Source organism: Haliotis rubra, unplaced genomic scaffold (assembly GCF_003918875.1).
Source record: "Haliotis rubra isolate DU_JTF1 unplaced genomic scaffold, ASM391887v1 Scf26, whole genome shotgun sequence".
NCBI lineage: Eukaryota > Metazoa > Mollusca > Gastropoda > Lepetellida > Haliotidae > Haliotis > Haliotis rubra.
The window spans coordinates 2,486,912-2,627,821 of NW_025766669.1; the positions used below are offsets into that span (position 1 = coordinate 2,486,912).

A 140,910-nucleotide genomic window follows, 5' to 3' on the forward strand; every position below is an offset into this window, starting at 1 on the left:
GTCATCCAACAGATGGAGAGGCGTCATCCAACAGATGGAGAGGTGTCATCCAACAGATGGAGAGGCGTCATCCCACAGATGGAGAGGTGTCATCCAACAGATGGAGAGGCATCATCCCACAGATGGAGAGGCATCATCCAACAGATGGAGAGGCATCATCCCACAGATGGAGAGGCATCATCCAACAGATGGAGAGGCATCATCCAACAGATGGAGAGGCATCATCCAACAGATGGAGAGGCATCATCCAACAGATGGAGAGGCATCATCCCACAGATGGAGAGGCATCATCCCACAGATGGAGAGGCATCATCCAACAGATGGAGAGGCATCATCCAACAGATGGAGAGGCATCATCCAACAGATGGAGAGGCATCATCCCAGAGATGGAGAGGCATCATCCCACAGATGGAGAGGTGTCATCCCACAGATGGAGAGGCATCATCCCACAGATGGAGAGGTGTCATCCCACAGATGGAGAGGCATCATCCAACAGATGGAGAGGCATCATCCCACAGATGGAGAGGTGTCATCCAACAGATGGAAAGGTGTCATCCCCCATATAGAGAGGCATCATCCAACAGATGGAGAGGTGTCATCCCCCATGGAGAGGCATCATCCAACAGATGGAGAGGCATCATCCAACAGATGGAGAGGCATCATCCAACAGATGGAGAGGTGTCATCCCACAGATGGAGAGGTGTCATCCCACAGATGGAGAGGCATCATCCAACAGATGGAGAGGTGTCATCCCACAGATGGAGAGGTGTCATCCCACAGATGGAGAGGCATCATCCAACAGATGGAGAGGCATCATCCAACAGATGGAGAGGTGTCATCCCACAGATGGAGAGGAATGGTGTCATCCCACAGATGGAGAGGCACCATCCAACAGATGGAGAGGTGTCATCCCACAGATGGAGAGGCAACATCCAACAGATGGAGAGGTGTCATCCCACAGATGGAGAGGCATCATCCCACAGATGGAGAGGCGTCATCCCACAGATGGAGAGGCATCATCCCACAGATGGAGAGGCATCATCCAACAGATGGAGAGGTGTCATCCCACAGATGGAGAGGTGTAACAGATGGAGAGGTGTCATCCCACAGATGGAGAGGCATCATCCCACAGATGGAGAGGCATCATCCAACGGATGGAGAGGCATCATCCCACAGATGGAGAGACATCATCCAACAGATGGCGAGGCATCATCCCACAGATGGAGAGGCATCATCCAACAGATGGAGAGGTGTCATCCCACAGATGGAGAGGCATCATCCCACAGATGGCGAGGCATCATCCCACAGATGGAGAGGCGTCATCCCGATATGGAGAGGCATCATCCCACAGAAGTGGTGTCAAAAGTTGACAACAATAATATTAAGAAAAACCAAGTTCTATGGATAGTCAACTTTATTACAAGAGTTGATGTATCCAATGTATATATACTCACTATGCAGCAATGTATATATTCTCCTTATTTCAAATTGTTGTATCACTTGCTTGATTAGTACCTATGCCGAAACATCGCGCTCATTGCAATAAAGAAGTTGACTATCCATAGAACTTGGTTTTCCTTTATCTTTACAACTTCTAAAACACCTCTCAATAACAATAATATTCTTCAAAATGAAAAACAAAACTGAATTGGATCAGTACATTAAAAACATTGGTCCACCACAGAGCTGCCAAATTATAGAATATGAACAAACTTTAAATTGATATAGCCACACAAATTACAAACAAATTACATAATCCAATTAAAGTTTGGATCTGAATGATTAGAACCGGATTATTTTGGGACGGAACACAGTAAATCATGCTGACAGAAACAAACACTCACACGGAACCGAATGTCTCCGCCTGAAATCAAGCTCTGTCAGACATTCATCAATCAACAGAATTAGCAACACAAAATCCTTCCGACCACAAGGTGGCAACAAGCCATTGATCTTAGATAATCCAGAGTGAACTCTGATACAGGATACAACATGAAATCCATTTTATACTGTTTGGAAAGACTCATCCCAACAAAAGGTGTAAAGGTTTCATTAAAACTTTTATGGGTGAATATAATGATATCATTATTGTGTATATCTATAACACCATCATTAAGTGAAAGAAAGCTTCGATGCCGCAAACTTCCAAAATGATGGTATAGTCTCTGATCTTGATGAAAGTCTCTTGTCAGAAGTCTGGTGTTCCTTGAGTCTAGTGATGAGGGTCTATGTGGAAACTACAAGACACTACTGACATCAGGAGAAACCAGCCAGCCTTGAACTGTGACCACACATCTGCTTTGTGCTTCGGACTTACTGATCTAAATAATCTCTGCCACAGTCTATCTGACCCCCATCCTCAATCAAGGGTAATTAATCCAAATGGCTTGCATTTATCCATTGCTAAAACCAATCAGCTCTAATTAACAGTTGGCTTCCTTTGTTATATTAAGCTTCCTCCTTTAAATGTTACCTTAAGTATGTTGTTCTTATGTATTCATATATAAACTATCTGCATTCTAGCTTTCCTGTGTCCAAAATACACAATATGTCACAAAGGGCATGTTAAATCTCCAAATCATCATCATCATCATCATCATCATCTGTCTTTCATTTTACGTGATGACAGAATAAACATACACTGTACACAAGTTGTGTCCCTTATCATGAAGAAGTCAACACTCATAAATTATCTCCCTTTTCTTGTAAATGTTTCAACTTTTTTAGAATGGAAACAGAAAACAGTCCCACAGCACTCTAGCTCCCCTAGATATGTAGTCAACATTTCAGAACATCAACAAATACAGCCTACTAAGAAAGTTGCTGTCCTTGTTGCTATTCAAACACTTTCAGCATAAATACTGAGAAAAAGGTGTCATAGTGACTGATTTGGGATAGCATTTTTACGTGAAAACAAATTGAATTCCAAAGGCCAATGTAGTGAAGACACATATAACCTAACAGTAGTACTGGTTGAGCTGGGAAGCCAGTATACTAATCATGGACATGACACAAGCAGTCGGATTATCAGAATGACTAACAATGTTATTGCCAATACATATATAGAAATGGATGATAATGGACACAGGGATTTACCTTGAGTCCTGTATTTGAGGGTGCCTGGGACTCATGCTTATAATTTTCAGGGGTCCTGGACAACAAAATGGGGGTCCCATACACTTAAATATTATTACTAATACTGTTATTGTATTGTGTATCATGATCAATATTTTAATTGTTACGGTAATGAAATTGCAAGTGATACCATAACTAAGGTAGTAGCAAACTCAGTGATAACTTATTGTTACTTGATTGGAATTTTTACAAAAGTATTTGGACTTTTTTCTGCGTCCCTGTGAATGCGCTAATAAATTTTGTTGCGTCCATTGTCAATTTTTATGCGCATAGGACGCAGGAATTCGCGTCCTGTAAATCCCTGATGGACAGATGAAGACACAATGGAGCTGCTCTAGATATTGGGACATGTGGGCGTGATTACCGACAGAGCCCAGGAGATATTCGATTAAGGCAATGGTATGTCAGAATATAAATAACAGTAATTAATGACCGTGACACAGTGGCAGGGGCTTGCTGACAGGTCAATGTACATTGCAGAGGAGATGAGGATTAAGAACAGAGATGAGCTATGTAAATAATAGCAATTAAGTAATATGGCTTGGCTGCATAGTATTTTGGCCTTTGGAAATAAATGTGTATTTAGACAATGGGTATTGTAAAACAGTAACTATGGCTCTTTCAACCTCAGTATCATGCTGAAAGTATTGGAATAGCAATGTGGACAGTAGCAGTGTATCGAATAAGGCCAATCCGACTGCCCGAAACGGGCTAGATTTTTGACGGACGGCCTAAATTTACAGCTAGGCAGCCCGATGGTCTGGTAAAAACTTTCCATACATCTGAGTGAATTCACCATATTTGGTCTGGTTAAATCCATTTAGGGCTGGTAACATTTTGAAGTTACCAGCCCTGATGTCTGCCTGGTTTTTGGCTTATTTCATACACTGACGTACAGTAGGTTTTCAAGCTGGCTGTTTTTGTTGATACTCTACAAAGCTGACAACATATGTAGGTGGACCTGTGAAGATCCAGGTTAGAATTGGTCTTCAGTAGCCCATGCTTGTTGGAAATGGTGACTAATGGGATCGGGTGGTCAGGCTCAATGACTTGGTTGACACATGTCATCGAATCCCAATTGCATAGATCGATGCTTATGCTGTTGATCATTGGATTGTCTGGTCCTGACTCGATTATTTATGACCACTGTCAATATTGCTAAGTGTGGCATTAAACAACAAACAAACAAACAAACATGTAGGTGAGCTACAGTCAACATGAATTTCCTATGCAATTACCTCGAAAGCCCAATGTGTCCATAAACATTTGCAGAACTATTACAAATAGACTATGGTTGCAATGTTGGCAATTTTATGTATATTTGTTGTAATAACTGCTCAATATAGCAAAGCAAACAATAAAAACATATATTTTTTAATTTGTTAACAAGCAAAACACTATAGCAAGAAAAATGACTTTTGACTACATTTGAGGGTTCACCTCCATTTTCTTCTTTTCACTCTCTTTTAGGTGAAACATGACTTTTGTAAGAAATGGTGAATAGTAGCCTCTGTTAATTTTTATTCTGACAAAAGATAATCACTCTTTTGACACACAGCGATGTTAAACCTTTTGTCTATAATTCATTAGAAGTAGGGCTGACTATCGATATAGATCACAGAGATCAACAATTGTCAACTAAATATCGATTGATTATCGATCAATACCTTTGAGCAAAAATGAAGAAAAATCAGAAAGAAATCAGCATGTTTCACATCACTCTTGAATGGAGACATATTAAGGCATGCATGGATTACAAACAAAACACCGTCCTCAACATAATTTAGAAGCAGTGAGTGAGTGAGTTAATATTTAACGTCACATCGGCACAATTTAGAAGCAGACCATGAATAAGACCTAACTTTGTGCATTGTCTGAGCAAATTAAAACTATATTTCATCAAATTAATTCAGGCATGATATTACCGATGACACAATTTTCACATCAATAATCATAATGTATTTTTCCTATCGACAGTATTTCTGATTATGAATCTCTCTAGCCAGCCCTACTCAGAAACAGAACTATTCTGGAAACTGAAATTTCTTAACTGTAATTTTTCTACCTCACCATTGAATTTGGATGAATAATGAAAAAATAAAAATCTTACACATGGATGCCAATAAATAGTTAAGATTTATTCTAATACTTACACAGTACCATCATACGATGCTCCTTTCACTGATTGTTTTAGTTAACGAATAATTTTTTTATTTATTCAATCCCATAGTTACATATATACAAACATATTATTGTAACAAAGGTGAGTGAGTGAGTATGGTTTAGCGGCCCTGTTAGGAACACTCCAGCAATGTCGTGGAGTGGGATACCAGGAACGAGTCCCACAGACAGTACCCATGGGATAGAACCCGGCGTCGCGAGCCGAAGCCTTAGCCACTAGGCTTCTCTGCCACCACAATAACAAAAGCAATATACAAGTAGTGAGTTAGGTTTTATGCCGCACTCAGCAATATTCCAGCTATATGGCGCCTGTAATATGCAAGTAAGATAGGTTGACACATACCAGCTTCTAAAGGGTGGTTGAACAGTCAATGATTGAGAAATGGGATGAAAGGAAACCATTTTTTTTCAAAATTTTCCACATCATTGTTTCTTTTAGAAACGTTTTTTTCTGCAAGAAAGATGAATTCTAAGGTTTTCTGATAGTTATTTAATTTGGAAATTGTTTTTTTTTATATATTACATAAATAGATATGTCTCTTTGCAGAGAAAATTATATGATTTAGTATTTTGTTGGCTTGAGAAGTACCAAACTAGTTAATGAATAATTAACCTCTTCAGTGACTATATTTTCAAACATGAAACCCTAAGTAGGCCTCAAAGATCAATATTATACACTTTGTTTTCAAGACATGTTGGCATGTATGTAAATGATGACAAGGGATCTCTGCTTGTACATCAGTGTATACTATTTTACACTATTTTTAAATGTAAAACTTGTACTCAGGAAGTACAACTAAATTCCACATCACTTTCACAACCCTTTTACTCTTAGATTTTGTTTTTCTTGCATAGTATAGTTTTGGGGGTTTGGCTTTCTTTGTATATTTCTTGGACTTTTTCAACAACAAAAATTTCAAACCATTTTGAAAAAATTTAAGATCTGTTAATGACTTTTGATTATGTCTAGTGAAGATTAAGCTTTAATATCACTTAATTAAAGGGATAGTTTAAATTTTAAAGCAGGATGCCAGAACAGTTTGAATTAGTTTTCTGCCCACTGAGAAGAAGTAATTCTGAACATGTGAATCATAACAGTTTATATATTCATAAAAAATCTCTGCTAGAAGAGGAAGCCTTTGTACAATTCTGACTTTATCATTAGCATATCAATTGTCTCCCAGAAGAAGCATATGGTACAAGTCATTATAGAAAATGCATAAGTTATTCACAAGGTTTTATGCTATACAGTAATCCAGTATTCAAACATGTATAGCATGGACGTAGAAAAATTATATATTGCATTCTGAGCGACTCACAATAACGCAGGAACACCTACACCCTTCTCAGGGCTTTTTCCTTCAGGGGAAGAGAGAGAGAATAACATTCCAAATACAAAATTCTCCAGCAGATTAATGCGATAATGTAAATATTACATCTTACAGTACTTGACACTATTTCCTTACTTTACAGGACCCTCATATGGACCCTTGAAATTTGTATTTGTGGGAGCCCCTGGACCCATAGGTTTTAATGTAAGGTAAAACTGTGCACTAATGCTCGCCATTCCACAACATGAGTGATACAGTGAATTTTATAATCAGATATCAGGGCTCGATTTAGTGCTTTCTTACTTGCACTGGTGCAACCCAATATTACAAAGAGCAACCTGGTTATTAGTCTAACTTGCACCAGGTGCAAGTCAATTTTTGAGTGGCTAAACTTCTGAATAAAACATCTAAATAATTCAATAGCATATTTCTTACATTACATATTGCAATAAAAGCAGTGCAACTGGAATTTGGATGGTGCAACAAGGTTTTTATCTTAGGTTGCACCTGGTGCAAGTAGGTTAACATCTCTTAAATCTAGCCCTGGATATCTGAACATGTTTTATTACCTAATAAAAAACACTACCGTGTTATGAAGAGTATCAGCTGAGCAGGTAGCAATTTCCTTAATTACACCAAGACACTGAACGTTCTTTCCAAAAGAAGTTACCATATTTCCTCAAATAGGTGTGGGTCTCCAATACATGCCTCACATTTACCATGGGTCATTATGCTGTGTAAACAAATTGGAATCGGAGCCTCTGTTTGACAATGGGCCTGTACGTAATGTAATTTGTTGATTATTTAATGACAACTTCCTGCAAATGTACCCCTTTGTATGACTGTAGAACTGTGATTTCTCAATGTATGCATTGTGAGAGGCCACTGTGTCAACAATAAACAGAATAGGACAGGTGTCTCACGGAGGACATATGGTACTTTTGTTCTGTTTGTGTTTGTTTTCTTCTGTTTGCTTGCTTGTTGTTGAATGCCTCACTCTTTAATATTCTATCTATATGGCAGCATCATAAATAATCAAGTCTGGGCTTGACTTCAAGTGATCAATCAAGTGATCAACAGCATGAACATTGATCTACACAATTGGGATACGATGACAAATGTCAACCAAGACAGCAAGTCTGACAACCCGAACCTGTTATAGTCGCCTCTTGCTACAAGCATGGGTTACTGTCACAAGACAAATTCTAACCGGGATTTTTTACTGGTCGTGTGCATGTGTGCATACTTTCATGTGACATTATCAAGGTATATTATCTAACACATTGTGACAATTCTACATGTAGCTAGAATAATTCCTGTTAACTCATTGACTAAACCACCCAAGAACGCCGCAAGATGGTGGTTTGGACACTGAATAAACATCTACTAAGCTAAAAAATCCTGTGTACTAGTATGGGTTAAGCGTCAACATTTTACGATTACTTTATATATAGGCTACCATCAAATAAATCAGTTCAGACACATAGACCTACACATCAACATTTAAGGAATTATTCTTTCGACTCGTAGATTTAAGCACAACAACGTCTGTTCAATTTTGGAAAGTGTTTCCGACAAGGTTCTCACCACAGGAACGATTACACGCTAAACGACGTGTGATATATAAACATTGACACCGCGAGTCTCAACGCACAGGTAGGGCATAAAATAGTGCACAGCCGGTGTTCTCGTGTGACCTAGTTACTCTCGCGGTTGTTACGAATGTGACATTGCGACATTTAGTCAGTATAGTCTCTAATATCGATGTACATCAACAGTTACACTCTCAACTCACCATACATACTAGGGTCTACTGGGGTAAACAGACCAAACAAGCACATCCGCCATTGCAATCGATAGTCATAAATATTCATGTATCTGTCAATATATTCTTCGAGCAGCTCTGGCGAAGAATTGCGTTTCTATAACAACAGCGGAGAAACTTTAAACTCACGTGAATTCACTGTCGGTGATAACGATTTTTTTCAGTCTCATTAGCTGATGGGTTTTCAAAAATACTGTCTGTTTAGCAGGCAAGGTTTTACCTATTTTGAATATCAAAGACACATCCGCTGATGATCCGTCGGATAGTGGTTAAAGGGAGGTAACACGCTTGAGAAGTGCCCAATCGATACATTTCCCCAACCGGGAGAATATTGGCATGGATTCTACCAGCGTGATTTCCAAAGTAAAGTTATTTCGAGACATGAAACAAACTTAAATTTAAAAGCATATGTGAAGAGTGAAAGGAGCGTATTACTGTTTTCAACGTGCTGCTCAAAATTAATTGCCAGAGTTTTTAAAGTCTTTATGTCCGTAAGTCGGGAGAGTGAGACGCGATAAACATGAAAGTTGTGAATCCAACAGCGAGGGAAAAGTTTCCATGTGACTTCGCTTTACTGGACAGACTGATCAAGATAGCAGAGAAAAGTGTGCATCACGCAGCCCGAGTGAAAATCTCGTGGTGTTACCGTCTCATGGAGGAGTGAGTGAATACACTACCTCATCACAGTGAGTGAGTGAGTGAGTTGGGTTTTATGCCGCTTTTAGCAATATTCCAGCAATATCACGTCGGGGGACACCAGAAATGGGCTTCACATATTGTACCCATGTGGGGAATCGAACCCGGACCTTTGCCGTGACGAGTGAACGCTTTAACCACTGGGCATCCCCACCGCCCGTCATCAGATTGAGTGAGTACAATTCTCCATCAGAGTGAGTGATCACTATTCTCCATCAGAGTGATGGAGTGAGTGGTTGAGTGAGTGATCACTATTCTCCATCAGAGTGATGGAATGAGTGGTTGAGTGAGTCAGTATAATTCTCCATCAGAGTGATCGCGTGAGTGAGTGGGTGAGCGAGTGAGTAGAATACACTAGACGCCAAAAGAAACGTTACCCTCCTACATTTATGAATTACTGAAAAACTATAAAAGATATTTTAGAAGGTTTTAGTTTACAAGAAAGCTTAACAACACAGATTTCAGTCTTTTCAAACATTTTCTGCTGATTTGCATTAGTGAGAACAAGTAAAACGTTTCTTTGATATTGTGAAAAAATGTTTAGGAACTTCTACAATTATCTTTAGCATTTTTGCTTGCAAAGTAACATTTTTCCATTTCCATTTTACACATAGCAATAGCAATCCCAAAACGCAGCAATATTCAAACAGTATTTACATCCATTTCACATGCAGAATGATTCTATAGGGTATAAAGAGAGCCTAGAAGACATGATCTGATACACAAGTCCGAGAAATATGCCACGATTAACGGCTGAAGAGAGACAAAGAGCCACTGGGATGGTGCAGATGGGATCGACATACAAATGCTGTTGCCATCCCCCTCGGATGCCACTGTATCACGGATATAAGACTTCTTCAGGGCTTCAGACAGACTGGGATCACCGTAGACAGACCAAGAAGTGGACGTCCACGCATCACAGCTGAAGATAGGTACCTCCTTCATAAAGGAAGGAGGGTAACGTTTCTTTTGGCGTTTAGTGTATGTACCCCATCAGAGTGAGTGAGTGAGTGAGTGGCTGTTCCCTATATGAGTACAAATATATACACCCGTGAAGATCCGGGTTAGACTGACTGACTGACTGAGTTTGGTTTTACGCCGCTTTTAGCAATATTCCAGCAACATCACGGCGGGAGACACCAGAAATGGGCTTCACACATTGTGCCCATGTGGGGATTCGAACCCGGGTCTTCGGCGTGACGAGCCAACGCTTTAACCATTAGGCTACCCCACCGCCCCTCCGGGTTAGAACTGACCTTCACCAACCCATGCTTTTCGTAAGCGGCCACTATAACGGGTGGTTAGATTCGCTGACACATCGCATCCCAACTGCGTAGATCTATGCTCATGCTGTTGATCACTGGGTTGGCCGGTCCAGCTTCGATGATTTACAGACCACCGCCATATAGCTGAAATATTACTGAGTGCGGCCTTAAACAACAAACAAACAAAGAAGAAGTTGGCATCCATTAATTCTTGCCTGTATGTGCATCACTTCTTCATATACCTGGGGAGGTGGGGTAGCCTAGTGGTTAAAGCGTTAAGGCCCGGATTCGATTCCCCACATTGGTACAATGTGTGAAGCCCATTTCTGGTGTCCCCCGCCGTGATATTGCCTGAATATTGCTAAAAGCGGCCTAAAACTAAACTAACTCACTCACCCACTCTTAATATACCTACACCGATACACTTCTACACATACAAAATATAAATCCACACATGTAATTAATATCCAGTGTATAATCTGAACAATTAAAAAAACTTATATACATAAATTTAGCAATATAACGGATAGTTCGTTTTGGCTTGACAAGCCCCTGTCATCTTGAAAGCGTTTCACGTGTATTACCGAGGCGTATGAATTGAGTCATCAACATGACGTGCTGACCTGACCATCATGGTCGTCTTGCACATTCATTCCTAGACAACACAATATGAGACCATAGAGGGGGTGTGCACCTAAATCATTAAAGTACAAAGGTTAGGGACCGTTCATAATTTATGGCTAGGGGATGTGTGTGTGTGTGTGTGTATGTACAAAGAAAGTGACCTCCCCCTGCATGTCATGTACAAAGTCGATGACCCCACCTCCCCTTTCCATATTTTAAAAATATTTTTATGTACAAAATTGCTGACCCCCTACCTCCCCCCAAGAACAAAATGGGTGACTCCCCTTAAAATCACACACCCAACTTCCAGCCATAAATTATGAACGGTCCCTTAGGGGGGAATGCTCCTCTGAGAAATAAATTTCGAGGAACAAGGGGTGGTGTGTGTGTGTGTGGGGGGGGGGTCGCACCCCTATACACCCCCCTCTAGATCCGCCCCTGCAATGTATCTAGTCTAACGTTAGGCCGACGCTGTGACAAGGCACTAAAAGCCTGATAGTGTCGAAAATATCTTTTAAAACGTTGCTACATAACTTTTGTGTTACATATTTTCAACCAAGGTGAAAATATGTAATTTCTGAACCCCATAAGTTGGGGAGAATTTGATAGAAAAGGGTCGTCTCAAAAGTATTGTTTTCAGTATTACTGCTTGTGTCTTGCACAATGAATACTTGCCGCGACTGACACAAACATCATTATTGACTGTGATGTAAAAAATGTAAGGATGATACGACGAGTTACCTACCAAAGAACATGTCAATTACTTTGTTGAACAGCCGTTAATGTTTTCCATTCTCATGTTTTTGTACATTTGTACGTAATTATGATATGTTTATATGTATTTATTTGATACAATGTATTATGCTCACTCAGATGTAAGACACATTCCCTCACGGGCAATAAAAAATTATCTTAACCTCTCTAACAAAAACAAAAAATGTAATGCAGTTCCAGTACCAATCTCTCCCAGGTCTTCTATAATATATTATCAGTCCCTTTTCCATGTTGTTCTTACTTGTCGTACCCACATCAATTGGGTTACAACCCCCTATGATTAAGTAAGGCAACCATACAGTTTATACTCATAAACACTAACCTAGAAGGTAGGGCGGAGAAAGAGTCTTTTATATATTTAAATTCTCTTGGTAATGTCAGCTTCGTTGGCACTACTTTTCATTTGTTCGTTCGTTCTTTCATTCTATCATCCACATGCTCACATGGAATAACTCTGGGTTCTGACTCCGAATAAATAACTGCGACTTGATAAATATTCCACATCATCCAAAGGCGTTATGCATGTTTGTCATCAACTTGATTATGTTCGATAACTTTCAAATGTTTATGAGCCACTGTAACGTCACTTATAAACTGACTGGGGCGGTGGGGTAGCCTAGTGGTTAAAGCGTTCGCTCGTCACGCCGAAGACCCGGGTTCGATTCCCTACATGGGTACAATATGTGAAGCCCATTTCTGGTGTCCACCGCCGTGATATTGCTGGAATATTGCTAAAAGCGGCGTAAAACTAAACTCACTCACTCACTCACTATAAACTGACATCCTCGCGTCCGCGAGGTGACGTACTAAGTTCCTGACTTGCATTGACTGAGTTTAGTTTTACGCCGCTTTTAGCAATATTCCAGCAATATCATGGCGGGGGACACCAGAAATGGGTTTCACACATTATGCCCATGTGGGGAATCGAACCCGGGTCTTCGGCGTGACGAGCCAACGTTTTAACCACTAGGCAACCCCACCGCCCCAGTACAGACTTGAAATGTTGCCAATAAATTTTATTATGGGTAGTTAGGAGAATAAGAAATTGTCGTTTATCGTTCCTTCTGGAAAGTGAGTGAGTGATCGAGTTGGTTTTACGCCGCTTTTAGCAATATTTAAATACATGTATTCCAGCAGTATCACGGCGGGGGACACCATAAATGGGCCCTTCTGGAAAGCTAAGCGTTAGTAATTCGCAAACTACTCACTGACATTGGAAGGGAAAAACTGTTTTATGAAAACTGCAGGAAATGTCAACCCTGCAAAGAAACTTCACTTACGTAATGTAATCAATTTGTTACGACATGAACAATGACGACATATATTCTCACCAGTGAATCACTGCACATGGCGTCTTAAGGTTTCAAATAACCAATCACCATTGAGAATTATTAGATCCAAAACCCGGGAGGGGTATAATCATTATTTCACGCAATAATTCTACCCTTATGGGTAATAGTTATACATAATCGCAATATCGTAATCGTATGGATACCATTCTTGCTGAAGCAAATGATGTAACTGATGCTAAATTTTAGATATGAGAACTCCATGCAGGGGTTATCAGAGTAGGGAGCTTGTTTTGTTTTTTTCTGGGGTAAACTGGGTTCACTGTTGCTATGCGCCACAAGCCAGGAACTCAGTCTAATGCCTGGGGAGGTAACTCTAAATGACAAACATACACTTTTAGGTCATTTTCAGTCTCAGAATGGTTGCTGGTGCCTTCCCTTTGGTAAAACTCGGATCTCTTGTAATCAAACAGGCCAGCAAGCCTGTCGCTAACGCCATGAAGAGGAGAGCGAAAAGCAGTCCGTTTTTTAAGAAATATGTATGCATGCCACCAGCCCAGAGTACGTACTAAATGTGTTCACGATCATGACCTTAGCGGGTCCTGACAGCTATAGATTCTATCCTGTTGTGTCAGATTGTTGAGTAGGTTGTAGATCTGACCATATGACATGTATTATTAGTCGTAATAATATCCAGAATAAGGCCATATGATATAGTGGCGAGGTTTCCTTGGTCGATACCCCAAGACAACGCGTAATATATGACGCAACTCATCTGTTGTTTCAATCCGACACATGATTAGGGCTTCCAGCAGCAGCCGTAAATTTTATGAGTGTGAAACGGGCTTATCTTTGAATTACTTCTTAAAGCAAGTGAAACCAAATTATGTCATTGTATGATTGATGTACATTTTAAGTAGCCTTGGGGTGATGTAATAACAGGGTGTGTGTGGGCCTTGGAGTTGAAGTGTTTGCTTGTTATGGGCCTTTCACGAAGCAACCTTTGCTAAGGTTAACCTTAACTCTCATTCTTTAACATTGCACTACTGGTTAGCGACCAGTTATCACCGCGTACCAGCTATTGCCAACACCTGGCTGTAGTGCTTGCACAGACAGCTTGACTTGTACTTCCATAGTATTTCACACATTGACACTTCACAAAAGCGATAGGCTACGACAGTTAAAATCAAGCTGTCTGCTCAAGCGCTACAGCCAGGTGTTGGCGATAGCTGGTACGCGTCGATAACTGGTCGCTAGCCAGTAATGGTTACCTTATTGACTTACGATCATATTAGTGTTTTGTGAAAGGAGGCCCTGGGTTTGATTCCCTACATGAGCACAGTTTGTTGATCCCATTTCAGGTGTACCAAACCATGACATCACAAGAATAACTTAAAAATGATGTTAGGGACTGTTAATAATTTATGGCTTGGTGTGTGTGTGTGTGTGTGTGGTGTGGTGTGGGGGGTGATGTGGTGTGTGTGTGTGTGTTAATCAATTTTGTACACATGTACCAGTGTCAGCAATTTTGTACATATTGATATTAAAAATTATGCTTCAAAATTATTGGAAGGAGGGGGTAGTCATTGATATTGTACATGACGTGCAGGGTTGGTTGACTTACTTTGTACATAAATTTTAGGGCTGGTGGGGCATTCACATTGTTCATGCTTCTCCTTAAAAGTCATCATCCCCCACCCACCCCCTAGCCATGTATATATTATGAACGGTCCCTTACAATATTAATAAAGTAAGTGACATACTTGAACATCAAACCCAGGGTTCTCGATCATGCTATATCGCTTACTTCAGTGTCAACATCCTTTTCCATGCGTGGCTGTGACGGTGTCCATGGTGTCATGGCATCCATGGTGTTCGATAACCGGAAACTTCTCTAGCAGTCAAGATTGCAAGAGTATCAATGAAAAACAATAAATGTGTAGACAACTGTCTTTTACTTCTATCTTTGTTATTTCTATGTCTAAAAGACAAGTTTCTGTATTGCTTGTTGTTGCTGCCTGATTCCCTTATCACTGACCTTGTGACATTATATAATATATTCCAGAAAACCATTTACGAGAGATAAAGATACATTTTTAGATAATATAATGTATGAAGTACAAAATATGATGAGGTTATCATGCTTGTGTGTTTTGTGACAATAATTATCCTGTGGTAGGAATAAACATAGAGAGCAAACAGAAAGATTCTTACTAATGCAAGATATTAACCATTCCCGAAACAAACAAGAATGATAACATGTATCCATATCCAAATTGTCTTCAGTCAGGGTTCCACTAGTGTAAGATCAACCTCTAATCCACTTTGTCCTCTGTTGTCAGTTTACCACTGGTTTGAGGTCAACTTCCGCCTCAACCTCATGGGACTTGGTCGAGCCAAGCACGTGGACAAGCTAAGTGACGAGATGGCAACAGAGCTCGGTGCCGAGATGTTAGGAGAGTTCATCATCTTCTCCATCGCTGTGGGTACGTTGATGTATGAATACAACAGGTCTGCTACAAAGGAGGAGATCAAGGAGGAGAGAGAGAGACAAAAAACTTCTGTCATTAGAGAAAAAAATACAATATTTAGGTCTGGAAACAGAAATGCAAGGTACCAAGATACGTGAACTCGAGCGGACTGTTAGTGACCTGAACACAAGAAACCTCAGTCTTACAGCCAGAATATTTGGAACAGGGAAGACATAGCTGGAGCTGCTTGTTTTCATATATATTGTGTGAAGTACAGGAAATGTGAGAATTTGTCTGTAGTAATATAATTCTATTTGCCAGATCGGCGATGAGACCTGCTTGAAAAAGTTTGAATGAGAAGAAATTTCAAACCAGGCGTGTTTCGTAACAAACTTGTGCAATCTGAAAACAAAATTTGGTACCTTTTTACTATTTCAGCAAATTTTATATGACACTCTTTCTGAAGTTTAGAGCTATCTAAGTGAAGTATGTTAGGGAAATAGCATATTTACAATATCTCAATAATAATACAATGTTTGAAGATAATGTGGTAGTAGTACAAATAGTTTGTAGCAACTGCTTTTTCTTAAATAATCAAATTTGTATGAATACACTGTTGTGTGTATATGTAATGTTGTTGTGTTGTAGAAATGATTGAGATGTTTTACAGCAAATGATTGAAATGCTAGTGTGATATCAAGTACAGTCATGTTTGGACTGTAAACATGGCAGGGTTGTTGGAGAAGTTTCGGAATATGACAGTTCCTGTAAGTCTGTAAATGAGGACTGTGTCTCCACCATGGCAAGCCCCATCTTAAGTCAGAAGCAGCAGGATATAGACAATCAGTTGATGAACATGTTGCTGCTAACAAGCCCATCTTGTTGTATTTGTTTCAAATTTGAAACTTTACAAAAGTTTTCATATGAATAATGTGGCTGGAAATCTTGGAAATAAAACAAAAGGACTAATTTTCCATAGCCTCTGGTAGTGACAGTTGTAACCTGGAGTCCACATAGGCTGACGAAAGACTGTGCTTACAGTGATGGGTGATTGTAATAAGTGAATTTTAAAATATTGGTCACAAAATTCAAAACCAGATCAACACAGGACCAATGAGAATAAAAGAGTGGACCTTTTATTGTGTTAGTTGTTACTGAATTGTGTGTGTAGCAGCATCTTCTTTTGTCATTGGGGGGCAGTGGAGTAGCCTTGTGGTTAAGGCATTTGCTCATCGCACTGAAGACCCGGGTTTGATTCCCCACACGAACCCAATGTGTGAAGCTCATTTCTGCTGTACCCCACCCTGATATTGCTGGAAAATTGCTAAAAGCGGCATAAAACTAAATTCCCTCACTCTCTCTTTTGTCATAGATCAACCAAGAGATCCTGAGATTTTTGTTTCAGACAGGATATATGTTCAAAGGCCTATGCAGTGTGCAAAATTTATGGTGGTCCTTTGGTCCCTGGGTAGTAAAAATTCATTAGGACCACTAAATGATAAGTGGTCCTGGTTTCCAGTGAATTTTGTATACATAGTTAAGTAAATCTACAAATGTTATTTTGGACCAGTGAAGTTCAGACATGACCAGTAATGGTTGTCCACTCACTGGTCTAGTGGGAAATTTTGAAAGATTTCTTTCCCAGCCTAAGGTGACAGATAATTTTTCCAAGCAGGAACAATCTCCAAAACAGCATCCAGGGAATATGCAACCAATTCAAATGAAAGCTGAAAACCCTCATTTTTGACAGTGATTTTGCATCTGAGCAATTTATTGGAACAGTGCCATAAACACATTAACTTTATTATTATTATTAAAAAAGGAGGAGCCAAACAATTTTTCTATCCCCACTATCCATTATATCCTTAACATCAAGCTTGTCCAGTGTATTTAGTTTCAGCAGAGACCATATAATATTATATGGTCTCTGGTTTCAGTAAAATCCGAAAATAAACTATTTTGCCAGCTATTTTGGCCAACAACAGAGGTCATTTAGTATATGGTTTGGCAATTACAGTTGACATTTAAATATCTGCGTATTGGGAATCAAAACCCACACTGTCGTTTTGTACATTAAATTAAACAATGACATTAACAAACAAGGAATTTTCAGAGGGGAAACTGTTTCCAGAGAGAAAGTCTGAGAGAATTTAGAAGCATGGTTAATTGAAGGTAAAAACTCCACTAAAATGCAACACATCTTGAGCCCCACATCTAACTATACTTGCTACAAATGACATCACATTGTGAAACGTGAAGGCTAAATAAAGCGTAAGTAGGCGTTTCAGTATGGCTGTGATGGCCAACAGCCTTCGAAGTGGACATGTCGAGAAGTGGCAGTAGAGTTCAAGAGGGTGAAAGGGAAACGTATTCCAGTGAAGCCTAAGTATGTTCCATTTGCTGCCAGTGTTACATCTGGGATTCCAGTATTTTAAAATTTGGAAACAGTAAGGCGCCCAAATTTGAAGTGTCAAATTTGAGGTATGAATTGGACTACAAACGTCCCATCAACAAGTCGGTACAGAAATAGACAAGGCCAGGGAGGCCAAGGGAGACAAGTCCGCATTATAACACAAGACAAGTCCGCATTATAACACAAGACAAGTCCGCATTATAACACAACCTTAACGCATATGGTGTTGAGAAATCATTCTCAGGCGCAACTGGAATACTAGACTAAGAACATCTGCATTGGGGCTACACATGCTGGGGTCATTACCAATTAGAAGTCACATCATACAACCATCAGATAACGGTATAAGCGACAGGCATATTTATTGGCCCTGTCCTATCTCCATGCTGTCATCACCTCATGTGGGCCGGTCAAGTGCCCCTACTGCCTAACATTTTACTGTTGGGAAACTTGCAGCCCACACTGTCACTTGGACACTAGATGACCAAGGTGCAAGATCTGTCTGGAACACCAACAAAATCCATTTGTATAAAATGCGAAGAGGATATAGACAACCACCTTTTTTTAAACAAACTGTTCAATGGAAGTGAAAAGGGCAGCATCTGTCTTACGCTTGAAGATGTTCTGGGTACTTCTAGATACTAGATCATCCTCAGTAGATTTCACCTTGCATGCCTCAATCACATCACGAAGGTAAACAGATTTAATTCCGAGATGCTGTGCCTTTTGAATTTGGTTCTTCACGAGAAGGCGACTAACAGGGTCGGGTGGTCAGGCTTGCTGACTTGGTTGACACATGTCATCGTATCCCAATTGTGTAGATGCTCATGCTGTTGACCACTGGATTGTCTGGTCCAGACTCGACTTATTTACAGACCGCCGCCATATATTGAATATTGCTGAATGCGGTGTAAACCCAAACTCACTCACTCACTCATTCTTCATGAGTGCTAGGTCCCTGCCATATGTTTTACTGTTGAGCAATTAGATAAAAAGAGATACTCAAAACAAACCAGAGTTTCACACAATAATCCTATATCAGGAATAAGAACAATAACCCTTGTTTTAATTACAATTAAATCCTTAACCGCATTAACAATTGGGATGCTATGTGTGGACCCAAGTCAGACAATGAAACAATACTTTTTACAACATAACATTCAGGAGGAACCTTTCCCCAAGATTTTGCTTGATTTGTCTCTTAAAGACCAGAAACTGTGCACAAGGCCTCCACTATAGCTTCATGTCACCCAATGTGCTTGTTAATTAAGAGCTGACAGATGAAAATGTGAGGCAAGATTCCAGACCACTGGTGAGGATGTTGGTCCGGCCAGCCATGGCAGTTAGATATGTTTACTTTGTAATCCGACCCCCAAAGTGAGTTAGTTTTCTTGCAGATGTTAACAGACCCTGAACCTGAGGAAATCTAGACTTGCTTTATTTAGGGCTTTAGCACTGCAGAGAGGGCTTGGCAGTAGGGAAATTAATGTGGTTCAGGGACTGTGAGACAGACTACTGGAATACAGGAATCTGTCACTAAGCTAATCCCACGAGAAGTCTGTTCACGAGCATGGCGGGCCACCCCACCTTCCAGTGCTGTCCTGGGGCGGTGGGTGTAGCCTATTGGTTAAAACGTTCGCTCGTCACCGCAAAGACCCGGGTTCGATTCCCCACATGGGTACAATGTATGAAGCCCATTTCTGGTGTCCCCCGCCGCGAAATGCTGGAATATTGCTAAAAGCGGCGTAAAACCAAAACTCACTCACTCACTCCAGGGCTGTCCGCTAAACATCGCCAGAAGCATGTTGCGTTTGACGTAACCGTCACCATCGGTCTGGCATTATCTGCACACGCATCAATTAATCCACCTTTTTGGTACAAGCCCTGATGCAGCACCTCTTTGAAGTCCTCACAAACCTTAACAATCCTCACAATGTCATCCTATGTAAACCCACACCCAGATCTACAACCTCCAAACCTGAATCAGCGCCTTCTACATCGTCTTCCCCTTCATAGGAAAAGCTTCCAACATCATCACACTCTTCCTGTCTCATGAAGCCCACAATGACACCTCCAACACAAGCTCTACCTCCCGTAATCTACCCTTGTTTGGGCCAGCTGAAGAAACACCAAATCCCAAGAACCCAGAAGTGTTGTTTTCAAAATAGCAGTATGGGGCCAGCACATTTCAGAGGTGACGTAATATGACCTCGGAAATGTGCTGGCCCTACCCCGAGGGTGTTTGTATAGCAGAACAATGGAATCGGTAAATAACAACAGATGAGAGGGAGGTTCTCGCCCCTGATGACGTCAAAAACAAAATGGTGCAATTCCTGATGAAGAGGCACTTTCTAGTTTTCTTTGGTCTTCAGCAACCCATGATGGTCGTGGCGACTAAGGGGATCGGGTGGTCAGGCTCGATGACTTGGTTGACACATGTCATAGTATCCCAGTTGTGTAGATCGATGCTCATGCTGATGTTTATAGACTGTCACTCCTTAATAATGTCTATAAACATCTAGAGACACCTAAGTCATACATCAGGATCCTCTTCGTTGACTTTTAATCTGCGTTCAACACCATCCAGCCACATTTCATGATACAGAAACTGTTAGACATGGGCGTTAACTCATACCTCATTAAGTTGATCGAAAACTTTCTTGTGGACAGACAGCAGTACGTGAAAGTTAACGGGGCTGTACCACCAACACTGGTGCACCACAAGGCTGTGTAATATCTCCTGTTCTTTTCACCCTCTACACTAATGATTGTGCAAGCTCGAATTCAACCTGTTCAACTGTAAAGTTCGCAGATGATGCAGCAATTGTTGGCAAACTGAGCGACACTGATTCTGAAGAACTGTATAAAGAGGACATTAATCATTTTACGACTTGGTGTGCAGAAAACCACTTACCCTTAAATGTCACAAAAACAAAGGAACTAATAATTGACTTTCGGAGTAAGCCCACAGAAATGCTTCCAGTGATAATTAACGGGGAATTTGTTGAGACAGTGTCGGAGTATAAGTATCTGGGAACCTTCATTGACCCTAAGCTGAACTGGAACTCTAACACTGAAGCCCTATACAAAAGGTGTCAACAACGTCTTCATCTCATGCGTAAACTGAGATCTTTTAATGTTAACCCATCTGTGATGTCATCTTTTTATGCAGCATTTATTCAGAGTATTTTAAAATTTTCCTTTCATTGTTGTTACGGGTCTCTCTCAGTTCTTCTCAAATCTAAAATAGACAAAATTGTTAACACTGCAAGTAAACTCGCTGGAGTCAGATTTGAATGTTTATCATCAATATATGAGCGGCAAATCGTGAATCAAGCTGTCAAAATTATATCTGACCGTACTCACTACTTAAATTCGGAATACAACCTCCTCCCTTCAGGCCGCCGCTACAAAGTTCCAATTGTGAAAACTAAGAGAGCCCGTACATCCTTTATTCCAAGTACCATATCTCTCTTAAACAAATGTGAAGATACCTAAATCAATGAATTTATGTAAATATGTTTGGTATCTCTCTAATGTGTCAGTAGCTCTGCTGATGTAACACAAATTCCTGAAAAGGCATTAAAGTATTATTCTATACTATTCTATGCTGTTGATCACTAGATTGTCGGTCCAGACTTGATTATTGAACCCGATAGTCGCCTCTTACGACAAGCATGGCTTGCTGAAGATTAATTCTAACCCAGATCTTCAGGGTTATCCCACCTGAATTGTAGCTTAATCCGGTTTTGTCTCCCACACCGTGTGATCTTTGTCTAACCACGTTGTTACAATATCATTATTCTGTTGTTACTGGTTACCTACCCATCATAATCACTCCAATGCGAGATAATTGTTGTCTCATACGTAATATTTCATACAGTACAAGTTTCCACAGTCAATCCAAAAGTAACACATTTGTATAATTAGCCTGCAGGGGAGGATACAACTTTTTTTAGAAAAGACGCACGCACGCACACACACGCACACACACACTGGATCCGCCTGGTGTAATACGGGTGAGTAAGTGGTTATGCTTACTCAGTTTTTATCAAACCATCGGGGCACGGTGTTTTCATTTCTAACACAAATAATATAAATGTATGTTGTGCGTGTGCTTTCAAATTATTGACAACTGTTTTTGAAAATGCTTGCGTTAGATAAATGCTCAAAAGTTCATTATAAAAATTGTTTGTTTTGAGACGACCCCCTGGGTGCGAAACTTAGGCAGCCATAAACAGCTCTACTTGGCGCCATGTGCGAAAGTGTTGACAGTTCATAACAAGCGAAAGCTCGGATAGTTCGTCAACATGAGCAGGTTAACAACTGATATTACACTAGAAGATATTGACGACTGGTTCAAGATAGGAAAGGAAGCAACACAGAAGAAGTCCACGATACAGTCTGTGCCACGAAGCTTCACTGGAGGCCGGGACTACGACCCACGAACTGGAACTGTACATGGAGTGCAACAAAATGACTTTTCAAAGCATCTTCCAACCTATAAAAGGTGCGTTTCAGGAAACACACTTGCCGCATATTCGTATGATAATTCCTTGTGAAAACCGTAAGCATGGTTGATGATTGAAACGAAGTAGGACACGTGTCACACCGGACACAAAATGAAATAACCATGATAAAATATGCTACGTTTCACTTAGTAGTAACCACATGCATCCGGGTTACAGCTGTTCTTCTGCAACCCATGCTTGTCGTAAGAGGAAACTAATGGGATCGGGCCCCGATTTCTCGAAACAAACTTAAGTTTTTACTCAAATTTCAAACTGAGTTTGACAATTTGAAACAGCTGAATTTTTAACTCAACTGCATTTTTAAAATAAAAATGCCAAAATAACTTAAGTAATCTATCCACCAAACTCCAATTGTCTACTATGAGGGAAATGCATTTGCTCAAATTTGAGTAAAAACTCTAACTTAAGTCAAAACTCAGACTTGAGTTTGTTTCGAGAAGTCGAGGCTGGTGGTCAGTTTGCTGACTTGGTTGTCACATGCCAATGTTTCCTAACTTCTTTGATAGATGCTCATGCTGTTTATCATTGGATTCAATAATTTTCTTATGACTGGATTATTGGTGAGTGCTGAGCATTAAACAGCAGAAAAATAACAAACCTATCAGGAACCAAACCGTAATACTTTGAGTGACAAATATTAACAGCAACAAATGTTTAGGAAGTTGATCTTAAATTTGGGCTTGGTAGGTATTTTGTACTCTGGTGGGTTCTGAATAGGACCTGTGAACCTACAGGACTTTCTGGATTGTCAGTTGCATGATGTTTTGTTTAATGACAACGACAATGTACATTCCATGGTTACACACCAAGTTGATAATGTTAGCATTTATTTCAGACTGGTTGCTCTAAGTTTAGTGTTTACATGATCAGATTGTTATGTCGGGCCTGCTTTGATTGTTAAGATGTTGTAAGGTGGCTGTGGACAAACAAGAGCATGATGATGCAGAGCTCTAGATAAGATTTAGCTCATGTGGGTACTGTACCCAATGTATTTTTTTGGAGTGGGTATTATGAATGTTGAGTGGGTATTTCATTTTCCGTTACCCACTGCTTTCAAACGTGCGTATTTCAGTCATTTTACTCACCTAAGTATATGTCATTGAGTAAGTTTACTAAGCAGGTATGTTCTGCCTTATGTCATACCTAATCAAAACCAACTTAAATATAATGGAAATGATTTCATAAAAAATCACTCATCCTATACTGACAGTACAAAACTTGCCCTATACTAACAGTACAACTTGATAGCAATCGATGTCTTTTTCATTACGCAATTGATTTTCATTAATATATTCTGTACGCATTTGTTTTAAACTTTTTGCATATCAACATTTTAAATGCGTAATTGGTACGCAACAATGATTTTTTCAGTGTGTAATTGGAAATTTTCTATGCATATTTTACCCGGATACGCAGCTTATCTGGGCCTCTGATGATGTGTGGGTGGTGTTGTAGGAATGTGGCTGTGGACCAACACGAGTATGCTGAGCGGATCCAAGAGGAGGAGAAACAACATCTCCTGCAGCATTATCAGGTCTGGAACACCCCTACACATTCCAAGACATCACTCAATTTGTTACCATGGTTACCAGTGAAAACAAATAGGTCTTGTTTCGTTAATATGTAGGGCCACTCCTGGACCATTTGCTCCAGTTACATGCAGACCCATGAAGATCCGGGTTAGAATTGATTTTCAGAAACCCATGCTTCTCGTATGAGGTGACTAACAGAATCGGGTGGTCGGGCTCACTGACCTGGTTGACACATGTCATCGCATCCCAATCGCATAGATTAATGTCAGTGCTGTTGATCACTGGATTGTCTGGTCCAGACTTAGTTACTTACAGATCGCCGCCATTTAGCTGGAATATTGCTGAATGCTGTGTTTAAACAACAATAACCAACCAACCAGTTGTCTGCAGAAATAGAGGGTCATATAGTTTTGACTAATCATTCAACTAAACCCAGGCTGAGTGTATATCACTCCTTTTTAGCATGTTTAATGTACACTGGAACCTAGTGAAACCAGTTGACCTCAGAGATTATGTCAAGAATGTCCTTCCAGCAAGCAAATGGGTTACGACTGATGAGGACTGTCATATTCCATTAGGTGGGGAATTACAAAGGTATGCGGTGCCACAGATGATCACAGATTCTGGTATAAAGGTGACATGAGAACAGTTTCTCGGCAGAAGTGTTCCGTGTTCAGTGGCTCCATCTGTACAGTTAGTGATGGAATGGAGCACAACAAAAGTACTGATGGGCCATGGTGGCCCAGTCTTACCTGTTTATAAGACAAAGGTAGGGCAGTGCTCTATTCAACATCATGATCATGAGTGTACCTGCACAACTGATGTTAGTGGTATGGTGAAACAATGATGAAAGGCTCAGAGTTTTACTTTGGCCTACAAAACTAGGGTCTAAGAAGAATAAGGTGAAGTTAATTAAAAAATACTCTACTGTAAGGTTTGATGATTGCATTAATTACCAGGATAAGAAAGTAAGAATGTAAGATTCAAACAGATTAGTAACCAGGAGTTTAATAGTTTTTGTTAAGTGAGTGAGTGAATGGGTATGTTTTTACGCCACTTTTAGCAATATTCCAGCAATATCATGGCCACTTTCAGCAATATTCCAGCAATATCACGGCTGGCGACACCAAAATTGGGCTTCACAAATTGTACCCATGTGGGGAATCAAACTCGGGTCTTCAGCATGACAAGCAGACGGTTTAACCACTAGGCTACCCCACCGCCCCAGGTTTTGTTATGAATTTTATATAATTAATATTATTATGGTCCCCAGGAATGCAATATATATTCTTCTTTGCATCAATTCCATACAATAGTGCGTTCTGGATTCTCATTATGTGTTGTATAAAGCCCTGAACAAAATGGTGAAGGTATAGATTTCCACAGATTTTAAACATGTTAAATGCATTCTAATCTGTATCCATGGTGTATCCTTCATGACATTCATCAGTCGTGACTTCCAGTCTCTGAAATGTCCTCATTCTTGTCCTCAAACTGTACAAATCTAAAGTGTGTGCTGTGTTAGTCATAGCTTTGTAATGGTGTATATGTATCATTCCCAGCTTCCACACGAGACGAAATGAATGTTATTTAGGGCTAACACATTTCTTAGTAAAGTACGAATTCTAATACTTTCTGGATTGAATGCAGTCTGGAATGTGAACCTGAACTGAGTGAGGCAACAAATCAACACACGAAAGTCTCTGATCAAATCTGCTCAGCTACTGAGACTTCAACAAATATAGAAGTCCCACAACTGGTAGCAGGGCTGTAACGATGCATCTAACTATCGATGGATTACAATTGTTGAGTCTCCGATAGCGATTAATCGATGGTAGAAAGGAAAAACTATCGATGCATCGATAGTATTAGACTAAGGCTTAGTCTCTGAATATATATAATTTTGATAGTAACAAAAAAGCCCATTTATATTGAAAAGGAGCCCTAGGGAGACAGAACCTGAGGAAATCTAGACTTGCTTTATTTAGGGCTTTAGCACTGCAGAGAGGGCTTGGCAGTAGGGAAAATAATGTGGTTCAGGGACTGTGAGACAGACTAGGATAGTATGTGTGACTATCGATAGTTTAGTAATTCCGTTGATAAATGCGCAGCTCAAACTACAGGAAGTACCAGATTCATACACTTTGATTTAGAGTTAACCACCCCTGTTATCTTAATCTGGGTTTGATGTTTCTTGTCAGTTATTAAAAGAGACTGAAACTACTTCAGCTTGTTTTTGTTTCATATAAACTATACATTCATTTGGGAAATTACTTCAAATGAGACAATTCAAGGAGAAAAACACTATTGCAACAGTATTGCAATAGTTGGTCGCAATAGACTATCGATATCACAATATTATGTTGCAATAGACTATCGCTATCGCGATAGTTGTTTTCCCTCAATAGTCACCCCTACCTGGTAGTCTAGATCACATACTTTGCTCACCTGTGACAAGTCCAAATTAGCATGGCTGTCTATGACAGAAAGTTTCTTTACACCATATCTTTTGACAAAGTGGTCGAATGTAATCTGTAACAGTTTGTATTACATTTTCTTAGTAAAGTACTAAGTCTTGAAGTTTCTTGAAATATAGTTGAGAACTAAATTTAACATAGCATTTAAACTTTTGATACATGTGATATATTATGATTGTGGGTAAGATCTTTAGACATTGTGTGTGGTGAGCAGCTTTGGAATGATAGCTGGAATGTGTGTTTCAGCCCCTGCAGGTTGGGCCGATGTCTCCTGGTGGGGAAGTGGTTGGGGGGATGGAGCAGCTGGAACTAGACAGCACCGTGGCGGGGTCCGTGGGGATGCCGGAGGACCTGGTGCCTCCTGGAGCCACTGAAGTCTACAACAACTACCACTTTGCCCACAACTATGACAAGAAACTGCCCATCACAAACCACAAGGAACAGGTGCTTGCATTTCTCATGTCCTTCTTACTCATTAGGTTAGGACTTTGAGCACATATTGTCATGTGTCATCTGTTGTTAGTCAGCAGAGACCCAGCAGTTTCCTTTTCTCTAAAACTGGTCGACAAATTGAGCTCAGCTTAAGCATCTTAAGTTATTTGTCTTTGATCTGGAGTAATATTTTTTCCTGTAGGTATTCAAGTTATTTGGTCATAAGTGTTGCTTTAGGAATAAGACATCTGATTCACATTTCCTCATAAGGGATGCTTCAATCAAGCTGTAAAGGCTACAGACATCTATGTTTGATGTGTGCTTATAATTTAGTAAACATTTTGTTTACTGTATGCTGCATCTGGGTGGGGTTTATCTAGATCTGATGAGAGGCTGATATTTGGGCTGACATCTGCAGCTGATAGTAAAAATTCCTAATTTAAGTTAAAATATTCCTGATTCGTCAGAATTTGTGAAACTAGGAACATTAAGATGATCTAACAGTATGACACGTTTTTCCCACTTTGCTTAACAATGGCACGTATTGTTGTTCAGAATCCAAGATAAATCACAGATCTGGTTTGTAGTCTGACAGTTATAATTGTTCTCTCATGTACTTAAACCTGTCAGTTATAATTGTTCTCTCATGTACTTAAACCATAACCCTGTCAGTGATAGTTGTTCTCTCATGTACTTAAACCATAACCCTGTCAGTGATAATTGTTCTCTCATGTACTTAAACCATAACCCTGTCAGTGATAATTGTTCTCTCATGTACTTAAGCGATAACCCTGTCAGTGATAATTGTTCTCTCATGTACTTAAGCGATAACCCTGTCAGTTTTAGTTGTTCTCTCATCTATTTGAACAATACCATTCCCGTACTGACGATGTGGCCTATGTTCCAGCTGTTGAGCACTATAGAGAGTAACCAGGTGACAGTGGTCCAGGGTTCCACCGGCTCTGGCAAGACCACGCAGGTGCCCCAGTACATCCTGGATCACTATGCTCAGGAACACAAGCACTGCAACATCATCATCACACAGCCTCGTCGTATTGCCGCAGTCAGCGTGGCAAGGAGGGTATGCTCCGAGAGGAACTGGACTCTTGGAGCGATCTGTGGATACCAGGTAAGTGGCCTGCTGATTTAGACTTACAACAGTGCTTGGCTTAGAGATGTGTAAAGTGAAAATCATAGCAGATTGTACTGATTCATGTTGTGCCCAGAGAGGAAACCCGTGAAGATCTGGGTTAGAATGTGCCTTCAGTAACCCATCCTTGTCGCAAGAGGCTCATGCTGTTGATCACTGGATTGTCTGGTCCAGACTTGATTATTTACAGACCGCCGCCATATAGCTGGAATATAGCTGAGTGCTGTGTTAAACAACCAACCAACCAACGCAGAGAGGAAATTCTGGTTTGAACCCAGGTTGTGTCATAGCAAGAAATATTCAAACATTGTACCTGATGTTGCCCTGCCTGGCAATATGTGTTTAGGATTGTTAAGGGGTTAAAACAAAGACTGGTTAGCATGGAGTCTGTGTAGTGTTGTGGGGTGTCCATGTTAAACTGTGGCATGGTATCTCTGGGGGTTTATACAGTAAATCCTGCTCAGGCCTAGTTCAAGGAGCACCCCCATACGTCCACACACAAATACATGCACTTCACCACATAAGTTGAATAATAAGCAGCGTTAAACCTCACCTCACCTCACCAGACCTGTGAAGATCCGGGTTAGAATGTGCCTTCAGTAACCCATGCTTGTCGTAAGAGGCGACTAACGGGATCGGGTGGTCAGGCTCATTAAATGGGTTGACATATGTCATTGGTTCCAAATTGAGCAGATTGATGCTCATGCTGTTGATCACTTGATTGTCTGGTCCAGACTCGATTATTTACAGACCGTCGCCATATAGCTGGAATATTTCTGAGAGCAGCGTAGCAGTTCAGTCCACCTCAAACCTCACCTCACTCACCTCACCTCACCTCACCTTCAGTCCACCTCACCTCACCTTCACCTTCAGTCTACCTCACCTCACCCTCACCCTCACCTTCACCTTCAGTCCAGGTGCTATCAGATCATCATATCAAGTCAATTAGTTTTACAAGAACAAATGTTTTGTAACCCAAATGATGATGATATCGTATTCCTTTCAGATTGGCCTGGACAACAAAACATCGGAGGACACTCGCATCACCTACTGTACAACTGGGGTACTGAGAGAGAAGTTGATTAAGACGAAAAATATGCTGCAATACACACACGTGATCCTTGATGAGGTCAGTCTGCAGCTCTTCTAAGACGTCTGTTAATGTGTTGTGCCCTTCAGAACATCTCTGTCTTCTCAATTATGGTATCACAAACCTTCATAAAGGAACATACATTTGTGTAACTGTAGAGTACATGTTCAAAAATTGGAATATTTCTGAGAGCCACATTACTGAACTATTAAACCAATATTAATGAGTAGTACGTGAAACTATAGTCATTCATGGTTTTCAGGTTCACGAACGAGACCAGGAGTCGGATTTTGCCCTGTTGATTGTGCGGAAGTTGCTGCGTACCAACTCACAACATGTCAAGGTTAGTGGAACTCAGATGTTCATCTGTGCCTGATGTGGGATATTTTCTGTCTTGTTTGTAATGTGTGTGTGTGTGTGTGTGTGATGTGATGTGATATGTGATAGTTGTTATTGATCTGGTTGACCTGAGTGTGGAGCTTGATTTATCTGTGTGTAGTTGATCTGTATGTGGTCTGTGGTTGACCTGTGCATGGTCTGTGGTTGATCTGTGTGTGGTCTGTGATTGATCTGTATGTGATCTGTGGTTGATCTGTGTGTAGTTTGTGGTTGACCTGTGCATGGTCTGTGGTTGATCTGTATGTGGTCTGTGATTGATCTGTGTGTGGTCTGCGGTTGACCTGTGCATGGTCTGTGGTTGAGCTGTTTCTGGTCTGTGGTTGAGCTGTTTCTGGTCTGTGGTTGAGCTGTTTCTGGTCTGTGGTTGATCTGTGCTTGGTCTTTGATTGATCTGTATGTGGTTTGTGGTTCATCTGTGTGTAGTTTGTGGTTGACCTGTGCATGGTCTGTGATTGATCTGTATGTGGTATGTGATTGATCCGTGTATAGTTTGTGGTTGATCTGACCCATGAAGATCCGGGGTAGAATAGGTCTTCAGCAACCCATGCTTGCCACAAATGGCGACTATGCTTGTCGTAAGAGGCGACTAACGGGATCGGGTGGTCAGGTTCGCTGACTTGGTTGACACATGTCATCGGTTCCCAATTGTGCAGATCGATGCTCATGCTGTTGATCACTCGATTGTCTGTTGCAGACTCGATTATTTACAGACTGCTGCCATATAGCTGGAATATTGATGAGTGCAGCGTAAAACTAAACTCACTGTAGTTTGTGGTTGACCTGTGCCTGGTCTGTGGTTGATCTGTATGTGGTCTGTGGTTGATCTGGTTGATCTGTGTGTGGTCTGTGGTTGACTTGTGTGTGGTCTGTGTGTGGTCTGTGGTTGACTTGTGAGTGGTCTGTGGTTGATCTGGTTGATCTGTGTGTGGTCTGTGGTTGACTTGTGTGTGGTCTGTGTGTGGTCTGTGGTTGATCAGTTCGTGGTCTGTGGTTGATCTGTTCATGGTATGTGGTTGATCTGTTCATGGTATGTGGTTGACCTGTTCATGGTCTGTGGTTGACCTCTGTGTAGTCTGTGGTTGACCTGTGTGTAGTCTGTGGTTGATCTGTTCATGGTCTGTGGTTGATCTGTGTGTGGTCTGTGGTAGACCTGTTCATGGTCTGTGGTTGACCTGTGCATGGTCTGTGGTTGATCTGTTCGTGGTCTGTGGTTGACCTGTGCGTGGTCTGTGGTTGATCTGTTCATGGTCTGTGGTTGACCTGTGCATGGTCTGTGGTTGATCTGTGAGTGGTCTGTGGTTGACCTGTGCGTGGGCTGTTGTACACCATATGTGTTTGTGGTGGTTGTAACGCCCTATCCTTCCCTGTCTTAGAGGTCATCCTGATGTCGGCCACCATAGACTGTGACCTGTGAGTGGTCTGTGGTCGATCTGTTCGTGTTCTGTGGTTGACCTGTGCATGGTCTGTGGTTGATCTGTGAGTGGTCTGTTGTACACCATATGTGGTTGTGGTGGTTGTAACGCCCTGTCCTGCCCTGTCTTACAGGTCATCCTGATGTCGGCCACCATAGACTCTGACCAGTTCGCCGATTACTTTGCCCTGCCAGTCCGCGATAGCCTGGAACCGGCGCCGGTGGTGAGTGTTGAGGGCCGAGTGTTCAGGGTGCTGGAGTTCTACGCTGATGATCTCACTCCCGCACTTGGACAGGTAAGTACTGATGAAACACCAGGTTGATGATCCTTGGTGTCATATGGATCATACAAGTATGCATACTTATACTCATGACAGATACTGTGTGATACTGATAACATCATTTTCTTGCTGAATTGTACAGGGCGGTGGGGTAGCCTAGTGGTTAAAGCGTTTGCTCGTCACTCCGAAGACCCTTGTTCGATTCGCTGAATTCGCTGAAATGCAAATATGTAATGAACAGTATGATTTATAAAGAAGCAGGGCTTCAGAAACCAAATGGGATGTGATGAAGATGTAGATGTAGATGGGTACAGTCTTTTTATGCATATTAGGGGCTGTGGGGTTGCCTGATGGTTAAAGCATTCGCTTGTCATGCCGAAAACCCGGGTTCGATTCCCCACATGGGCACAATGTGTGTATCCCATTTCTGGTGTCCCCTGCTGTGATATTGCTGAAATATTGCTAAAAGCAGCGTAAAACTAAACTCACTCACTCACTCTTACTTTCGTCAAATGTTGAAATAATTTTCAGCCGTGTGAAAAGAGACTGCTTTAATAAGGTTGTTTGTTTTGAACACTGATGGTGATTTTCTAATGTCAGCTTTACCAAGTTAATTGACATGAGAGATTTCTCTATTGTGGATTTCTTCCAAATGGATTGTCAGATCATTGCTGATAATACCCAGGACTGGATTGTCTGATCTAGGCATGTTTATTTATAGAGTACCGTAACAAAGCAGGAATATTGTGGAGTGTGGCAAAAAGCAAAACACACACAACCAGCACACACACAACCAGCACACACACACTCCCGCACACACACACACACGCACACAAGCATGCCCATGCCCTTATGCAGGGCTGATAGTCATTATAGGCGACCTTGCTTCTGGATACTTTCAGTAACCTGTAACCTTATACTACAATTATGTTCTTTGTGTGCAGCTCCCTGAATTCGATGAGAGTAAGCCTGAATTAAGTGAGGAGATCGAGGACATGGCTGTCAAACTCATCTGTGAGTTTGACTCACTGGAACGCAAAGAGCAAGGGTATGTGTGTGTTGTCAGGCTTAACTAGGATATACTGTGTGAACTCATATTAAACAAGTTTGTGAGTAATACTATCATTGATCTGCATCTTTTATTTGTTTATATTTTACATTCAGTAATTGTTTGATGAAGTTTAACATTAATCGTTTGTTTGCTAATTCATGTTTTCTACAATTATTCAGCATATTCTAGGAGGACAATGTCTCCTACCATGTTCATGTAATGAATGTATTCCTTGTTTACCTCTCTGTTACCAGGCTGGACAAAGACACAAACTTTTCCCCTGTCCGCGGAACCGTACTGTGCTTTCTGCCAGGTACCCTACCCTAGCGTGATAAACATGATCAAACATATTTGCAATTCATTTGCTCCAGACTCTCATATACCTTCCTAACCTATCAAAACATTTCATCCAAAAAAGGAATGGAGCATTATGTAAACTTATTCTGCAATATATCTGATCTATCAGAACTATCAATTTGTTCCTCCAGATTAACTGTTGAGATCCTCAAGAATTGTCTTTGTCTCAGATGAATCATCCATCCATCTATCCATCCATCCATCCATCAATAGATCCACACACACACACACACACACACAAACACACACACACACACACACACACACACATCCATCCATCCATCCATATGGATCATTGTCTGTCTTCATCCATCCATCCATAGATCCATCCATCCCATCCATCCATCCATCCTTCCACCCTTCCATGGATCCATCCTTCCATCCACCCATGCATAGATCCATTCATCAGTCAATCCATCCATAGATCCATCCATACATGGATCCATCCTTCCATCCATCCATCCATAGATCCATTCATCAGTCCATCCATCCGTCCACCCACCCTTCCATGGATCCATCCTTCCATCCACCCATGCATAGATCCATTCATCAGTCCATTCATTCACCCATAACATCCATGGATCCATCCTTCCATCCACCCATCCATCCATGCATGCATAGATCCATTCATCAGTCCATCCATCCATCCACCCATCCATGGATCCATCCTTCCATCCACCCATCCATGCATGCATGCATAGATCCATTCATCAGTCCATCCATCCATCCACCCATCCATAGATCCATCCATCCTTCCATCCATCCATGCTGATCCATTCATCTATCCACCCATCCATAGATCCATTCATCTGTCATCCATCTATCCATCCTTCCATCCATCCATGCATAGATCCATTCATCTGTCCATCCATCCATCCATCCACCCATCCATGGATCCATCCTTCCATCCACCCATCCATCCATGCATGCATAGATCCATTCATCAGTCCATCCATCTATCCATCCATCTATCCATCCATTCATCCATTGTCTGATTTAAGTTGCCTAATAATTTTGACAGGTTATGGTGAAATCTCGGATTTGTACGACAAACTGAGAGTACATGAAGCAAAACACAAGTAAGTAACATCCTCAAATCCAGGATTTGTTTCAAGAGTTGGTTATCTTGGCCAATATCCAAAGATAACAGTAGTAAGGAAGTGAATGGATGTTAGTGATAAAATGATGTTATATTACCTGGTACATTCATGTTCAGTAAATTCCTTTTTGTTAAAATGTTAAAGATATTATAAAACTAAGACTTAAGAGTAAGCTTACTTCCAGTCAAGCCGTTTTGTATTTTGGAAACTATGGGTACTCTTCTCTTTTTATTATGTGTTTACGTTTGCCTTGCTTAAACCCAAATCTCCAAATCTATGCACATTTGATTTTGGAATGAACTCAGTGCTGCAGCTAGAGGTACACCTACAGAATACCGGATACCTACCAGCCATATTGTTTAGTGTCCTGTCACCCTAACCCTAACCCTAACCCTAACCTTACCTAACCCAAACCCTAACCCTAAACCTTACCTTAACCCTTAACCCTTACCCTAACCCTAACCCTAACCTAACCCCTACCTTAACCCAAACCCTAACCCTAAACCTTACCCTAACCCTAACCCTAACCCTACTCCCTTACCTTACCCTAACCCTAACCCTTACCCTTACCTAAACCTTACCCTAACCTTACCCTAACCCTATACCTTACCCTTACCCTAAACCTTACCCTAACCCTAAGTAAACTCACGTGCTTTCAAAGATTGCGGGAGGTATCCGTTATTCTGTAGTCTTACCCAGCTAGATTTGTGTTTAGAGCTACAGATAACTTTCCGCAGATACGCAGCTTATTTGTACCTCTGTGTGCTTCAGCCTGAAAGTCATCCCTCTACACTCCACCATCACTCAGGACGAGCAGATGAGGGTGTTTGAGCCAGCTCTCAAGGGGCAGCGGAAGGTGAGTACAATGGAGTACTTTGATGCAGGTGATCATCAGCAGGTTACACATCACCAGGCTGCCTGGAAGACTGACCCCTTCTACAAAAACTAGCCCAATGTGTATAAAACCATGGACCCTATGTAAAGTGAACTTTATCTTTCACCCAACGTGAAGTGTACTTTATCTTTCACCCTACGTGAAGTGTACTTTATCCTTCACCCAATGTGAAGTGTACTTTATCTTTCACCCTACGTGAAGTGTACTTTATCCTTCACCCAACGTGAAGTGTACTTTATCTTTCACCCTACGTGAAGTGTACTTTATCCTTCACCCAATGTGAAGTGTACTTTATCTTTCACCCTACATGAAGTGTACTTTATCCTTCACCCAACGTGAAGTGTACTTTATCTTTCACCCTACGTGAAGTGTACTTTATCTTTCACCCTATGTGAAGTGTACTTTATCCTTCACCCAACGTGAAGTGTACTTTATCTTTCACCCAACGTGAAGTGTACTTTATCCTTCACCCAACGCGGAAGTGTACTTTATCCTTCACCCCCACGTGGAAGTGTACTTTATCTTTCACCCAACGTGAAGTGTACTTTATCCTTCACCCAGCGTGAAGTGTACTTTATCTTTCACCCCTACATTGAAGTGTACTTTTATCTTTCACCCAACGTGAAGTGTACTTTATCTTTCACCCTCACAGCGTGAAGTGTACTTTATCTTTCACCCAACGTGAAGTGTACTTTATCCTTCACCCAACGTGAAGTGTACTTTATCCTTCACCCAACGTGAAGTGTACTTTATCCTTCACCCAACGTGTGAAGATTACTTTATCCTTCAATTCACGTGAAGTGTGTACTTTATCCTTCACCCTATGTGAAGTGTACTTTATCTTTCACCTTATGTGAAGTGTACTTTATCTTTCACCCAGCGTGAAGTGTACTTTATCTTTCACCCTGAAGTGTAAGTATACTGTACTTTATCTTTCACCCAACGTGAAGTGTACTTTTATCTTTCACCCAACGTGAAGTGTACTTTATCTTTCACCCAACGTGAAGTGTACTTTTTATCCTTCACCCAGCGTGAAGTGTACTTTATCCTTCACCCAGCGTGAAGTGTACTTTATCTTTCACCCAACGTGAAGTGTACTTTATCTTTCACCCAACGTGGAAGTGTGCTTTATCTTTCACCCCCTTTATCCTTCACCCAATGTGAAGTGTACTTTATCCTTCACCCAATAGTGAAGTGTACTTTATCCTTCACCCTGAAGTGTACTTTTATCTTTCACACCCTCGTGGGAAGTGTACTTTATCCTTCACCCTATGTAAAGTGTACTTTATCTTTCACCCTATGTGAAGTGTACTTTATCTTTCACCCAACGTGAAGTGTACTTTATCTTTCACCCAACGTGAAGTGTACATTATCTTTCACCCAACGTGAAGTGTACTTTATCTTTCACCCTACGTGAAGTGTACTTTATCTTTCACCTAACGTGAAGTGTACTTTATCCTTCACCCTACGTGAAGTGTACTTTATCCTTCACCCAATGTGAAGTGTACTTTATCCTTCACCTGCGTGAAGATTACTTTATCCTTCACCCGACCTGAAGTGTACTTTATCCTTCACCCTATGTAAAGTGTACTTTATCTTTCACCCAACGTGAAGTGTACTTTATCTTTCACCCAACGTGAAGTGTACTTTATCTTTCACCCTACGTGAAGTATACTTTATCTTTCACCCAACGTGAAGTGTACTTTATCTTTCACCCTACGTGAAGTGTACTTTATCTTTCACCAACGTGAAGTGTACTTTATCCTTCACCCTACATGAAGTGTACTTTATCCTTCACCCTACCTGAACTGTATGTGTTGTATTGCAGGTGATACTGTCCACCAACATTGCTGAGTCATCAATAACTGTTCCAGATATCAAATATGGTACGTTTCTTTCTGTTACTGAAGGATGTCGAAGTTGGACTGAAGCATGTTGTTTCAAACATCCTTCCATATATATTAGTTTTGATGCTCCAAGTTTATGAGTTTCATATCTGTTTGACATGTTACAAAAGACTTGTAACACTTGATACAAACAACGCCAACTCAGTTTGTTAAATATCAGTGAAGGCCCATGGCATCCTGGCCTTTTGAGATATTTTCAGTTTTTAGCGGAACAGCCTTTTATCATCAAAAAAACTATCCACAGGAGATATTGCAAGTGTGTGATCAAACGATATCTCCTAGGAGATATCGTTTTGACAGTAGATTTTGTACAATGCCCTGACAATGCTATGAGGTCATGAACTTGATGACGTCACAATGCTATGACATCGCTGTAATGTAAGTCTAATGGCAGTACCGTGTTCAGAGATGTACATATTTCATTGAAAAAAAAATGAAGAGTGATTTTTTATGATAAAAGAATCTCACCCTCATGTCTTCTGATATCAAATATATCAACACTCGGCAAGCCTCGGATATTTGTAACTTTATCAACTTGTTAGCAGAAGACACTTGGGTGAGATTCTCTATAGCACTGGTTCGAGAAGGGAGCTAACTCTGCTTGCCTTATTGAAGTGCAAAGTGGACACATGTCAAACTAAAGGTACATCTTGAAGAGAATATGTACCATGTACAGCTTGTATGACTGTGTTCATACAATGCACGTTTTCTTGACTTTTAATTGGGTTGGAGTGAACAAATGCTTAGAAACTGCAGTAAAACCTACTTTTGCAACCATCACAAAACTAGGTCATGTGCTCGTAAGATGCGACTAACGGGATCGGGTGATCAGGCTCGCTGGCATGGTTGACATATGTCATCGTATCCCAATTGCGCGGATCGATGCTCATGCTGTTGATGACTGGATTGTCTGGTCCAGGCTCAATTATTTACAGACCGCCGCTATATAGCTGAAAATTGCTAAGTGCGGGCGTAAAACTGAACTCACTCACTAACTTTAACTGACCACCCAAAATGTTATCATTTGTTATGGATTGTGAATGTCATCTTAAAAAGTCTGCAGTTTAATGTTTGTGATGTCATTCACTGGATTGTCAGTCCAGATGTAGTGATAGAAGATCATTATATACAGGGATGAGAATTTTTCAATGGATTTGATAGAGCTGGGGTCATTCTTGTGAATCGTCCAAACCTGCGGCCCTCAAGACCCCCAGCTCATTTTGCTATTTTTTTCACTCATATTCATTCTCATCCCTGTTTGTAGCAGACATGTTGCTTAGTCTTCGAGTAAGGTTGGACAAAGAAACTACAGAACATCCCATTGTGGAGAGGCGACTAACGGGATCGGGTGGTCAGGCTCGTTGACTTGGTTGACACATGTCATCGTATCCCAGTTGCATAGATCGATGCTCATGCTGTGATCACTGGATTGTCTGGTTAAGACTTGATTATTTACAGACCGCTGCCATATAGCTGGAATATTGCTGAGTGCCGCATAAAACTAAGCTCACTCACTCACCCATTGTGGATCATATAATCAATATGATTGCTTAATGTTTGACCACTTGTCACTAATGCCGTTCAGTAATGACCCATATGTCCTGTTTTGTGTGTAGTCATCGACTTCTGCCTGACCAAGAACCTGGTGTGTGACCCCATGACCAACTACACCCATCTGATAGTGGACTGGGCAGCCAAGGCCAACTGTACCCAAAGAAAAGGTCAGCTACCACACTGTCTTCAATGTCTGCCACTAACCTCACTGTACTTGTTGACGTGATAATGCTTACATTGATCAAGTTTGATTGAATGTAGTTGACATGTATTACAGTGTTTGGAATTCCTCATGTTACTGTGTCATTAGCTATGTAATTGAAGATGATGTTCCAGGGCCGGTACCAGAAATGGATCCTATGACTGTCTGCGTCAAAGCATGTGCTTGGATTGACCTATTATGTGACTGCTTTTTGGAATAGGGCCTTTGTGCATCAACAACACACTAAGGGAGAAAAGACACAATGATAAATGATTTATTTTTCCTTAAGATCATGATTTGAGAAAAAGATTAAAAGCCAATGACAAATGATTTTTTCAGTAAAAATAGTCTTGATGAGCTGAAATGAAAATATGTAATGAACAGTATGATTTATAAAGAAGCAGGGCTTCAGAAACCAAATGGGATGTGATGAAGATGTAGATGTAGATGGGTACAGTCTTTTTATGCATATTAGGGGCGGTGGGGTTGCCTGATGGTTAAAGCATTCGCTTGTCATGCTGAAAACCCGGGTTCGATTCCCCACATGGGCACAATGTGTGAAGCCCATTTCTGGTGTCCCCGGCTGTGATATTGCTGGAATATTGCTAAAAGCGGCGTAAAACCATTCTCATTCACTCATAATTGGGCTGTTATTACATAAAAGTGCTCACTACATGTATGTGGCTGTATAATCATGATTATTTGAAGTTTTTGAGTATGTGTGAGTGTTATTCCACATGTTTACAGGTCGAGCTGGTCGTGTTTCCAATGGCCGCTGCTACTTCATGGTGACCAAGACATTCTTCAGCCAGTGTCTGCCTGAATTTGGAATACCAGAGATGCAGGTACAGTTCTCAGGACAAGAGAAATAGAGAGTCCTACTGTCCATTTGTCTGGGAGGGGCAGAGGGGTAGCCTAGTGGTTAAAGCGTTCGCCCGTCACACCAGAGACCCGGTTCGATTCCCCACATTTGTACAATGTGTGAAGCCCATTCTGGTGTCCTCCACTGTGATATTGCTGGAATATTGCTAAAAGCACCTTAAAACTAAACTCACTTCATTTGTCCAGGATGAAATGTGTGTTGTGTGAGTTCCAGTGGGGTGTTGCTGGTGTTTTCTCACCTTGTGTTGTGTTGTGTTGTGTTGTGGTGTTGTGTTGTGTTGTGTTGTGTTGTGTTGTGTTGTGTTGTGTTGTGTGATCTATTCACTGACTTGTTTGTTTTGCCCAGCGCTGCCCACTAGAATCTCTGGTTCTAAAGACAAAGATATTCAACATGGGAGAGCCGAGACGTCTGCTGGGTCTTGCCCTGTCTATTCCAAAACTGGACGATATTGAGAGGACTATCCTCAACCTCAAGGAGGTAATACCTACTTTTATTTCATTCCTTGTTTTGTCTGAAGGACATGCAATATATAGCATATGCCTCATGTTAATATCCTTAAAGCTAATACTATTGCATGAAAACATTCTATATGACAGTGTACGCTTTTGTATGACTACAATAGTAATCAATAATCAGAAATCAGAACAAGCTTCTTTTAAACCTTTACCATTGCATGTGCATATGTGCAACAATGTCAATCTCCAGATTTTCAAGTATGAATATTAACTGGATTTCAGAGGCAGTTGCTGAAAGTAACCTGGAGTACCAAAAGTTGGAGTTGACAATGTTTTGATGTCATTTAACACTCCTTAATGACATTGTCATTATTAGTGTGGGGTTATTTCGTATGTGGTTAGCACTTATTTAAAGGTTCAGTTAATATTTAGGGAACAAACTAGATGTGTGACAAACTTTTATGGGATTGAAATATAACATCCTCTTGTTCTAATGTATTTTGTCTGATCTGGTTCAATAGACTGCCATAAATGTTCCAGGTGGGTGCTCTAGCCACATCGTACAACGCACCAAACAGCCGGTATGATGGAGACCTGACTTTCATCGGGAGGGTACTCGCGGACCTGCCAGTTGATATACGTATCGGGAAACTGCTTGTTCTTGGCCATGTCTTCTGTCTTCTGGAAGAATGTCTTATCATTGGAGCAGCACTCTCTCTCAAAAGTATCTTTGCGAGACCTTTCAAGGCTAAACTGAAAGCTTTTGAGTGAGTGCATTTGTTGGTATTACACAATATATTTGGTGTTTTTGTATAGCTCTCAAAGGAGGTCAAGGACAACCCAATTCTTTGATATTATTGTCCCCTGCCACCAATTTAGGGGATATAGGTTTGAGCTCTGTCCATCCGTCTGTTCGTGATGATCGGGTCCGATTTTCTCGGAAACCGTAATAGATAGAGAAGCCAAATTTGGTATGAGTTTTCAGGAGATGAATGCCTTGATGGAGTTCGAAAACGGAAACAATCCAGTGTTACAATTTGTTACAGAGTTATGCCCCTTGTCATGGGTTTCTTGACTTAGTGCATGGTATCCCCAATAGGGACAGGATTTCTCCGAAACCGAAACCGAAATAGATCTATAGGGAAACCAAATTTGGTATGTGTTTTCAGGACATGAATACCTTGGGTTCCATCTCAAGAAATTGAAATGAGTGAAACATTTTCAATGGAGGATGTATATCAGACTGTTCATCTGATTAAGGCTGATCTGGTGCTGTTTTGTTTGGATAACAGCATAATGGATGACATTTATGCATTTCAGAGAAGGCATAACAATGTATAAACTTAGGTCAGATTTGACAGTCTGACATGTATGTTGCCACAACATGATCTGTCACTTGATGTGTGGACTTTTAAAGATCCGGGTAGAACTGTTTTTCAGCAGACCTTGTTTGTTGTAGCAAATAGTGGGATCAGGTGGTCAGGCTCGCTGTCTTGGTTATTTCATGTCATTGTACCCCAGTTGTGTAGGTCAGTGCTCATGATGTCAATCACTGGATTGTCTGGTTCAGACTCGATTATGTACAGACTGCCATCATATAGCTGGAATACTGCTGAGTGCGACATTAAACAACAAACAAACATGCTATGTGGCTACAACTTTCCTAGGGAGTATACTTACCCAAGCTGATGGAAAGTACTGGAAGGTTAACATTCAAATTACCATCTTATCCTACTACGTAGGGGCGGTGGAGTAGCCTAGTGGTTAAAGCGTTCGCTCATTATGCTGAAAACCCTGGTTCAATTCCCCACATGGGTACAATGTGTGAAGTCCATTTCGGGTCTCCCTCGCTGCGATATTGCTGGAATATTGCTAAAAGCAGCGTGAAATTAAACTCACTCACTATATGTTGGCTTCTGGAGGATTAACAAATATTGATGGGTTTAGACCAAATTCAGTATGAGAACATGTTTATTGTCAATAGTCCAAGGAGTCAAAGGTGAATCACATGGTCATGCACCAGGTCTTGTTAACAGTTTGCTTTCTGTGGATGTAATCACAACTACATTGGTTTCAGGCACAAATACAGCTGGGGAGCCTTTTCCTTGAGTGACTGCATTGCGATCCTGAACGCTTACAAGGTAAACTTTCTATAATTGTCCTACTATATATGCAAGCGATAAAGGTAATATGCTGAAGTTTTTGTGGCAAATGTAATGATAACACAACCAAACAAAATGCTAACTATACGTAGAGAAACAAATAAAGGAACACAGAGGAAAATAAAGCCGTTCCTTTAATATTTTCTAGTTTTCATCACCAGCTTTGAATGGCGCTGTGGTGATGAAAACTGGAAAATAATAAAGGAGCGCTTTATTTTTCCTGTGTTCCTTTATTTGTTTCTCTACGTATAATTTATTCTGTCAAAATTGACATATCAGTCATTAGAAAGCTGCAACCCTCCTCTATATCCCCCCTTGAGCAACAATGCTGCTACTGAAGTGTTTGTGTGGTTCAGGTATGGGAGAACAACAAGAAGCATCATGCCTTCAGGCGGACAGGAATGACGGAGAGGAAATGGGGGGAATCTCACTTCATTCAGATCAGAAGGATCAATGAGGTATGTGTCGGATGTACTGTGTGTGCTGGTACTGTAATCATAGGTCTTGTCTGGTTGTCAGTGTGTCATGCTGGACACCTGGTGATGGTCAGTGTGTGAGACTGGACGCCTGGTGATGGTCAGTGTGTGAGACTGGACGCCTGGTGATGGTCAGTGTGTGAGAATGGACGCCTGGTGATGGTCAGTGTGTGAGACTGGACAGCTGGTGATGGTCAGTGTGTCATGCTGGACACCTGGTGATGGTCAGTGTGTCATGCTGGACACCTGGTGATGGTCAGTGTCATGCTGGACACCTGGTGATGGTCAGTGTGTGATGCTGGACACCTGGTGATGGTCAGTGTGTCATGCTGGACACCTGGTGATGGTCAGTGTGTCATGCTGACACCTGGTGATGGTCAGTGTGTCATGCTGGACACCTGGTGATGGTCAGTGTGTCATGCTGGACACCTGGTGATGGTCAGTGTGTCATGCTGGACACCTGGTGATGGTCAGTGTGTCATGCTGGACACCTGGTGATGGTCAGTGTGTCATGCTGGACACCTGGTGATGGTCAGTGTCATGCTGGACACCTGGTGATGGTCAGTGTGTCATGCTGGACACCTGGTGATGGTCAGTGTGTCATGCTGGACACCTGGTGATGGTCAGTGTGTCATGCTGGACACATGGCGGGGGTCAGTGTGTCATGCTGGACACCTGGTGGTCAGTGTGTGAGACTGGACAGCTGGTGATGGTCAGTGTGTCATGCTGGACACCTGGTGATGGTCAGTGTGTCATGCTGGACACCTGGTGATGGTCAGTGTGTCATGCTGGATGCCTGGTGGTCAGTGTGTCATGCTGGACACCTGGTGATGGTCAGTGTGTCATGCTGGATGCCTGGTGGTGATCCAGTGTGTCATGCTGGACACCTGGTGATGGTCAGTGTGTCATGCTGGACACCTGGTGATGTCAGTGTGTCATGCTGGACACCTGGTGATGGTCAGTGTGTCATGCTGGACACCTGGTGATGGTCAGTGTGTCATGCTGGACACCTGGTGATGGTCAGTGTGTCATGCTGGACACCTGGTGATGGTCAGTGTGTCATGCTGGATGCCTGGTGGTCAGATCAGTGTCATGCTGGACACCTGGTGATGATCAGTGTGTCATGCTGGACACCTGGTGATGATCAGTGTGTCATGCTGACACCTGGTGATGGTCAGTGTGTCATGCTGGACACCTGGTGATGGTCAGTGTGTCATGCTGGACACCTGGTGATGGTCAGTGTGTCATGCTGGACACCTGGTGATGGTCAGTGTGTCATGCTGGACACCTGGTGATGGTCAGTGTGTCATGCTGGACACCTGGTGATGGTCAGTGTGTCATGCTGGACACCTGGTGATGGTCAGTGTGTCATGCTGGACACCTGGTGATGGTCAGTGTGTCATGCTGGACACCTGGTGATGATCAGTGTGTCATGCTGGACACCTGGTGATGGTCAGTGTGTCATGCTGGACACCTGGTGATGGTCAGTGTGTCATGCTGGACACCTGGTGATGGTCAGTGTGTCATGCTGGACACCTGGTGATGGTCAGTGTGTCATGCTGGACACCTGGTGATGGTCAGTGTCAGCGTGTGTCATGCTGGGTGATGGTGGTCAGTGTGTGTCGCGCTGGACACCTGGTGATGGTCAGTGTGTCATGCTGGACACCTGGTGATGGTCAGTGTGTCATGCTGGACGCCTGGTGATGGTCAGTGTGTCATGCTGGACACCATGGTCAGTGATGGTCTGGTGATGGTCATGCATGGACACCTGGTGATGGTCAGTGTGTCATGCTGGACACCTGGTGATGGTCAGTGTGTCATGCTGGACGCCTGGTGATGGTCAGTGTGTCATGCTGGACGCCTGGTGATGGTCAGTGTGTCATGCTGGACACCTGGTGATGGTCAGTGTGTCATGCTGGACACCTGGTGATGGTCAGTGTGTCATGCTGGACACCTGGTGATGGTCAGTGTGTTATGCTGGACACCTGGTGGGGGTCAGTGTGTCATGCTGGACACATGGTAGGGGTCAGTGTGTCATTGACCACCTGAAGCCAGTGAGTGTGTGAGATGGGACAGCTGGTGATGGTCAGTGTGTCATGCTGACAACCTGAAGCCAGTGAGTGTGTGAGACTTGACATCTGGAGCTCGCCAGTAATCAGTGTGTTGTTTGCAGGTGTCTGAGTTGATCCGGGAACTAGAGCAGCGGCTGGAAAGGTTCAACATCCAGAAGCCCGTCAGACAACCACAATTCAAAGGGGACTACAACTCATCCAAAGAGAGGCTGCTTCTCAAGGTAATACTTTGCAAAGCAATGCTGTAATCAGATGCATAGAATGTCGTTGTAAGACTGTCATCCCCAAAGAGGCATGGTTACTTGAAGTGTATATGTGTTTCAGCTTGTTCTGTGCGGGGCCTTCTACCCAAACTACTTCCTGCGGGGAGAAGTCGATGAAGGGGATGCTATCAGGACACTATCCAACCACGATCCCATGAACACTGTCGCAGTTAGTATTAATCTGTTGTTTAATGTAAACAATATTCCACTACTATGATGACATAGCAGCTTGCCAATAATAGCCACCAGACAAAGCTGGAATATTGCCCGAGAAGATCCAAAGTTGATTTCCCTCAAAAGCTGTGAAGCCCATTTCTGATGCAGCGTAAAACCCAACTCATTCACTCATAATTGGGCTGTTATTAGTATTTTACACCTGCAGTTAGAAATTATAAATATACAGAACAATGTTTTGGGTTGTGAATGTTTTTGGGATATTGTGAAGATAGTGATGTTTGATGTTCATACATTATGGGATGACATCACATGTAGGACGTGACTATTTTTGCCATTAAACTGTCATTTGAATGTGGGCGTTAGTAACACTTTGTATCTGTAAGTCTAATCTGCGTAGTGACTGATTATCAACTCCTGATGGATTCTTCTAATTTTCTTAAGTGAGTGATTGGGTTTAGTTTTACGCCGCTTTCAACAATATCACAGCGGGGGACACCAGAAACGGACTTTACACATTGTACGCATGTAGGGAATCAAACATGGGCTTTGATTAGACATTCCAACTGTCTTGTGTACATATTAACCTGAGCATCTTCTGTTGGAATTTGATGAACTTCTTAAAATGTAAGGGGCGGTGGGGTAGCCTAATGGTTAAAGCGTTGGCTGGTCACGCCGAAGACCCGGGTTCGAATCTCCACATGGGTACAATGTGTGAAGCCCATTTCTGGTGTCCCCCGCCGTGATGTTGCTGGAATATTGCTAAAAGCGGCGTAAAACTAAACTCACTCACTCTTAAAGCGTAATCTCCTAAGAGCTAATGGCTGAGACTAAAGGTCAAGGTAATTAAACCTGAGATGCTTATAACTGTCTCATTAAGATAGCTCTTTTAATCATGTTTATGCACATGTAGTAATCACTCTCTATGTACAGGGGTGGTGGGTAGCCTAGCGGCTAAAGTGTCAGCTCTCCACGCTGAAGTCCTGTGTTCCATCCCTGCATGACAATGCGTTAAGCCCATTTGTGATGTCCCCCACTGTGATAGTGCTAGAATATTGCTAAAAGTGACGTAAGACCATACCCACTCTCCACGTACACGCCAGCATACCACTATGACCTATGACCTCATGTGTTCAGTTGAAGGGACTGCCGGCCAATCAGGGCATGCTGTACAAGGACAAACTGCAGCGTATCTTCAGCGATTGCAGTCGGGATCCGCCTCCCATCATCAACTTCGAGGAAACAAAGTGAGCTGAAACATTCACAGTGAAATTAGTGCTTACATTTGCATGCCATGTCACGGTAAATAGTTTAAAGGGCACAGATGAAATATTTTCGTGTACCCCACGTACGCTAGCAGCACGACTAAAATTATAACAGTAATACTCTCCACGAATCATTTAATGGAAAATACGGTAAATTGGACACTTTGAAAAAATTGCATTTCTATCCCAGCAGGTCCAGGTGGGTTATCTTATGTATATTAGTTGTCATATGTTTATCACCAATGCACATGAACTTTTTGGAAACAATTGGATGAAACTGTACAAGATGGTCTAGAATCATAATGGGGCTCATTTGTTCACAGCTTAAAGTTAAAGTCTTGAGAAAAGCCTCTGATCCGGTCTCCCATCATAGTACAGAGTGCCTAAGCATTCTTTTCAGAAACACTAGCTTTTGAGGACCCTCGACCAAAAATGACTCCACTCAGATGACACAACCACCTACACATATGTCAAAATAAAACAGTAAATGCATGTGTTGTAACTTTGTCTCCCGTATTTCCAGGGCTTTCATCCAGTTCCCATGGAAGGGCAACACGCTGTGTGAATCTCGGGTACACAAGGGCATATACATGGCCATCAAACTCAGGTAACAGTCACTGGTTTGTTAACTTGCCAAGTTGTAGATATAGTGATGTACATTGTATCGAGCTATTACTGGTGAGTGTACAGTGTGTAAAGTTGACGTTGATGGTGTATGTTGTGTACAGGTTGTTGCGGATACCCATCGAGGTGGAAATGTACACGAGGGAAGATGCGAACATCATTGCCAGCAACCTGCACCGAGCTCAGGACATGGTGGCTTCCCAGGGGCAGCTTCGTACCAACAGGTCAGTAAATGTTTGCTTGCTACTCTCGTATAATTGTCGAGCAGTCGAAAATATATATGACACTTTAGATTATTCTGATTTATTCATTTGATTGACTGATTTAATCATTTGATATTCTGATTTAATCATTTGATTGACTGGGTGTAAAAAAGCAATAGTCAGAAATGAAATGAAAATTATTTTTTCTAATTGTTGCCAAAAAGATGAAAGGCCCAACTAGAAAGTGGAAAGGAGCGGTCAGCGTTTTAGAAAATTATTGAACAGATGGCACTGTACAGAATATTGGTCAAACTTCGGCCCCTAATCCATGCCGTGAACTGTTCTATAATCACAACCCTTGACTAGAAGTTACACATATTTCACTTCGTAGTGAGCATGTTGTTAGCTTTCGGAAATTTTGACAGACTCAGGGAACCCAGCCTTATCCCAGTATAAATGATTTCTCAATATTTTTACATGTATTATGTATAACCTGCCAGTCCTGTTACAGGCTAAAGGGGTCCACTCAGCAAAGCCTTGGTCAAGTTGTGGAGCCTCCCAGGCCCTCGGTGTCAGGAGTCCTGGTCATGGTCACTGCGGTAGGTACATATACCTGTACTCCTGAGTGGGATGGGGTTCAACATTGTGTTCTAGATTATTACACTTTTATAGTATTGAACATTTATGTGTCTTTAGGATGCTTGTGTTTATCTGTGTTTGTTTATTTGTACCAGTGTATGAATGGGTAAGTTTGAAGGTCGCCTATCTAGGATGCTTGAACTGATCTTGACCAATGCTGGTTATCATTGACATATTGATAGTTCCTATCACCTGTCCTGGCTGAATGAGATCATTCAACATGCCATCGAAATATCACTCGAGCATCAGATGAACTGAATATCGAATCTGATGGTTAAATATGCCATCGCATCAGATGAACTGATGATGGCTGAATCTGATGGTTAAATATGCCATCTCAATATCACTCGAGCATCCGATGAACTGCCGATGGCTGAATCTGATGGTTAAATATGCCATCGAAATATCACTCAAGCATCAGATGAACTGATGATGGCTGAATCAGATCATTCAACATGCCATCGAAATATCACTTGAGCATCAGATGAACAGACGATGGCTGAATCTGATGGTTAAATATGCCATAACTCGAGCATATGGCTGAATCTGAAATAAATATGCCATCGAAATATCACTTGAGCATCAGATGAACTGCCGATGGCTGAATCTGATGGTTAAATATGCCATCGAAATATCACTTGAGCATCAGATGAACTGCCGATGGCTGAATCTGATGGTTAAATATGCCATCGAAATATCACTTTAGCATCAGATGAACTGCCGATGGCTGAATCTGATGGTTAAATATGCCATCGAAATATCACTTGAGCATCAGATGAACAGAAGATGGCTGAATCTGATGGTTAAATATGCCATCGAAATATCACTTGAGCATCAGATGAACTGCCGATGGCTGAATCTGATGGTTAAATATGCCATCGAAATATCACTTGAGCATCAGATGAACTGACGATGGCTGAATCTGATGGTTAAATATGCCATCGAAATATCACTTGAGCATCAGATGAACTGATGGTTAAGATGGCTGAATCTGATGGTTAAATATGCCATCGAAATATCACTTGAGCATCAGATGAACTGCCGATGGCTGAATCTGATGGTTAAATATGCCATCGAAATATCACTCGAGCATCAGATGAACAGAAGATGGCTGAATCTGATGGTTAAATATGCCATCGAAATATCACTTGAGCATCAGATGAACTGTCGATGGCTTAATCTGATGGTTAAATATGCCATCGAAATATCACTTGAGCATCAGATGAACAGACGATTGCTTAATCTGATGGTTAAATATGCCATCGAAATATCACTCGAGCATCAGATGAACTGACGATGGCTGAATCTGATGGTTAAATATGCCATCGAAATATCACTCGAGCATCAGATGAACTGATGATGGCTGAATCAGATGGTTAAACATGCCATCGAAATATCACTCGAGCATCAGATGAACTGACAAAAAATTGCAGGAAGCATGTAATGGCACAAAGAGGCCAACGTGAGTGAGTGAGTCGAACCCAAGTCATCTGCGTAACAAGCGAACGCTTTAACCACTAAGCTACCCCAACGCCCCGGAGGCGAATTAGAACCTGTGTTGACACCTACACTGTTCTTTCAGTCACTACTCAAAGAGAGTGCTAACACTGTTTGCTTTTTGCTCACGTAGTATGGTGCCCATCTTTCTATATATTTCTCTTCATCTCTGAAGTCGCTTGATGCATTCATGAGCAGATTTTTGTACATGTATGTTGAAATATTGCCAAACTTGGTAACAGATATACTCCAGTCCAGGTTAGAATTGGTCTCAAGCAACCCATGCCGGGTGTAAGATGCGATCTAAAGGATTGGATTGGCAGACTGAGTTGATGCATGCCATCGTATCTCAACTGGGTAGGTTGAAGCTCATGTTATGGGTGTTATTGTGCAGGTGGTGGAGTTCGGACACTTCTGGGCACAGTACTACACGGACTTGGCCATGAATCAGCTGAAACACGTGCAGGACCAGCTTAACAGCTCCACTGCCTTGATACAAGTACAGTATACGTGCCAACTATACATATACAGTAAACAATGTGTCCCGTGAAGATCCGGGGTACAATTGGTCTTCTGTAACCCATGCTTGTCATAAGAAGCGACTAACGAGATCGGGTTGTCGGGTTCGCTGACTTGGTTGACACACATCAGGGTATCCCAGATGCGTTCATCTATGCTCATAATCACTGGATTGTCTGGTCCAGACTTGATTATTATTTACAGACCACCGCCATGTAGCTTAATGTAGCCGAGTGAGGCATTAAACAACAAACCAACGAGTAAACAATGTTTATACAAACATGTTTATAATGAACTGACAGATTCCCATGATGATAACAGGCTGTAGTTGTATACTGTTTCCAAGGCTGCCGATGAAGTATTCCCCTGTACCTCGGGTTTGTTTACAATCAGAAAACATGCTGGAGCTTGCTCTGTCAGTGGGAGGCGTTGTCTGACGTGGACCAATCAGCTTCAAGCATGACGTCACCGGTGTTGTAGCAAGTTGGCCTCCATAAAATCTGATGCAATTAGTTGGTTGAGTAAAAGTGCGCGTAATTCTACTCCGCTCATATAAACCTCTTGACTAAGGGTTGCTCCCAGTGTAAATTCTTGTTCAGTGATATAGATCACTTATTCCCAGCATGACGAAGGAGGCTGTCGAGACGTAGGTCTGTATGGATCTTGAAGAAATATCGATGTTGAATCTAGTTGATAGGATATAAAATCCTAATCCCCACGCTGAGTCACGAGTGTTATTAATTTCATCTGTACGTCCGTTCAAGGATTCTTGAAGGCGTTGTTAACCTTAAGCCCTTTACAAAGGTCGCCTTGAGGTTCTCCAGTACTTGAGATATCGGCTTCATAGGTGATATCATATTGGAGTCGAAGTCATAAGCGTATATGCAGTACGTCTCTGTTGGGTTGGAGTGAGTGAGTGAACAATATCCGCAGGCCATCTGCTACCCGGTATAAGACCTCAGCATCCGTATAGATGAAGTGATTCCTCTATAAGCAAAAGATCATGAGTCAGGATAAGTATACAAATATCAATTTTACTTAAAAAATTGCATTTTTTCCTTTATAATGAACACAAATTGGTGGTCCTTTTGAGATTGTCACAACTGAAGTTTACTGTACAAGTAACAATATAGCTGTTAATATGTTGTTGTATTGTCTTGTGTTGTTATTATGTTCTGTAAGTTGAAGTAAAATTGTTTCATCATATACTGAGGGAAAAAAATAAGGGATCACATGAGAGCACAAATGTTCCTTTATTGTTTTCCCTGGTTTCTCTGTATCGCACAACTTGTGAAGAAACCTGGAAAACAAAATAAAGGAACACTTGTGCTTTCATGTGATACCTTATTTATTTCCCTCAGTATATATAATAAATTCAGATAATAAGTTCTGAAACTAGTTTACTCAAATGCTTGAAGTTCTACTTTCATCATCACTTCAGTTATCATTGTTCAGTTGATTTTCATATTTGTATGTTTCCTGGCAGGTGACCGGGTTTCTGGCGCCAGGGAGTTACTGTGCTGCCATCTACCAGGATGAGTCCGTCGCCTTCTACCGGGGCAGGATCGTGGAGGTCCGGGGAAACATGGTGCAGGTACAGAGTTTTTCCTCAGTATCAGCTGACGAATGTCCTGTGACTCCAGGATAGTGCAGTAGTTATAGACTGTGCAGGAGGCCTTGATTAGTCCTATATGCTGCGGCTCATGTACTGGTATTAGCATGGCCTTGTGTTTTTCATGGTAGCCGTTTTTCATGGTAGCCATCATGGCACTCTCCTACCCAGAGTTCCATGCGGCAAGCCAGCATAGTACCTCTGCCACAGGCCAGAAAGATGTGACGAATCGTCACATCTTGCACCGTCCATTCAATATAATGTACATATTTCTTAACTCTTTTATTTTTGAGGAGTCGTTTAGTTTCATTGAGAAAATATCCTAAACATGCCGTGATGTTGCTGGAATTTTGCTTAAAGCGGCATAAAACTAAATTCATGCACTCACTCCATCTCTAATCAGACGCAATGTGTGAAGCCCATTTCTGGTGTCCCCTGCCGTGGTATTGCTGGAATATTGCTAAAAGCGGCGTAAACCCAATTCACTCACTCACTCCAGAAGGAATGCTTGTTAACCTGTTATGAGCTGTCTTCAAGTGGAGACGGGCTAAGAACCAGGTTAGAACTGTTCTCAAGCAACCCATGCTTGTTGTAAGAGGCGACTAATGGAATCGGGTGGTCAGGCTCGCTGACTTGGTTGACACATGTCATCGTATCCCAATTGTGTAGATGGATGCTCATGCTGTTGATCTCTTAATTGTCTGGTCCAGATGGTTTACAGACTGCCACCATATGGTTGGAATTTTGCCAAGTGCAGCAGTAAACAACAAACAAACAAACCAAACAGGATATGGTTCTGAGACGTCAACAGAAAACTTTGTGGTTGTCATGCTTACAATGAAAGCATGGTAGATGTTAAATCTGAATTGTTTCCTACTTACTGATTGTAGTTTGTATGTGTTTGTGTTTTTTACGTGAAATCCATGTTGATCATGTTCTCTGTTGACAGGTGTTCTTTGTTGACTATGGCAACACAGAGACGGTGTCTCGAGATCACATAAGAGCATTGCCTTCCGAGCTGCTGGAAATCCCCTTCCAGGTGAGTTCTAAACACTGCAGGGGGAGGTGGGGTAGCCTGGTGGTTAAAGCGTTCGCTCGTCACGCTGAAGGCCCCGAGTTCGATTCCCCACATGGGTACAATGTGTGAAGCCCATTTCTGGTGTCCAACGCCGTGATATTGCTGGAATATTGCTAAAAGCAGCATAAAACCCAACTCACTCGCTCACTCTAAAAGCTGCATACATTTATCCTTATGTGTAATTTTTGTCGGTTCACAGATTGATAGAAAATGCTGGAAATATATCAATAAAATGAATGTGGCGAAAATCATTTGCTCAACTGTTTCTACAGTTTGAGGGGCTGTGGGGTAGCCTAGTGGTTAAAGCGTTGGCTCGTCACGCCGAAGACCCGGGTTCGATTCCCCACATGGGCACAATGTGTTAAGCCCATTTCTGGTGTCCCCCGCCGTGATATTGCTGGAATATTGCTAAAAGCGGCGTAAAACTAAACTCAGTCAGTCAGTTCTACAGTTTGATGAAATGAAAATTACGAAGATGACAAATTGAACTTAGTAGTGAGTGATTATGGTGGAATAACACTGATATATCAGATATAACACAGCACGTCAGCTTAATGCAGAGGTACAGATAAACTGCCTATCTGCGTAAATTACGCAAATATTTATGTGAAAACTCAATTCCTATCCAGTCTGTTGCATACAAATGCAGTTGAATTTTTGTAAATACTCAATTAATTTGATCTTAAATGCATGCACACAAAAATGTCAAATCTTAGCTTGGAGGTTACTGAGGGTAGGTAAAATATATTGAGAGGTTCTATTTCAGCAGATGAACTCGGCAACTTGCAGTCTTTCTTGTCGTTTCTCATATTACTGATCAAATATATACTACTCAAAAGATCCAAGGAACACCTGTTTTTTTTATTATAAAACAATACATATGATACGATGAAAACAAATTTTATTGGTGGTTAAGGTAAATTCATTGCAGAAACAAAGTCTTCTCGCCGTCTCACGTATGGCAATGCCCTCCCGGATCCACCCTATAGCTCTCCCCCTGTCAGCGCAATGCTTAGAGGCAACGTTGAGGCATGGTTTTCAACATGTGATTGATTTGTGTTCCAAACGTTGCCTATAAGGGAAATTTGTGCATGATGTTCAGGGAGATTTGCACTATCACGTGCACTAGCAGGTTTGGGTGTATTCAGGAGAATAAGACCTATGGAAGCCTCAACTTTCAACTAAAAAATGCGGGAAAATGTCTAATTTCCGACCTCAAACCCTTGAAAATTCGTATCCATGGGTATGATGCTGTCTACCTGAAACATAAACCGAGAGAACTGGGATACATTGGATTCTGGTGTGCCCAAGGGAAGCAATTCTGCACACAGAATTGCAATATATAAGCCATCTTGGCCACCAGTTGTTGACACTGGTGCTTTGGTGTTATATGTTGTTTTCAGTAAGCATTTTCTTCTGACAGCGTTGTGCCTACTTGTATGATTTCGTGTTTGTTGTGTTCAGGCATTTGAATGCTACCTGGCTCACATCCGGCCGTCAAGTCTGAGGTGTCCTGATGGTGTGTGGAGCAAGGAGTCGACAACATGGTTCACTAGAGAGTACGTCAACAAGATTCTGTATGCCCAGGTAACGCAATTCTCATTGTAGTTTTATCAGATTTAGTCAATGGGGGTCCAGACGAGAACTGCCCCCAAGACCCTGGCTCACAAAATGATTTTAACTCCACCCCAGTTGTAAGCTTATGTTAAAGAAGTGGAGTTACAATTGTCTAAACACTATGATTACCTTGTCACATGAACCCAAGCTACCTAATGGAATCGGGTGGACAGGCTCACTGACTTGGTTGACACATGTCATTGTATCCCAGTTGCATAGATCTATGTCTATGATGTTGACGACTGGATTGTCTGGTCTTGATTATTTACAGACCAACGCCATATAGCTGGAATATTGCTGAGTGTTAAACAACTACCAAACAAACAGAAACAATCAAACCTGTTATGGTGTTAATTAAGAGGTGACTCATGGAAATGTTCAGGCTTTATGTTTATTGCCAGTCATCATACCTAAACTTTGTGCATTTTAGCTCTCAATATCAATCACTGGATTGTTTGGTCCAGACTTGAGTGTTTAGAAGCCATCGTCAAGAACAAACAAACAATTACTCATTAACCATTGATTTTAGATCCCAGTTTTACCCATTAGTGAGTACATATACGTCAAGAGATACCAAATGACCAGATCGATATTGAGACAGTTTCTCTTTTTTGTTAGTAACCAGTCTGGATACTGAATGAAATTACTGCAGTGCACTTGATGGAGAAGAGGTAGTGAAGTATTGTCCAGGTGTTAACTGTGATGACATGTGGATGTCCTGATCTTGATGTTAAGTGTTACTTCTGCAGGTGTTTTCCGTGGAGAGGAATGCCTTGAGGCTACAGTTAATTGAGAAGACGTCAAACAATCAGCAAGTTGTGGTCAATGAAGATGTGGTCAGAAAAGGCTTTGCAGATGTTGCTGAGGAATCATTTCTGTCCAAGGTGAGATGTTCAAGCAATCTTCGATCCAATCTTTTTAAGACTTTGCAATCCAGCTTTATAAGTACAGTCAGGCCGCGTTAGTCCGGTCCCCGATAATCCAAGTCCTGCGCCATCCGAACAGACTCAAGCCGTAACCAATCTTGTTTACTAAATAAACACATCAACTGTTGATTCATTAATCTGATGCTTCAGTCTCTGACTTCGAACATCAATTATGGGTAACAGATTAGCTAATTATCCCCCACCATACGTACTTACGTACCGATTCTTGGTAACGCGATATCTCATGAACTGTTGTACCCAATGTCTTCAAATTTGGTGACAGCCTACATTGGGGGAATGGCCAGGCACCAGTCGATTTGGGTGACCTTGACCTCATCTTCAAGGTCACCACAACAGTTTGAACACTGTTCAAACTGTTGTTAACGTGATATCTCATGCACTGTTGTATCCAATGTCTTCAAATTTGGTGACAGCCAACATTGGGGGATTACGCAGACACCAGTCGATTTGGGTGACCTTGTCTATATTTTCAAGGTCACAACGACACTTTGAACACTTTTCAAACTGTGGTATCTCATAAAACATTGCACCCAATGTCTTCATTTATGTCAACAGCCTACATGGGTGATTGTGCAGACACCAGTCATTTTAGGCATCTTGTATGTGACCAAAAAATATACCATTCTTTACGGCGGGGAACATTGCCATATCAGTGGCAAACACTTGTTGTACTTGTTTTTGCTTCATAAATCCGGCTGACCCGTAAAGATCCGGGTTAGAATATCGATCTTCAGTAGCCCATGCTTGTCGTAAGAGGTGATTAACAGGATCAGGTGGTCAGGCTTGCTGACTTGGTTGATGCTCATGCTGTTGATCACTGGATTGTCTGGTCCAGACTCGATTATTTACAGACCGCCGCCATATAGCTGGAATATTGCTGTGTGGGGTGTAAAACAAACCTCACTCACTCATTAATCCAGCTGTTCATACGATGACCATATTGCCTAACAACAGCGGGGCTCATTATCAGTAAACGTCAATGGCAATTAATACATTGTGAGTGGAACAAGTCATGATTTTAATAATTAACAGATCACACTTTGTGTTAGTTTGATGAAAACCTGTCACAGTTGTTGTTTTCTTATGTGTGATATAGTCAGTTGATACATGTTCTGATCTGTTGTCTCTATCAGGCAAGGGAAAGGGAAGTAACTCTACTGCAGTGTGGTGCACTGGACTTGTTTCAGCAAACTGAACGTTTCACTATCCGAACATTTTTGATGAAAGCGGCACTGTTGGATTAACGAGGCCTGACTGATGTATAAACCAGATGGATTGCACATATGATGTGCCTCAATTAGTCGTACTTCGTTGTCATGAATATTTGTATTATTTTTCAAGCAAAACCATGACGACCGCTGTGCAGAAGCAATGAGTATGACAGTATCTCCAGATAGTGCATTGTCGGGACAGAAGGAAGAATGGATGAATGTAGAAATGCCACGAGAAACAAGAGCTGCCCTCAAGGGTTCCCAGCGTAAGGTAAGCAGCTTTTGAACAATCATTAACACAATATCATATACTTGACAAAAATAGTTAAGGATGTATGTAAATTTTGAAATTATGAATATTGATCTATTTATTCATTGACACACTGATAAAATATAAATAATAAAAATACCAATCTCCCTAACTTATTTTGTCCAGTATATAACATTGTTTAAAGGGAAAATTGTGGTTTTAATGTTTTGTGCACATTTCAGGTAAAGCTGATAGGTCCTCACAGTCCTTTGGAGATGAGCTTCCATAACATGACGTTTGTAGGCAGACTGAGGTATGTAACTTTGAACATTCTCTGATGTGTTTTACCTGTAACACCTCTCACACAAGGGGTGGTGGGGTAGCCTGGTGGTTAAAGCGTTTATTGTCACGCCAAAGACCCGAGTTCAATTCCCCACATGGGTACAATGTGTGAAGCCCATTTCTGGTGTCCCACGCTGTGATATTGCTGGAATATTGCTAAAAGCACCGTAAAACTAAACTCACTCACTCTCACACAAACGTAGACATGTACCTGTAACTCTCCTCTCTCACATACACAGGTATGTACCTGTAACTCTCCTCTCTGACAGACACAGGTATGTACCTGTAACTCTCCTCTCTGACATACACAGGTATGTACCTGTAACTCTACTCTCTCACAGACACAGGTATGTACCTGTAACTCTCCTCTCTGACAGACACAGGTATATATACCTGTAACTCTCCTCTCTCACAGACACAGGTATGTACCTGTAACTCTCCTCTCTCACATACACTGGTATGTACCTGTAACTCTCCCCTCTCACAGACACAGGTATGTACCTGTAACTCTCCCCTCTCACATACACAGGTATGTACCTGTAACTCTCCCCTCTCACATACACAGGTACGTACCTGTAACTCTCCCCTCTCACAGACACAGGTACGTACCTGTTACTCTCCTCTCTCACATACACAGGCATCTACCTATAACTATTGATGTCTATCTCGCATACATACAGTACCATTTTGCTTGATTAAAGACACAAAGGTGAAATATTTCCAATGCTGAATCCTCAGCACATTGAAATACACTGGTTGGAATGCCATCATTTCTGTTTTTCTGCCAGAGGCTCAAGGATAGATCAGGACAGTATCAACTCTGTAGCCATAGACGACGAGCCACAGAACAGCCATGCCCGTATGATGGTTGCAGCGTTTGTTGGTCTGAATCCCCAAGCGTCCGTGATGATGGCAAGGGACACGACGATCATGCCGCTGATACCCGGCCTACCAGCCCTCATGTGTCTACTGTTTGCTCCAGTGGCAGAACTCAGGTGATGCCGCAACTCCCTATGATCCTGTAGTTAAGCAGCTTAATAAGATTGTGATGCTTTGAGGATTTGCCTGAATTTGAATGCATATTTCACCACACTTTGTTTTTGAACCTATTCCGTGTTTGGACATCTTAGACATGTCATGTCATCTGCAAGACCCTAGCCAGATGAAAAGTTTGTTTACTTCCTGGAGGTCAATAAAACTTGGTACATGCCTTCATTAGGGTTGGGTCAGGAAGGATCAAGGTCATCTAAATTAAAGGTCAAGGTCACAGTGAAGGTCATTGGTAGAGATAGTAGCCATATTTTATCCACTGCTGATATTGTTTGAGTACTATATTTGGAGTTGTTACATCATATGTATACTGTCCTTCATTGACAGTTTTTGAAAATTTACTTTCAGTTATAATTTGATTTAGTCACGAGATGGCTGAAATATTGCCGATGTGACTCTCACTCACATCATATGTATGATGAATGATGACAGGTCACAGTGATCTACTTTCAACAAAGTCGTTGATGAGCATTCAGAAGAAAATGAATGCGTGACACTTTTCCATGGATAACAACTTCTTAATTCTTTTTTAACGACAATTGCATTTCTTATCCATTAGGTGAATGGCGGTGGCAAAATGTAGCTGGGAAATGTCATTGAAAAGAATCGAAAAAATTATCCAATTGAAAGTTATCCAATTTGAAGCGACACTTTTATGCATACTACAAACAATACCCTCAGTATTGGTGTAAACGTTCCTTTTGGACCAACAGTTGTCATTCATTGATAATTTGTGAACTCCTTCCACTACATTATACAGTTTTCCTTCTTTCTTGGTTCGGGTTGGTGGGTAGCCTAGTGGTTAAAGATCATCACAACGAAGACCCGGTTCGATTCCCATGGGTACAATGTGTGAAGCCCATTTCTGGTGATATTGCGGGATTATTGCTAAAAGTGGCGTTAAACCAAAGTCACTCACTCACTCTTTCTTGGTTCAGCTGGCCTTATTAGACTTTGTTGTGTGTTTTTCAACAGAACAAATCCCAAACGGACCCATTACACTGGTGCCATCTGTGGTCTTGGATACGAAGACCAGTCTAACTATCCCATCCTGCCTGATCATGACATGGAGGTCACCTTTGACGCTCACATCAATGATGAGGACATTGACCTGGTCAGTTGTGTCAGGATTGTAAGCGCATGAAAAAGTAATGAATATTTGGGGATGTTTTTTTTTCTTCACGGGTAACTCTGTCCTTAAAAAAGTAAACTCTTTTCATGTGAAATTAGATGGATCCAGTAACAATTGAGGACTGATTATTTTGGGGCTGGTTTGCAGCTTGTTGGAGAGTAAGTTTTAGACTGTGGTTCTTTCATGTTGTGTTCTATGATACATTGTGATTTGTCAGATCAACTGTGTGCGTCTTGCAATCAACGTGGCGGTGGGGACGCAGGACACTGTCACATGGGGTGGTGTCGCCACAGAGAAGTTGCAGAATAATGCCAGGATCAAACTTCTCAGGTGGGGCTCCTCTTTGTCTGTCTGTCTGTCTGTCTGTCTGTCTGTCTGTCTGTCTCATTCTTTGTCTGTCTCTCTCCTCTTTGTCTCTCTCTCTCTCTCTCTCTCTTTGTCTGACTCTTCTTTGTCTATCTGTCTCTCTTTGCCTCTCTGTCTGTCTGTCTGTCTGCCTCCTCTTTTTTCTCTCTCCTGTTTGTCTGTCTGTCTGTCTGTCTGTCTTTGTCTGCCTCTCTCTTTCTGTCTCTCTCCTCTTTGTCTGTCTGTCTCTCTGCCTTTTTGTCTCCTCTTTGTCTCTCTCTCTCTCCTTTGTCTGTCTGTCTCTTTCTTTGTCTGTCTGGCACCTCTTTGTCTATCTGTCTCTCCTCTTTGTCTGTCTCTGTCTCTCTCTCTCTCTCTCTGTCTCTCTCCTGTCTGTCTCTCTCCTCTTTGTCTGTCTCTCTCCTCTCTTTGTCTCTTCTGTCTCTCCTCTTTGTCATTTGTCTTTGTCTCTATCTGTCTCTGTCTCTGGTTCCTCTGTTTGTCTGTCTCTGTTGTCTGTCTCTCTCTCTCTCTTTGTCTGTCTGTCTCTCTCTCTCTCTGTCTGTCTCTCTCTCTTTGTCTCTCCTCTTTGCCTCTGTCTGTCTGTCTCTCTCCTCTTTGCCTGTCTGTCTGTCTGCTTCTCTGTCTCTTTTCTATTTGTCTCTCTCTCTCTCTCTTTGTCTGTCTCTGTCTCTCTCTCTTGTCTGTCTCTCTCTCTCTCTCTCTTTGTCTGTCTCTCTGTCTCTCTCTTTGTCTGACTCTTTGTCTATCTGTCTCTCTCCTCTTTGTCTGTCTCTCTCCTCTTTGTCTGTCTCTGTCTGTCTCTCTCCTCTTTGCCTGTCTGTCTGTCTGTTTGCCTCCTCTTTGTATGTCTGTTTGCCTGCTCTTGTCTGATGGGTACAATGTGTGAAGCCCATTTATGGTTTCCCCTGCCGTGATGTTGCTGGAATATTGCTAAAAGCGGCGTAAAACCATACTCACTCAGTCCTCTTTGTCTATCTGTCTGTCCATCTGTCTGTGCCTGTGCATGTGTGGGCTACATAATACATAATTCCTGTCTGTTTGATTCAAACATTTAGTGAAATACTCTCAAAATATTTGAACACAGGTCATAGGTGATGCAATATTTTTTCAAATAACTCCAAATCCAAATAACTCCAGTACAAATATAATAAGCAATGTAAGTTTTTGGAAAGTAAACTGCAATTGGCAAAACAATTGGCTAGATAGAATGTAATTGTTTTATTGAGTAATTATTTTCATGAAAATTTAGAAAGTATCTTCAATTTTTCAAAGTGTATGTCAACCCCGTGTGTGGTTATGTCGATGATTGTATGAAGCTTGGGTGAAATGGATTACATAGATTAAGTCTACTTGACAAAATGTTCATTTTGATCATAACACTTAGTCATGATAATGATGATAATTAAAATTCTTCTTTCAGACTGGTGGAGAAAAGGAGGGAGTCTATTGAGCCCTCTAATTATGACAGAGCTTATCACTGGAATCAGGTAGGCACTACTTTGTTTGGAATCAGGTAGGCATGGCTATCACTAGAAGCAGGTAGGCATTACTTTGTCTGGAATCAGGTAGGCATTGCTAGCACTGGAATCAGGTAGGCATTGCTAGCACTATAATCAGGTAGGCGTTACTATCACTGGAATGGGGTAGACATTACTATCACTATAATCAGGTAGGCATTGCTATCACTGGAATCAGGTAGGCATTGCCAGCACTGGAATCAGGTAGGCATTGCTATCACTAGAAGCAGGTAGGCATTACTAGCACTGGAATCAGGTAGACATTACTAGCACTATAATCATGTAGGCATTACTGTCACTATAATGGGGTAGACATTACTATCACTGGAATCAGGTAGACATAACTAGCACTGGAATCAGGTAGGCATTACTGTCACTGGAATCAGGTAGACATTACTAGCACTATAATCATGTAGGCATTACTGTCACTATAATGGGGTAGACATTACTATCACTGGAATCAGGTAGACATAACTAGCACTGGATTCAGGTAGACATTGCTAGCACTGGAATCAGGTAGGCATTACTGTCACTATAATCAGGTAGACATTACTAGCACTGGAATCAGGTAGACATTACTATCACAGGAATCAGGTAGGCATTGCTATCACTGGAATCAGGTAGGCATTGCTATCACTGGAATCAGGTAGGCATTGCTATCACTAGAATCAGGTAGGCATTACTATCACTGGAATCAGGTAGACATTACTATCACTGGAATCAGGTAGACATTACTATCACTGGAATCAGGTAGGCATTACTATCACTGGAATCAGGTAGGCATTACTATCACTGGAATCAGGTAGGCATTACTATCACTGGAATCAGGTAGGCATTACTATCACTGGAATCAGGTAGGCATTACTATCACTGGAATCAGGTAGGCATTACTATCACTGGAATCAGGTAGGCATTACTATCACTGGAATCAGGTAGGCATTACTATCACTGGAATCAGGTAGGCATTACTATCACTGGAATCAGGTAGACATTACTATCACTGGAATCAGGTAGGCATTACTATCACTGGAATCAGGTAGACATTACTATCACTGGAATCAGGTAGACATTACTATCACTGGAATCAGGTAGGCATTACTATCACTGGAATCAGGTAGGCATTACTATCACTGGAATCAGGTAGGCATTACTATCACTATAATCAGGTAGGCATTACTATCACTGGAATCAGGTAGGCATTACTATCACTGGAATCAGGTAGGCATTACTATCACTGGAATCAGGTAGGCATTACTATCACTGGAATCAGGTAGGCATTACTATCACTGGAATCAGGTAGGCATTACTATCACTGGAATCAGGTAGGCATTACTATCACTGGAATCAGGTAGGCATTACTATCACTGGAATCAGGTAGGCATTACTATCACTGGAATCAGGTAGGCATTACTATCACTGGAATCAGGTAGGCATTACTATCACTGGAATCAGGTAGGCATTACTATCACTGGAATCAGGTAGGCATTACTATCACTGGAATCAGGTAGGCATTACTATCACTGGAATCAGGTAGGCATTGCTATCACTGGAATCAGGTAGACATTACTATCACTTGAATCAGGTAGGCATTACTATCACTGGAATCAGGTAGACATTACTATCACTGGAATCAGGTAGACATTACTATCACTGGAATCAGGTAGGCATTACTATCACTGGAATCAGGTAGGCATTACTATCACTGGAATCAGGTAGACATTACTATCACTGGAATCAGGTAGGCATTACTATCACTGGAATCAGGTAGGCATTACTATCACTGGAATCAGGTAGGCATTACTATCACTGGAATCAGGTAGGCATTACTATCACTATAATCAGGTAGGCATTACTATCACTGGAATCAGGTAGGCATTACTATCACTGGAATCAGGTAGGCATTACTATCACTATAATCAGGTAGGCATTACTATCACTGGAATCAGGTAGGCATTACTATCACTGGAATCAGGTAGACATTACTATCACAGGAATCAGGTAGACATTACTATCACTGGAATCAGGTAGACATTACTATCACTGGAATCAGGTAGGCATTGCTGTCACTGGAATCAGGTAGGCATTGCTATCACTGGAATCAGGTAGACATTACTATCACTGAAATCAGGTAGGCATTACTATCACTGGAATCAGGTAGGCATTACTATCACTGGATAGCTGTAACATGTGTTATATTAGGGATTACTCTTTCTTAGTAAAGTACAGATTCTAGTATGTACTTGGGTTGAGTCCCATCCGGGTTTCGAACCTGCACCCTCAGAGTCAGGCACCTAATAATCGCCAGCACACAAAGTCAGCCACCTAACCCGCTCAGCCACCGAGACTTCCACATTGCGATATGACAGAAATGCTCATCAAAGTGCTGTCAGTCCTCACTAACTCTCTCGGGTGGTTGGGGTAGCCTAGTGGTTAAAGCCTTACCTTGTCATCCGAAGACCCTGGTTCGATTCCCCACATGGGTACAATGCATGAAACCCAATTTCTGGTGTCCCCCGCCCTGATATTGCTGGAGTATTGCTAAAGCTGTGTAAAATCATACTCACTCACTCACTCTCTTACTCTGCTTTCTCATTCCCTTGTTTATTGTTTTCCTCAGTATGTAGGGTTAAATGTGTATCTTTATTATTAAGTCATGATGAACTCTCTTCATTTCAGGTTGACCCGAAATACCTGATGGAGCCGCCAGAATGTCACAATCCAGTCAGTGATGATCCACCTCTGCTCAACCCTCATTATGCCATTCGACTGGCGAGACCTGACGAGACGGAGAGGAGCTCCCTGCTGGATGAAGTCCGTCACAGTGACTACTTAAAACACCATCTGCAGGAACTGAAGTCACTTTCCATCAGGTAGCCTAATAGTTAAAAATATTTCCTCGAAGACTCAGGTTCGATTCCCCACAGGGATACAATGTGTGAAGTCCATTTCTAGTGTCCCTCGCCTTTGATATTGCTGGAATATTGATAAAAGCGGAATACAACTAAAACTCACTCACTCCATCAGGTGAGCAGGGCAAGCTGTCATGTACTCATGGCCCCCCGAGGAAGAGAAACATGGCGATCTGCATAGGATCTGTGATAAGAGGAAATAGGCGTGGAGTAGAGTAGTAGTTCAAGTGTTCTCTTGTCACTGCTGAAAACCCGTGTTTGCTTGTCAGTGTGGATACAATGTGTGGCTCGCACTTATGGCGTCGTGTTATTGCTGGAATAATGCCAAATTGGGTGTGAAATCAATCTTCACTCACCCACCCAAACTCACTCACTCTTAAAATATAGTTAACGACTACACGATTCTTTCATAGTATGACTGACCGCCTCCGTGGTGTAGTGGTTAGAGCGTCCCCCCGTAGAGCGGAAGGTCGCGGGTTCGGTCCCCGACCGCGTCATACCAAAAGACGTTAAAATATGGTACTTGTTGGTCCCTGCCTGGCGCTCAGCATTAATGGGTACAACAAGGACTGGTCGGCTTGGAGTCAGTATAATGTGTCTGAGTGGGGTATTCATGCTTCACTGCGGCATGGTATCTCAGTGGGCTAGCACTATAAAACCACCTTCAGTCTGGGCTAGTACAAGCAGCCACACATACACACGCATGCACATCATCATATGAGCGAAATATTCTCAAGCACGATGTTAAACCCTATTTCACCTCACCTCATAGTATGCCAGTTGATAGTAACAACATCTTAATTTGGGTGGGTGTAGCCTAGTGGTTAAAGCGTTTGCTTGTCACACCGAAGACTGATTGACTGACTCAGTTTGGTTTTACGCCTCTTGACAGCAGAAATGGGCGTCACACATTGTACCCATGTGGGGATTCAAACCCGAGTCTTCGGGGTGACAAGCCAACGCTTTAATTACTAGGCTACCCCACTGCCCCTGTCACGCCTAAGACCTGAATTTCGATTCACCCACATGGATTTACAATGTGAAGCCCATTTCTGAAGACCGGAGTTGTCCCCCTACAAAGGGAGTGTGAAGCCCACGATATTGCTGGAATATTGCTAAAAGCGGTGTAAAACTAAACTCACTCCCTTAAGTTTTGGTTAGTATTTTGAGACACCCAGTATTATGTATTACAAAGCATTTATCTCTGTATTTCTGTCTGCAGGCATCGGAGCGATACTGTGACCTGTGAGCTGTGTGACGTGCTGTGTACCACTCCAAGAACACTGTCTGCCCACCTACAGTCAGACAGCCATCTTGCCAAAGAGAGCAAACTGTATGGCATATATCACTGATGGGCCATCGTACTTGTATACATCACAGACAGCCCGCCACTGGGCCATGGCTTGTATGTAACTGCCGCTATGACCGCATATGTAACTGATGCGGCCATCGAATATATACCTCACAGACAGCTCGCCACTGTATGGCTTATATCATTGACTTTCCAATACTGTATGTGGCCTATATCATTGACTAGTCATCGAAGGTGAATACTAAACAGAAAGAGTGCCACTGTATGGCATATATCATTGACTGGTCATCACCAGTATAGCATACGGACAGGGCACCACTTTGTGGCTACTGGCATGGAGTAGCCATTATACCACCAAGACTTGGTGCCACTAGTACTCCACAGACCGAGTGCCACTTCATGGCTTCAGGTCAAACAGGACATCATCTGTGATAGCTGTGCCAAATATCCCATTCTCAGGAAGATTCTGATGTTGGAGATGACTGCAGACTGCTTCAACTATACCATGTGCAAGACCCACTTTGTGCTTGACAGAACGGTTGGAGGTTATTGTTTTTATCAGTTTTCACAAGAAGTGAAAGTGGCAGTGTGTCGTTATTTGTTTAACTGAACTGCAACTTGTTTTGTATTTCTTCCAGGTCCCTTATTTCACAGAATAGTTGTAAGTGACCATTGAGTGAAGTCAGATAAGTTGCCCCACAGACGACTGGGGAATATACACTATATTTCCCTTTTGTTTAATTGATTGTGCTATGGTCATATTCTGTTTGTGTACTTTTTCCAAAGATTTATGGTAAAAGTACAAAAAATGTAACTGGTATGTTTTAATTCATAGCATTTTTTCCCAGGGAAACAATTGTGTGTGAAAAATAGTTGACAGAATTATTAGTTTATTAATACAAATGTATTCCACCAATGAAAGAATTACACCCTGGGCAGCTAGTGCGAGTAAGCTTCCTGGTATTGGGGGCTTATCCTAAGCTTAGCTTGATGTGGTTTGCCGATGTGAACTTTGAGCAGAAACACTCAGTGTAATCTCTTCCCTCTTCTACCATGTGTTCAGAAGGGTCAGCTTCTTGATCCAGTGTTGCAGGCAGACAGGTCATGACCTGACATAACACAGTGTATGTATGCACTACATGCCCTGGCACCTACACATACTCTACATGTCCCTGGGGGCAACTTTATACACTGTGATTAGCCCCTCAATGACCCTGGATGTATCCCCTCCCCACTCCACTTCTGTACAAGCCTGAAGCGGTGGGGTAGCCCTAATGGTTATAAGCGTTGGCTTCGTCCGCATGAAGGAATGCTGGAATATTGCTAAAAGCGTAAAACCTAAACTCACTCCCTTAAGTTTTGGTTAGTATTTTGAGACACCCAGTATTATGTATTACGAAGCATTTATCTCTGTATTTCTGTCTGCAGGCATCGGAGCGATACTGTGACCTGTGAGCTGTGTGACGTGCTGTGTACCACTCCAAGAACACTGTCTGCCCACCTACAGTCAGACAGCCATCTTGCCAAAGAGAGCAAACTGTATGGCATATATCACTGATGGGCCATCGTACTTGTATACATCACAGACAGCCCGCCACTCTATGGCTTATGTAACTGATCGGCCATCGAACTTATATACCTCACAGACAGCTCGCCACTGTATGGCTTATATCATTGACTTTCCAATACTGTATGTGGCCTATATCATTGACTAGTCATCGAAGGTGAATACTAAACAGAAAGAGTGCCACTGTATGGCATATATCATTGACTGGTCATCACCAGTATAGCATACGGACAGGGCACCACTTTGTGGATACTGGCATGGAGTAGCCATTATACCACCAAGACTTGGTGCCACTAGTACTCCACAGACCGAGTGCCACTTCATGGCTTCAGGTCAAACAGGACATCATCTGTGATAGCTGTGCCAAATATCCCATTCTCAGGAAGATTCTGATGTTGGAGATGACTGCAGACTGCTTCAACTATACCATGTGCAAGACCCACTTTGTGCTTGACAGAACGGTTGGAGGTTATTGTTTTTATCAGTTTTCACAAGAAGTGAAAGTGGCAGTGTGTCGTTATTTGTTTAACTGAACTGCAACTTGTTTTGTATTTCTTCCAGGTCCCTTATTTCACAGAATAGTTGTAAGTGACCATTGAGTGAAGTCAGATAAGTTGCCCCACAGACGACTGGGGAATATACACTATATTTCCCTTTTGTTTAATTGATTGTGCTATGGTCATATTCTGTTTGTGTACTTTTTCCAAAGATTATGGTAAAAGTACAAAAAATTGTAACTGGTATGTTTTAATTCATAGCATTTTTTCCCAGGAAACAATTGTGTGTGAAAAAATAGTTGACAGAATTATTCGTTTATTAATACAAATGTATTCCACCAATGAAAGAGTACACCCTGGGCAGCTAGTGCGAGTAAGCTTCCTGGTATTGGGGGCTTATCCTAGCTTAGCTTGATGTGGTTTGCCGATGTGAACTTTGAGCAGAAACACTCAGTGTAATCTCTTCCTCTTCTACCATGTGTTCGGGGTCAGCTTCTTGATCCAGTGTTGCAGGCAGACAGGTCATGACCTGACATACCACACAGTGTATGTATGCACTACATGCCCCCTGGCACCTACACATACTCTACATGTCCCTGAGGGCAACTTTATACACTGTGATTAGCCCCTCAATGACCCTGGATGTATCCCCCTTCCCCACTCCACTTCTGTACAAGCCGGGGCGGTGGGGTAGCCTAATGGTTATAGCGTTGGCTCGTCACGCCGAAGGAATGCTGGAATATTGCTAAAAGCGGCGTAAAACCACAACTCAGTCAGTCAGTCAGTCAGTCAAATCAGGACCCGTAACATAAATGTGAGAGGAAAATACGACGCGATGTCGATCTCACACATTTTCCTCTTTGGCGAAAAACCAAGACCATGGTGCTGACAGACCTAGAAACATAACCAGGGCGAACAGGGATTCGAACCCACAACCATGGGTTTCTGGCGGACACAAGGGATGCAACTCTGCACAGCGGCGCATCAGACGACGGTACTTCCCGTTCCCTCTATTACATCAACAAGACTTTGGTTCCAGGGCCCCGTTTCACAAAACTATCGAAGCGACTGTTGTACATCTTATATTGTAACATAGTGAATGAGTGAGTTTAGTTTTACGCCACACTCAGCAATATTCCATCTGTATGGCGATGGTGTGTAAACAATCGAGTCTTGACCATACAATCCAGTGATCAACAGCATGAGCATCGATCTGCGCAATTGGGAACCGATGACATGTGTCAACCAAGTCATTGAGTCTGACCACCCGATCCCCTTAGTCGCCTCTTACGAGTATGGGTTATTGAAGATCAATTCTAACCCGGATCTTCAATGGTATTCACTTATGATGAAGGTTAAAGGACGGATATAGATACAAGACCCACATGGATGGGAACGATGTCCGCCCGTAAACCCTCGAACTAATCCTAATAAATAGAACACATTTCAAGGTTGAGGGAGAGACGGAACTCTTACCGTTTGAATGTGTAACATGACATGTATTGCCTACATGAGAGACATGTGTTAATTGACGTATGTTTATCATTCAGGGCGTTTTGTTATTGTTCATTTATCTGGACTGAGAGCCCACTGGGGATCTCAATATCTCATGCTACCAGTTACGAAACAAGTCCCTGTCAATCCTACACAAGAATTTGTCATTGATTTACCACCGAGGTCTTCCTGTTACATTATCATATCTAGTGATATTTTATCGTAAATTTCACAGCATTTTTGTCCAAGTTCATTATCACCTGTCAGTTCTGAAAGGATACGAAGCTCATTTTAACTGGGTTTTATACTTGAACAATCTTATTCATTATATATTATTTATTTTTTGCATCCGTAGGTTTGGGTAGGGCTTAACATATCAAGGAATTCGTTTATCCGGACAATATATGAGAAAACGCAAGTGTCCGGATAGGCGAGGTTCTATTGCAGATTCCCAACCCTCCATGCCGTGCACGCACGTGCCAAATCATTAAGATTGTCCACCTGACCCAACTTAGCCATAGCTTATGACAAGCTGGAGGTCCTTGTGGGGGTTCTGCTCTATGGCACCACTGAAGAGAACTACTTTTAAATACATCCGTGTTAGGCTTTCATTATAAGCAGCTATCAGGGCAGTTTTATTCGCACGGGTGGCAGGTCTCCGCTGTACTGGAGTTCGTGATTGTTGCTTTCAATATTGATACTTTCATCAAAATAACTGAAGCCAACATTCGAGTGTTCACACTGTTTTTTTGATTAACTCGGTGTGTCGTCACTGAAGTTTTCCATCACCTGACCGCTGAGCAAAGTAATTCGTGCTGTGGGTAACCTGGACCTGGTTTGCCGTCACATTCGGCTGTTGGTAGCCCCTTCGTTTCTTTCAGGTACAGGAATAGCCTCCCAAAACTTTCAGCCAATTGTGTAAATCAGTGCTCATGTTGGTCACTGGATTGTCTGGTCCAGACTGGATTATCAACAGACCGCCGCATTTAGCTGGAATATTGCTGAGTGCGGCGTTAAACAACAAATAAACAAACATACCACGACGAAGCACGACGTTAAACCTATTTCACCTCACCTCACCATGTGGACGTGTCCGTAGGTCTGCCAGTTTGGTCTCTTCACTACTGCCCTGTCCTTAAGGGCTTGTCCAGCCATTAATCTAGCTTTTCCTGTCTGTCTGTCCATTTTAGTGGTTAGTGTATTTTCAAGTCAAATCAGGGGCGGTAGGGTAGCCTAGTGGTTAAAGCGTTCGCTCGCCACGCCCAAGACCCGGGTTCGATTCCCCATGTGGGTACAATGTGTGATGCTCATTTCTGATGTCCCCCGTCATGATATTGCTGAAATATTGCAAAAAGCGGCGTAAAAACTAAACTCACTCACTCACTCAAGTCAAATCAGGAGGGGCGGTGGGGTAGCCTAGTGCTAAATATATTGCTAAAAGCGGCGTAAAACCAAACTCAGTCAGTCAGTCTGTACAAGCCACCACTTCATGGATGTGCCCTCCTCACACCATTTCTTCATGTCACACATCCCAACAACTTCTAAAATGCCCATTAAAGAAATCCTGACTACAGCCTTACCCCATCCCTACCCAACCCTACCCAACTTTAATATTAAACTCACTCACTCTACAAGCCTTCTCTGCATGCTCAGAGGTCATTAATGCAGCCATTATACACCATTTCTACATTCCCCATCCACCAACCTCATGCATCTGTTCATGGCAGTGTTAAGCCAAATTCACTCTCAACATGCACTTCTCTACAAGCCCGCACTTCTCTACAAGCCCGCACTTCTCTACAAGCCTGCACTTAAGAATGCAATATACGCCATTTCTACATGCCACACCCCCCAACCCAACCAACCCATCTGTTCTGAGCAGTGTTGAGCTTAACTCGCTCACCCACGTCCTCTGTAATCTCCTCTTCACTGATGCAACCTGTGTGCACCATTTCTACATGCCACACCCAAGCACTGCTGTTCACCTAAATGCCCCTCCCCCCTCTCCTCCCCCTCTCCTCCCCCTCTCAAGCCTCTCATCAGCCTGTCTTCTTACCCCACTTAATGAGTCCACCTTACTGCCCTCGCCATGCCTCTGCTCATGCCCCTATTACTTGGTCCTTCATCTGTAAAAGTTGTTCCCTTGTTGCAAGCTATGGTTTAGGCAAAACCATCACTATTCTTTAGTCCTCTATGTTATTATACCTTTTTCCATTTACAAGGTTTATGTTAAGACTAAACGCATGTCTGTGCCTTATGGTAATTTGAAAATTTGAATCATCATTGTTGCTCTGTTGAATTGCATTTTGTTTAAAGTGCAATCAAATTGCTAAGTTCAGTAAACAAAATAATTCCTTTGTTGATTTGTTGAACTATTTTGTTGAAGAGGAGAACTGGTAGAAGTTCGACCGGAAGTTGGCATGGTGCTCCCCACTGTCCAACTGCTTGATATGTTACAGTTTCGATTTTTCGATGTCAAGATCTAGCAAATATATACAGGTTGACAGCTACCTGTTTGCAATTTCTGACACCTTGCATGGTATGTTTGAAATCCAAGGAATGTAGGATTGGTTCAGTATGCACGTGGGACACAAGCCAAATGGACGGTATAACAGCCCCAGGGAGTATGTCTCTCTATCAGTCTCACTTCAGTGCACATGTGGCTCATCTACATCAATTCATCTACAAAATATGTGTGCGCTGATCATGACAAATAGGAGTCGTATTTTTCTGAAAGGTTTTACCGTGAACATCCGAGTTAGAAGTGGTCTTCAGTAACTCGTAAGAGGCGACTAACTGGATGGTCAGGATCGCTGACTTGGTTGACACGTCATCGTATCCCAGTTGCGTAGATCGATGCTCATGCTGTTGATCACTGGAATGTCTGATCCAGACTCGATTATTTACAGACCGCCACCATATAGCTGGAATCTTGCTGAGTGCAACGTGAAACAACAGACCTGAAAGGTTTTGTATGTTTGTTTATTTGTTGTTTAACGTCGCACTCAGCAATATTCCAGCCACATGGCGGCGATCTGTTGATAATTCAGTCTGGACCAGACAATCCAGTGATCAACATGAGCACTGATTTACACAATTGGCTTAAATATTTGGTAAATTATTCCTGTACCTTAAAGAAACGAATGGGCTACCAACAGCCAAATGTGACGGCAAACCACCTCCAGGTAACCCACAGCACGAATTACTTTGCTCAGCGGTCAGGTGATGGAAAACCTCAGTGACGACACACCGAGTTAATCAAAAGAACACTCGAATGTTGGATTAAATTATTTTGATGAAAGTATCAATATTGAAAGCAACAATCACGAACTCCAGTACAGCGGAGACCTGCCACCCGTGCGAATAAAACTGCCCTGGTCGCTGCTTATAATGAAAGCCTAACACGGATGTATTTAAAAGTAGTTCTCTTCAGTGATGCCATAGAGCAGAACCCCCACAAGGACCTCCAGCTTGTCATAAGCCATGGCTAAGTTGGGTCAGGTGGACAATCTTAATGATTTGGCACGTACGTGCACGGCTTGGAGGGTTGGGAATCTACAATAGAACCTCGCCTATCCGGACACTTGCGTTTTCTCAAATATTGTCCCGATAAACGAATTCCTTGATATGTTAATCCCTACCCAAACCTACGGATGCAAAAAATATTATATATAATGAATAAATTTTTCCTTATCCTGACTCATGATCTTTTGCTTATCTCCCTTTCCCTTTCGAATGGTAGTGGAACACTTGAATCCCTAGAAATTACATGATTGTTCAAGTATAAGGCCCAGTTAAAATCAACTTCGTATCCTTTCAGAACTGAAAGGTGATAACGAACTTGGACAATAATAATGTGAAATTTACGATAACAAATCACTAGATATTATGATGTAACAGGTAGACGTCGGTGGTAAATCAATGACGAATTCTTGTGTAGGATTGACAGGGACTTGTTTCGTAACTGGTAGCATGGGATATGGAGATCCCCAGTGGGCTCTCAGTCCAGATCAATGAACAATAACAGAACGCCCTGAATGATAAAACATACGTCAATTAACACATGTCTCTCATGTAGGCAATACATATCATGTTACACATTCAAACAGTAAGAGTTCCGTCTCTCCCTCAACCTTGAAATGTGTTCTATTTATTAGGATTAGTTCGAGGGTTTACGAGCGGACATCTTTCCCATCCATGTGGGTCTTGTATCTATATAGATCCATCCTCTAACCTTCATCATAAGTCAATACCATTGAAGATCCGGGTTAGAATTGATCTTCAATAACCCATGCTTGTCGTAAGAGGCGACTAAGGGGGTCGGGTGGCCAGACTCAATGACTTGGTTGACACATGTCATCGGTTCCCAATTACGTAGACTGATAGGCATCGCGTCGTATTTTCCTCTCACTGTAATGTTACGGGTCCTGATTTGACTTGAGTGAGTGAGTGAGTTTAATTTTTTACGCCGCTTTTTGCAACATTTCAGCAATATCACGACGGTGGACACCAGAAATGAGCTTCACACATTGTACCCACATGGGGAATCGAACCCGGATCTTGGGCGTGGCGAGCGAACGCTTTAACCACTAGGCTACCCCACCGCCCCAGATTTGACTTGAAAATACCACTAAAAGGGACAGACAGACAGGAAAAGCTAGATTAATGGCTGGACAAGCTCTTAAGGACAGGGCAGTAGTGAAGAGACCAAACTGGCAGACCTACGGACACGTCCACATGGAGCAGGATGGGGCTGAACATCACAGGACACAAAGACGAGACAACACAAATCATGTCACAGTTTGTAAAACTGAGTGAGTGAGTTATTTTTACGACGCTTGTAGCAATATTCTAGTAATATAACGACCTGGGAAACCAAACATGAACTTCACACAATGTGCCCATGTCGGGAATCGAACCCGGGTCTTCGACGTGACGAGCGAACGCTTTATTTACGTACCCACTAGGCTGTCTCCATCGCTCCGGTAGATTGAAAAACAGATAGACATGGCAAGACCGACGGACGGACAGGGCAAAATGATTTCTGTCCTTTTCGACCAAACTGTGTTGCAGTGTGAGACCATTTGTTGCCATCATCATCCCCCCAGTGTCTCCTCTGCTGGAGGGGCGGTGGGGTAGCCTAGTGGTTAAAGCGTTGGCTCGTCACGCCGAAGACCCGGGTTCGAATCCCCACATGGGTACAATTTGTGAAGCCCATTTCTGGTGTCCCCCGCCGTGATGTTGCTGGAATATTGCTTAAAGCGGCGTAAAACTAAATTCAGTCAGTCAGTCAGTCCTCTGCTGGAATGTAGCTGGAATATTGCTGAGTGTGGCGTTAAACAACAAACAACCTTGAGAGTCTCCGACACCAATGTTGGTGTGTCTATATTTTTGTCAGCAATCGTATAGCTTCTTGTTCATTGCATTAAACCTGATAACCGTGAAAAGAATCTACACCGAAATTCGATGTATGCAATAAGCAGGAAGTGTTTATCAATGAGGTCGTATGCTTCATTCTTGTATTCGGACTGTTTGTGTTCCACAGAACGACAGAGATCCATCTGCATGCATCTCAAATGTCGTTCTTGACATCATCTATTTTCCAGTTCAGAGGCGTTGCAAGTATTTGTCACGTTTCGTGTTTTTAAATAAGCAATATCATTCTAAGACCTCCCAAATTCTTAACTTTCAAGCTACTCCCTTGCAATACCTGTTGTACTGCACGCTGTTAGAGTGTGATTACTCCGTGTCACGTGTGCAGTTTGCTTCAGTGAGGATGGACGTGGATATTGCCACACTCCGGCACAGCGATGACTTAACATAACATCACTGCCACAGGCTAATTTGCATATCACGTGACCGGACTTTTCTCTTGTTTGTAATCAAACGCGCATATTCATAATAAGAAGAGACTGGACTCACGAAAGCTTTTCGGCGCTCTCTTCATAATGTTTTACATTGTTATATATATTTTTCCACAACTGCGACAGTTAGGTCTATGACAGTACATATTTAGATATCAAAGTGGCTGCATCGTTTGCTCTCCGTCGGCTTCGATGACAGCACGTGGAGACGTACAACCTATGTAAACAAAGGATCGCTACGCAAATCGAAATAGTGTTACATGTTTTTGGATATTTTCTCAGTGAAACTAATTCATTCTATCAAAGATGGTTAGTTAGATGTGTAGACTCGTCAAAAATAAAAGAGTAAAAGAAATCTGTACATTATATTGAATGGACAGTGCAAGATGTGACGAATCGTCACATTTTTTTGGCCCGTGGCAGAGGTACTATGCTGGCTTGCCGCATGGAACTCTGGGTAGGAGAGTGGGATATTGCCAATGGTTACGCGCCGGTGTGACTCCACCCCCAATCTTCTTAGAACAAACACAACAACAAACAAACAAACAATATAGACAAACAAACCACATAATAACAAGCAATAAAATAGAATAAAAAATATCTGAAGGTATTTCAGCGATACATTGTTTTGACTATTTCGTCTTTCTGGAATGTTTTGGCGGTAATCGAGATTGATTGTTCTCTGGCGCTGTGAGGTTGTAATCACAGGTGCCCTACATCCTTTCGTCGACCAGAGCAATGTATTTATTTGTAGGAGTTTCTCAAAGTTTACTCTGTTGTCTACTGTCAGATATTTCCATGTAACTCCCAATACTGACATATACTACCGAAGCGTAGTTATGCAACGGTCTACACCGGTTTATCATCTCCATATGAGATACTTTGATCTTCATACAATATACTTTCATCTTCATACAACATACTTTCATCTACATACAATATACTTACATCTGCATACAAGATATTTACATTTACATACAATATACTTTCATCTACATACAAGATATTTTCATCTACATACAAGATATTTTCATCTACATACACGATACTTTCATCTTCATACAAGCTATTTTCATCTACATACAGTATACAAGATACTTTCATCTACACACAAGATACATTCATCTACATACAAGATATTTTCATCTACATACAGTATACTTTCATCTACACACAAGATATTTTCATCAACATACAAGATATTTTCATCTGCATACAAGATACTTTCATCTACATACAAGATATTTTCATCTACATACACGATACTTTCATCTTCATACAAGATATTTTCATCTACATACAGTATACAAGATACTTTCATCTACACACAAGATACTTTCATCTACATACAAGATATTTTCATCAACATACAAGATATTTTCATCTGCATACAAGATACTTTCATCAACATACAAGATATTTTCATCTACATACACGATACTTTCATCTTCATACAAGATACTTTCATCTACATACAAGATACTTTCATCTACATACAAGATACTTTCATCTACATACAAGATACTTTCATCTACATACAAGATATTTTCATCTACATACAAGATACTTTCATCTACATACAAGATACTTTCATCTTCATACAAGATACTTTCATCTTCATACAATATATTTTCATCTACATACAAGATACTTTCATCTACACACAAGATACTTTCATCTACATACAAGATACTTTCATCTACATACAAGATACTTTCATCTACATACAAGATACTTTCAGTCTGGATATTTGATATCATTATCGTCGTATCAGTACAGAGATCATAGTATTGTCTTGTGAAGTAGCAATGTCAGTTTGATCGTGTGAATCTGCGATTCCAGTTTGATAATAGTTTATACAAACATATACATCATATCTTGAAATGTATGGCATCATGTTGGCTGTTTTTTCATATGGCCTTGTCTGGATTTTAACCATTGTGATCATTTATAATTATCGTTCATTCACCAGCACTCACCCGTTTTACAAAACTGGGACACATTTAAACGGAGAGTTTTTACAGTACCGCAATCAAGACATATCACGGATATAAGTTAAACAAATCGGTCATTATTAATCAAGTCAGAATTATTATAAAACAGACCCGGAACTGTTGTCCATTACTCGAGAAAATATGGTTACTAAAGCGATAACAGCTGATACCTTCTAAGTAGATTACGATCTCACATACCTACATGTAAGAATAATTTACGTAGATGAAAGTTTCTTCTGCGTAGATGAAAGCTTCATCTACATCCATATAACTATTATCTACTAGATTGATAGTTTTTGCACTATGGCTTCAACACGCTCACATACTATTCAGAACAACGGATAGTGATGAACGGATGAACGGATAGACAGACCACGTGCATACTGCTACCAGCGAGTTCCTTTATCCAATACTTTGCAGAAATTCTGCAAGTACAAAATCAAATATTTCCTTATGATAAACTGACCCGTGAAGGTCCGGGTTAGAATTGGTCTTCAGTAACCCATGCTTGTCGTATGAGGCGACTAACGGGATCGGATGATCAGACTCGCTGACTTGGTTGACACATGCCATCGGTTCCCAATTGCATAGATAGATGCTCATACTGTTGGTCACTGGATTGTCTGGTCCAGACTCGATTATTTGCAGACTGCCGCCATATAGCTGGAATATTGCTGAGTGCCGCCTTAAACAACAAATCAACCAACCTTATAATAAACTAACATTCTATCCACTCATGCATATGTTCAGCTATTAATGTTTTTGTCCACGAATCTACTTTTGTTGAGTTTCAAGGACGACTTAGCAGAAATGTGCGCCTACACCTGTGGCACTTTCTCTTTCATCAACTATATACGTGCCGTAATGTAATAAACACATAGGGTATCGCGTGCCCCTTTGTTTGCGAGGTAGGTGTACACACAATAAACATTCTCGACTGTTTGTTCCAAGCCTTGACTGCAGGGATTTACTGCTACTAGATATTGGCGGTATGTCCAGACATTCGTTTAATTTGTTTTGGCACTCTTGAATCTTTCCGGCGAATCTGCAAAACATGCTCACGTAGATCGGATTAAAAAAATGCCTGCCTGCTCATAACCTCGGAACTGAAATTGGTCATTCTTTGAAGCGTGACTCAGAGTGACTGAGAAAAGCCACGAAATAAATATTAATTTCAACACTGGCATCCGTTTACCAAATACACATTTCACTGTATACAACGTACTGCATGGTGGCATCAGGATGATCACTTCTCAGGGGTCGGCATCAGGTTTATCAAGAGGGGTTTGCACCATCCATAGTGTGTCCATCAGAAATATCACCATTAGCCTCTAATCAGTTAACCTTGAAAACCATTTCAAAAGTCTCACGGTGACAGAATGTACTGGACAATCAACTGGGCCTTTTGGTTGTTTGCTCGAGGTTCTACTTTCATAGTTTGCGCAACACGTCTTGAGATATAACGCTCGCGAATGACTCACAGCATGATTACGGAGCATTTTTGGTTTCTTAACAAAACACTTTATCATCTCAAGAGGTCAGCAATATTATCATGGTTTTAAGAGTGCTTTTCGTTTCTCAGAATGGAAAAACTACAGAAAGTAATAAACACTAATCTCATCGAATACATCGACCACAAATGATTTCAAAATCAAACTGCCTTTAAGCTTCTGATTAATATACGAGGTGACATTATCGCAGGAAGGGAGTGGAGTAACGCTTGAGGAGCAAGGTGCGCGTGACGCCACAACCACCTGTTGACCACGGGGAGATATCGACCCGTCACCCACAGGTCGGCCGAGGTTACCAGTACGCTACGTTACAACTACTGCTTCATGCACGACTCGCGTATAGAGATTTAATAAAATGCATAGAAGCTCCAGTGGTTTTTTAACGCCGCACTTAGCGATATTCTAGCTGTATGGCGGTCTGTAAATAATCCAATCTGGACTAGACAATCCAGTGATTGACATCATGAACATCGATCTATGCAATTGGAACATGCATCGACCAAGTCAGCGAACCTGACCACCTTTGTACCTGTACAAAGCGATCTTAGACCTAAGGTGAAGGTATCTCCTACACCATAACATAGACTTAAGCTAGTCTTAGATTGTTTCGTAAAACTGCACTCTGATCCCGTTAGCCGCCTGCTACGACAGACCAATTGAAACCGGGTTCTTCACGGGTCGCCGCGAATACATGTAGCTGGAAAATTGCTGGTGAGGTGTAAAACAACATTCATTCATTCATTCGCAGAGGCAGTAACACTTTTAGAGTATATTTTCAAATTCTCAAAGTAGATTTTTTCGATACGGTTGCAGTAGCAAAAAGTAACCGTACTTGCATGAGTTCACTCTCGTCATATTCAAAGTCTTTGGGGCTCGTAACGTATCGTAACTTTGTCCGAAACATGATTCCAAACCAAAATAGGAAATCTTTGACGCAAAACAAGCACACAGTAAACTGTAGATGAGTTTTGTTTTCATTTTGGACAAATTATCTTTACCATCATGTTTAAAAAGAAATGTTCATGGATCATGGATCCGTTGAGTTTGGGGAATCCACTTGGCATAAATTCCAGATCCAGGGCCTAGACTTTCGAAGCTTTCTTAGCGCTAAGATAGTCGTTAGTTAATGTTAATGTATGGCACTTACGACTATCTTAGCGCTACGAGAGCTTCGAAAACCTAGGCCCAGATCCATAGAGCGTTCGTAACGTTACGACCTGTCGTAACTCTATAGTTTATCACAGGCTTACGAATGTCGTAGTGCTACGAAGGCTGTGTGGATCGGGACCCAGTAGTCTGAAATACTTTCTGTGAATTATGTCTCAGCGTCAGTCGTCTTATTGTCCCAGCCAAGTAACACGTAGATGGTGATTCTTTTAAAATCTGTTTATTTGCCTCAAGCGTGAAAAATGTTTATTCCTGTCGGCCGTGAAAACGGATTTGAATGTCCAAATATAATAATAGATTAAATAAAACATGCTACATATGTTATATATGACTCAGATGGTGTAACGCAACTACGTAGATGAAAAATGTTGACTCCTGTCGGCTGTAATACCAAGCTAACAGGTGACAGTTGAAGATACATTTCGAATTGCTATCACTTCACGCGAAGAATCTTGCAAATTGACTGTAATCCAAATTCTGGTAGCACGTACAACTCCTTATATCATCTATATCTAGTCTGTGAGGTGAAGCCTTAAGATTGAGTTGGTTGGTTGTTGTTTAACGCCGCACTCAGCAATATTCCAGCTATATGGAAGCGGTCGGTAAATAATCGAGTCTGGACCAGACAATCCAGTGATCAACATCATGAGCATCGACATACGACATCGGGATGCGATGACATGTGACAACCAAGTCAGCGAGCCTGACCACCCGATCCCGTTAGTCGCCGCTTACGACAAGCATGGTTGCTAAAATCAATTCTAACCCGGATCTTCATGGGTCCTTAAGATTCAATGAGTGAGTGAACATGGTTTAACGCCGCTTTTAGCAATATACCAGCAATATCATGGCGGGGTACACCAGAAATGGGCTGTACACCTTGTACCCACGTGGGGAATCGAACCCGTGTCTTCGGCGTGATGAGCGAACGCTTTAACCACTAGGCTACCCCACCGCTGCCAGCGACAATTTTATAGAAATCCCTTTCCTGTATTGAGTGTTATCGTCAGTTTTTGCAATATGGATTTGGTGGTTTGTAGCAGCTCTAGATCTCCCTAAGGTTTAAATGAAGTAGTTTGTTTTAATAAAAATATTTGTTTTAAGAAATTAAATTTGCATTATGAGCTGCCTAGTCTACGATCGGCAATACCTTCCTATAATTTCAACTTCCAATAAGTTGAACTGAATTACTACAGCAAATATATTTGAAAGAAAGCGTGATATGATTACGGATGATAAACATCGGAGCACACGTCAGCGAGCCAATACAGTATAAATCTCTCCTGAGAGCTGAGAACATTCCGAGGAATCAGCTGGGTTTGAGAATGGTTTCCTAGGATTCTGACGGCAGCTCAGAAACGCTCCGGGTTCGTGTCGTGGGAATTTGCGTGATTTTGAACCTGGTGATTACTTACAAACCATCGTAGCCGGATCATCCAAAACTTTAGTAAAGAAAGAACACAAATCATGTAACAGTTTGTTAAACTGAGTGAGTGAGTTTAGTTTGAGCTTTTAGCAATATTCCAGCAATATCACGGCGGGGGAGCGCAGAAATAGGCTTCGCACATTGTACCCGTGTGGGGAATCGAACCCGGGTCTTCAGCGTGACGAGCGAACGCTGAGAGATATGTGACATTCGTTCATGGTTATCCCTTGTTCAGGTATATTTACTGAGATAACCACAAACCGACCACTTTCTCCATCACTCTGATATAGGAAACATTGAATGAAATTCTTTTCACGATGAGTAATATTCGCAACTGCGTCAAACCATACACAGGCATATCCTTTAAGTTGTTTAACAGTAATTATAATCCACGTGTCTCCCTGACGTCATGTTTTTATCAGCTCCACACGTATCACTCTCTGTGCACTATATTGTTCCAAAGATATATCTCTGATGTAAGAAAAAAACATTTCTTTAGTTTAAAACGTTATTGTTAAGGGCGTTTAAACAAACAGGCGGTCACCTAGACAAGAACATCTGTTGAGATAGGTATACAGCATCAGGGCTGTGTTATTTTACTGTTTGGACCATACTGAGGATATGTAACGTGCCTTGCCAGGTAAATGTGTTGTATCTTACCGGAGAACTGTGTTCAGTGCGTGACACTTGTGTCTACCGCGGTCTGATCCAGTGCTAAACCCCACTTCGTGTATTGTGAAACGTTGTGTAAGCCGATTTGTCCCCAACTTACAAAAAACAAATATTGGCATTTCCGCCCTGAAAACCCACTGCGTTTAGTTGGAGACGTGTTTCCATTGTCCAGCTGTTGATTGGTCAACGCACTGGACTCTGATTGGTCAATGCATCGGATGACAACATTTGTAAAAAGCAGCTAGTTCAATATTCCATCACTCCAACTAAACAGTAACATTACAAATTGAGAGAAAGCAAAGAAGCTGTTTCGTTTCTATCAAGATGATATAACAGCCATTAAAGACATTCTAACTTCTAAGTGCATAAACGTGGCACAATTCTTTCCATATCAGGAGAAATCTCTGTCAAGATCAGCGGAATGTACGAGTATATCACAATGAAACACTGATGCTGCAGGTGTTCACGAAATGTTAGGTATCTCCATCCACCCGACAAAACACATGCAAAACCAAGTCAATTTTTCGCAGTAAAACACGATAGCATTTGGTACAAGTCAAAACAGGGAATTGAAATATCTCCATGTTCAATACAACCCTATACAAAATCAGAAGAAATGTCTGCTGACAGTCAACTGTATGACTGTGTCACAATGAAACTCTAATGTTACATGCGTTCACGAAAAGGTAGCGTATCCCCACCATACCACCCGACAGAACACATGCAAAGCCAAGTCAATTTTTGGCAGTAGATCACGATAACTTACGGTACAAGTTAAAACAGGGAATTGAAATATCCCAATATGCAAACACACGCAAAGCCAAGTCAATGTTTCGCAGTAAACCACGATAGCATATGTTAAAGGTCAAAACAGGGTATTGAGATATCTCCATATTCTGAAGACAGTAATGATTTTCAGTGACTGACTCCAATCTAATGACGCATGTAGTACCGTAGCTGGCCAAAGTAACTATGTAACAATGAACGTTTTAATTAAGTCTCGGGATGGACACATCAATTACATCGTAGTAAAAACGCCATCTGCTTAACACTTGCCAGGTGGATTTTCATTGGCTAAGCAAGTCAAGTAGGAAGCAGGTGAGGAGGTTAGCAAGCGGCTGATGACGATGGATTTGGTATATAATGGAGATTTTCTCCTCCTCATCCTCATCCTCCGTGACAAGTCACATCATGGGACTTCTACTCTTAACTCTCCTAATACTACAAGTGTGGACTATGGAAGGTGACGCAAGGTCGGTACAGGTAAGACAAGCTTTTCTTACCTTAAACCTTCTAGATATTTATTCGTTTGCTTTTACAAAACATGAAATTTATGAAAATTTAATTAATAATTTTGCATCGTAAAATATTTATGAACTGATGGGGTGTTTTCTTTTTTCATTATTTCATTATAATCAGTGATAGATATATTTCAATCACACTCAATCTTGAATTACACACTTCCAGGCAAATTCATTATATCCATTATATACATTGTGCCATTTTTTAAAGAAAAATTGTGCTTCCGTTGTACATATTGCATTTGAGACCTTATCAGAATTGAGTTTGAGACATTACGTTTGCAGTGTTTCTACGACTGTTTTTGGGGTAATAACGTTTTTGGTCAAACCCCAATTTTCAGATTATACAATTTCTTGTCGGCAGACATCTTGGTGTCTTTGTAATTGGTCGTTTCATGCTTTGTTAAGTTTGCCTAACAACTGCCTATCTTCGCTTGCCTAACATTCGTCTATCCTTGTCTGCCTATCATCTATCATGTGTCTACCCTCGGGTGCCTAACATGTGTCTATCTTAGCTTGAATAACACATGTCTATCCTCGCTTGAATAACATGTATCTACCCTCGCTCTCCGATATGTGTCTATCCTCGTTTGTCCAACATGTGTCTGTCTGTGATCCTGTTGTTGGCTACTCATACTTTCATATGCCGACCGCCTCCGTGATGTAGTGGTTAGAGCGTCCGCCCGGAGAGCGGAAGGTCGCGGGTTCGATCCCCGACCGCGTCATACCAAAAAGACGTTAAAATATGGTACTTGTTGGTCTCTGCCAGGCGCTCGGCATTAATGGGTACAACAAGGACTGGTCGGTATAATGTGTCTGAGTGGGGTATTCATGCTTCACTGCGGCATGGTATCTCTGTGGACTAGCACTATAAAACCAGCTTCAGTCTGGGCTAGTACAAGCAGCCGCACATACACATACACATGCATGCACGTCGTCATATGAGCGAAATCTTCTCAAGCACGACGAAAAAACCAATTTCACCTCACCTCACCTCACCTCACCTCACATGCCTGTAAACCTGTCTAGCAATCCTATATAATGATGTATTAATGTCTATGTTAATTGGTGGCACGAGTGGCCCAGTCTGAGGTGCCGTAAGTAGTCCGAATCCCGATAGCCTAGTGGTTAAAGCGCTCGCTCGTCACTCCGAAGACACGGGTTCGATTCCCCACCTGGGTACAATGTGTGAAGCCCACTTCCGGTGTCCCCCGCCGTGATATTGCTGGAATATTGCTAAAAGCGGCGTAAAACCAAAACTCAGTCAGTCAGTCCTTTGACGGCCAAGTATTCCTAGACACAATCTAACAGTTTGAATAGTTGAATAACCTACCATTCAAAGGTCACCTGTGGCCCCTGAATAAATGAACATATGCATGTTCTAACCATGTCTGCCCTAGTCTTCTCTTGTGCTTCTTGTGTGTAAAACTAAACTCACTCACTCACACAGACAGTAAACTGAAACTGAAAAATAAATGTTATCAGCAATAACCGCGCTAAACCCAAATCACCCGATGATCCAGTCCATGTTAACTGGGTTCGGGGACTTTTTTTCTGGTTATAATTTAATTAAAATGTATGGTAAAATGATCTCCTTCACAACACTGTCTTGTATGGAATCCTAGAAGGGACATTGTCGCGTTGTTGTCTTAAATACAGGACAGGCACGAGGCCAGCAAACAGGGCCTCAGTGCTCCGATTGGCTAACAATACCGTTATGGCGTAACACCAGAGCGCCAAGGTCGGAACACGGATCTACTCCACTGCCTGCAACAAGGAAGCGAGGGCTCCTGCCAAATACCTTCTGTTGTCACATGTGATGTTAGCACACCAGAGAAACATGCTGGTCGACGTCCTAATTGTGCGGCGTATACATGCGAACTGACTGAAGTCAGGAGGAGGGCAAACCCTGCTTCCTGTAAGGTGAATAGTACATGACTCGGTGATTGGGTCATTGCTATGGAAACATTTTGGATGGTACCGAAACCCCACAGTAAAAGGGAATTCAAGGGTATTCAAGGGAATAGAATTGTGGTTTCTATTAAGAGTTTATGTCTAGTGTCATAAAATCTTTGTAGCCTCATTGTGAATGTGAGAATTATCCGTTGTTTCTTAAAGTACAACGGATAATTCTCACATTCTACCTTATTTCCTAGAATGTAGATAGTACATGACTTGGTGATTGGGTCATTGCTATGGTTACATTTTGGATGGTACCAAAACCCCACAATAAAAAGGAAGTCAAGGGAATTCAAGAGAATAAACTTGTGGCTTCTATTAAACCTTTCACTGTCTTGTATCATAAAATCTCTGCAGTCTCAATGTGAATGTGAGAATTATCCGTTGTTTCTTACAGTAGTACTGGTGGCTGAAAGAATGGCTGCTCGTTGTTTCTTGTAGCAGTACACTTGATTGTAAGAATGGCTGCTCGTTATCTGTAGTAGTAAAGGCAGTAGGAGCAGCAAAAGCAGCAACAGTAGTAGCGGCAGTAGTAGTAGTAGTAGCAGTAGCATTAGTAGCAGCAGTAGTAGCAGTAGTTAGTAGGAGCAGTAGCAGCAGCAGTAGTAGTAGTAGTAGCAGCAGCAGCAGCAGCAGTAGTAGTAGTAGTAGCAGTAGCAGTAGTATTAGTAGCAGCAGTAGTAGTAGCATTAGTAGTTAGTAGTAGAGCAGTTAGTAAGCAGTAGTAGTAGTAGTAGTAGTAGCAGTAGCAGCAGCAGCAGCAGTAGTAGTAGTAGTAGTAGTAGAAGTAGTAGCAGCAGCAGCAGCAGTAGTAGTAGTAGTAGTAGTAGCAGTAGTTAGTAGGAGCAGCAGCAACAGCAGCAGTAGTAGTGGTAATAATAATAGCAGTAGTATTGGTAGAAGTGGTAGCGGTAGTAGAAGTAGCAGCAACACTAGTAGTAGTAGTAGTAGTAGTAGTAGTAGTAGTAGCAGCAGCAGTAGACTGACTGACTGACTGACTGACTGAGTTAGGTTTTACGCCGCTTTTAGCAATATTCCAGCAACATCACGGCGGGGGACACCAGAAATGGGAGCAGTAGCAGCAGCAGCACCACTATAGCTAGTAGTAGTAGTGGTAGTAGCAACAGAAGTAGTAGCAGGGGAAGCAGCAATAGTAGTAGAAGTGGTGGTAGTAGTAGTAGTCGTAGCAGTAGTAGCAGTTTAAGAAGTAGTAATAGCAGTATCAGCAGCACTTGTAGTAGTAGTGGTTGTTCTTATTGTAGTATTGAATGAATCACTTGTTATTGATCTCAGGCACGTCTGAATACGAAGGCTCTACGTCTGGCGACCGGCAAGAGGATAGCCCGCCCTAACATACCCCCGGAGGAGATAGGCGTTGACGGGGCGTACGAGTCAGACATGAAGCTCACACCAGAACAGATGATGATGCTTGGCAATGATGATCGGCCAGGGGGCTCCCGCTTCAGGAGGAAGGCCGTAGCACAGGACCAGTACCTCTGGCCTAACAATGTCGTCGTATACGAGTTCGACTCTGATCTACGTACGTCTGTTTCCATTGTGTTATCATGCAGTCAATAAAGAAGGATACACCCTTCGTTATGTGCATCAAATTCCTTAGTAACGATGCGCTGACTTGGTTGACACATGTCATCGGTTCCCAATTGCGTAGATCGATACTCATGCTGTTGATCACTGGATTGTCTGGTCCAGACTCGATTATTTACAGACCGCTGCCATATAGCTGGAATATTGCTGAGTGCGGCGTAAAACTTAACTCATTCACTAGTAACAATGTACTGAAAACTACGGTGTCCCTTTGAGTTCGTTACACGCATTTTGACTGAAATAAATAGCAAGTGTCCGGGACCCCAAAACTCCCAGTTCGTAATATTCTTCAGTTCTTTGTAAATGTGTTCGCTTCAAACGTATTTTACTGTTTGACATATATAAACTAAGGTTTAAGCCATTGTCTCGCGGCCCGTTCCAACAAGCATAGGGCCTGTAAGTCTCGCGAGGCGCTATTTCCGGTACTAAGCTGGTTCCCGGCTCCCTTTGCGCGCACCAGCTTGCGACATGCGTGACGGGGCCCAGCTTACTTCCGGTACCAGATTTCCGGTGACAAGCGTTTATTCAAGAACCAGATCTGGTTCCAAATTGTGCGACCGCCAAATCTGACTTTACTAGACCGGACCAAGTGTACAACCATGCTTGGCTGTCACAGCTGTTGACAGTCGAAATAGTTGACAGTCGACAGTTGAAACAGACAACCATGAGACTATTCGAATAGGTATGAAACGTTGTTTGTCACCGAGGTACTAAACAACGTAAGCACTCGTGAAGTGCCGCGACCTACTTACGAGCCCTATAAGCTAAAGTGATCGTTACTCCCTTATTTTAACATAGGTTGTGGATCATCTTAGAGCTGAGACTGCTTTCTGGAATCGGACCGAGTACTGATTTAAATCATTCATAATGAGCAGGGCCCTTATTCTCGAAACGTTCGTAGCCCCACGAACTTCTTGACTTAAGCCCATTCTAAACACATTGGCTACGACCACAGTTAAGGATTCTTAGGGCTACGAACGTTTCGAAAATCAGGACCCAGACTCGGAAATGTCGGGAATTGCGTCTACTGTTTGTACATTAACAGCATCCAGCTATCGTGACAACATCCATCGGGCCATACAGCACTGGGAAGATCTGACCTGTATCAGGTTCAAGGAGTACTCCACAGCTCTGCATGATGACAGTCGTGTCAAGTTCTACCAGGGACCTGGGTAAGTGGGAAACTGGCAGGTGTGTCAAGTTCTACCAGGGACCAGGGTAAGTGGGAAACTGGCAGGTGTGTCAAGTTCTACCAGGGACCTGGGTAAGTGGGAAACTGGCAGGTGTGTCAAGTTCTACCAGGGACCTGGGTAAGTGGGAAACTGGCAGGTGTGTCAAGTTCTACCAGGGACCTGGGTAAGTGGGAAACTGGCAGGTGTGTCAAGTTCTACCAGGGACCTGGGTAAGTGGGAAACTGGCAGGTGTGTCAAGTTCTACCAGGGACCGGTGTGTCAAGTTCTACCAGGGACCTGGGTAAGTGGGAAACTGGTCCGGTGTGTCAAGTTCTACCAGGGACCTGGGTAAGTGGGAAACTGGCAGGTGTGTCAAGTTCTACCAGGGACCTTGGTAAGTGGGAAAACTGGTCAGGTGTGTGCGTTGTTAAACCATTAACTATGGTGCAGTGTACACCGTCTACCAAGGGGGTACCTGGGTACAGGTATTATTATTATTTATATCCCTAGGTGCGGGGTACGTGGGTACACCATCAACCATTGTTGGGGTATATGAGTAGACCATCTACCATCTACGTCAGGGCCGTAGTTAACTTTTCTTAATAAGGGGGGCACTATCAATGTTAAAAGAGTGTTATATCAATACTTTGATGCATAAAATGTAATCTGTAAAAAAAATCTAGGGGGGCAGCTGCAACCCCTGCACACACACACACACACCCACCCCCACCCCCACCCACCCACCCGTCTAGCTACAGCCCTGTATATGTATAATAATCTATGCATAAAATAAAGTTAATGAACTCATCATTGAACCAAGAGTAACGACATCTTGTGAAGAGTATGCTTGGAAGAGGAACAGTCAGAGTGAAGATGATACAGAGTCTTTGGTAACGGGTTTGTTGTTCTCCAGATGCCAGTCGGCCATAGGACGGATTGTTGGTGGTCAAGAAACATCCATCGGCACAAGATGTAACACTGTAAGTCTGTTTGCCTTCATTACATACATTTCCTGTGTGGATACCTTCAAACCATGACCTCCTCCGTGGTGTAGTGGTTAGAGCGTCCACCCGGGAAGCGGAAGGTCACGGGTTCTATCCCCGACAGCGTCATACGAAAAGACGTTAAAATATGGTTACCGTGATTGTTGGTCCCTGTCTGGCGCTCGGCATTAATGGGTACAAGGACTGGTCGGCTCGGAGTCAGAATAATACATTGTCTGAGTGGGGTATTCATGCTTAACTGCGGCATGGTATCTCAGTGAGCTGGCACTATAAAACCAGCTTAAGTCTGGGCTTGTACAAGCAGCCACACATACACACGCATGCACGTCGTCATGTGAGCGAAATATTCTTAAGCACGACGTTAAACCCTATTTCATCTCATCTGACCTTTAAACCATATCGTGACAACTATGTCCTATACACCGGATGACGTAGTTACGGTGAAGGTATCTCAGTGCTGCCCCCTATGGACGGTTCTGATCTTGACGTCGCTGTACATTACAGCACCACAGAGGTACAGTTACCGACTTCTGACCCAAGAAGTACATGATGCTTTTGATGCTTACGATAAGTACCGAAACAGGCTTGGTTTTAGAGTTTCACAATCACATACCGAACACAGCTGATGACACCTGTGGCGTTCTTTTGGCAGATGGGGTCTGTTGCTCATGAGATCGGCCACGTGTTGGGGTTCTACCACGAGCAGTCCCGACCTGACAGAGATGATCACGTGTCCGTGCACATGGAGAATGTCACCCCGCAGTTTCAGTACAATTTCAAGAAGTACAGCAGCTCCCAGGTCCGCACTGACGAGCCGTACGATATAGGCTCGGTGATGCACTACGGATCATTGGTGAGTTAACTTGTTTCCTTTGGTGTCCATTGGTGAGTTGACTTGTTTCCTCCGGTGTCCATCGGTGAGTTGAATTGTTTCTTTCGGTTGCCATTGTTGAGTTGACTTGTTTCCTTCGGTGTCCAATGGTGAGTTGATTTGTTTCCTTCAGTGTCCATTGGTGAGTTGACTTGTTTCTTTCCATTGGTGAGTGTCCATTGGTGAGTTGACTAGTTTCCTTCTTGGTGTCTTTTGGTGAGTTGACTTGTTTCCTTAAGTGTCCAAAGCGATCGTAACGCTCAAAGCGATCGTAGCGCTCGTAACTCCCATACTTTAACATAGACTTACGACAGTCGTAGCGCTACGATCGCTTTGAGGAACGGGGCCCTGAGTTGTAGAGATAGGCTGTACACAAAAGTAAATGTAAATGTACTTACAGGTAAGGGAGGGGGGAGAAGTGTGTGTGAGAGGGAAAGATAGTGAGAGGTAGAGAGGAGTGAGAGAGTGAGAGTGAGGTAGAGCACCTGAAAAAATATTATCTGAGGGAGGCGAGTTCACTGTGTTCGTGCATGCGTGTGTGTGTGTGTGTGTGCGTGTGTGTGTGTGTGTGTGTGTGTGTGTGTGTGTGTCTCTTGTAACAGTTCCACAACGTGTGTGCGAGTATATAATTTGTGACAATTCCACAATGTGTATGGGTGTATCTTTTGTCCCAACTTGTGTGTGACTAGTATTATTTGTGACAGTACTACAGCAAGGACGGGAAGTCGCCCACTATTCTTCCCAAGGAGGACGGCGTAAAGGGCTTCATGGGACAACGTGACGGCCTCAGCTTCATGGACGTCAAGACCGCCAACGACCTTTACGGCTGTGCAGGTAACGTTTTCTCTCTATATAGGTAGGCGGTGGGGTAGCCTAGTGGTTAAAGCGTTCGCTCGTCACGCCAAGCCCCAGGTTCGATTCCCGACATAAGTACAATGTGTGAAGCCTATTTCTGGTGCCCCCCGAGGTGATTTTGCAGGAATATTGCTAAATGCAGCGTAAAGCTAAACTCACTCACTCCAAATAGAGGTACCTGTATCAACTTGAATGCTTAACGCCCCATTTTCTGTAACTTCCTCAAACGAGTCAGATATGTCCTGTCAGATATTTGTATCACTATACATGAAGAGCCCGATGTTAAACTGTCATCTCTTTCAGCGCACTGTCCATCGTCCACCCACTGTAACAACATGGGCTTCATGGGTGCCGACTGCAGCTGCATGTGCCCCTGGGGTCTGACCGGTGACGCCTGTGACGAAGTCATCTCCTCCACGGCAGGTGAGTGTGGCCAGCTACTCCAGCAATAAATTGTTCTAAGCGGCTACTAACAGGATGGGATGGGCAGGTGCTCTGACGTGGTTGGTGCTTGTCATTGATGCTCATAATATGAACCACTGGGTTACTTGGTCCATATCTCCATTTAGCTGTAATGTTTCGGAATGCAGCGTTTTACAAACAAACAAATCAGCCAACTAATTAACAAACATACAAACCAACAACAATATGAAACAAACAAACAACAAATCTTAAAGGTACCGAGTTGCCATTGCAGTCACATACTAATGTACAGCATATTATGAATAATACTTCTTTATATTCTTCTAGCCGCGAAGATCCGGGTTACAATATTGATCTTCAGTAACCCATGCTTGTCGTAGGAGGCGACTAACGGGATCGGGTGGTCAGGCTCGTTGACTTGGTTGACACATGTCATCGGTTCCCAATTGCGTACATCAGTGCTCATGCTGTTGATCACTGGATTATCTGGTCCAGACTCGATTATTTACAGACCGCCACCATATAGCTGGAATATTGCTGAGTGCGGCGTAAAACTAAACTCATCACTCACGTTATATTCTTCACATGACAAGACTAGAGAAAAACTCCACAACACCCAAAGTAGAAATCTTTGTCAAATATTCCTATTTTTTTCTGCTTAGATTGCGGGGGAGTGCTGACCGCTCGCGACGGGACGTTCTCCACTCCTAACTACCCTAACGGGTACGGTGGCCCCAACACATGTCACTGGCTTATTCTCGTGAGTACAAATGCTATATTGATATATGACTATAGATAGCTGAACACACATCGCGGAAATATACTCATGGAAACAAAACAGGGAACACGTGAAAGTACAAGAGTTCCTTCAGTCTTTTCCAGGTTTCTTCGCATGCTTTGTATTGTACTGTGAGTAAAAATCTGGAAAAGCATACAGGAATACTTCTATTTTCGTATGTTTCCTTATTTATTTCCATCAGTATAGTTATTAATAATGGCTTGAACGGCGATGGATAAGTTCCTTTATATTCATCTGTTGTGTGTATATACAGTTTCTCCACACGTGCAGGTTAATTTCTTTCGCATTATTTATTTCAGGATGATCCTGAGGATTGACCTTATTTTCAAATTTAGAATACATTCTTATCGTATAAATACTCAATGTCATTTAAAAAGTGGGCAATACCACGTGTTATATTTGGGGTGACACTTTCTCAGTAAAGTACAGATTCTAGTACTAGGATTGAGCACCATTCGGGATTTCGAACCCACCCTCACAGTGTGAGTCCCTGGCTGAGGGAGTTAGATCGCCCAGCTTTGTGGTGGTTGTGGTGGTGGTGATGGAATTGGGTTTAACGTCGTGCTTGAGAATATTTCGCTCATATGACGACGTGCATGCGTGTGTATGTGTATGTGCGGCTGCTTGTACTAGCCCAGACTGAAGCTGGTTTTATAGTGCTAGCCCACTGAGATACCATGCCGCAGTGAAGCATGATACCCCACTCAGACACATTATACTGACTCCGAGCCGACCAGTCCTTGTTGTACCCATTAATGCCGAGCGCCAAGCAGGGACCAACAAGTACCATATTTTAACGTCTTTTGGTATGACGCGGTCGGGGATCGAACCCGCGACCTTCCGCTCTCCGGGCGGACGCTCTAATCACTACACCACGGAGGCGGTCTGCCGAGCTTGTGTACCGGCGATTAGGTGCCTCACTGTAAAAATGTGGGTTCGAATCCCGGAAGGGACTCAACCCAAAACAGTAACATAATCGGCACTTTAAGGAGACAGTGTAACCCCAAATATAGCATATGTTAAATTCTTATCGTAATTAAAAAATATAATTAAAAATCCCTCGTTCGTGTCTAACTTCGTGAGCTACATGTACCTTCCGTTATGCAGGGCCCCCTGGGTCCAGCATCAAGTTGTGGTTCAACAAGTTTGAGATGGAGGATGACGACGATGCCCCCTGCGGCTACGACTGGGTAGAGGTCCGTACCCTCGGGCCTCATCTCGTGGGACCCAAGTAAGTCACGTCTCCCAGCGACCATTCCATCAAGATCAATATCCATCAATTGTAGGATATATAGAGAATCTCACCCAAGTGTCTACTGATATCAATTATATCAACACTCGTTGATAAAGGTAAAAATATCCTAGGCAAGCCTCAGATATTTGTAACTTTATCAACTCGTGTTGATATTATTGATATCAATAGACACGAGGGTGAGATTCTATTTATCATCAAAAATCATTCTTCATTAGTTTTCAATGAAAATTGTACATCTCTCAACACTGTACTACCATTAGACTTGCAGTGATGTCATAGCATTGTGACGTCATCAAGTTGATGATGTCATAGCATTGTCAGAGCATTGTGCAAAATCTACTGTCAAAACGATATCTCCTAGGAGATATCTTATAATCTCACACAAGCGATATCTCCCGTGGAACACAGTTTTGGATGATAAATCATATAGAAAGTTAAATGAATATCAACCCACCCCCTCCACAAACCCATGGTTCATGTCTCCCAAGTTTTTGTATATCATCCTGTTTTTAATCGCTGTATCTATGTTATTTATGTTTATGGCTAGAATCGCCTACAATTGCTGACATCTTCGGGGATGATGTAAATCCAGCTTGAGTCCATGCAGGAAGCAAAGACACTATAAGTCCCATTGGTCCCTAGTATGGTGATCTACCTTCAGTTGTTGGCAATCTGTAGCCGGTTTTTATATTGCATCATCTTCTATAGTTAAAAGTTTTAGATTTAATTACTAGTTTTACATTGATATCTGTGATGTGCTAGTAACTGTTCTTTGTCTGTCCTTGTTGACAGGTTTGTATAATTTACCTTTAACTATTATAATTCTATAACTTGATTTAGTCACGATATGGCTGAAACACTGCCGATGTGATTTAAAATATTTACTCTCTCGCTCGCTCACTCACTCACCCAAACGCATGCATATCGTGGAATGAACTTAAGAGGATACTAACGGGGTCGGGTTCTCCGTCTTAGTTCATGGTTCTCCGTCTTGGTTCATAGCGTACATCGTACCCCGACGGCTTGGATCGATACTCATGATATCAATCACTGGTTTGCATGGACTAGATTTGGTAAAATCAGTCATCTTATAGGTGGAATATGGCTGAGTTCGGCGTTAAGTAGCAAAAAAACAAAACTTCAGTATCAGATGTATACTGATGTACAAAAAAAGTACACACCTGCTGTTTTGAGACTATTTAAAAAAGTAAATATTTTGCTAGCAATGTTCCAATTGGGTACGATATATATGGTGATATTGCAACACGTACACAATGTTTGTGAATTGTGAGTCACAATTAAAACACTTTTCTAAATATTACGCTGTTTTTAGGAAAACATTTTACCAAAGCATCAGATGTGTACTTTCTTTTGTACGTCTGTTTTATATAGCGAGGGGTGTGGCGTCACACAAACATGGTAACATTCTAGAATGATGGCTTGTGTCTAGGATAAAGTTATCTTTTATAAACTAGTGAGATGTTTTATAGTCGTTCATATGATTAGAAGGTTAACAACGAATATTTTTTCGAAATCCCAGGATAATATAACTACTATGTCCCTTGTATGTTCTTGCAGAATGTGTGGAAGCGGCCCATCTTCACACATCGAGCATCACGGCAATGCCCTCTACGTCCGCTTCCAGTCCGACGACTCCTACAACGACTTTTCTGGCTTTGAAGCGGGTTACTCCATCGAAGGAGGTGATTATTACAGCGCCGACGTGTACTACGACAATTACAATGATTACGACAGCTACAAAACATACAACAGTTACAACGATTACGATAACGAAAACGACGACAATACGTGGTACTAGAATCAGCATCGGGTATTATTCCTGGGTCGTCTTGAAAAGGCTAAGTTTGCAAGTGATTTTAGTAATTGCAGGTTAGCCGTGAAGATCCGATTAAGAATTGGTCTTCTTCAACCCATGATTGTTGTAAGAGGCGACTAACGTGATCGGGTGGTCAGGCTCGCTGACTTGGTTGACACAAGTCATCGTATCCCAATTGCGTAGATCGATGCTCATGCTGTTGATCACTGGATTGTCTGGTCCGGACTCTACTATTTCAAAACCGCCTCCTTATAGGTGGAATATTGCTGAGTGCGGCGTTAAACGACAAACAAACAGAAATTGCATGTAAATTATTCGGGTTACACAACTATCTTGTCTGGTTATGTCACATACCCTCACAGCATATTATAACAACAACCTTAAGCACTTATCGACACGGGACAGATTTTCAGACAAACAGTTCCAATATGGTTGGTATTTGACACGTGACTCTAGACACAATTATTTAAATATAATACCATAAATTAATTATAAACGTTTTGAATATTTTAATTTCTATGCCTCAAATGAACCATTTAATCCTAACTGAAATGATTACATGCCTGAGCATGCAGTGAGTGTTTTCACAGTGTCAGTACATGAAAGACCGAGACTGTTGATGAGTCTATCTGTTGTTGAACCTACGTACAGTACTTAACCATAAGTGGGTCATCATTAGTCAAATTTCTATAGACTAACATGTTAATTAACTGTTGCAAGAATAATTTTCATAATCTGAGGAGGAGTCATTTTATTTTGATATTTTGCAAACATCTTGGAAATCATCATCGGCTACGTGTACATAATTTTCTTTTATCTTTCCGTTGATTAGTTATCGCATGACACCTGATTAAGCACCATAAGTACAACTTTTAATCTATCCCATAGACAGCCATGTTAAACCTGATTGGTATGTCTAATATATGTTGTTTAAATCGTTGCAGTTTTCTTAATAATCAACGGAAAATTGAATGGAAATTACGTGTATGTAGCTGAGATGATTTCCCAGCTGGTAGATATATATAAGCATTGAAAGCAATTCGACCGAAACTAAATTTATGAAAATTATTCTTGCAAGAGTTAATTAACATGCAAGTCTATGGGAATTTCACTAATGATGACTCACTTATGGCCAACTACTGTAGGTTGATGAATCAAAGTCCATTGCTGATTCTGTGTATATTGTTAAGTCTATGTCTGTTCTTGACTCAACATCCATCGTTAGGTCTATGTCTATTGTTGATGCTATGTCCATCGTTGAGTCTATGTACATCGTTGAGTCTATGTCAGTCGTTGAGTCTATGTCCGTTGTTGAGTCTATGTCCATCGTTGAGTCTATGTCTATCGTTAATTCTATGTCTATTGTTGACTCAATACCCATTCTTGAGTCTATGTCTATCGTTAATTCTATGTCTATTGTTGACTCAATACCCATTGTTGAGTCTATGTACATCGTTGAGTCTATGTCCATCGTTGAGTCTATGTACATCGTTGAGTCTATGTCAGTCGTTGAGTCTATGTCCGTTGTTGAGTCTATGTCCATCGTTGAGTCTATGTCTATCGTTAATTCTATGTCTATTGTTCACTCAATACCCATTGTTGAGTCTATGTCTATCGTTAATTCTATGTCTATTGTTGACTCAATACCCATTGTTGAGTCTATGTCCATCGTTGAGTCTATGTCTATTGTTGACTCAGTGTCCATCGTGGAGTCTATGTCTATCGTTAATTCTCTGTCTATTGTTGACTCAATGTCCATTGTTGAGTCTACGTCTATCGTTAATTCTATGTCTATTGTTGACTCAATACCCATTCTTGAGTCTATGTCTATCGTTAATTCTGTGTCTATTGTTGACTCAATGTCCATTGTTGAGTCTATGTCTATCGTTAATTCTCTGTCTATTGTTGACTCAATACCCATCGTTGAGTCTATGTCTATCGTTAATTCTCTGTCTATTGTTGACTCAATACCCATTCTTGAGTCTATGTCTATCGTTGATTTTATGTCTATGGTTGCCTGTTGTGATGTCCATATCTATTGTGTATGTTGATTGTTTTTCGTATCCGACGATTTTTGTACTGCCACATTTAGTTGTGGTAGTTGATCTCGTCCGGCCATAGCAGTGAGGGACGGCGGCGCGACGCGCGGCACACTAGTAGCAGGTAGATCTGTTAGTAGAGATGTTAGCCTTACGTCAAGCATGGGTTGCTGGAGACCAATTCTAACCCTGGTCTTCACGGGTAAGGTTCAATATAGGGGTGGACAATTTATATGGTAGTGATCCGTAAATAAGGAGCAGACAATCCAGTGATAAGCAGCATGAGACTCGATCTACGCAATTGGAATACGATGACATTTGTCAACCAAGTCAGCGAGCCTGACCACCCAATACCGGTAGACGTCTCTTACGACAAGCATAGGTTACTGAAGATCAATTCTATCCCGGATCTTCTCGGGTTTGACGTTTTTGCATTATGATCTTGAGGTGAATCTGGGATTCACCTTATATCCATACCCTACCAACACTCATATACACGAAAAACTGGCCCCCGAAGATGCGATTTAGAATTGGTTTCCAGCAAGCCATTAAGACGAATAACGGGATCGGGTTATGGGGTTCGTTGATATACAGAGTCGTGCAAAAAGTATTCGGACACTTGACGTAATTTCCATAGACTAACATGTTAATTTAGTGTAGCATAAATAATTTTCATGAATTTAATTTTCGTAAGATTCAAGTCAAATGTTGCACAATTGTGAGGAATAATCTTACCTACAATCACATAATTTCTGTTTAATTTTCCGTTACTTATTTATCGAATGGCAACAAGTTAATCAACATATGTACAGTGCTGTGCACTCCTTTAACATGGCGGCCTATGGTATTGTGCATTGTGGATCCATACGTAAGTTGATAAATGTGATGTCATCAGTTAAATAGTGGACGGATAATTGAACTGAAATTATGTGTGCAGAGCAGAGATGATTTCGAATTTGCCTGTCAGATTGTACAAAGATCCATCCTAAACTCACTTCATGAAAATATTTATGCTGCACTGAAATAACATGTTAGTGTATGCAAATGACGTCAAGTGTCGAATACCTTTTGCACGACTGTGTATGTTATCGTATCGTTATTGCGTCAGTCACTAGATTATGTGGTCCAGAATGAATTATTTAAAGACTGCCGTCATGTGGCGGGATCACTGCTGGGAGCGGGATTCAACAAACAAACACACAAACAAACAAACAAACGCCGGAGCCAGGCCCCGTACTCCTCTGGTTTCACTGTACCTAGTGGTAGCCGTCCTCGCCTAGCTGTCTCTCATGCGTTGCATTGTCTCTCTATCTTTGCATTGATTGTATATTGTATACTGTACCTTGTCCATTGCATCCTCTCGTGGCCTATAGACACCTTGTTATGTTTTGTTGGTCTGTGGATTGATGGTGAAAAAGTACATTATGAAATGTATTTTAATATAATACCTTAAAACACGAAAAAACGTTTTATTTGAGATCACCTCTTCAATTAGTGTCATTCATTAATTATATCGTTTTGAAATGAAATAGGAACTTTGCATCCGAGGTATAACAAAGGTTTTGATGAAGATCCCCTCCTTCCCTCATCTATCTCTCTTCTTCGTCCTTCCGTTCGAAGAAACAAAGACGACTTGAAATCAAGAATTAAATACCTGAACCTTTTCGGAATATCCCTGTCCCACGTTAGGCACCAAACGGTGTCTATGATTATATTATCATCGCGAACACCTGGTGTCATTCCATTCGATATCTTTCGTTTTTTTCCATCTCTGTTTTGCCTATGACACCAGCGGGACACATTTAACCAGACAATGGTTCATGTATCATGTCAAATTGTTTAGGTTGAAAGATTTCCATTTTATAAATAGCGAACGAATGATTATCTATGGGCAGGTCAGGTTAATGTTTAAGCATTGGTGGACATATTTTAAATAATCACTGATGTAAAACTTATACCATATGTAAATATAACGCCTAAACACTTTGATGGACCATTACTTAATCTGACCACTATATTGGAAACGTGTTACGTCAGTAGATGATGCTTATTTCCGATTTACTAAGAACGGTGCCAATTTTAACCCCCCTCTTTGCAGACTCTTCATCTCCCTGAAACTTATTTGAACTACATGGTAGACCAAGACTTAAGATAGAACATACCAGCATTAGTGTATCGTGTCGTGTGATGAGTTGCACGTAGCATGATTGTAACATTGATTATTATGTCTACCACGGCCCACCTGCACAAAGCGATCTTAGCACTACGATTATCTTCAGTTTATGATAGAGTATGGAAGTTACGATTATAGTAGCGCTAGGATCTTCGTTCCACAAACGATCTTAGTACTACCGCTATCTTCAGTCTATGATAGAGCATGGAAGTTACGATTATCGTAGCGCTAGAATCTTCGGTCCACAAACGATCTTAGCGCCACGGCTATCTTCAGTCTGTGATAGAGGGTGGGCGGTACGATTATCGTAGCGCAAGGATCTTCGGTCCACAAACGATCTTAGCGCCACGGCTATCTTCAGTCTGTGATAGAGGGTGGGCGTTACGATTATCGTAGCGCAAGGATCTTCGGTCCACAAACGATCTTAACACTACCGCTATCTTCAGTCTGTGACAGAGTATGGCCGGCGTTACGATTATCCTATCGTAGCTTGCTTTGTGCAAATGGGACCTTGGCATTGGGCTGCATTAAAAAATAATCTTAGCTCTTAGGTGATTGTATGTCCCATACTTTAGCATAGTCTTACGATCGTATCGCTACAGTTGCTTTGTAGAAAGAGCCCCAGTAGTTTGATGTTTCTTCATCCTGCCCTCATTTTCGTTCTCTTTATCAGTCATTTTTGTATTTTGCATGATTTTTGTTATTTTTATAATAAAAATGTTACGTTACCTTTTGTGTTCTTAATGTCTTTTCTGTTTCTTGTGTGTATTTTAAGGCAAGTAATATTCTTTGTCCCTAATGATATACATGTGCGTTGTGTGCTGTTAACATTTTGCGTTTTCGATATCTGCGTTGACGAATTGTACAAAGTCTGTCGAGTTTAAACTGTGTGTGGATGATCCCAGGTATGGTGCTTCTTAATTGTGCTTACGTAATTTGGATTTGAAATATGGTCATTGCAGCGGTCATGTTGCAAAATTCCATTTGAGGCCATTAGAAGTATTGGTATTTTTTGCCAAATTATTACAATTTGATTGTTGGTAATGTTACTACCTTTAACCTTTATTTACCTTTAACCGGGCCATATCTTGCTATTATTAATGCATTTACTTCATGTACTTTGAACGGGTGTGTTTTGGGTATGGCGGCTCTGAAACATTTATGATTTTTGATTCGATGTCAAACATGGGAACTAAGGCAACCATATTTAGGAACCAAGATGGTTCTTAATCGGCCATAATTGTTAAAAATGTATCGAAATTTCTCAAAACTTAGTACTTGGCCTAAACTTTATGTTCCAGTTTTGCGAGATTGTGAATTTTGACTTAAATCCAACCTTTTAAGTAATTGTTGGTGACACCGAGATGGCTGTTGTCATGGCCAATACAAACCAAAGTGGGAACATTAGGCGAGGTCGTTGGTGCATGGCCAAAACGAGGCTTCACTACCCCACACCTTATGTTATATCAGAACATAGCAAACACGTATAAGCACAACCAAACTCTTAAGGTCGACGGCTCATTGTTTAAACCACTTATATGTGATTAAGAGTCTCTTTCGACGGACTTCTACATGACGCTCCTCTGAAGTCCTGACAACTGATACCTTCTTCGAGTGGCACTTAGAAGTAGGTGTGATGAACAACGGGAACAGTTCTATAGACACGTAACTTCTTTATTATGAATATGAGCTCATATTAATAATAAGGGACCGTTCATAACTTATGGCAAGGGAGGAGGAGGAGGAGTTTTATGCAGAAGCATGTACAATGTGAATGCCCACCCCCAAAAAAAAAAAAAAAAAATTACTTTCAAATTAAGTAACACCCCCCTGCATATCATGTACAAAATCAATGACCTCCCCCGTCCCCTTGCCATACTTTTAAAATACTGTTATGTACAAAATTGCTGCCCCCCCACCTTATAAAATCATCATCACTCCCTAAAGGTCCCTAAAGATGTTATACATCCATAGAACTCTTCCCCCGTTGACAACTTATAGTTTAATAATTTTTACATGTTCCCTGGTACTGTCTGACTGACGCAGCTGAAATTTGGCAAGCAAATTTGATTTGTTTTTATGAAGACTTCGTATTTTGTTCAAATCAACATGATTTCGAGTCTTTGTTTTTCGTAAAAAATACTCACATTTTACAAAGTGAACTTTCATTTGATAAATTATTCATAAATCAGGTGAGCTACAGAGCCTTAATATTGTGGCTCAGTTTTACACTGAGGTGCTTATTACATATTTACAAAGACACGGTGCAATTAAAGTGGTTGTACCTTATTCATACAAAAACATGACGCACTTTTGTGGTGCCTCATTCACAAACAAACCATGAACCACTTTCGAAGTTTAACAACAACAAAAACAACAACGACAACACTGTACGCCATTGTGGTAGTGTCTTATTCACAAAAACACTGTGCTCCATTGTGGTAATACTTCATTCCCTATCACACCAAGCCCTATTGTGGTAGTGCATTATTCACAAACTCACAATAACCCATCATGGTAGCGACTTATTCACAAACATATCTCGTTGTGATCGTGCCTTATTTGTAAACACACCGTGATCTACTGTAGTTGACACGCATATCAATTTTAAGGTTAATGCATCGGTGTCCGTTTCATTAGGACTATCAACAAAGAACCACATCTTCATACGGTAATCAGAGAACAATTACCCTCCGTGACACAGGGCAGGTGTGTAAGTATGAGATATCTCCAGTACAACCAGAAATTATTGAGAATTTAAAGATTGTAATTTTTTTTTTCACTCATTACTCACGTATTAAATGTGAATATTAGCAGAACATAACTCCAGATTCAAAGACAGGTGAACAGTTAGTATTTTGTCAAGTCACCATGGGCAGCAATGCAGGCTTCAATGCGGCGGGGCATCTTACTGATCAAAGAAGTCAGAAAGTCGTGGTCCATGCTGTCCCAATATCTGACCACCTCTTCTTTCATTTCAGCAATATTTTTCAGATTTTTCTTATTGACCCTTTCCTTCATAAGTCCCCAAACATTTTCCATTGGATTTAGGTCAGGGCTATAGCTTGGCCAATCTAATAATGTCATATTTTGGGTCCGAAACCAGGCCTGTGAATGCTTTGAACGATGTTTTGGATCGTTGTCCTGCTGGAAAATCCAAAAATTCCATAGAACACGTGAGCAGATGGAAGTAAATGTCCCTCAAGAATATCTGTGTACCGCTCACTGTTCATATTCCCTTCAAAATACATAGAGGGGCGTTGCCCCTAACACAGATATGCCACCCCACACATACAATTTCGGACTGTATACTTTGGGCGCTGATACAAAGGTTTTTCAATTTGTTTGGTCCAGAATTTCAGTGTATTAGGAAACAGCCACACAGAACTTTCATCTGAGAAAATCACATTGTCCCAGTTAAAATTTCTATGCTGTAAGCACCAGTTCAACCTTCGCTCCTTTTGTTCAGGTTTCATGATCGGTGATGGAATTCCTCGACTTTTCTGCCAACCCATTGCATGCAGCTCAGTTCTAATTGTCTGCTTACAGACAGCCACAGTTCCTCTATCAATCATATCCAACCTTAAGTTTTCTTAACTCCTTCGTTTGTTTTTAGAAACAAGAATACCAAGCCGCCTCCTGTCACCGACAGTCAATTTTCTGGGCCTACCTGCGCCTCCCTGGTGCTCAGTGCCATATCCATTTGCAATATTTTTCAAAACACGATAAACAGTGGACAAAGGGATGCCTGTTCTACTTGAAATCACTTTAGCTGATCTGATGTCCTTGTTATAATACTCTAAAATCAACTTCCTCTTCTCTAAATCATCCATACTGAGGATCACTGAAAATGTCGTCTGCTAGCAAGTAAACAATGGGGGATAACACTTCACAAACTAATGGAAAAGGATTAACGGAGTTCTCTCTCTTGAATGAAACAAGCACTTGATAGCTGGTCAAAGTTGTTTATACTAGAAATCCACTCAAACATATTCCTAAAATTCTCAATAATTTCTGGTCATACTATATATACTGTAAACACGATGCATGGTGCATTATTTCCAGGATCAGTAGGATGGGATTCCTGGGCGCCCTGGTCCGCCTGCAGCAAGGCGTGCGGGGGTGGGACAATGATCCGACTTAGGCACTGTCATGTCACCAAGTGTGTGGGACCCAGCATGCAACCGGAAGTGTGTAACACACAGCCATGTTGATCAGCAACCGGAGAGAATGGAACATCGGTAAAGTGCCAGGTTATCAAAGGAACTGACCGCTGGATTAGCCGGAAGAAGCATACCTGTCCGAGGTGAATGTGGAGTTCAGTGCTTTAGTGGCTAATCTTCCTTCAGAGAGAAGAACCTCACCTTTCTCGTGCCATATATCAAACCTGTAAAGCACATCTGTATATATACTTCTTTCTAGTCATGATATACATCCATGCAATAAACAGCCATCTACTCACAAATGTGTTTATCAGTTCATGGTCAACCCGAAAGCACAGTTTTCTTTTCTCAATGTAGACCGCCTAGGTAGATAGATCCCTCTTGGTGAGTGGAAGTTCCTTGTTCGATCCCCTGGTTGCGTCGTACTAAAACTCGTTAAAATATGGTACTTGTTATTGCCCTGCCTGGCGATCGGCATTTCGGGGATACAACAAGGACTGATTTGTTCGGAATCAACAATGTGTGTATATCCATGCAGGGCTGATGAACAGTATCTCAGAGGGCCAGCACTACTGTCGCAATAACAGCCCAATGATCGCGACGAACATCAAGGGAGCTGTCTCTTGCAAAGCACATTTCTGAAGTGCACCAATGCTAACTAAACGTTTAATTATTTCAAATGAATGCTTGGCCTGCACTTAGGGTTGTACTTTCACACAGAGTGGGTACAAAGTTTGGTGGCACTGAGATATATCACAATTCTACAGAGTGGGATAGACCTGTGCCCCGTTCCTCAAAGCGATCGTAGCGCTAAGATGATCTTTACTCCCATACTTTAACATAGACTTACGGCTGTCGTAGCGCTACGATCGCTTTGAGGAACGGGGCCCTGTAGATAAAGGGTTTACTCGTCAAGTAGAAGGCCCGATTGTGAATCATATCCCAGGTTTCCCCGCATTAGTGTTACATGTAGTGAAATATTGCCAGAGGCAGTAAAAATCGTTCACTCACTCACAGCCCATCCGTTCTTTTCATACTTTAACTGAAGTTACCACTGTCGACGGTATATGCCGAGCTCCAGATAATGTTTCAACATCAGGAGTACGTACTCCTTATTTTTCAATATAGGAGTACTGGAAAACTTAAGAGTACATTTAGAGTACTGAGAGGAATTTAATGGCGGATCAGTAATGTTTTGTTTCGTTTCATATATGCACCACAGCATTGCTGCTCTTGTGTAAACAGGTCAATAAACAATAAAACAATACTTGTTCAGATAAATACGTATGTAAATGATTCTAAGACCGTACAGCAATGCTGTGGTGCGTTTGTGCTACGTTTTCTAAAGTATTTCCTACCGTATCGTGCATATTTTTTTCCATACGTACATACGCCGATACGGCCCTTATCTGGAGTATATGTGTTCCAACCCAATTCTGATTTGTTTTAGTAAATTTGTGAAATGATTTTTTCAAATTTGGAGTGATTTGAGAATCTCAGGCTTTCTACCCGTGTTCTTTAATATAGGCTGTGAATACACAATGTCATTTTGAAAGTGATCAAATGTAACACATGTTATTATTTTGGATTACACCTTCTCGGTAAAGTACAGATTCTAGTACTTTTGTTGGGTTGAGTTCCGTCCGGGCCGTGGAAACCGTGTCAATTTACACATATCAGAGGGGTACGCAATGTCCGTGATCAAGACTACCAGTTGTCCATGCGGTGGCTGAATGGGTTAGATGGCTGTGTGCCTGACTCTGAGTGTGTAGGTTCGACTCCCTGACAGGACTCAACCCATCACAAGTGGTAGAATCTGTATTTAACCGTGGAAGTATAATCCAAGGTATAACACGTGTTAGCATAGACTGGTTTCAATCTTTTTTAAACTAACAGTTGAAACTTTAATAAATCGTTGAACACCTTGAATATCTTGTATTTGACAACTAGGAGGAATACCAGCATGCAATAACTGCATAGGATAGGAATGTTTATTAACAATATAGATTATGACCGATAAATAAAATACTTTTGAAAAAGTGTCATTACAAGTTGGTAACAAATCACATGAGAAAAAGTTTCCCATCCCACACATGTATAACAAATAGAGAATGTTTAATATAAATATATAAAACATTAAAATCAGGCACATTTCAGAAGAACAGTACATAATACACAGGTGTATATCTGACGTGTGGGTCTTGTGTCTATATCCATCCTCTAACCTTCATTATAAGTCAATACCATTGAAGATCCGGGTTGGAATTGATCTTCAGTAATCCATGCCTGTCGTAAGAGGCGACTAACGGGATCGGTGGTCAGGCTCGCTGACTTGGTTGACACATGTCATCATATCCCAATTGCGTAGATAGATGCTCATGCTGTTGATGACTTGATTATCTGGTCCAGACTTGTTTATTTACAGACCGTTGCCATTTAGCTGGAATATTGCTGACTGCGGCGTAAAACTATACTAATTCACTCACTCATCATATATGAAACAGGAACTCCTCTGGGCGTTTGTTACCCATCTTCAGTGACGTGTGCATACCCACGTGGTAGAACAAGTTCGGCTCCAACTGAAACGCCGGAATGCCCGTGGTCCGCGTGAAGTCGTAGATGGTAAGGTCGGTGTGGGTGCCGGGAGTTGCGGTAGCCATGTGAGACACAAGGGCCCCCACAATGTGGGCGGGGTAAAGCATGGCTTGTGTACAGCACCCCGGAGAGGGACGGAACTGATACAAGTGTTTTGACACTCTCCTCAGGTCAAGGACGTTTTGTCGGCCAACTGCAATGGCAGTAAACATCGTGAAGACCAACCCTATGAGGAAATACCACCCATACTGTTTCACCATCACTCTTCCCCGAACCACAAATGTAGATATGTACAGGATGAAGACAAAACAGCCCCCACCAACACAACCAATACTTAAGAGGTCAAGAAGACGAGTCGACTCATTCGCGAAGCCTTGCCACCTCTGAGGGTAGTACAGTTTTAGATAAGCGAAACTCTTATTTTGCTGCTGATCTGCATTTGAGCCAAAGTGGTTATCTAGCGTGTAGTGCAGCACTGGGGCGAGGTCTTTGTGGGCGACAGCATCATCTTCAACCATCATTATATACCTGGATCCAAGGGACTGGGCAACTCGCATGCAGTACGTATAGTCATACGTCTCTTTATCGTACACATCTTTGTGAAGTATTTGTTTATAGGTGAGTGTATTGTTGTTGGGGACATTAAAGTCTCGTGCGTGGAAGTTTGAAGATCCATATCGCTCTGTAAATGGGAGATATTCCTTGAGATCTACAGCGTCTTTGTGCGAGAGAGGTTTCAAATCAACGTTACAGACAAATACAAACGTCCTGCCCATAAATTCCACACTTTTCGCGAATTGGTCTAGAGCTGCAGCAGATTGTAAAAGGTATTCCATGGTTAGGTTGGCATCATCACTTCCAGTCCTCTTCACTGTCAGAAGGGCCACAGCCAGGAACAACTGGTTGCCGTTTCCTAGCATGGACGCGTAGTACCCAGGGTTGTCTGTGTAAGTGTTCTCTATGTAGCGTCGGGCCCTTTTCACCCTGTCTCTGTTCAGTAAAACAGCTTGTTTGGATGCTTCGGTTCTCCCTGTTGTCAGTTTGAAGTAGACAGAGAAGGGCATGTCGTGGCAGATTAGCGGCAGCAGCACCAGGAACTGCAGGGAGAAGATGACTATCAAGGTACCAATGTGTCCTCTCTTGATGGGGCAAAGACGAAGCATCATTGGCAGTCGCCACATGCTTCTGATTGGCGGAGCCTTCACACCAGATGGTCTGCTAACAGTGTCACACATGTAGGTCTGCAGACAGTTTCACACACATAGGTCTGCAGACAGTTTCACACGTAGGTTTGCAGACAATGTCACGCACATAGGTCTGTAGACAGTTTCACACAAGTAGGTCTGCAGAGAGTGTCACGCAGGTAGGTCTGCAGACAGTGTCACACATGCGTCACATAAGCCACTTTTCACACAATTAGGTCTGCAGACAGTGTCACACAAGTAGGTCTGCAGACAGTGTCACGCAGGTAGGTCTGCAGACAGTGTCACGCATGCATCATATAGCCCACCCATTTTACAAGTAGGTCTGCAGACCATTTTACAAAGTAGGTCTGCAGACAGTGTCACACAAGTAGGTCTGCAGACAGTGTCACACAGGTAGGTCTGCAGACAGTGTCACACATGCGTCATATAGGCCACCCATCATACAAGTAGGTCTGAACCAGCTGGAAGAGAAAAATGGTTTAATGAAGGATATTCATGAGATTTTGTGTGATTCTATAAGTTCTCTGGAGTAAAGTTTAGAAACAGACCAAAGTGTTGTACAAACTACGAAAATCTTAAATGTTGTGAGAGTGGTCAAACGTTCACACACGTGGGTTGGGATCTAATGTCATAAACTGATAATCAATGTTACATGTTGCGAGAGCGATCAAACAATCACACACGTGGATTAGGAACTAATGTCATAAACTGATAATCAATGTTACATGTTGCGAGAGCGATCAAACAATCACACACGTGGATTGGGAACTAATGTCATAAACTGATAATCAATGTCACATGTTGCGAGAGCGATCAAACAATCACACACGTGGATTGGGGAACTAATGTCATAAACTGATAATCAATGTTACATGTTGCGAGAGCGATCAAACAATCACACACGTGGATTGGGAACTAATGTCATAAACTGATAATCAATGTTACATGTTGCGAGAGCGATCAAACAATCACACACGTGGATTGGGAACTAATGTCATAAACTGATAATCAATGTCACATGTTGCGAGAGCGATCAAACAATCACACACGTGGATTGGGAACTAATGTCATAAACTGATAATCAATGTTACATGTTGCGAGAGCGATCAAACAATCACACACGTGGATTGGGAACTAATGTCATAAACTGATAATCAATGTCACATGTTGCGAGAGCGATCAAACAATCACACACGTGGATTGGGAACTAATGTCATAAACTGATAATCAATGTTACATGTTGCGAGAGCGATCAAACAATCACACACGTGGATTGGGAACTAATGTCATAAACTGATAATCAATGTTACATGTTGCGAGAGCGATCAAACAATCACACACGTGGATTGGGAACTAATGTCATAAACTGATAATCAATGTTACATGTTCGCGAGAGCGATCAAACAATCACACACGTGGATTGGGAACTAATGTCATAAACTGATAATCAATGTCACATGTTGCGAGAGCGATCAAACAATCACACACGTGGATTGGGAACTAATGTCATAAACTGATAATCAATGTTACATGTTGCGAGAGCGATCAAACAATCACACACGTGGATTGGGAACTAATGTCATAAACTGATAATCAATGTTACATGTTGCGAGAGCGATCAAACAATCACACACGTGGATTGGGAACTAATGTCATAAACTGATAATCAATGTTACATGTTGCGAGAGCGATCAAACAATCACACACGTGGATTGGGAACTAATGTCATAAACTGATAATCAATGTTACATGTTGCGAGAGCGATCAAACAATCACACACGTGGATTGGGACCTGACTGTCATAAACTGATAGACAATGTCACATGACATTCGCATACATCATATAGATCTCCCATTACCGCATGTATGTATCACAGATAACATGTCACAGAAGTTCTGAATGACACAGATGCGTCGGAACGGTATATATCACCTCTGCTATTTTCGCCTTCAGTTCGGCCATCTTCATCCAGCCAAAGGAAATCCTACTGAAGTCGATTTCATCCACCTAGAACATAACATCACCATCGGTTAAATACACACATACACTGTCACTATCAAAATATTTGTCTGTGTATGAAATAATTGAACTGTTTATCTCATATTGATGATGAGAAAACCAGAACTGGTCGTATCCATAAGTAGCGCACATTATATATGACTATCCTATATATGACTATCCTACCTGTATGACGTCAGTTAAGCGCATGGTAGTTAGATACGGGATAAGCTCACATCTGCTGACGCTGGCGGTGTGGGTGACTGTGTCAACAACTTTCACAGGCAACAGCCTAATGTATGGATAACTCAAAATCGCTTTTTCGATCGGGACAGGTGTTGCGTCATGGGTTTTCATAAATCACTCCTTCATCTACCACTGCTCCACACACAATGCCCTCACACTGAACGAAGTTTAAAGCATTTAAATGACAATACTTAACTTCTCACAAGTAAGTTTTAGTCGCCCCACTTGCCTGCGCTTTGGAAAAGACAACACATCAAAACACACCGTATTTACAAAGAACCGTGTGAATTCACATTGTGTGACGACATACTATAATTCCAATAGGTGTATTTCTAACGCCAAATACTCTAATGTCTGTTATGTCATCTCGTCCTAATTCAACTGCAATGTAGAGTAACCCCATACATCATGTCGTTGTGTAGATCGTCAGATGTCTTTAACGTTGACGACGTCCCTGCTTTTACTGACTGTCAGTTTCAGGGTTACTTGAAACACCAAAGGTGTTTTACACGACCAAGGTAAATTACTTGTACTTACTGTGAAGGCGTGGCTGTCCCGCGGACATTTGTCGCCTGTCAGGGGCAGATAACCCTTTTGTTTGTCCAGCAGTGACGTTCAGTAAACAGAGATGATCGATTGGGGTTTGCCTCTGAATCAGGCGTGAGATCAACAAGCTCTCCTGTTTACAGGAAATAATGTACTTTGTAAGATACAGAATAAAATATACATCTCTATCAATCGCAGATAGAGGAAGTTGAGTATTTTGAAGTCTAATTTAGTCGATTTCTGTGTTATCAATCTCATTTAGTGAGAAATAGGCAAAATCTGTAGGTAAAATCCTCCCGCGTTTCCAACAATTTAGCTGTGCTAAGCTAGGGAAGTCTCTGTGTGTTCATACTCCGGGGACCCCGATATACTACCATCATCTTTGGAGTGCACCTTGTCTGCCGTCAATTTACACCTGTGACCCCGATATACTGCCATCATCTTTGGAGTGCACCTGTCTACCTTCTATTTACACCTGTGACCCCGATATACTGCCATCATCTTTGGAGTGCACCTGTCTACCTTCTATTTACACCTGTGACCCCGATATACTGCCATCATCTTTGGAGTGCACCTGTCTACCTTCTATTTACACCTGTGACCCCGATATACTGCCATCATCTTTGGAGTGCACCTGTCTACCTTCTATTTACACATGTGACCCCGATATACTGCCATCATCTTTGGAGTGCACCTGTCTACCTCCTATTTACACCTGTGACCCCGATATACTGCCATCATCTTTGGAGTGCACTTGTCTACCTTCTATTTACACCCGTGACCCCGATATATTGCCATCAGCCTTTGGGTGCACCTGTCTACCGCTCTATATACATGCACCGTTACATGACTCCGTTATACTGCCATTAGTCTTATAGTGCACTTTGTCTACCTTTTATGTACACCTGTGACCCCGATATTCTGCCATCATCCTTGGTGTGCATCTGGCCACCTTTCTCTTCCCACCTGTGACCCGATATACTACCATTACACTTGGAGTGCACCTGTCTACCGCTGTATGTACATGTTCCCGCGACCCCGTTATACTGCCATTAGTCTTAAAGTGCACTTTGTCTACCTTTGTTACACCTGTGACCCCGATATACTGCCATTAGTCTTAAAGTGCACTTTGTCTACCTTTGTTACACCTGTGACCCTGATAAGCCCCTATTAGTCTTGAACTTGCTTCAGTCTGCCTCTCTTGGTAAAACCGTGACCCCTTCTATCTGTATTGAAGTTCCCGAGGTATAATTCTAATGTCTTTCAAAGTGTCTGTCCATGTCTGCCCTGTCCATGTGTCCGAACTGTCTATTCACGATCGCCTGCCCCCACGAGCTCAGGGGCGGTGGGGTAGCCTAGTGGTTAAGGCGTTCGCTCGTCACCCCGAAGACCGGGGTCGGTTCCCCACATGGGTACAATATGTGAAGCCCATTTCTGGTGTCCCCGCCGTGATATTGCTGGAATATTGCTAAAAGCGGCGAAAAACTAAATTCACTCACTAACTCACCCACGAGCTCAATTATGTCCCTTGACTGCCAAGTATTCCTAGACACAATCTAACAATTTGAATGGTTGAATAACCTACCACTCCTGGGTCTGTAGCCCCCGAATAAATGAACACATGCATGTTCTAACCATGCCTGTCCTAGTCTTCTATTGTGCTTCTCCACATATATACTCCACCACCTCCCGTCTATCTTGGAGCCATTTCGTACAGATTGAAATAGCAAACCTATTAAATATTTATTATTCCTGCCGTCTCGAATAACCAAAGACATGAAATTCATATTTTGCACTGGTGCAACAAATTCTACATTTTCAAAGGTCAGGTCTTGACCTCATCGAAATGCAGAACTTTCACATAAATAAATGTTTACTTCAACATACTGCAGAACGAAATGAATTTCAATTGTACCAGGGGCCCGTTTCACAAAGCTCTCGTAATCCTAAGATCTCGTTACTTTTCTCGTATCATTCGTACCTCCTATACTGTAACATAGGAGGTACGAATGCTACGAGAAAAGTTACGAGATCTTAGGCTTACAAGAGCTTTGTGAAACGGGGCCCAGGACGATATGTTTATTTTACAATAAACATGACCCAGGAATAAGTATGACACGTGACATATTCTTACACTAAACATTTATTCATAAAACCGTTAATGAAACAATGCAGACATTGCAAAAAATAATATTTTTAGCAGTAAAATAACGTACAGTAAACTTCGGTTATTCGAACTTAAAGAAACCTCTAATTTTAGTTCGTCATAGCCGCAGTTCGTTATAAGCATTTTCCGCTGAAAAATAAATGCCTGATTTATCTGACGATGTCTAATTTGTCCACTGATGATGTCAGATATGTCTGCTATGTCTGATATATCTGATGGTGTCTGATTTGCCTGATATATCTGATGGTGTCTGATTTGTCTGATATATCTGATGGTGTCTGATTTGCCTGATATATCTGATGGTGACTGATTTGCCTGATATATCTGATGGTGTCTGATTTGTCTAAGGTGTCTGATATGACTGATGATGTCTGTTATGACTGATGTCTGATATATCTGATTGTGTCTGATATGTCTGATATGTCTGATGATATGTCTGTTTTGCCTGATATGTCTTTGGTTCTGATAAAATCTAATTTGTTTGATGATATCTGATGTTATGTCTGATATGACTGATGATGTCTGATGATATGACTGATGATGTCTGTGATATATGTCTGATATACTGTCTGTCTGATGTCTGTTATGACTGATATGTCTGACTGATGGCTGATCTGTTATGGCTGATATGTCTGATGATGTCTGTTATGACTGATATGTCTGATGATGTCTGTTATGACTGATATGTCTGATGATGTCTGTTATATCTTATATGACTGATGATGTCTGTTATGACTGATATGTCTGATGATGTCTGTTATATCTTATATGACTGATGATGTCTGTTATGACTGATATGTCTGATGATGTCTGTTATGACTGATATGTCTGATGATGTCTGTTATGACTGATATGTCTGATGATGTCTGTTATGACTGATATGTCTGATGATGTCTGTTATGACTGATATGTCTGATGATGTCTGTTATGACTGATATGTCTGATGATGTCTGACTGATATGTCTGATGATGTCTGTTATATATGACTGATGATGTCTGTTATGACTGATATGTCTGATGATGTCTGTTATGACTGATATGATGATGTCTGATGATGTCTGTTATGACTATGACTGATGTCTGATGATGATGTCTGTTATGACTGATATGTCTGATGATGTCTGTTATGACTGATATGTCTGATGATGTCTGTTATGACTGATATGTCTGATGATGTCTGTTATGACTGATATGTCTGATGATGTCTGTTATGACTGATATGTCTGATGATGTCTGTTATGACTGATATGACTGATGATGTCTGTTATGACTGATATGTCTGATGATGTCTGTTTATGACTGCACTGATATGTCTGATGATGTCTGTTATGACTGATATGTCTGATGATGTCTGTTATGACTGATATGTCTGATGATGTCTGTTATGACTGATATGTCTGATGATGTCTGTTATGACTGATATGTCTGATGATGATGTCTGACTGATGACTATATGTCTGATGACTGATATGTCTGATGATGTCTGTTATGACTGATATGTCTGATGATGTCTGTATGACTGATATGTCTGATGATGTCTGTTATATGATGTCTGATATGACTGATATGACTGATGATGTCTGTTATGTTATGACTGATATGTCTGATGATGTCTGTTATGACTGATATGTCTGATGATGTCTGTTATGACTGATATGTCTGATGATGTCTGTTATGACTGATATGTCTGATGTCTGTTATGACTGATATGTCTGATGATGTCTGTTATGACTGATGTCTGATGATGTCTGTTATGACTGATATGTCTGATGATGTCTGTTATGACTGATATGTCTATGATGTCTGATGATGTCTGTCTGATGACTGTTATGACTGATATGTCTGATGATGTCTGTTATGACTGATATGTCTGATGATGTCTGTTATGACTGATATGTCTGATGATGTCTGATGATGTCTGTTATGACTGATATGTCTGTTATGACTGATATGTCTGATGATGTCTGTTATGACTGATATGTCTGATGATGTCTGTTATGACTGATATGTCTGATGATGTCTGTTATGACTGATATGTCTGATGATGTCTGTTATGACTGATATGTCTGATGATGTCTATTATGACTGATATGACTGATATGTCTGATGACTGATGATGTCTGTTATGACTGATATGTCTGATGATGTCTGTTATGACTGATATGTCTGATGATGTCTGTTATGACTGATATGACTGATGATGTCTGTTATGACTGATATGTCTGATGATGTCTGTTATGACTGATATGTCTGATGATGTCTGTTATGATGATGTCTGATGATGATATCTGATGATGACTGATATGTCTGATGATGATGATGTCTGTTATGACTGATGATGATGATGTCTGTTATGACTGATGATGTCTGTTATATGATCTGATGATGTCTGTTATGACTGATATGACTGATGATGTCTGATGATGTCTGTTATGACTGATATGTCTGATGATGTCTGTTATGACTGATATGTCTGATGATGTCTGTTATGACTGATATGTCTGATGATGTCTGTTATGACTGATATGTCTGATGATGTCTGTTATGACTGATATGTCTGATGATGTCTGTTATGACTGATATGTCTGATGATGTCTGTTATGACTGATATGTCTGATGATGTCTGTTATGACTGATATGTCTGATGATGTCTGTTATGATACTGATGATGTCTGTTATGACTGATATGTCTGATGATGTCTGTTATGACTGATATGTCTGATGATGTCTGTTATGACTGATATGACTGATGATGTCTGTTATGACTGATATGACTGATGATGTCTGTTATGACTGATATGTCTGATGATGTCTGTTATGACTGATATGACTGATGATGTCTGTTATGACTGATATGTCTGATGATGTCTGTTATGACTGATATGTCTGATGATGTCTGTTATGACTGATGATGTCTGTTATGACTGATGATGTCTGTTATGACTGATGATGACTGATGATATGTCTGATGATTGATGATATGTCTGATGATGTCTGTTATGACTGATATGACTGATATGTCTGATGATGTCTGTTATGACTGATATGTCTGATGTCTGTCTGATGTTATGACTGATATGTCTGATGATGTCTGTTATGACTGATATGTCTGATGATGTCTGATGATGTTATGACTGATATGTCTGATGATGTCTGTTATGACTGATATGACTGATGATGTCTGTTATGACTGATATGACTGATGATGTCTGTTATGACTGATATGTCTGATGATGTCTGTTATGATGATATTATCTGATTATGACTGATGTCTGTTATGACTGATATGACTGATGATGTCTGATTATGTGATGTTATGACTGATATGACTGATGATGTCTGTTATGACTGATATGACTGATGATGTCTGTTATGACTGTTATACTGACTGATGATGTCTGTTATGACTGATATGTCTGATGATGTCTGTTATGACTGATGATATCTGTTATGACTGATGATGTCTGTTATGATGATGTCTGTGATATGACTGTTATGACTGATATGACTGATGATGTCTGTTATGACTGATGATGTCTGTTATGACTGATATGTCTGATGATGTCTGTTATGACTGATATGACTGATGATGTCTGTTATGACTGATATGTCTGATGATGTCTGTTATGACTGATATGTCTGATGATGACTGATGATGATCTGTTATCTGATATGACTGATATATCTGATGATGTCTGTAATGACTGATATGTCTGATGATGTTTAATTTGTCTAACGGAATCTCATTTCTTCCTTGATTGGCATTACTTCTTCATCTAGAAGTCTGAATTGTCTGAAGTTGTCTGATGTTGTGAGACGAGGTCTCATTTGTCTGCTGATGTCTCATTTGTCTGCTGAAGTTTTCATATATATTTGTTGTTTAGTGTCCTTGTTTAATGGAACATCAATTTATGTTAGGTCAGCCTACTGGTCCTGGTTAATACAAAATTGAAAGTTGCAAATTCCATGTGTGCGTGCGTGTGTGCGTGTGCGTGTGCGTGTGTACGTGATTGATGTTTTATCATATGTTTGATTGATGTTAAATATGATCCAGATTTGCCACGTCGAAAGCGTTCGTGCTTTGGGTGGTATTTCCACAAACGTAATGTTTAAAGGTGCTATTGTGTATGGAATCCTCGAAGGGACATTGTCGCGTTGTCGCATTGTCGCGTGTCGCGTTTTATTAGTTATGGCGGATTTTATAAACTATCACAAGCATGATTACTTTTCGATGTTTGGAGTGGAGTGGAGATGAGCGGAGTGGAGCGGAGTGGAGTGGAGTGAGTGAGAGAAGTGAGTCAGTGAGCGGAGTGGAGTGGAGTGGAGTGGAGTGAGAGATGAGTGAGTGAGTGAGTGAGCGGAGGGAGGAGGTGGAGTGGAGTGAGTGGAATGAGTGAGTGAGTGGAGTGGAGTGGAGTGGAGCGAAGTGGTGTGGAGTAGAGTAGAGAGGAGTGGAGATGAGCGGAGTGGAGTGGGGTGGAGTGAGTGAGTGAGTGGGTGGAGCGGGGAGTGGAGGGAGGGAGGGAGGGAGCGAGCGAGCGAGGGTTGATTTCTGGCACTCCAAGGGTACGCAACTCTGCCAAGCGATTTGACCGCTTTTAAAATCATAATCATAACATTCCATTTGTATGGCGTTTTCCCAAGAAGAATATCACGTTCAAAGTCGACCAAAACTGTATTTGAGGTGCTGGATGGTTAAGTGATATTACCATCTCATTCTACCTGGTATCGATCCACTGCTGGCTGAACAAGTTCATCAGCGTCGGACAGGACTGTACCAAGAATCTCTCTGAGGAGCCACACTGTGGAACATAGTGACCCATTCGTGGACATCACTTGATGTTTCTGCCGATGTGGCCTGAATTTTAACAATATTTGAGTTTTTTCACAACCTGTGAGCTTGATATGGGTGACCAAAGTGATGAGTGTGTATGGTGCTGGGATTAGAACCTATGATCATAGTTTTCTGGTGTGACTAAGAGACACAACTCTGCACAGCAAATTACCCGCCTTGAATGACAGAGCCACTGTGTGCCGTGATTACAATGAATAGTAGCGCTAATAATTTGTCTTGCTGCTAAAACACACTTGATTGGCCAAATACATTTACAATATATACAATAATTTTCAAAGCAACAATGAAAGATTTCCATTAAGTTCAAGAAAAGCAGCCCCCATTATCATTACGCGTACTACTTCATTGTAAAAACCATTGGAGGTAACAAAAGAGCACTGAAGTGTGAAATAGAGTATAACATTTCCTGCGCATGCGTAGACTCATTGACTTTCTACGCATGCGCACCGGTAATCAAAAAGGGCGAAAACGCGACACGCGACAATGCGACATATAATATGTCGCATTGTCGCGTCGCATTTTAGTGAATTTTTAGGCTTCTTTTTACACATCTTAGATAGGGTGACGCGCGACAACGCGACATCTTTTGACCTTGAAAGTTGTCGCTATGTCGCGTGTCGCCCTTTGGAGGAATAGAAAAATATTATTCAAAACGCGACACGCGACATCGCGACAATGCGACAAATGGGCGAAATGTCGCGTTGTCGCGTTTTGGTTTATTTTGCCTCACTTTACTCGTTTTTGCCAACGCGACAATGCGACATTGCGACAATGTCCCTTCTAGGATTCAGTGGTTGAGTGAGTGGTTGAGTGAGTGGTTGAGTGAGTGGTTGAGTGAGTGGTTGAGTGAGTGGTTGAGTGAGTGGTTGAGTGAGTGGTTGAGTGAGTGGTTGAGTGAGTGGTTGAGTGAGTGGTTGAGTGAGTGGTTGAGTGAGTGGTTGAGTGAGTGGTTGAGTGAGTGGTTGAGTGAGTGGTTGAGTGAGTGGTTGAGTGAGTGGTTGAGTGAGTGGTTGAGTGAGTGGTTGAGTGAGTGGTTGAGTGAGTGGTTGAGTGAGTGGTTGAGTGAGTGGTTGAGTGAGTGGTTGAGTGAGTGGTTGAGTGAGTGGTTGAGTGAGTGGTTGAGTGAGTGGTTGAGTGAGTGGTTGAGTGAGTGGTTGAGTGAGTGGTTGAGTGAGTGGTTGAGTGAGTGGTTGAGTGAGTGGTTGAGTGAGTGGTTGAGTGAGTGGTTGAGTGAGTGGTTGAGTGAGTGGTTGAGTGAGTGGTTGAGTGAGTGGTTGAGTGAGTGGTTGTCAAACTAGACCAGGATGTTGATGCTCGAACTTCACTCCGTATCTATATGGAACAGGTTGCAGCTGGATACTGGAATTTAATGTATCCCGTTGCATACGACATCCTATGGGTAATAAATAAATTAACACACTCGCGTGTTATATTGATCTGGCTCTGGAAATATTGTTCTTTCTAAAACATGAATCGTGAAACAACAGCACAGTCGCTGGTGTATCCGGCAACCTCTGTTAACCAGACTGAGTGAGTGAGTGAGTTAATGGGTGGGTGGTTGAGTGAGTGGTTGAGTGGTTGAGTGAGTGGTTGAGTGGGTGGTTGAGTGAGTGGTTGAGTGAGTGGTTGAGTGAGTTGGAGTGAGTTGGAGTGAGTGGTTGAGTGAGTGGTTGAGTGAATGGTTGAGTGAGTGGTTGAGTGAGTGAGTGAGTGAGTGGGCTTCACACATTGTACACATGTGGGAAATCCAACCCGGGTCTTCGGCGTGACGAGCGAACGATTTAACCACTAGGCATCCCACCGCTTCTACTAGTCAGAAAACCAACTCGCTTTTTATCCGGACCGGAAAATATCCTCACACTTTCCGGATTTCGAATTCAGCAAAACCCGTTCTACAATCACACACCAACATTTGATTTCTTACACCGAGTGGCATCGGACACACCTCCATTACGTGAATGCAACCAAACCTCCACTTAGTGACTGCAGACATATCTCCACTTACTGACTACAGCCAAACCTCCACTTAGTTACTAAAGCCATATCTCCACTTACTGACTACAGCCAAACCTCCACTTAGTTACTAAAGCCAAACCTCCCCTTAAGGACTAAGGGTCGGGTAATCTTCAATTGACCATTTTTCTATTTAAAAATAAGGTTTGAGATTTAGAAAGAATTTCCATTATAAAGTAGTTTATTTGTTATTGCATATACCCTACTGAGGACTGATGGGGTCCATGAAGACCCACTGACAAATCTTTGACCAGCATTTAGAATTGCTCCTGGCAATCAGATTCATTTAACCTTTTCTGCGGGTCTTCTGTGACTTGTGTGCCTATAGCACATTCTAAATGGATTAACCAAACTTATTTGAACTTATGCAACGGGAGCTTGGGGGTGATTACTCTGATGAAAGTGATGGTGGATCTGATGAAGATTATCAACCATCTGAAGGATCTGAAAGCACAGATTCCTACTGTGACCTAGAGGATGACGCTACTTCCGACCCCTTAATTAATGTACTTAGACTCTCCCAGTGTGTTAACAGGGTCTGAAATTCGACCGATTAGCACAGAACCACTCGAGCATGATTCGACGGATCGGCACTGCTGACTGTTCAAAATTCGACGGATTAGGCCGTAAACCCCGTTTAGTGACAAAAGACACACCTTCATTTAATACCTACAAGTCAGACCACCATTTAGTGTCCACAGACACACATCCAATCAGTGACTAGGCTAACTTACACTTTACGACAAGTGGCAACCTCCATGTAGTGACTAGGCTAACCTACACTTTACGACAAGTGGCAACCTCCATGTAGTGACTAGGCTAACCTACACTTTACGACAAGTGGCAACCTCCATGTAGTGACTAGGCTAACTCACTTTACGACAAGTGGCAACCTACCTCCATGTAGTGACTAGGCTAACCTACACTTTACGACAAGTGGCAACCTCCATGTAGTGACTAGGCTAACCTACACTTTACGACAAGTGGCAACCTCCATGTAGTGACTAGGCTGACCTATACTTTACGACAAGTGGCAACCTCCATGTAGTGACTAGGCTAACCTACACTTTACGACAAGTGGCAACCTCCATGTAGTGACTAGGCTAACCTACACTTTACGACAAGTGGCAACCTCCATGTAGTGACTAGGCTAACCTATACTTTACGACAAGTGGCAACCTCCATGTAGTGACTAGGCTAACCTATACTTTACGACAAGTGGCAACCTCCATGTAGTGACTAGGCTAACCTACACTTTACGACAAGTGGCAACCTCCATGTAGTGACTAGGCTAACCTACACTTTACGACAAGAGGCAACCTCCATGTAGTGACTAGGCTAACCTATACTTTACGACAAGTGGCAACCTCCATGTAGTGACTAGGCTAACCTATACTTTACGACAAGTGGCAACCTCCATGTAGTGAGTAGGCTAACCTATACTTTACGACAAGTGGCAACCTCCATGTAGTGACTAGGCTAACCTACACTTTACGACAAGTGGCAACCTCCATGTAGTGACTAGGCTAACCTAACGTTGCTCATGTTATATTAAAGAAGTTGTATATCCATAGAACTCTCCTCGTTGTTCAATTTCATATAACAGAAAAAATGTACTTCTATAAACATTTTGATATGAGCAAAAGCGTGACCCACCACAATTTTTTAGGTGTGCATTCTAATTTACTCTTTTCATGTGTGGTGAAAAAAATTGGATGGGTCATGCGTTTGCTCACACTTCTTTTTCACTCTGAAAATAAGAAAATGTAGGTTTTTAGAAGACATTGTAAAATATGTTAACTTTGAGGTCTTCAAAGAAGAAAAAAAAACAGCACTAAAACATAAAAAAGCAAGTGGAGGTAATTTCAACAATGTATTTAGCCTTCTTGATGCTAAAATTATCCTGTTGTAGAACTTTGAATATCATGAAATTTTGTGGGCCAATAAGGGCCTTTATCATACCTTGTCCTTTCCAAGCCACAGCTTGTAAAGTAAACTATTTCTGTCAACAGAATCGAACGCGGCCTTTAGATCGACAAAAGCACACTATAGCCGTCCCTTATATAACGATAAGTATTTATTAACGACTGTATGAAGAATAGAAATATTATCAGCTGTTTGGAATCCATGTCTAAAACCTGCTTGCTCGTGGGTGAACCAAAGTGGTAAATCTCCTACCTGTCGGAGCTGGGGAGAGTGGGCTTTCTTTTTTCCATGTTGAAAAGCAATGTTCCTCACGCAAGCCGGGTACTGTAAAGTCGAGTCGTATTTGATATTTTGCCGAGCTGTAAGTTCTGGCACATGTGGGTCAGACAACATCTGCTTCATGCCGCTCACGTATGGAAAGTTAGACGGCTGTGGCGACAGCTTGTGGCCAGTACAGCGTGCATACACCGACGGTGGCGATTTACGGTTATTAAAGGATCCATACACCACCGGTGACAGCGCACGCCAGTGAAACATCTATACAACTACGGTGACAACGTACAGTAATTAAAGCATTCACGCACCTACGGTGACAACTTACGATAAGTAAAGCCTTCATACGCCTACGGTGACAACTTACGGTAAGTAAAGCATACATACGCCTACGGTGACAACTTACGGTAAGTAAAGCATCCATACACCTACGGTGACGACTTGCGGCAATTAAAGCATCCATACACCTACGGTGACAACTTACGGCAATTAAAGCATCCATACACCTACGGTGACAACTTACGGCAATTAAAGCATCCATACACCTACGGTAACAACTTACGGCAATTAAAGCATCCTTACACCTACGATGACAACTTACGGCAATTAAAGCATCCATACACCTACGGTGACAACTTACGGCAATTAAAGCATCCATACATCTACGGTGACAACTAACGGAATTAAAGCACCCTTACACCTACGGTGACAACTTTCGGCAATTAAAGCATCCACACACCTACGGTGACAACTTACGGCAATTAAAGCATCCATACACCTACGGTGACAACTTTCGGCAATTAAAGCATCCATACACCTACGGTGACGACTTGCGGCAATTAAAGCATCCATACACCTACGGTGACAACTTACGGCAATTAAAGCATCCATACACCTACGGTGACAACTTACGGCAATTAAAGCATCCATACACCTACGGTAACAACTTACGGCAATTAAAGCATCCTTACACCTACGATGACAACTTACGGCAATTAAAGCATCCATACACCTACGGTGACAACTTACGGCAATTAAAGCATCCATACATCTACGGTGACAACTAACGGCAATTAAAGCACCCTTACACCTACGGTGACAACTTTCGGCAATTAAAGCATCCACACACCTACGGTGACAACTTACGGCAATTAAAGCATCCATACACCTACGGTGACAACTTTCGGCAATTAAAGCATCCATACACCTACGGTGACAACTTACGGCAATTAAAGCATCCATACACCTACGGTGACAACTTTCGGCAATTAAAGCATCCATACACCTACGGTGACAACTTACGGCAATTAAAACATCCTTACACCTACGGTGACAACTTACGGCAATTAAAACATCCTTACACCTACGGTGACAACTTACGGCAATTAAAGCATCCTTACACCTACGGTGACAACTTACGGCAATTAAAGCATCCTTACACCTACGGTGACAACTTTCGGCAATTAAAGCATCCATACACCTACGGTGACAAATTTCGGCAATTAAAGCATCCATACACCTACGGTGACAACTTACGGTAAGTAAAGCATCCATACACCTACGGTGACAACGTACGGTAATTAAAGCATCCATACACCTACGGTGACAACTTACGGCAATTAAAGCATCCATACACCTACGGTGACAACTTTCGGCAATTAAAGCACCCTTACACCTACGGTGACAACTTACGGCAATTAAAGCACCCTTACACCTACGGTGACAACTTACGGTAATTAAAGCATCCATACACCTACGGTGACAACTTACGGCAATTAAAGCATCCATACACCTACGGTGACAACTTTCGGCAATTAAAGCACCCTTACACCTACGGTGACAACTTACGGCAATTAAAGCACCCTTACACCTACGGTGACAACTTATGGTAATTAAAGCATCCATACACCTACGGTGATAACCTACGGCAATTAAAGCACCCATACACCTACGGTGACAACTTACGGTAATTAAAGCACCCATACACCTACGGTGACAACTTACGGTAATTAAAGCACCCTTACAGCAACGGTGGGTAAAAGTAACTAGGCAAGATTGCGTGGAAAACACATATTACGACTTCCTCTTGCATCACGAGAAGAAACTGTTAAGTTACGTGGCCTTCGGGGTTTCACAGTGCGTTGAGCCAGCATCATGCAGTTTAGAGTGAGTGAGTGAGCGAGTGAGTTTTACGCCGGTTTTTAGCAATATTCCCGCAATATCACGACGGGAGACACCAGAAATGGGTTTCACACACTGTACCCATGTGGGCATGCGGATAGTAGATTGTCTTAGGAGAAGTATAAGTATATCCAGCACAAGTGTCACTATCTTTATTGGAGAAACATATTGAAGAATTTTGAAGGCGGCTTAATAAATACGGGAGCGAATACACTGACTGTGATGTATCTTTAAGCGACTTTTATTGACACTTTAAACTTATACACAGTGATTATGATTTTATCAATGATTGTAGACGTAACGATCACGGTTAGAATTGGTCTTCGGCAAGTCAGAAGAAACGACTAACAGGATCGGGTAGTCAGGCTCGCTGACTTGGTTGACACATGTCCTCGTATCTCAAATGCGTAAATCGATGCTCATGCTGTTGATCACTGGATTGTCAAGTTTACTTGAATTTAGAAAACGCCGAATTATATGGATGTAACGAAAGTGTACATTGGGTCCTTGGGTACCATGAAGACGTATTCTGCTAAGTTTCCCTCTCTAAGGCTGTAGGGTACGCAGTACATATATGAACGCGAAGGACATGAAAATATCAACTTTAAACTAGTCAGGTCGCACAATGAGATAAATATGCTATTGGGGGCAATCGGATCTTAAATAAAGAGATGCATCTGAAATGCATTGGTTAAAGGGAGGTAACTCGGTTCGCTTGCGTTGTCTGCTTTTTGCTCTCAGTGAAACTGCCAACATGCATCTGAAATTACACTTCGAGAGTGATCCGTATGTTCAAAGTCTCACGGGGAAAAATCATTTATTTTTCAATATCAACCCAATTCCACAAATGACTCATTGTCTGGTAGCTATGGCTACGATTGATTTGTGCATACTGATGCTCAAAAGTGCAGCATAATATGTTCCGTGTATTTCGAAAGAGAACGAAGTATGATAATACAGTGAGCTTCCCTCAACACAGATGCCATAACATTTCTACTTTTTGACATGCCCGTGATGTCAAATGCATCGACTGTGCTGATTGCTGTAGGGGCCTTGGTGTATCCATTGTCTTTGCAAGAACCTTTCTGGATCAGATTCAAACATAAAGACTATAGCTAGATTATCACAGGCCCTAATATTTCCACTTTTTAACATGCCCGCGATGTCAAATATATTTGTCATTCCCTTCCCCATACCCCCAAAAATAAACCTAAGGGACCGTTCATAATTTATGGCTAGGGGGGGTGATAATGATTTTTATGGAGAAGCATGTACAATGTGAATGCCCCCCCCCCCAATTTATGTGCAAAATAAGTGACCCCCCTTCCCATAATTTTTAAGCATAATTTTAAACATAGTTTTATGTACAAAATTTATGACCCCCCAGCTCCCCAGAACAAAATGGGTGGGAAACACACACACACACACACACACACACACACACACACACACAAAAATCATAGCCATAAATTATGAACGGTCCCTAAACTGTGCTGTGATTAAGTGCTGGACGCTTACCATTTTCATCTAACCATCAACCTCAGGTTAGTCGTGAATATATATCATAGTCAGGGCCAATCAGGGTTAAAGGATCACAGCAAATTGCGGGGTTTTAGTAAAGTGAATCTATCGGATCCCTGGTTGCTGCTTTAAATGACTAAACAGTTGAACCATCTGTTACTGTTTGTGGATCTAGAGTTAAAACAAGACCAAGTTTCACTTACCTAATCTAAATCAGGTCCCAGTGATGGAATAACGTTATTCATCCACTAAGCGTGGCTTTTTGATTTGTATCTTTGGTGAGAACTGGTGAGAAGAGGATATTATTGTTAAAAAAAGAATTAACCACTGTACAATAATGGTGCGATCGGAGGTCGTCAGATTATATAACTAAGCTTACTAGCGTGTGTGTGTGTGTCTGCGTGCGTGCGTGCGTGCGTCTGATTGTACGTGTGTGAACTTGTTCAGTCTGATAGACCTAGCCCAGTCCATGCACGTGTGTGTGCGTGCGGGTACGTGTACGTTTTCATGTCTGTGTGTGCGTGCGTGTATGGCTGCCTGTACTAGTCGGAATTTGTGTCGGTCTGAAAGGCCAAGACCATTCAGATACGATGCCACGGGGGCTCATATCTCTCTGGGCAGACACTCGTAAACTGGAGAGGGTATGTTGTCTGGGTGTCAAGGAAAGAAATGTGCCCTACAATTCTGAGGGAAGAGTTGAAACGATGAAGTCGCTTCAGTAACATGTAGACTGCTAGCTTGTTTGCACAAAAACATTTAATCAGGACCGTTATATGCAGACAGTCTGAAACCATTGTTACTATCGATAGGTCAAGCTGTTTGAGGTGAGGTGAAATTGGGTTTAACGTCGTGCTTGAGAATATTTCGCTCATATGACGACGTGCATGCGTGTGTATGTGTATGTGCGGCTGCTTGTACTAGCCCAGACTGAAGCTGGTTTTATAGTGCTAGCCCACTGAGATACCACGCCGCAGTGAAGCATGAATACCCCACTCAGACACATTATACTGACTCCGAGCCGACCAGTCCTTGTTGTACCCATTAATGCCGAACGCTAGGCAGGGACCAACAAGTACCATATTTTAACGTCTTTTGGTATGACGCGGTCGGGGATCGAACCCACGACCTTCCGCTCTCCGGGCGGACGCTCTAACCACTACACCACGGAGGCGGTCTTCAAGCTGTTTGAAGAAGTTCAGAACTGATGGTTAATGGGAACAAAAGTACCTTACACTACGGTTATAACGAACTCAAAGGACCACTAATTCTAGTTCGTTACAACCGTAGTTCCACTAAAACCTACCGCAAGTGCCTGGGACAAAGGAACAGTTCGTTATGGGCGTGTTCGCTACAAGTGTTTAGTGTTTGATGGAGAAGAGTCAGCGCTTTCATAGAAATTCAGACGCATGTTAAATGAACCCTCGAATGAGTTAGTGAGCGAGTAGGTTGGGTTAACACCGGTTTGAACTGTATTAGAGTTGTATAACGGTGTGTCTGCTTCGTGTGGGGACATGTCCATAATCATGCACGTAAAACCAAAGAAACGGGCATGGCGCTGACACACCTGGAACCAGGGCCTCGATTTTCGAAGCTCTCTTAGCGCTAAGATAGTCATAAGTGCCATACATTAACATTAACTTACGACTATCTTAGCGCTAAGAGAGCTTCGAAAATCTAGGCCCTGGATCTTAGTCTACGATCATAGGTTCCAGGCGTACCCAAGGGAAGCAACTCTGCACGGCGAGTTATAGGACCTGGGGCGACTGTGCCATCTGGGCTCCCGAACCCCTTGAACTTGTCCTGAGCATCGCAGCTACGCAAACATTACGAGTGGAAATTCTCACTGTGGATAAACAGTGATAAAGGAGTAAGGTATATTCTCCGAAACGCTGTGTCCTCACAGTAAAAGAAGTTGACATCCATAAAACTCTCTTCCCTAATTTTACGTCAAACTATCAAATGAATACACCGTAATTTATTTGCAGTGATAGAAATAGTGACACGGAGATAACAGGTAGTGACCCACATACCAAATGAGAGTTCTGACATTGAGGTCAAGATTACATCGAACTGCTGCTGATAGACGTGTTCTTGAAGACTTTACACGGATTGACACTGATTATGCCATTGTCAGTTTACATTAAATCGAGGCTACAGATAACATGGTTGTGATAGTATGCTTCACAGATTTCGAACCATATAAATAGTTGTACACAGAATGCATGAAACTATAATCGGATCATAGATTTTCGGACGTGACATGTTTTCGAGCGACAGTGTTTACTCGCGCTATAACGAGTCGGATTGGGTCAAACATTGTAAATGTAGCAGACATCCGACTTTAGATCAGAAGGTCCGTGGTTCCTACCACGGGATATTTTTACCGGTGAAACTGCGCTGTATCGAGACGGGTTGGGTCAAACATTGTAAATTTGGCATACATCCGACTTCAGATCAGAAGGTCCGTGGTTCCTACCACGGGATATGTTTACCGTGAAACTGCGCTGTATCGAGACGGGTTGGGTCAAACATTGTAAATACTCGAATGATATTTAAGATATAGTTGCCTCTAATAAGTCAGTGACATGTTTTACAACTGTTCGTGTGATAATCGAGACAACAGATGTTCTTAAGCCTGCGGAAACTCATAACACGATACTAATGTTAATAACTGAAGCATGAGAACTGATACACGCCCTGGATGACACATTTAACAGTATTGGATAATATAGACAGCTGACATACGGATAACTCAAGCATCCGCCAAATAAAAGCATCATTACCTTTCAATGAACATTCTTCATCTTCCTAATTCCAACGCATTATTTCCATTAAACCGACATATCCCATATAGTCAGGGGAGGACTGTGAACTACGTCCGAGAGGATCTTAAACCTCCCTGTAATAATTTCTGAGATAAGATATGTCGCGGCGCTGAGATCCGGGTGTGTTGTGAAGGAGGTCACACTCTCATCCAGCGATAATATATGAGACTGGGTGGGGCTGTACAGAGTGATCTCAGCGCTAGGTTATCGTAACTCGCGGCCAGGCTGGGTTGCGCAAGGCCTCACAGGTGAGGTCTTATCTTGAGCAGTAACAGGAACACATAACTAGGACATGCTGCTCAAAGCACTACTGGAGAAAGAGAGTGAGTGAGAGAGTTTAGTTTTACGCCGCACTCAGCAATATTCCAGCTATGTGGAGGCGGTCTGTAAATAATCGATTCTGGACCAGACAATCCAGTGATCAACAACATGAGCATCGATCTACGCAATTGGGATACTATGACATGTGTCAACCAAGTCAGCGAGCCTGACCACCCGATCCCGTTAGTCACCTCTTACGACAAACATGGGTTCCTCAAGACCAGTTCTAACCAGGATCTTTGAAGTTTGTATATGTTATCATTAAAAATAGTCACATTGCGACATTTTAATAATGGTTTTATTTTGATGTTAACATTCATACCGTTCCTGGAGAAATATGATATTGGTAGAATGAATATATACAACATAACCGAGGATTTCCTTGAGTTTATGAACCGAGGCGATGCTGTCAAAATTGTTTTTATATCTTCAGAAAACTGATGAACAAGTTAACTGCTAGGCATGAGGAAGTATACGCCTATGCTAGATAGCGGTTGATACTGTTACCTCTATGAAGTGTTCTATATACAAGTCGAGGAAATCGAAGATATGGTTTTTCGATCGGCGGGCATTTGATAGGGGTATCATGGCAAAGTTACATGCATCAGACCTCGCAACAGGTGTTTACAGTCTAGTTATGTTTTGTCTAAAGCCAGTTTTCAAATATATGGTTTCTTTCGTACGTCAGTTTTCTATCAGTTAGTAGATGACATGAAGCCTTACTAATATGAATAAAGAACTAAGAATATATACAGGTTAAACGTGACTATTATAGTTCCGGAACAGGGTTAAACTGAACAATAACTTAAAAAGTGATCGAAACAATGTGTTTTTGAGTTGGCGGTATATGGACACATAGGGCATATAAACGACAGATGTTTTGATTTTATCAGTATGTTGATACATAGTGGATATAAACTCCAGATGTATTTAGCTAGCGTTATATTGATACATAGTGGATATAAACACCAGATGTATTCAGCTAACGTTATATTGATACAAAGTGAATATAAACTCCAGATGTATTTAGGTAGCGTTATATTGATACATAGTGAATATGAACTCCAGAAGTATTCAGTTAGAGGTATATTGATACACAGTGAATATAAACTCCAGATGTATTCAGTCAGCGTCATATTGATACATAGTGAATATAAACTCAAGATGTTTTTTTAATTAGCGGTATATTAATACATAGTGAATATAAACTACAGATGTATTTTAGCTAGCGTTATATTGATACATAGTGAACATAAACTCAAGATGTTTTTTAATTAGCGGTATATTAATACATAGTGAATATAATCTCCAGATGTATTTTAGCTAGCGTTATATTGATACATGGTGAATATTAACTCCAGATGTATTTAGTTAGCGTTATCTTGATACATAGTGAATATAAACTCCAGATGTATTTTAGCTAGCGTTTTATTGATACATAGTGAATATAAACTCCAGATGTATTTTAATTAGCGGTATATTGATACATAGTGAATATTAACTCCAAATGTATTCAGTTAGCGTTATATTGATACATAGTGAATATAAACTCCAGATGTATTTAAATTAGCGGTATATTGATACATAGTGAATATTAACTCCAGATGTATTCAGTTAGCGTTATATTGATACATAGTGAATATAAACTCCAGATGTATTTTAATTAGCGTTATATTGATACATAGTGAATATAATAAACTCCAGATGTATTTTGTTAGCGTTAAATTGATACATAGTGAATATAAACTCCAGATGTATTTAATTAGCGTTATATTGATACATAGTGAATATAAACTCCAGATGTATTTTAATTAGCAGTATATTGATACATAGTGAATATTAACTCCAGATGTATTCAGTTAGCGTTATATTGATACATAGTGAATATTAACTCCAGATGTATTCAGTTAGCGTTAAATTGATACATAGTGAATATAAACTCCAGATGTATTTTAATTAGCAGTATATTGATACATAGTGAATATTAACTCCAGATGTATTCAGTTAGCGTTATATTGATACATAGTGAATATAAACTCCAGATGTATTCAGTTAGCGTTATATTGATACATAGTGAATATAAATCCAGATGTATTTAAAGTGAATAGTGAATATAAACTCCAGATGTATTTAGTTAGCGTTAAATTGATACATAGTGAAAATAAACTCCAGATGAATGTAGTTAGCATTATATTGATACATAATGGATATAAACTCCAGATGTATTCAGTTAGAGGTATAATTGACATATAGTGAATATAAACTCCAGATGTATTTTAGGTAGCGTCATATTGATACATAGTGAATACAACGGCAGGTGTAGTTTTGGTTTATTTTTAGCGTTATATTGATATAGAGTACATAAATGACACGAAAGGTGTATTAACTGAATTGGATTGAAGTCACTGGAATATTTACAGCCCGCCGTCAAATTGCTGGAATATTGAGCGCGACATCAAGCAACAATCTAACCACAATGAGGTTAACAAGGCAGCCTATATGTAGATACACATGCAGAACGATTCTAGGAACACTTTCACAAACACGAGCGTAACCCCCATAGTGTAACAGTGGTATCTCTCCGGTCGCCTTGTCGAATACCGCTATACGTGCAAAGGCAAGTGTCGAGGTTTTGACATACTGTGCAGGTATGAATGTTCACCTGCCATATACATTCACTTCTGGCGATTCCAAAATGTTGAGAGGATGAGTGTGAAGCGTTCATAAAATACACACAGAATTCATAAAGAATATAGATCCGAGCATTCCATCAACAGCAGAGAATGAGTGAGTTTTAGGTTTGCGCCGCTTTTAGCAATCTTCAGCAATATCAGGGCGGGGGACATCAGAAATGGGCTTCACACATTGTATCCATGTGGGGAATCGAACCCGGATCTTCAGCGTGACGAGCGAACACTTTAACCACCGCCCCAACAGAGAGAGAATTAATGTCAACTTTTTATTGATGAAAAACACAACACCCAATTAAGCATTAAACACATAGTCCGAAAATGTGTGTTCTGCGTAATAAAGAAGTTGACATCCATAAATTCTCTTTATTAACGGTTGTGTTATAAAAGTGATCAGGTTGTAAGATGAATACAAATGAATACATGTGGGTAAGTACAATGACAGTATAAAACAGCATTTGTAATAAGAGTAATATTAGTGATAATAATATTCATTACGCTGCAATCATGTCTTCTGTGATTGGCAGTCTAGAAGTTGGGTAGATGAAGAATGAGGACTATTTTTATGGATATACAACTTCTTTATTCTGTATAGGCGACGTTTCGACATAGATTCTATTGTCGTTGTCAACCAAGTGGTATATCAAGGAGTAATTTTGGGTGATATATATACATGAGATGTTTGGACAATAGATGAGGGATGAGGCGAAAATGAATTGTTTATACAATAGGAGAGTTTGATAACAGATGGCACACAGGGCTGCAATGGTGATCAAGCTTCCAAATAGGCCAGGGCTGGATATCCAGGGTGATCTTCACACACCTGCTGGCCTTCATGTAACATGAGAGTACAGACGTGCACTTGCCCACTTATGTAATCACAATACCTTCTAGAAAGACCTGACTCGTTAAGATCCGGGTTAGAATTGATCTTCAGTAACCCATGCTTGTCATAAGAGGCGACTCACGGGATCGGCAGGTCAGGCTCGCTGTCTAGGTTGACACATGTCATCGTATCCTAATTGCTCATGCTTTTGATCACTGGTTTGTCTGGTCCAGACTCGATTACATGTATTTACAGACCGCCTGCACATAACTGGAATATTGCTGAGTGCGGCGCAAAACTAAACTCACTCACTCTAGAAAGACCTACACCAGACGGGATTAGTCGATAGCTGTTTCAGAAGATTCTACATTACACTTGGTTCCAAGGGCATCAAACATACCTTCCACACCACTGCTTACAGCAGATAGTAATACATTCCTGAAAACTAATTATTGGTAAAACATAATGTTAGGAACTTCTATAGAATCCAAATAGAAATAATGTAATAAAATTATAACATTGTTAAACAATAAATTTCATTGTCATATAAAATTTGTTGTTTCACACGGCATTCATGCGGCGGTCATAAAATACGAAACAACCCAGTGATCAGATGTATTCAGTTAGCGTTATATTGATACATAGTGAATATAAACTCCAAATGTATTTTAATGAGCGGTATATTGATACATAGTGAATATTAACTCCAGATGTATTCAGTTAGCGTTATATTGATACATAGTGAATATAAACTCCAGATGTATTCAGTTAGCGTTATATTGATACATAGTGAATATAAACTCCAGATGTATTCAGTTAGCGTTATATTGATACATAGTGGATATAAACTCCAGATGTATTTTACTTAGCGTTATATTGATACATAGTGAATATTAACTCCAGATGTATTTAGTTAGCGTTATATTGATACATAGTGAATATAAACTCCAGATGTATTCAGTTAGCGTTATATTGATACATAGTGAATATAAACTCCAGATGTATTTTAATTAGCGGTATATTGATACATAGTGAATATTAACTCCAAATGTATTCAGTTAGCGTTATATTGATACATAGTGAATATAAACTCCAGATGTATTTAAATTAGCGGTATATTGATACATAGTGAATATTAACTCAGATGTATTCAGTTAGCGTTATATTGATACATAGTGAATATAAACTCAGATGTATTTAGCTAGCGTTATATTGATACATAGTGGATATAAACTCTAGATGTATTTTACTTAGCGTTATCTTGATACATAGTGAATATAAACTCCAGATGTATTTTAATTAGCGGTATATTGATACATAGTGAATATTAACTCCAGATGTATTCAGTTGGCTTTATATTGATACATAGTGAATATAAACTCCAGATGTATTCAGTTAGCGTTATATTGATACATAGTGGATATAAACTCCAGATGTATTTTACTTAGCGTTATATTGATACATAGTGAATATTAACTCCAGATGTATTCAGTTAGCGTTATATTGATACATAGTTAATATAAACTCCAGATGTATTTAAATTAGCGGTATATTGATACATAGTGAATATTAACTCCAGATGTATTCAGTTAGCGTTATATTGATACATAGTGAATATTAACTCCAGATGTATTCAGTTAGCGTTATATTGATACATAGTTAATATAAACTCCAGATGTATTTAAATTAGCGTTATATTGATACATAGTGAATATAATAAACTCCAGATGTATTTAGTTAGCGTTAAATTGATACATAGTGAAAATAAACTCCAGATGAATGTAGTTAGCATTATATTGATACATAATGGATATAAACTCCAGATGTATTCAGTTAGAGGTATAATTGACATATAGTGAATATAAACTCCAGATGTATTTTAGGTAGCGTCATATTGATACATAGTGAATACAACGGCAGGTGTAGTTTTGGTTTATTTTTAGCGTTATATTGATATAGAGTACATAAATGACACGAAAGGTGTATTAACTGAATTGGATTGAAGTCACTGGAATATTTACAGCCCGCCGTCAAATTGCTGGAATATTGAGCGCGACATCAAGCAACAATCTAACCACAATGAGGTTAACAAGGCAGCCTATATGTAGATACACATGCAGAACGATTCTAGGAACACTTTCACAAACACGAGCGTAACCCCCATAGTGTAACAGTGGTATCTCTCCGGTCGCCTTGTCGAATACCGCTATACGTGCAAAGGCAAGTGTCGAGGTTTTGACATACTGTGCAGGTATGAATGTTCACCTGCCATATACATTCACTTCTGGCGATTCCAAAATGTTGAGAGGATGAGTGTGAAGCGTTCATAAAATACACACAGAATTCATAAAGAATATAGATCCGAGCATTCCATCAACAGCAGAGAATGAGTGAGTTTTAGGTTTGCGCCGCTTTTAGCAATCTTCAGCAATATCAGGGCGGGGGACATCAGAAATGGGCTTCACACATTGTATCCATGTGGGGAATCGAACCCGGATCTTCAGCGTGACGAGCGAACACTTTAACCACCGCCCCAACAGAGAGAGAATTAATGTCAACTTTTTATTTATGAAGAACACAACACCCAATTAAGGAATAAGCACATAGTCCGAAGATATGTGTTCTGCATAATAAAGAAGTTGACATCCATAAATTCTCTTTATTAACGGTTGTGTTATAAAAGTGATCAGGTTGTAAGATGAATACAAATGAATACATGTGGGTAAGTACAATGACAGTATAAAACAGCATTTGTAATAAGAGTAATATTAGTGATAATAATATTCATTACGCTGCAATCATGTCTTCTGTGATTGGCAGTCTAGAAGTTGGGTAGATGAAGAATGAGGACTATTTTTATGGATATACAACTTCTTTATTCTGTATAGGCGACGTTTCGACATAGATTCTATTGTCGTTGTCAACCAAGTGGTATATCAGGAGTAATTTTGGGTGATATATATACATGAGATGTTTGGACAATAGAAGAGGGATGAGGCGAAAATGAATTGTTTATACAATAGGAGAGTTTGATAACAGATGGTACACTGGACTGCAATGGTGATCAAGCTTCCAAATAGGCCAGGGCTGGATATCCAGGGTGATCTTCACACACCTGCTGGCCTTCATGTAACATGAGAGTACAGACGTGCACTTGCCCACTTATGTAATCACAATACCTTCTAGAAAGACCTGACTCGTTTCAGAAGATTCTACATTACACTTGGTTCCAAGGGCATCAAACATACCTTCCACACCACTGCTTACAGCAGATAGTAATACATTCCTGAAAACTAATTATTGGTAAAACATAATGTTAGGAACTTCTATATAATCCAAATAGAAATAATGTAATAAAATTATAAAATTGTAAAACAATCAATTTCATTGCCATATAAAATTTGTTGTTTCACACGGCATTCATGCGGCGGTCATAAAATACGAAACAACTCACGATGGCCTATGTCAGCAAGTACAAACACCAACTAGCATACACTACAACGGTCTAGAGGCCACCTCTGTGCTGTTGAATATTCTTCAATTAGGATGTTAAGATTGGTATTGTTTTGGTTTAGAGTAAAAACATAGTTAATGCAACTAGGACTGAGTATATGGAAGTGGAAACATTGTTGAAAAAACTAAAAAGAAGGAATGGTGTGGAAACATAGTTGATACAACTAGGACGAGGTATAGGGAGGTGGAAACATTGTTGATACAACTAGGACGAGGTATGGGGAGGTGGAAACATTGTTGATACAAGTAGGACGAGGTATGGGGAGGTGGAAACATTGTTGATACAAGTAGGACGAGGTATAGGGAGGTAGAAACATTGTTGATACATAGGTAGGTGGGAGGTACAGGTACGGATGAGGGAGGTAGAAACATTGTTGATACAAGTAGGGCGAGGTATAGCGAGGTAGAAACATTGTTGATACAAGTAGGACGAGGTATAGGGAGGTGGAAACATTGTTGATACAACTAGGACGAGGTATATAAAGGTAGAAATGTTGTTGAAACAAGTAAGACGAGGTATGGGGAGGTAGAAACATAGTGGATACAACTGGGACGAGGTATAGCGAGGGAGAAACATTGTTGATTCAAGTAGGACGAGGTAGTAAAAGGGAGGTGGGAACATTGTTGACATTGTTGATACAAGTAGGACATTGTTGATACAAGGAGGTATAAAGGGGAGTTGGAAACATTGTTGATACATTGTTGATACAAGTAGGACGAGGTATAGGGAGGTGGAAACATTGTTGATAGGGCGAGGTACAGGAAGGTGGAAACATTGTTGATACAACTAGGACGAGGTATGGGGGATGGAAACATTGTTGATACAAGTAGGACGAGGTATAGGGAAGAGGTAGAAACATTGTTGATACAAGTAAGGACGTATGGGGAGGTATAGTGGGAGGACGAGGAAACATTGTTGATACAAGTAGGACGAGGTAAAGGGGGATGGAAACATTGTTGATACATTGTTGATACAAGTAGGACGAGGTATGGGGAGATGGAAACATTGTTGATACAAGTGGGACGAGGTATAGAGAGATGGAAACATTGTTGATACAACATTGAGGTACAGATACAAATAGGAGGTACAGGAAGGTAGAAACATTGTTGATACAAGTAGGACGAGGTATAGGGAGGGGGAAACATTGTTGATACAAGTAGGACGAGGTATATAAAGGTAGAAACATTGTTGATACAAGTAGGACGAGGTACAGGGAGGTAGAAACATTGTTGATACAAGTAGGACGAGGTATAGGGAGGGAAACATTGATTGATACAAGTAGGAGGACATTGAGGTATAGGTATGGGGAGGGAGAAACATAGGTTGATACAAGTTGAGGACGAGGTATATAGGGAGGTAGAAACATTGTTGATACAAGTAGGACGAGGTATAGGGAGGTGGAAACATTGTTGATACAACTAGGGCGAGGTACAGGAAGGTGGAAACATTGTTGATACAACTAGGACGAGGTATGGGAAGGTCGAAACATTGTTGATACAAGTAGGACGAGGTATAGGGAGGTGGAAACATTGTTGATACAACTAGGACGAGGTATATAGAGGTACAAACGTTGTTGAAACAAGTAAGACGAGGTATAGGGAGGTAGAAACATAGTGGATACAACTGGGACGAGGTATAGCGAGGGAGAAACATTGTTGATTCAAATAGGACGAGGTAAAGGGAGGTGGGAACATTGTTGATACAAGTAGGACGAGGTATAGGGAGGTGGAAACATTGTTGATACAAGTAGGACGAGGTATGGGGAGATGGAATCATTGTTGATACAACTGGGACGAGGTATAGGGAGATGGAAACATTGTTGATACAAGTAGGACGAGGTATATAAAGGTAGAAACATTGTTGATACAAATAGGACGTGGTACAGGAAGGTAGAAACATTGTTGATACAAGTAGGACGAGGTATAGGGAGGTAGAAACATTGTTGATACAAGTAGGACGAGGTATAGGGAGGGGGAAACATTGTTGATACAACCAGGACGAGGTATAAGGGAGGTAGAAACATTGTTGATACAAGTAGGACGAGGTATAGGGAGGGGGAAACATAGTTGATACAACCAGGATGAGGTATAGGGAGGTGGAAACATTGTTGATACAAGTAGGACGAGGTATAGGGAGATGGAAACATTGTTGATACAAGTAAGACGAGGTATGGGGAGGTAGAAACATTGTTGATACAACTAGGACGAGGTATAGGGAGGTGGAAACATTGTTGATACAAGTAGGAAGAGGTATAGGGAGGGGGAAACATTGTTGATACAAGTAGGACGAGGTATATAAAGGTAGAAACATTGTTGATACAAGTAGGACGAGGTACAGGGAGGTAGAAACATTGTTGATACAAGTAGGACGAGGTATGGGGAGATGGAAACATTGTTGATACAAGTAAGACGAGGTATGGGGAGGTGGAAACATTGTTGATACAAGTAGGACGAGGTATGGGGAGGTGGAAACATTGTTGATACAAGTAGGACGAGGTATAGGGAGGTGGAAACATTGTTGATACAAGTAGGACGAGGTATATCGTATGCAGCAAACAATGAGGACTGAAACATTGTCCCGTATGACGACAAGTCACATGCCCGTACGCACGCCGCGCACGTGCAAGCTTGCGTGGCAGGGTGCAGTTTTGCCGATACTGGCGGTGAGGCGCCCGTCTGTCCATGACCTGGAGTTAAACTTTAATAATATAAATTATTACGCCGATACAACTAGGACGAGGTATAGGGACATGGAAACATTGTTGATACAAGTAGGACGAGGTATAGGGAGGTAGAAACATTGTTGATACAACTAGGACGAGGTAAAGGGAGGTGGAAACATTGTTGATACAAGTAGGACGAGGTATAGGGAGGTGGAAACATTGTTGATACAAGTAGGACGAGGTATGGGGAGGTGGAAACATTGTTGATACAACTAGGACGAGGTATAGGGAGGTGGAAACATTGTTGATACAAGTAGGACGAGGTATGGGGAGGTGGAAACATTGTTGATACAAGTAGGACGAGGTATAGGGAGGTAGAAACATTGTTGATACAAGTAGGACGAGGTATAGGGAGGTGGAAACATTGTTGATACAAGTAGGACGAGGTATAGGGAGGTAGAAACATTGTTGATACAACTAGGACGAGGTATGGGGAGGTGGAAACATTGTTGATACAAGTAGGACGAGGTATGGGGAGGTGGAAACATTGTTGATAGGTGGAAACAGTGTTGACGAGAGGTGTGGGGAGGTTGAAACATTGTTGATACAACTAGGACGAGGTATAGGGAGGGGGAAACATAGTTGATACAACTAGGATGAGGTATAGGGAGGTGGAAACATTGTTGATACAAGTAGAACAAGGTATGGGGAGGTGGAAACATTGTTGATACAAGTGGGACGAGGTATAGGAGGTGGAAACATTGTTGATACAAGTAGGAAGAGGTATAGGGAGGGGGAAACATTGTTGATACAAGTAGGACGAGGTATGGGGAGGTAGAAAGATAGTGGATACAACTGGGACGAGGTATAGCGAGGGAGAAACATTGTTGATTCAAAAAGGACGAGGTAAAGGGAGGTGGGAACATTGTTGATACAAGTAGGACGAGGTATGGGGAGGTGGACACATTGTTGATACACCTAGGACGAGGTACAGGGAGGTGGAAACATTGTTGATACAACTAGGACGAGATATAGCGAGGTGGAAACATCGTTAACACACAAGCCCACAGACACGACAGTAAAGATAAGGCGAAGTGAGGATTTTTTTCCAATGAGAAATTTGAGCTACAAGGTGAATGAACATGCAACACATAAAATGCAATACACGAAATATGTGTACGAAGTTGAACACATAACCTTATGGTTTTGCACCATTTACAATGTAACGGAAATCGTCTTATTGTAAAAAGTACAGATCCTAGACAATGGGTAGCACACCATAGGCCCATAATTACAACAATGGTTACAGGCCTTCCCTTGGGGAATGTATAACAGATAATTACAGATGAGATTACAATCAGGAGGGTGCGGAACGTTTTACATTTGCATAGTAAATACATGTATACATAGCAGTATTTCTAATAACTTCAATAATTGCTGATAACATTAACACATTAAATTTATGTAAAGATGGATACTTGTAAAAGGTTTCTGCAATATATCTAATCCTTAATTCATTATAATAATCACACACAAATAAGAAATGGTATTCATTTTCAATACATTGTCTGTTACAATATTCACACATTCTCTTATCAGGCTGATCTTTATTGTATCTACCAGTTTCAATCCTTCGGATATGAGATCCACATCTAAATCTTGCTATAGTTATCCTAAACTTGTTTATTTGTACACAACTTAGATACAATTCTCGCCCGAAACTAGGCTTAAAAAGAGCATATAAGTTTGTTTTATGACTTTCAAATATAAAAGAGTGCCAGTTTTGCTCATAGCAAAATATTAATCTAGAATCAGACTCTGAAAAGAACGTTTGCCTGTTAGTAATAGACTGCTGTTCCCCAAAATATCCAAAACCTAAAGAATAAATCAGATGTTAACATTAGATACCCAATTTACTCCACCGGCATCTGCTAATTTTAATAACATATCATATGCTAACTTTACATATCTATTTTCTTGCAGAGATACGATTCGTACCCAGAATATTATTATTCTTTTATGAATAAGGATACTTGGGTAACGTCCACATTCCCCATATACAACATGATTTGGAGAATTCCTTTTTATTCCTAATAAACGTTTACATACTTCTACATGAACAGCTTCAATCTCATTTATGTTACCAAAGCCCCAAACTTCAGACCCATATAGCACTATAGGTATTACCTTAGAATCGAAAATCTTGAAAAATACATCAAATGGTAACGGCTTTAAATTATGCATAGATTTAAATATACCATAAACAACCTTTTGCTATCTATCATAAAATGCTGAATTTAAAACTCAACATAGCCGTGATTCTATTCAAATGTGCGCAAGCACAATTAATGCCATCTGAAATTACTTGGTACGGGTTTGGATCAGATGTCCAGCAAATGTTACCGCGATATTCATGAGCATCTGTTGCCTCTTGGAGCATGCGTATAGGCAGAATAAATCCTGTATTGGAGTAGATGGGTGTATAGCTCCGTTCCATTAGGCCGCGTTACAATTATGATTGTCCTTGATTATGAAAATACGTGTGTGTTGTATTCGGTCTACTGATTGTAAATACGAAAGTCTAATGCAATGCAGAAAAGGTGGTATTTTGGGACCACAATAAATAACGAATATTCAAATATGCTTTATGTGCAATTTGATAGTCATGCTAAGAGAGAGAGAGAGAGAGAGAGAGAGAGAGAGAGAGAGAGAGAGAGAGAGAGAGAGAGAGAGAGAGAGAGAGAGAGAGAGAGAGAGAGAGAGAGAGAGAGAGAGAGAGAGAGAGAGAGAGAGAGAGAGAGGTGGCACATAATTGTTGCGTCTTATTTCCCCTCACTCACTCTCTCGCTCTCCTTAAGCATGACTATTAATTTGCATGTAAAGCAAGGGGACACATGTAAAATTGTTGTCTAGAGAGAGGAAAGTTTCTCTCTCAATCTTTCTCTTTACCTCTATCTTTCTCTCTGTGAGTGCGTGCATGCGCACCACGTCAGCGCATGAATAACGTCGAATTAATACAAAGAGAGAAAAAAAATACGAGATTTTAAGTGCGATAGTTTGGGACAGGATCATGCAGAGTTTCATGTGACATAAGTACGTATGTGATCGGATCATCAGGCCGGAGGTTGACGTCATGTCGCCTAACCACCACTCCGCTGGCATGCAGTGTCTCGGTAACGCCTCTCGCGGAGCAACTTTAGAATACAGCACCACAACTTCTCGTGAGAACGATCTCTGCCGTAGGTCACGTGTCATTAAGACAAGCAACCAGTTTGTGAGAACCCGTCGGACGCGAACCCGCGACCTTGGATTGTTAGCTCGACAGCTAACCGACTGAGCTACGTCCACACTGTTGCACAACTTGCAAATTTATCGAGTCATTCCTGTGACGTCACGGAAATGAACGGAAAGAGTCGAATAGGTCACGGACATTTGCGAAGGTTACGGGTAGACTTGGTGTCTCGTGATTTTAATCTACGGACTATTGCCGAATGGACCCGATGCCATTTGGCACACTCGTCCCATTCCGTGTGTCCCATGAACGTGTGGCGTGGAATGAGCCGATATGCCTCAAACTGAAAAGGGTTGTTGACGTCAGAATGACGCGCTTTTATATAAATCGGGGCCTACCTTTAGAATACAGCACCACAAACTTTAAAAATACGTCATAATACCCTTTTACGTAATGTAATGTGATTTTGTTCGAAAGCACGTTCTCGAAACAATGCCCTGTGACGCCTATTTCAAACTGGTGCTTGCAAAATATTGCACATCCGCCGGTATACAACTACTGGAAACTCTCAACAACGTTGGGCTTATGCAATGACATAGCTCGTAGAGATGAAACACCAGTGAGCGGAGCTTATACGCACTCGCTGAGCCAGACAACCGTGTTGCCATGCAGGCGTCATAGGGTATTGTTTCGAGAACGTGCTTTCGAACAAA

At 41.5% G+C, this 140,910-nt stretch overlaps 5 protein-coding genes across 5 annotated transcripts; 4 read left to right on the forward strand and 1 right to left on the reverse strand.

Moving 5' to 3' along the window:
* Positions 1-13,466: 13,466 nt before the first annotated feature.
* Positions 13,467-16,728, forward strand: LOC124280080 (putative OPA3-like protein CG13603). The gene is made up of 2 exons (XM_046715958.1): positions 13,467-13,681; positions 15,463-16,728. The coding sequence occupies exons 1-2, from the start codon at positions 13,540-13,542 to the stop codon at positions 15,747-15,749; spliced, it is 429 nt and encodes a 142-aa protein (XP_046571914.1). The 5' UTR covers positions 13,467-13,539; the 3' UTR covers positions 15,750-16,728.
* Positions 16,729-22,244: 5,516 nt separating this feature from the next.
* Positions 22,245-67,256, forward strand: LOC124280081 (ATP-dependent RNA helicase TDRD9-like). The gene is made up of 38 exons (XM_046715959.1): positions 22,245-22,514; positions 23,992-24,070; positions 26,792-26,989; positions 27,885-28,106; positions 29,134-29,256; positions 29,480-29,560; positions 31,162-31,323; positions 32,253-32,356; positions 32,614-32,672; positions 33,738-33,795; positions 34,588-34,672; positions 36,540-36,597; positions 38,235-38,339; positions 39,122-39,219; positions 39,603-39,734; positions 40,253-40,479; positions 41,790-41,853; positions 42,231-42,332; positions 44,524-44,643; positions 44,747-44,854; positions 45,997-46,106; positions 46,648-46,731; positions 46,853-46,972; positions 47,463-47,550; positions 49,482-49,586; positions 51,093-51,200; positions 52,168-52,257; positions 53,761-53,883; positions 54,663-54,797; positions 56,202-56,342; positions 56,564-56,634; positions 57,452-57,658; positions 58,689-58,827; positions 59,063-59,175; positions 60,635-60,701; positions 63,408-63,601; positions 64,863-65,030; positions 66,489-67,256. The coding sequence occupies exons 1-37, from the start codon at positions 22,315-22,317 to the stop codon at positions 64,990-64,992; spliced, it is 4,410 nt and encodes a 1,469-aa protein (XP_046571915.1). The 5' UTR covers positions 22,245-22,314; the 3' UTR covers positions 64,993-65,030; positions 66,489-67,256.
* Positions 65,062-88,218, forward strand: LOC124280003 (zinc metalloproteinase dpy-31-like). The gene is made up of 6 exons (XM_046715882.1): positions 65,062-65,073; positions 65,362-65,490; positions 66,852-66,980; positions 85,698-85,944; positions 87,055-87,181; positions 88,095-88,218. Exons 1-6 carry the CDS (start codon positions 65,062-65,064, stop codon positions 88,216-88,218), a joined length of 768 nt encoding a protein of 255 aa, XP_046571838.1.
* A 1,632-nt stretch (positions 88,219-89,850) lies between these two features.
* On the forward strand, positions 89,851-94,207 carry LOC124280004 (blastula protease 10-like). Its single transcript, XM_046715883.1, has 4 exons — positions 89,851-89,890; positions 90,215-90,334; positions 92,241-92,364; positions 93,967-94,207. Exons 1-4 carry the CDS (start codon positions 89,851-89,853, stop codon positions 94,205-94,207), a joined length of 525 nt encoding a protein of 174 aa, XP_046571839.1.
* Positions 94,208-95,351: 1,144 nt separating this feature from the next.
* On the reverse strand, positions 95,352-95,768 carry LOC124280005 (clumping factor A-like). Its single transcript, XM_046715884.1, has one exon. It carries the CDS (start codon positions 95,766-95,768, stop codon positions 95,352-95,354), a length of 417 nt encoding a protein of 138 aa, XP_046571840.1.
* Between the last annotated feature and the right edge of the window lie 45,142 nt (positions 95,769-140,910).

What these genes read in the sequence shown, in the direction of transcription:
- LOC124280003 (XM_046715882.1), top strand. An exon ending in ACTTTGTGCTTGACAGAACG is followed by an intron (nt 66,981 to 85,697) that starts GTTGGAGGTTAT and finishes TATTGATCTCAG; the next exon opens with GCACGTCTGAATACGAAGGC. An exon ending in CGAGTTCGACTCTGATCTAC is followed by an intron (nt 85,945 to 87,054) that starts GTACGTCTGTTT and finishes GTACATTAACAG; the next exon opens with CATCCAGCTATCGTGACAAC.
- LOC124280005 (XM_046715884.1), bottom strand. Translation starts at nt 95,768, where the DNA reads ATGGACATAGACTCAACAACGGACATAGACTCAACGACTGACATAGAC.
- LOC124280081 (XM_046715959.1), top strand. Translation starts at nt 22,315, where the DNA reads ATGAGCAGGTTAACAACTGATATTACACTAGAAGATATTGACGACTGG. An exon ending in TCACTCCCGCACTTGGACAG is followed by an intron (nt 31,324 to 32,252) that starts GTAAGTACTGAT and finishes CTTTGTGTGCAG; the next exon opens with CTCCCTGAATTCGATGAGAG. An exon ending in AGATCAGAAGGATCAATGAG is followed by an intron (nt 42,333 to 44,523) that starts GTATGTGTCGGA and finishes TGTTGTTTGCAG; the next exon opens with GTGTCTGAGTTGATCCGGGA.
- LOC124280080 (XM_046715958.1), top strand. Translation starts at nt 13,540, where the DNA reads ATGGTTGCTGGTGCCTTCCCTTTGGTAAAACTCGGATCTCTTGTAATC. An exon ending in ATGCATGCCACCAGCCCAGA is followed by an intron (nt 13,682 to 15,462) that starts GTACGTACTAAA and finishes CTCTGTTGTCAG; the next exon opens with TTTACCACTGGTTTGAGGTC.
- LOC124280004 (XM_046715883.1), top strand. Translation starts at nt 89,851, where the DNA reads ATGGACGTCAAGACCGCCAACGACCTTTACGGCTGTGCAG. An exon ending in CGACCTTTACGGCTGTGCAG is followed by an intron (nt 89,891 to 90,214) that starts GTAACGTTTTCT and finishes CATCTCTTTCAG; the next exon opens with CGCACTGTCCATCGTCCACC. An exon ending in CCTCATCTCGTGGGACCCAA is followed by an intron (nt 92,365 to 93,966) that starts GTAAGTCACGTC and finishes ATGTTCTTGCAG; the next exon opens with AATGTGTGGAAGCGGCCCAT.